Raw genomic sequence first — 144,179 nt, forward strand, 5'->3', positions numbered from 1 at the left:
AAACAACAATATGAGAATAACCTCATCTGCTCTTCTTTGAAATAGTGCCATGGAATCTTTCACATCCACCTGGGAGGGCAGAAGGGTCCTTGATTTAACATCACATCCAAAAGACAGCACCTCTGACAGTGCAGCACTCCCTCAGTACTGCACTGGAGTGTCAGCCTGGATTATGTGCTCAAGTATCTGGAGTGGGAGTTGAACTTTATCCGTTATGAGTCAGAGGTGCTCTGTGTGTAATAGCTGAGAAGAGCTACAGTCCAATCCTCTTCAAAGTTGGTGAATTCAAAATTATTCACAAATTCAATTTTAATAATTGTAAAAGAACAGGACTTTGTATAACAGGACATGGACTGAATGAGGTGCTGTAAAATACAGCCATCTGAGGCAGGTACTGGAGGAATCAAACATGGCTCCAAAATGGACCTGGGGGGGGGAAGGAGAGGCTAACGCATTACATCACAGGACCTGCACGGACAGATTCATGGAAACAGAATTCAATCTCATTTAGACCAAAAACAAAGCCAACGATAAGTTCAGCAAAGATTCCATATCACCACAGTGACCTGCAACAAGGGCAGTGCTGTAAGAATTTGTTTATTTACATGAAATTTGTGGTTGAGATTTGTGAGGCTATCCAAGCCAGGAACTTGATAGTTTAAATGAAATACAGAAAGCTATGCTGTATACAGTTCTTTCTTCTTTGGCCTCCTTGTCTTGAGAGACAATGGGTAAGTGCCTGGAGGTGATCAGTGGTTTGTGAAACATACAGGTGTATACTCTATACAGGTGTACAGAAAAGTAACCAAATCTGACCAGCATGTATTGCGAAAACTGAAAGGGCTTTCGAACTGAAGTAACTGTTAACAGCTGCACACTTTAAGGCTAGGGAATGTTTAAAAAAAAGCAGAAAAGTAGTAAAAATCAAGTTGAAACCAATAAACAGATATAAAAGCTCATGATATTGGGGGTAATATATTAGCATAGATTGAGGATTGGCTAACTAGAAACAGAGTCAGGATAAATGGGGCATTTTCAGGTTAGCAAACTAACTGGTGGAGTGCCAAGGGATCAGTACTGGGGCTTGAACTATTTATAATCTATATTGAAGGGACTGAGTGTATTGAAGCCAAATTTGCAGACGATACAAAGATAGGTAGGAAAGCAAGTTGTGAGGAGGACACCAGGTATCTGCAAAGAGATATAGATAGGTTAAGTAAGTGGGTAAAAATTTGGCAGATGTAGTATAATGTGGGAAAATGTGAAGTTGTCCACTTTGGCAGGAAGAATAGAAAAGCAGAGTATTATCTAAATGGAGAGAGACTGCAGAAAGCTGTGGTACAAAGGGATTTGGGTGTCCTTGTACATGAATCAGAAAAAGTTAGCATGCAGGTACAAGAAGTAATTCGGAAGGCAAATGGAATGTTGGCATTTATTGCAAGGGAGATGGAATATGAAAGTAGGGAAGTCTTGCTACAACTGTACAGGGCATTGGTGAGACCGCAACTAGAGTACTGTGTACAGTTTTGGAGGAGTATTACTCATATGTTATCATGTTTGACTAGCAGGGCGAACAGAACAATGAATAATACTGGAGAAACAGTACAGTACAAGTCTGAATAGGTCAAGCTGTAACTACATAGAATTACATGGAAAATACAGTACAGAAACAGGCCATTTGGCCCAAGTATTCTGTGCCAGCGTTGACGCTCCACTCAAGCAGTTTGGGACATCCAGTGGTTGTGAAAGGCACGATATAAATGCAAGTCTTTCTTCTTTGTCTTTTGACAGGTTAGGGTGCGTATTCCAAATAAGTGTTTTTTTATACAAAAGTACGGAGAATAAGGAACAAACTGAATGAATTGCAGGGTCAAATTCAACTTGGAGGATGTGACATGGTAGCCATAACTGAAACACGGCTGCAAGACAGTCAGGACTGGGAACTAAATATACCAGATTATAAGGTCTACAGGAATGATTGGGGAAATAGTCATGGAGGAGGAATAGCCTTAATGATTAAGGATGAAATCACTTCAATGTTAAGAGAGGATATAACGAGGGATAGGTAGGCAGTAGAAACTTTGTGGGCAGAGTTAAGGAATATAAAGGAGTTTGAATCTGTAGTGGGTGTTGTGTATAGGTCCTCTGGTAGGAGACGTGAAGTGGTAGATTAGAAAAGCATGTAGTAAAGGCAGAGTTGCTTTAATGGGGGATTTTTAACTTTCATATAGATTGGGATAAGCAGTCGAGCACATGTCAGAAAGGTAGTGAATTTCTAGAGTGTGCCCAGGATAGTTTTCTGAAACAGAGTTCTGGATTTTCCCAATGGCTTTGGGACCCCAACGTCGGGACCAAGTGAGGGTCCTGAGCCCACACTTGCCAGCAGCGAGACCTGCGGCACAGTCATTTGGGAGGCAGCCTCCTAATTGGCTGCCTCTGCATTCACCGTTTTATTAGGGGTGGAAGGCAGGGTCCCTATGTTGCAGGCCCAATCAGAGGGCAGGTAGCTCTGGAGCCTCTGCAAACCCAAGGGCGGTGCTGAGTCGTGTCAGAGACTATGAGGCTGCCTCAACATGGAAGCACCCTAGGAGGTCTGGGTACAAACAAAATATGAGGGCTGAAGCTATTTGAACCCTTGGAACCAGGGATCGGCACCGACATGTTGCACCACGAACATTTGACAAAATTATTGATTCAGCCACGGACATGGGGGCAATTAATCTGTATATAAAGTGTATAGCCAATCTAATGCCATCAAAACACAGTCCAATTTAAAACATATTTCGCGCTATTTAGTGAGATACCTGGCATTGTTTTTGCTTGCACAAGTCATCAATGTATGCCCGCACACTTGTTGTGGTGATGCAGAGAATTCTGTCAGGAGTGATCGTGATCTCTCTTTCTCCCCCTAACTCTGTGTCCACCCCCACTTCTGTGTCAACACCTCCCCCCCCCACCCCCGCCATGTTCATGAATGTTCGGCCCCATTTCTGCACCCACCCCCCCCACCCCGACCCACTGTGCGTCCATATCCTCTCCCTTCACTGTGTCCATCCCCCTCTCCTCCTTCTGTGTCCATCCCCCTCTCCTCCTTCTGTGTCCATCGCCCTCTCCCCCTGTATCCAACCCCCTCTCCATCCATCCTGCTCTCCCCATGTCCACCCCCCTCTCCCCACCGTGTCGATCCCCCGCTCTGTCACCATCCCCCTCTCACCCCCCCACACCCCGTATCCGTCCGTTCTCCCTGCTATGTGTCCATCCCCCTCTCTGTGTCCATCCCCCCTTCCCCCTGCTCCCTCCCTCCCTGTCACGCTGCTCCCTCCACCCCCACTGCTCCCTGAACGGGTGCTTGTTTTAAAGGCTGCATGACTTGCAGCGTGCTCCCTCTGCGCTGTATCTCTGGCTATGTGCTGACCCGCTTTCTGCTCTCCCCTCGGCTTCTCTCTCCCATTACCCTGCAGCAGCCATTCCCGCTCACTCCCTGAATTGCACGAAAACAGCAGGGGTGGCCGATCCCTGCGCTGCGAACCGCCAATCAGTGTTTATCCCGCCCAGACAGTCCGCCGTCAGTCACAGACACTAAGCAATCACAGACAGGTGTCCACCGTCTGTCAGACACAGGTCTCACCTCCGCTTGACATACACTTTAATGGGAGAGCCATCAATTAAAACTGAGCCACTGGGAGCCTGCTGTCAGTCAGAAGATTGGTGGACCAGATCGAAACCATGGACACTGGTGGCTGTGTATGGACACAAAGGCAACCCCTCCTTGCAGCGGAGGGGAAACCCGTCCTGAGGAATTTTTTGGGCTGTGGGTGCAACCTTTCCTGTCAATGGTGGTGGACAATTAAACAATTAACTGGAGGAGGTGGCTCCACAAACATTCCCATCTTCAATGATGGCCTTCAGCTCCAGTGGCTTTTCAGCCTGCCGCTAGGAGACCACCTCCATTGAACTGGTTGTGGCGGGGGGGGGGGGGGGGTGTGCAGCAAGGCTGCAAAATCGCCCCTAATTGAGGTACTGTGTGCTATCAGCAACAGCAGTAGGATTGTATTCAACCACAATCTGTAACTTCATGGCTCGGCATATTACCATCAAACCGGGGGACCGACCCTGGTTCAATGAAGAGTGCAGGAGGGCATGTCAGGAGCAGCACCAGGCATATCTAAAAATGATGTGCCAACCTGGTAAAGCTGCAACACAGGACTACTTGCATGCTAAACAGCAGAAACAGCATGCAATAGACAGAGCTAAGCGATCCCACAATCAATGGATCAGATCGAAGCTCTGCAGCCCTGCCAAATCCTGTCGTGAATGTTCGTGAACAAATAAACAACTAACTGGAGGAGTAGGCTCCACAAACATTCCCATCCTCCGTGATGGGGGAGCCCAGTACGTCAGTGCAAAAGACAAGGCTGAAGCATTTGCAACCATCTTTAGCCAGAATTGCCGAGTGGATGATCAATCTCGGCCTCTTGCTAAGGTCCCCAGCATTGATGCCAGTGTTCAGCCAATTCCATTCACTCCATGTGATATCGAGAAATAACCGAAGAAACTGGATACAGCAAAAGCTAAGGGCCTTGACAACATCCCAGCTGAAGTGTTGAAGACTTGTTCCCCAGAACTAGCTGCACCCCAAGCCAAGCTGTTCCAGTACAACTACGATACTGCATTTACCAGATAATGTGGAAAATTGCTCAGGTGTGTCCTGTCCATAAAAAGCAGGACAAATCCAATCCGTCCTATCAGTCCACTCTCAATCATCAGCAAAGTGATGGAAGGTGTCATTGACAGTGTAATCAAGCAGCACTTACTCAGCAACAACCTACTCACCAATGCTCAGTTTGGCTTCTGCCAGGGCACTCAGCTCCAGATCTCATTACAGTCTTGGTCTAAACATGGACAAAAAAGCTAAATTCCAGTGGTACGATGAGAGTGACTGCCCTTGATATCAAGGCAGCACTTGAACGAGTGTGGCATCAAGGAGCCCAAGCAAAAACTGAAGTCAACGGGAATCAGAGGGAAAACTCTCCGCTAGTTGGAGTCATACATAGCACAAAGGAAGATGGTTGTGATTGTTGGAGGCCAATCATCTCAGTCCCAGGACATCACTGCAGGAGTTCTGCAGGATTGTGTCCTTTGTCCAATCATCTTCAGCTGCCTCATCAATGATCTTCCCTCCATCATATGGTCAGAAGTGGGGATGTTCGCTGATGATTACAGTGTTCAGCACCATTTGTGACTGCTCAGATACTGAAGCAGTCCATACCCACATGCAGTAAGACCTGGACAACATCCAGGCCACACAAGTGTCAGGCCATTACCATCCACAACAAGAGAGAATCCAATCATCTCCCTGTGATGTTCAATGGCATTACTATCGCTGAAACCCCCATCATCAATATAAGAACATAAGAACATAAGAACTGGGAGCAGGAGTAGGCCGTCCGGCCCCTCGAGCCTGCTCCGCCATTCAATAAGATCATGGCTGATCTTTTCGTGGACTCAGATCCACTTACCCGCGCTCTCACCGTATCCCTTAATTCCTTTATTGTTCAAAAAGATACCTACCTTAGCTTTAAAAACGTTTACTGAAGAAGCGTCAACTACTTCACTGGGCAAGGAATTCCATAGATTAACAACCCTCTGGGTGAAGAAGTTCCTTCTTAATTCAGTCCTAAATCTGCTCCCTCTAATCTTGAGGCTATGCCCTCTTGTCCTTGCTTCACCTGCCAGTGGAAACATCCTCTCTACTTGTATCTTATCTATTCCCTTCATAATTTTATATGTTTCTATAAGATCCCCCCTCATTCTTCTGAATTCCAATGAATATAATCCCAATCTACTCAGTCTCTCCTCATAAGCCAACACCCTCAACTCTGGAATCAACCTAGTGAACCTCCACTGCACCCTCTCCAGTGCCAGTATATCCTTTCTCAAGTAAGGAGACCAAAACTGCACACAGTACTCCAGGTGCGGCCTCACCAGTACCTTATACAGCTGCAACATAACCTCTCTGCTTTTAAACTCAATCCCTTTAGCAATGAAGGACAAAATTCCATTTGCCTTCCCAGTTACTTGCTGTACCTGCAGACCAACCTTCTGCGATTCATGCACAAGGACACCCAGGTCCCTCTGCATAGCAGCATGCTGCAACTTTTTACCATTCAAGTAATAATCCTTTTTACTGTTACTCCTACCGAAATGAATGACTTCACATTTATCAACATTGTATTCCATCTGCCAGACCTTTGCCCGCTCACTCAATGTATCTATGTTCCTCTGCAAAGTTTCACAGTCATCTGCACACTTTGCTCTGCCACTCATCTTAGTGTCATCTGCAAACTTTGACAACCTACACGTGGTCCCCAACTCCAAATCATCTATATAAATTGTAAATAATTGCAGTCCCAACACTGATCCCTGAGGCACACCACTAGTGACTGATTGCCAACCAGAATAGCACTCATTTATCCCCACTCTCTGCTTCCTGTTAGTCAACCAATCCTCTATCCATGCTAATACTTTACCCCTAACGCCATGCATCCTTATCTTATGCAGCAGCCTCTTGTGTGGCACCTTGTCAAAGGCCTTTTGGAAATCTAGGTACACCACATCCACTGGGTCCCCACTGTCCACCTTGCTCGTAATGTCATCATAGAATTCCAAAAGATTTGTCAAGCATGACCTGCCCTTCATGAACCCATGCTGCGTCTGCCCAACGGGACAATTGCTAACGAGATGCCCTGCTATTTCTTCCTTGATAATAGACTCAAGCATCTTCCCCACTACAGAGGTTAAGCTAACCAGTCTATAATTCCCCATCTTTTGTCTACCTCCCTTTTTAAACAGTGGCATCACATCTGCTGTTTTCCAATCTGCTGGGACTACCCCAGAGTCCAGTGAATTTTGGAAAATTACCGCCAGTGCACCTGCTATTTCTCCCGCCATCTCTTTTAGTACCCTGGGATGCATTCCATCAGGGCCAGGAGACTTATCAATCCTCAGCTCCATTAGCTTGCCCAACACTACCTCTTCCGTAATAATGATTGTTTCCAGGTCCTCACCTACGTTCGTCTCTTTGTCAATTACTGGCATGTTATTAATGTCCTCCACTGTGAAGACCGATACAAAATACCTGTTCAATGCCTTGGCCATTTCATCATATCCCATAACTAAATTCCCCTTGGGGTTTTCCATTAACTGGACTAGCCATAAAAATACTGTGGCTACAAGAACATGTCAGAGACTGGGAATTCTACGGTGAGTAACTCACTTCCTGACTTCCCAAAGCCTGTCCACCATTTACAAGGTACAAGTCAGGAATGTGATGGAATACTCTCCACTTGCCTGGATGGGCAGCTCCAACAACACTCAAGAAGCTCAGTACCATCCAGACAATGCAGCCGGCTTCATCGGCACCCCATCCACCACCTTAAACATCCACTCCCTCCACCGGTGGTGCACAGTGGCAGCAACGTGTACCATCTACAAGATGTTCTGCAGCAACTCACCAAGGCTCCTTTGACAGCACCTTCGAAACATGTGACCTCTACCACATAGAAGGACAAGGGCAGCAGATGCATAGGAACACCACCACCTGCAAGTTCCCCTCCAAGTCACACACGAGCTGGGTCAGAAACCTGGAACTTCCTTCCTAACAGCACTGTGGGTGTACCTACACCACATGGAGAGCAGTGACTCAAGAAGACAGCTCACCACCACCTTCACAAGAGCAATTCGTTATGGGCTACAAATGCTGGCCGTGCCAGGAATGAATTTTAAAAATGTGGACATGGGATATGACCCTACCAAAGAGAAAACAGGGTATGGCCTTGGCATTGTCACTTCCTACAAGATGTAAAATGAGAAGTAAAGTACTTTGTGAGTTGGATGCCTATCACTTGGATAGTGATGAAGGTTTGGATCTTCTATTCCTGGCTGAAATCTACAAGAAAGATAATCTGTTAAATTCCTGTGAGGCAGAATTTGATAGATTTCGGAAAACAGATCGTCTTTCCATGGAGAAATATATCATGGACTTTAATAGATTGGGGCGGCACAGTGGCACGGTGGTTAGCACCATAGCCTCACAGCTCTAGCGACCTGGGTTCAATTCTGGGTACTGCCTGTGCGGAGTTTGCAAGTTCTCCCTGTGACCGTGTGGGTTATCGCCTGGTGCTCCAGTTTCCTCCCAAAGATTTGCAGGTTGATAGATAAATTGGCCATTATAAATTGCCCCTAGTATAGGTAGGTGGTAGGGGAATATAGGGAAGGTGGGGACGTGGTAGGAATATGGGATTAGTGTGGGATTAGTATAAATGGGCGGTTGATGGTCGGCACAGACTCGGTGGGCTGAACGGCCTGTTTCAGTGCTGTATCTCTAAAAAAAAAGATTGTATAAAAGGTTGGTGACATTCAATTTGGGGATCTCTAGGGCAGTAATAGCATTTAAATTACTGGTTTGTGCTAAGGTGTCTCATACGGGCAGGCTACTGGTTCTAACTGGTGTTTGGTTCTCAAAGAAAGTGACTCTATTGTATCAGATGTCATGCTGCCATAAAAAAATTCCTGTGGCAACAGTCATTTCGCTCAGCCTTCATGAAAAAATGAAATGTTCTGTGGTGACACAAAGGATAGAAGACTCGATGATTGCCAGATTTCGAAATAGTCCAGAAAGTGGATGCAGGCATCAATACAATGGAAGGATTTAAGACAGACAGAAAGAGGATGAAAACACTTTTAGCACTTTTTCCAGGCTGTTAAAGCAGGAGACAAAATTGGAATAACAATAATGGGTGAATGAATCCCAAGAATGCCCAAGGAACAGTTAAGAAGTGCTTCAGGGGTGACTTGAAGTATCATTAGGCAGTGAACTGCCCAAAGCAGAGAAGCAGGTCCTCGAAATGACACATGATGCAGAGAATACCAACGAAGAGGATGGAGATAATGATGAATTTGAACAAATTATACTGGTCACAAGCGGTTTCAGTCCTGTGATGAATGTGTTAGTCACAGACTCCTTTAACTGTGCAGTACTAGGCAGTGCTTGTACTTAAATGGTACATGGATCAGATTGGTTTAAATGTTTGAATTACTCATCAGGTTAGGCAGCATCTATGGAGAGAGAAACAGAGCTAACATTTCAAATGTTAATTCTCTTTCTCCCTCCACAGATACTGCCTGACATGTTCAGCATTTCCAGCATTTTCTGTTTTTATTTCAGATTTCCAATATCCACAATATTTTGCTTTTGATTAAAATGTTATCTTGATTCACTCAGTAGTGAGGAGTGATGCAAGAGTAAGGAATGTGAAAGTACGATTTGTTTTAGGTTTGGTAGCAATACTTTGAGATCACTAAAGAGAGTTTTAATTCCATGTAAAATAGCTAGAATAAGCCATTTTATAAGTACTGATGTAGTTTCTAATGAGATACCTGCGCTCTTGAGCAAACCTTTGAAAAAGGTACAAATGAAACTTGACATGAGCATGATAGGGAAATTATTTTTGGAATGACGGTTGATCTGCTGTCTTCCCAGTCAGGACAATTTTGTATCCCTTTAACAAAACAAGAGATTCTTGAGAAGTGTGAAATCTTAGTATGGAGGAAGCTGCGATGTCCGATTGTAAACTTTCCATTAGCACCTAACTTTAACAAGGTAGTTGATAAGGATCTAAAAGTATAGGACAAAGACAGAAATATTTTCATCCTATATTTTATAGACCTAGTGACCTGATTTAGTCTTTCGACAATAATGCATAGTAAGAATAAAAGTATTATGAGAAAAAATCATGGAGAAATGGATAGGGACTGGAAATGGGACACCAGCAAAGTTTCTGACTGATAATGGAGGGGCATTTGCCAGTGACGAGTTCAGAGATATGTGTAAAAACATGAACATCATAGTCATGAATAATGCAGCTGAAAGTCCTTTCAGAAATGAAAGGAATTATGTGGTGATCGATGAAATCCTGCATAAAATTTTAGCTGATCAACCAGACTGCAAGTTGACAACTGCCCTGGCATGGGCGGTTCATGCAAAGAATTTACTCCAGATGTTTAGAGGGTACAGTCCCTATCAATCTGTCTGTGGGTGAAATCCCAAATTGCCTCCTGTGCTGTACGATAATTGTGGTAGCAGTTTTGCTGACCTTGGGGTCTACAGCTCTTTGCTTTAATGACTTGTTTGTCTGCAGCAACCTGCTAAGCAAAACTGCAACCCACACAGACGTTATCAACGGGCGAATGTGGTATCTGGAGTATGCATTAACTTAAGAAAAATAATAGCTTGTTATGTACAGCCTTATGCGAAGCTGACCTCGGATTCTACATGGTGTATAGTCACGAAGGCCGTCCTGTGTCTATCTTGTAGTTTTGTAACTAATTGGGAAACTGTCAGCTCGGCATCTGTTGTACTATATAAATCCGCGGAGATCTGGAGCACTTTGGAGTAGCACCGGACCGTGATTAGGAAAGGTGTTGCCCCCCATGATATCATGCAATAAAATTTGTTAATGCTCAAGGTCTGAGTCCGGAGAATTTCTTTGACAATCAAATTTCTTCAACAATCTGGCGTAGTCGGCAGGATCCCTTAATTACGGGATCCTGAGCGAACCTAAAGTATAGAAGCGGCTGGCTGAATGATCCTGACCTGAGTCCACAAGCTGATCCCAAGTTAGGGAAAGACGCTGTGACAAGATGGAACTGGAAAGACTGCTGCCGTAGAACGTTCGGGAATAGTAATCAATTAAGGTGACCTTGAGGGATTGACAACGGCGCCAGCGCAAGTTTGTCTTTGTTTGGTTTGTTGTTCATTTCTCCACAGATCGTAGATCCGCGTTTCGGAACTGAAGAAGTGATCAAAGGGTCCGACGATGGGGTTGATGAGTTCTGAACGTAAGGAAGAAGGGCTGCCCCCGGGGACAAGTAAACCATGTCCCGCTGAGAAGGGCGGCCCATGTCCGTTTGCCCCCTCGAGGAAGACGCAGAAGCGTCACGGTAAATACGTGCAATGTAAAACGAAGTTGGGAGATCCCCTGGTTCCGCCAGGGTCACCGGCCGATATTGTTTGGAGGGAGACAGGTGACTGTAGATATGTTATTCCTTTCACCTCCGATCTATACGGGTGGTCCCACGGCAACTGGCCTTATGGAGGCTCCTTTAAATTGGAAAAGATTGATTACTGGAGGACATGTGTTGAGAGCGGGTGCGGCGACCCCTGTGGGGTAATGCTTACATGCTCCGGTGTTTAGATAAATTTAAAGAATTGCGAAAGGCCATCAGCCCCCTAAGCCTGAAGAAAGAAGAAAATCATTGACAAAGTTTATGGCAGAGTGACATAAAAGACTATGTTTTAGAGTAAAAACAAGTTACTGTGTCTTTGATTCGAATGTGTGAATGTTGGAAGCGTCCACGAATGAATTGAATGTCTGGGATGTACAGCTTGTGTTCTGTACAAATTGTGTTCCGAAGAACTGACTGTCGTTAACTCTTTGTTGTCTGGCTTTAATGTTGAAAGCATCAGTCTATTAAGTTGTTTGGAATTGAATGTTTGAAAAGTGATTGTTGAGTGTGTTAACTTGAATTATATTTTAAGTTAAAGTTTTATTATTTTAAAAGTTGGTTTTGCAACTGTGAAAAGGCAATGAACAATTTTCTAAGAGATAAGCTTCAGCCTTGAAGGTCTGAAGATGTTTGGCAGAAATCCAATTTGAAGTTTACAACTCCTGCTTTAATTGGAGTTCCAGTTTAAAATCTGTTCTAGTTTCTGGAGTTTAAATTAAAGACATGTTTTACTGACTGTTTTAAGTAGCAAATGTCAGGAATTGGATATTGGTTTAAGAGAGAGATGGATAAACAAAGGAGATATAGGAAAGATTCTGTCTGTTTAAAAAGCTGGTGTTAAATCATTTGTTATAAGAATGTTAAATAACTTTTTCTTTAGTTTTTGGTTTTATTACAGTCATTTGAAAAGGCGCCTGAAGAACAAGAAAAATGACGTAATTTACATATCTTTTAAAATAAGCACATGCTATTCTGTTCTGTGTGTAGTTAATAAGTATGATAAGTTAATAAGTCTGAATTAAATTAATACTGTTAAGGTTAATTGACCTGTTAAGTTGAAAAACTGGAAATTTCATTTGTGGCCACAATGAACTTTCAAGTTTATTACGTCAAGTTTTGGGGGAGTCTTCAGTTCTGGACACAAGACTCGTTCACATAACATTGGCAGTTTTGGTTTTTAAATATTTATTGCAGTGAATTGGAATTTGGAATCATCTTTGTTATAAAAAAAATCCTGGCATTAGAAACCTCTTACAAAAGATGCTAAAAATTTGAAAACAATTGCAGTTTGATCTAAAATGCTGTCTTTCCTGAAGGAGATGTTTTCCTTTGAAGTTAATAACGTCACCAATGATTTTGTCGTTTTCAAATCCTAAGGATACCAAAAGGATTGGAAAAAAAAGTTTAAAATGGACAGCAGTTCTTCTCGATCAGAAAAGAAAGGTTACGTAAAGTGACGCAGCTGAGAATGTTTTGCTCCGCCCCCTTGGAGACAAACAAGGAACTTAACCCTGCTGCAGATTTTTGCATTGCTGAGAGTAAAATTTATACATATTGGACATTGTTAAATTTTAAATTTCTAAATTGACAGATATAAGTGGACAAATTAACCCATTGGGCTCAGGGGCAGAGCCACAATGGATTCTTTGAGTTTTTTTTGAAGCAGGTGACGGCAGGTTCCAAGGCCATGTGAGAACTGATGCCACAGCAAGAGATCCAACAGCTTTGAGAATTTAAGAATTTAATTGCAGACATCAAATGCCACAGCATCTTTATCAATGAGACAAAGTGCTTGAGAAGGAGAGATAGTTGCAAGCACTTCTGTCTTTAACGTACAAAAAGTACAACCAAGTCTGGGTATAAGAAATTGGAATCAATAAACAAAATTTAATTGATATGAGTGGTTATTTAAAGCACTCAAAGGGAAATTTATCTGATATTTAAGAGGACAATCAAAGTTTTAGAAAATAAAAAAATCAAAACAGTCTAAGTGGTTTACTGTGTTGGATATTAGCATTGGGTTCTTTACGTTTACGTTCCAGGGACAACAGTTCACCTGGATGTGTCTCTCCCAGGGATTTTATAATAATTGATCGATATTCCACCTTCCTCCAGAAGGTCAGAGTGAAAGTTAAGCTGAAAAAAGCACAGATAATGAAGGAAAAGGTTTCTTATTTGGGAATAGTAGTAACACAGGGAAAGCATGAGACAGAGCAAAAGTGAGTGCAGACAATCCTTGAACTCCCCCTAGCGCAAGATATTAAAGCTCTAAAAAAAAGGACAGTTCCTATTCCAGGTTGTGAGATTAAACAGACAAAAAGCACCAACCCCCACGATTACCCCCACATCCGAATTACCGACGAGTAAGGTTACGACCCAGCAGTCACAAGTGATTGGTCTCCCTTGCCCTGCTTTAACTGCAGGATCAGAAAATGGACTTGCGATAATAAAAACTAATAAAATTGTATATGATAATATAAAGCTTGAGTTGGTACTGGTATTATTGAATATCTCAGATTGGAGGCAAATTGATGCGGGACAGGTGCCAGTTTGGATCAATGACACCCAGTTGGAGGACTTAACTAGTCACATGAATGATAAAATTACCAGGTGCCAAATCAGAAAACTTAAGGTATGGAAAGGTCAGGAATGTGTAACTACAGGATCTATGAGTATTGGAGTAGTGTTGGGAATACCTGTAATTCTGAGATAAGTTAGGGATGCAATTATACAAAGTAGAAAATATAGGGGTGATGAGGGGAAAAGATTACATAAAATACTATGATATATTACCCTATGTTATGGAAATGTTATGGAAATTGGAAAAGAGGTAATTGGAACAACATTGTCCATTGTCTGAGTGTAGTCTGGAAAACCAGGTGGTCATATGTCCTCATCCTATAAATAAAATGGCAGAATCAAAATGTGGATTTAATGCCACTGTAAATTGCACCATGGAGACTAGGAAAGCATTGTCAGGGTTAACCCATGTGGCCTATATGGAAAAGGGGAGATATTGCTTAACCACCACAGCGAAGGACTACCAGTATAGACATAAACGGACTTGTCTGGTGAGCAACAGTACATTTTGGTTCAACCCACAAATACCAACCCGAGTAGGGAAGATGGAGTTGGTAGAGATACATAAACAAAAGACAGAAACGATAACTGTGACAGAAAGTATTAAGGAGGATTTGACAAATTACCTCCGGGACTATGAATATACTATTCAGCCATTGCCCACAGGCTTGGGTAAAGAGAGACAGCAGCTAGAAGTCATTGTTGTAGTGTACTACAATCTGGAACAACAGTCGAAGATGCTACAAGATGAGATTGACGAGATAAATGGCAGGAGGACTTATGGAACTGGGGGTCAGACGTGCAGATACACCCCTGGTTTAGAATTATCTTGCATGTCCTGATAGTGGTTTTGGGTATCATGGTGTTATATGTGACCTACTTAATTTGGCAACTTTAGAAATTAATTAGGCGATGTAAGAGGATGTATGAACACAGGTTGAACAGCTACCCGAAAAGCAATTAGTGTTCGAACTTGCTCTGTCAAAGGAGGGACAATTAGTTATGCCATAAAAGGGTAATTGTATAACCTTTCATAACTTCAGGGCTGCAGAGGCAACTTGGCCTTGCAGCTGGTACAGTGCAATAGCAGAGAGAGACATTGTGCTTCAGCAACACTCTTCTTATCTCATCACCCAGACATGACACATTCCTAAGGAACAGTTAGTGTGAGAAACATACTGACCAGGCAAACCCACGCCCCTTGTCCGAGGGTGGCTCAGCCTAACGTTCCCAGGGAGATAGGGGAATAAGAAACTGCTTGAGGAGAGGATGACAAGGCAGTGCTCCAATCAGACCCTGAGGTCTACCCTTCTGATTCCGAGCCTCCACCGCCGGATAATCCCCCAGGACCTGCTCCTTTGATCTTATGATCAAAAAGGAGGGATTGTGGTCGCAGTTTTGCTGACATTGGGGTCTACAGCTCTTTGCTTTAATGACTCGTTTGTCTGCAGCAACCTGCTAAGCAAAACCGCAACCCACACAGACGTTATCAACGGGCGAATGTGGTATCTGGAGTATACATTAACTTAAGGAAAATAATAGCTTGTTATGTACAGCCTTATGCGAAGCTGACCTCGGATTCTACATGGTGTATAGTCACGTAGGCCGTCCTGTGTCTATCTTGTAGTTTTGTAACTAATTGGGAAACTGTCAGCTCGGCATCTGTTGTACTATATAAATCCGCGGAGATCTGGAGCGCTTTGGAGTAGCACCGGACCGTGATTAGGAAAGGTGTTGCCCCCCATGATATCATGCAATAAAATTTGTTAATGCTCAAGGTCTGAGTCCGGAGAATTTTTTTGACAATCAAATTTCTTCAACAATAATTCTCCTGCTCTAGAAGATACGACAATTAATTCAATTGTTTTCTGAATACTTTACATGCAGGGAGACAGGCTTTCTTCAAGGCTGGGGTCTCTGAGAAAATTCAGCGAGCTCTAGGGCACTGTATAAGATCATCTGAGACATACTTCAATTCAGTACATTTGATACACTTTAAAAGAGAGAATCATAGGAAATGGAAAGGCCATGGTAAGGTCATAGGTCCTAATGTTAAGACAGTACTATCAAACATGGCAATCAGAATTAATTACAAAGTCTTGGACTCTGAACAGCTGATAGAAGTAAACGAGCACCTTGTACCTCAAATGTTCATGTGCTTTGTGATGAAGGTCCTGAAGAACAGAGTATAGTAGATCAAGGTCTGGATAGTGGTAATGTGAGCGATCATGACACACAGCTATCACACCCACAGGCCAACTTGCCCAGAGTAGGTACTCAGGTGACATATATTCCAGAAGGGTATAGTGAATAGAGGGATGTGACAATTGTGGGATGTGTAGGAAAAGCTACTGGCAAGTTTAATTATTGGTTGAACATTCAGGATGAAGACCAAGAAGCAAGGTCCATGAACTGGCAGAATGTGATGAAATAATGAAGAGTAAAAAAGTGCCTTGCAAGTACTGTTAGTGGCCCGGAAGAGACTCTTGCGTCAGACAACAATCACATACCAGAGAAAGAAGCTCTGAAAGTGGAAGAACAAAGAACAAAGAACAGTACAGCACAGGAACAGGCCATTTGGCCCTCCAAGCCTGCGCCGATCTTGATGCCTGCCTAAACTAACACCTTCTGCACTTCCGGGGCCCATATCCCTCTATTCCCTTCCTATTCATATATTTGTCAAGATGTCTCTTAAACGTCGCTATCGTATCTGCTTCCAGCACCTCCCCCGGCAGCAAGTTCCAGGCACTCACGACCCTCTGTTTAAAAAACTTGCCTCGCACATTCACCTCTAAACTTTGCCCCTCGCACCTTAAACCTATGTCCCCTAGTAACTGTCTCTTCCACCCTGGGAAAAAGCTTCTGTCTATCCACTCTGTCCATGCCGCTCATAACTTTTTAAACCTCTATCATGTCGCCCCTCCACCTCCGTCGTTCCAGTGAAAATAATCCGAGTTTTTCCAAACTCGCCTCATAGCTAATGTCCTCCAGACCAGGCAACATCCTGGTAAACCTCCTCTGTACCCTCTCCAAAGCCTCCACGTCCTTCTGGTAGTGTGGCGACTAGAATTGCACGCAATATTCTAAGTGTGGCCTAACTAAGGTTCTGTACAGCTGCAACATGACTTGCCAATTGTTATACTCTATGCCCCGACCGATGAAGGCAAGCATGCCATATGCCTTCTTGACTACCTTATCCACCTGCGTTGCCACTTTCAGTGATCTGTGGACCAGTACGTCAAGACTTCTCTGCCTGTCAATACTCCTAAGGTTCTGCCATTTACTGTATACCTCCCACCTGCATTAGACCTTCCAAAATGCATTACCTCACATTTGTCCGGATTAAACTCCATCTGCCATTTCTCCGCCCAAGTCTCCAACCGATCCATATCCTGCTGTATCCTCTGACAATCCTCATCATTATCTGCAACTCCACCAACCTTTATGTCGTCCGCAAACTTACTCATCAGAACAGCTACATTTTCCTCCAAATCATTTATATATACTACAAACAGCAAAGGCCCCAGCACTGATCCCTGCTGAACACCACTAGTCACATCCCTCCATTCAGAAAAACACACATCCACTAATACCCTCTGTCTTCTATGACCGAGCCAGTTCTGTATCCATCTTGCCAGCTCACCTCTGATCCCGTGTGACTTCACCTTTTGTACCAGTCTGCCATGCCGGGACCTTGTCAAAGGCTTTACTAAAGTCCATATAGATAACATCCACTGCCCTTCCTTCATCAATCATCTTCGTCACTTCCTCAAAAAACTCAATCAAATTAGTAAGACACGACCTCCCCTTCACAAAACCATGCTGTCTCTTGCTAATAAGTTCGTTTGTTTCCAAATGGGAGTAAATCCTGTCCTGAATAATCCTCTCTAATAGTTTCCCTACCACTGACGTAAGGCTCACCGGCCTATAATTTCTTGGATTATCCTTGCCACCCTTCTTAAACAAAGGAACAACATTGGCTATTCTCCAGTCCTCTGGGACCTCACCTGTAGCCAATGAGGATGCAAAGATTTCTGTCAAGGCCCCAGCAATTTCGTCCCTTGCCTCCCTCAGTATTCTAGGGTAGATCCCATCAGGCCCTGGGGACTTATCTACCTTAATGCTTTGCAAGACACCCAACATCTCCTCCTTTTTGATAATGAGATGACTGAGACTATCTGCACTCCCTTCCCTAGGCTCATCATCCACCAAGTCCTTCTCTTTGGTGAATACTGATGCAAAGTACTCATTTAGCACCTCGCCCATTTCCTCTGGCTCTACACGTAGATTCCCATCTCTGTCCTTGAGTGGGCCAACCCTTTCCCTGTTTACCCTCTTGCTCTTTATATATGTATAAAAAGCCTTGGGGTTTTCCTTAATCCTGTTTGCCAATGACTTTTCATGACCCCTTTTAGCCCTCCTAACTCCTTGCTTAAGTTCCTTCCTACTGTCTTTATATTCCTCAAGTGCTTCATCTGTTCCTGGCCTTCCAGCCCTTACAAATGCTTCCTTTTTCTTTTTGACGAGGCTCACAATATCCCGTGTTATCCAAGCTTCCCGAAACTTGCCAAACTTGTCTTTCTTCCTCACAGGAACATGCTGGTCCTGGATTCTAATCAGCTGACGTTTGAAAGACTCCCACATGTCAGATGTTGATTTACCCTCAAACAGCCGCCCCCAATCTAAATTCTTCAGTTCCTGCCTAATTAGCCTTATAATTAGCCTTCCCCCAATCTAGCACCTTCACCCGAGGACTACTCTTATCCTTATCCACAAGTACCTTAAAACTTATGGAATTATGGTCACTGCCCCTGAACTGCTCCCCCACTGAAACTTCGACCACCTGGCCGGGCTCATTCCCCAATACCAGGTCCACAATGGCCCCATCCCTAGTTGGACTATCTACGTATTGTTTCAAGAAGCCCTCCTGGATGCTCCTCACAAATTCTGCCCCATCCAAGCCCCTAGCGCTAAGTGAGTCCCAGTCAATATTGGGGAAGTTAAAATCACCCACCACCACAACCCTGTTACCTTTACATCTTTCCAAAATCTGTCTACATATCTGCTCCTCTACCTCCCGCTGGCTGTTGGGAGGCCTGTAGTAAACCCCCAACATCGTGACTGCACCCTTCCTATTCCTGAGCTCCACCCATATTGCCTCGCTGCATGACCCCTCTGAGGTGTCCTCCCGCAGTACAGCTGTGATATTCTCCTTAACCAGTAATGCAACTCCCCCACCCCTTTTACATCCCCCTCTATCCCGCCTGAAGCTTCTAAAGCCTGGAACATTGAGCTGCCAATCCTGCCCTTCCCTCAACCAAGTCTCTGTAATAGCAACAACAACATATTTCCAAGTACTAATCCAAGCTCTAAGTTCATCTGCCTTACCTGTTATACTTCTCGCATTAAAACAAATGCACTTCAGACCACCAGTCCCGCTGTGCTCAGCAACATCTCCCTGCCTGCTCTTCCTTAGTCCTACTGGCCTTATTTACTATGTCCTCCTCAATTATTTCACTTGCTGTCCTACTGCTCTAGTTCCCACCCCCCTGCCACACTAGTTTAAACCCTCCCAAGTGACGCTAGCAAACCTTGCAGCCAGGATATTACTGCCCTTCCAGTTTAGATGCAACCCGTCCTTCTTGTCCAGGTCCCATCTGTCCCTGAAGAGAGCCCAATGGTCCAGATATCTGAAACCTTCCCTTCTACACCAGCTGTTCAGCCACGTGTTTAGCTGCACTATCTTCCTATTTCTAGCCTCACTGGCACGTGGCACAGGGAGTAATCCAGAGATTACAACCCTAGAGGTCCTGTTTTTTTAACTTACTACCTAACTCCCTAAACTCCCCCTGCAGGACCTCATCACTCTTCCTGCCTATGTCGTTGGTACCGATGTGTACCACAACCTCTGGCTGTTCACCCTCCCCCTTCAGAATTCCCCCTGTCCATTCGGAGACATCCTTGACCCTGGCACCAGGGAGACAACATACCTTCCTGGAGTCTCTTTCACGTCCACAGAAGCGCCTATCTGTGCCCCTGACTATAGAGTCCCCTATAACTATTGCTCTTCTGCGCTTTGTCCCTCCCTGCTAAACAACAGTGCCAGCCGTGGTGCCACTGCTCTGGCTGCTGCTGTTTTCCCCTGATAGGCCATCCCCCCCAACAGTATCCAAAACGGTATACTTGTTAGAGAGGGGGATAGCCACAGGGGATTCCTGCACTGACTGCCTGCCCCTTCTAGCGGTCACCCATCTATCTGCCTGCACCTTGGGTGTAACCACTTCTCTATAACTCCTGTCTATGATGCTTTCCGCCACCTGCATGCTCCTCAGTGCATCCAGTTGCTGCTCCAACCGATCCATGCGGTCTGTGAGGAGCTGCAACTGGGTACACTTCCTGCAGATGTAGTCGTCCGGAACGCTGGAAGCATCACGGAACTCCCACATCTCACAGGCGAAGCACTGCACCCCTCTAACTGACATTTCTAGCACTATTTAGTTAATTAATGTAAAATAAATAAATACTTATTAAATCCTTACTAAATTATGATACACTTAACTCTGTGGTCCCTAGTGCTAGATTTCTGCAATAAATACTAAATGCTAATTAAATACAGTAATCTCCTCCCTCTGGTTTAGTTACTCTACTTATTAATTAGTTAATTAGTACTTTAATCAATTTTTATCAGTTTTATTTTCAAATTCGGTACAGATTCTCTACCAGCCAATCAGGTCACAGCTTTCCTGTGACGTCACTTTTTCAGTTTTTTTTCCCCACCTGAGGTAACTTACCGCTCTGGAACTCCGCCCTCCGGGTCTGCCTCACAGTAGTAGTCCTTTCTCCCATAAAGGGCTGGATTTTACCAGCCTCTCGAAGCCATGGATCGTGGCGGGGAGGCCCATAAAATGGTGGCGGGAGCGGCCCGCCAGGACCCACAACGATGAGAAGGCCCTGCCAGATATTGGTGGTGGCAGCGAGGCTGTGGTGCAGCCCCACCCCCCCAAACCGCTTGGCGGCAGGGCCTTCATTAAAATATTCACATGAGGGTACTAAGCATGCAAATGAACTTAACTGCCGCTGGCGGCCGTGCCACGATGATTTTATGGCCGCCGATTGCAACTCACGCGCCTTCAGAATTCCGTATGGAGAAGTGGCGAGGCGGGGAGCGAACGGTGGGCAGATGGGCGCAGGAGGCAACGGCAAAGAGAAGTGCAATGGCAGGAGGGAGGAGGGTATTTTGGAGGTGGGAAACTGGTGGGGAGGGGGGAGGACTAAAATTATCAGGGCAGGAGCGGGGAAAACGTTTTTTATTGGCTGTGGGCTGGTGATAAGGGGTTGAAGTTATGAGGTTGGGGAGGAAGTTCAGGGTGAGAATAAAATTAATATCTGCCAGATTCTCATATAACACAACCATTGTGGGGAGGCGGGAGGGGTTGGGAAAGGGCCTCTTGCTTTTGATCTTTATTTTAAAAATTTTAAAGGTAATTCCCTTTTAACGATTCAAATCTCTTATGAAGGGCTTGAAGCCCTTTAAAAATGGTGCTGGTGCAGTGGTGCCAGACACCGTTGCCGTGGATGCGTCAGCCGCCTCCTCTACGTCATCGGGGGTGGCCGCTCCACCCCCTCCATTTAAATGAGCCCCTGCGCATAATATCGTGGGGGCTCAGCAGTGGCACTTCAGTGTTGGAAGGCCGCCAACTTCACAGTGCATTGCCACGGAGTGCAGTGTGCTGATAAAATTCAGCCCAAAAATTCGAGTAGGGGTCATAGCTTGAATCGATCAGACAATGAAATAAAGGCCACAGAACATTCTAAGAACAGAACTAGAAGCAGAAGTCCTCATGTTCATGAAGTTTTGGTGGCTGCCAATAAACATGAGGATAAACTAATGAGAGGGAGAACAAAGAGAATTAGATAGTTGGAGAGAGTTTGGAGTTTATTCTGAGCTACCTGATATGGTGGAACCAGCTTTGCTGAAAATATCCTCGCAGTTGGGACTAATAAGTCTAAAGCGAGGCTAGTTGCAAGGGGTTTGAAGAGTGACTGGGTGATACAGATGTTAAAGTGGACTCTCCCACAGCTGGAAAAGTAATCTTGAAAATTGATTCAACTCTTTGCCCACATATTCATGCGAGTGTAGGTCAATTGACATAAAAGCTGCATTTCTGCAGGGTGATACTTTTCAGAGAGAAGTGTTTCTAAAAGCACCCAAAGAGGTAGTAGATGCAGAAGGAAAACTATGGAAACAAATATATCTATGGCTTCTATGGTGTGGTATTTTTCAGTGAGATCTGTTTTGCTGAAAATAGGTTGTGTTCAACTAAAACTTATAAAAGGGAAATCTTGTCAGTTTGTTTTTTTTCTAAAATGTGGCCAGTCAGTGAATTGGATTCTTTTGGTTTGTGATCTCCACGGGGATCATAATATAAATGTTAGTTTTTATTTAAAGAGAGAGAAGGGAATCTGTTAATTATATTAATTGTGTCTAATTGCATGCAGGTGGTCGGCATAAACTGGGGGATTCATTTATGCTGCTCTAAATAGGAACAAAGTGAAACTGTGCTAGTTAGGTTAGAAGGTGCATGTTTATAATGTGTAACTTTGTAAATAAAAGCTCATAAGAGTGTGTAATGATTGGCTCCAGTGCTTTCTTTCACCACCGGGCTTTCTGGACACATCTGTCATAAAAACCCTGCATGCCAAATGGGAAATATTAATTTCATCGGTTGGAACCTTGCCTAAGACTTTTACTGGAAATTCTTACAAATAACTTTTTAAAAAGGTAAACTGGCAGCCAAGATGACTACTGCAATTTATATTTGAAACACCAAAGGATTAGACTGGAGACAACATGACTGACTCAATTTAGCCAGACAAATGGGGTGCTCTCTGATTAAATTACCTGAAATGGCTTTATCAACATGGTCATCAGGGGCCATTGACACCCACTGACTTTGAAAGAGCCGACCCACACCGAGTGTAACTGGACAGCTTGAGGGGTAGAGCCTTGAATCTCAGAGAAGATTCTAGCAAAGTGACTCCTGACCACGCAACCCAGCGCCGTGTCATCGGAGTGTTCCCAGCTTCGCACATGCACAGAACGGACTCTTGCTGTCAATTTGGTGCTGTGCACACGCAGCCTATGTCAACACCCGGTTTGTCAGGACTAATTCACGCATGTGCCTAAAAATGTCATCGCGTACTACAACGACTGCTCGCTCCCTGCCTCGCCACTTCTCCCCCCTCGGCCACTCGTTCCCCGCTTCACTCTCCCCCCCACCTGTCGGCCACTCATTACCAGCCTTTCTGCTTCCTCCCCTCTACCTGCTCCCTCCCACTTCTGCTCCTCGCTCCCTCCCGCAATCGCTGACTCTCTTCCCTGCACAGGGGAAGCGGAGGAGAGAGTGAGTGACAAGATTGACAGGGGAGGGGAAGGAGACTGCAAGTGGGAGGGAGCGGGGACCAAAAGCCGGAGTGAGTGGGGAGGAGATGCAGAACAGAGGGGAGAAAGCAGTGTGGCTGGGAGCAAGTGGCCGACAGGTTGGGGGTGTGTGAAGTGGAGAGCGAGTGGCTGAAGGGGGAGGAATGGCAAGGCGGGGTGCGAGCGGTGAGCAGATGGGCGCAGGAGGCAGTGGCGAAGAGAAGCATGATGGCAGGAGGGAGCAGGGTACTGTTAGGGATAGGATGGAGGCGGTGATCATAGTCATTGCGGGGACTTGGGCTTCATTTGTTTTTGCGATAAATTGAGCAGCGCCATCCTCACTACAGGAAGCTGCCAAAAATGTTGCAGACAGTGCTGTTTCAGTGCATGAGGCTGCATTTATGCATGTGCAAGTACTGCGCCACCTAGTGGTTGTGTTGTCAGCAAATGCAGCCAAGATTCCAGAAGGACCTAATTAACATCACAAAGTGGTTTGGTAATGTCATGTGACTGCTTGTGCAGCTCTGGTGAGATCGTCAGCTTATCACACAGTAAGCAGACAGGAGTAACTGAAGAGCCCTCAACAAAATAGCTCTCTCTCTCCAGTCAGACCGCCAAAGCCAGCAACTAGGGGACAAGGGTCAAAACTCCCTCTTCTGCCTTCCAGTGTCTGAGAAGCAAGCTCTGAACTGTGCATGTGGCCCAACGAGGACATCAGGACTACAACTTCAACTGAGGACTCTGGGACTGATAAACTGTATCTAAATTCCATTTATTCCGGACTCTACTCTAACCACCGAAGCTGTTTTCCCTCTGTAATCTATTTGTGTGTGTGTGTGACTCTTGTGTGAATGTGTACGTGAATGCATAGCATATTTTAGTAATTTTAGAGTGTTAAGAATAATAAACTTACATCTTTCTTGTTTAAACTCAAGAAAATCTGTCAGATTGTTTCCTTACAATTATATTAGAGGAACGGGAACACGCGCTCATTGAAGTGGTAAGTTCAATCACTGTTCAAAAAGGATAAACTCTGTTGCAGTCAAACCAGAGAAGGGGCAAAAGGGGGAGTCTGAGACCCCTTCCTCACCTGGCCGTAACATATCTTTTGTTTCTTTACTTGTCCCTTCTGTATTGCACCATCAGCCCTTTTGTTATTTAATCACTCCTGTCTTCCACCCTATCACAGAACTTCCCTTGTGTTCTTTTTCCCACACTCTCCCTTTCATTGACTCTGTACTTGCCGAAAACCTTTTACATCTCTAACTTTTCTCAATTCTGATGAAAGGCCATCGACCTGAGATGTTAACTCTGTTTCTCTCTCCACAGATGATGCCTGACCTGCTGAGCATTTCCAGCATTTTCTGTTTTTATTTCAGATTTCCAGCATCTTCAATATTTTGCTGTTGGGCAGATCTGTTAATCAGTAAAATGACAGATGTTCAGTGGGAGATGTTCAAAGAGTTATTTAATATAAGACAGAACAAATCTTACACCCCTGAAGGCCAATAGTTTTACTTCCCAAAAAAGACAACAAAGAGGCAAGAGACAATATAAAACTAAAAGAGAAAGCAAATGAAAGTGCAAAAAATTGCAAAGATTCTAGCAAATGGGAAAGATACAGAGTGCAGTTAAGAGTTACAAAGCAGATAGTAAGAGCTACAAAAAGGGAGCATATAAAGAAATTTGCAAAGGATATCAAAATTAACACAAAAAAATTATTTAATTTCATTAAATTTCAGTAGGAAAAAGAATCAGAAACAACATGGGCCTCTTGAAAACTGAAAAAGGTGATGGTGTCAATGATAATAAGGAAATGGCTGACACGCTGAATAATTACTTTGCATCAGTATTTGCAGTAAAGGAAAAGGTCAGCATGCCAAACATCCCAAGGGAACTATTATTGAATCAGAGATAGAGATGCAACAGAATTAATGTAAGCAAGATAACAATAATGGAGAAACTAATGGCAGTCAAGACAGATGTTTTCCCTCCCTGGGTTTTAAAAGAAGTAGGTGAGAACATTGTAGATACCCTAACTATAATCTTCCAAAGTTCTCTTGATTCAGGAACTGTTCCTTTACATTGGAAAAAATGTGCATCTCACTTCGCTACTTAAGAAAGGTGAGAGTGAATTATAGACCAGTTAGACTAACAACTTTTGTCAGGAAATTGCTAGTTGACAATTAAGGATAGGATGACCGAACACATTGAAACTTTTCAGCTGTTCAGAGAGAGCCAGCATGGATTTATAAAGGGTAGGTGATGCCTGATCAATCTAAGTGAAATTTCTGTAGCAGTGACTAAAGTAGTGGACAGGAGAATGTCAATGCATGTTGTTTATATGGACTTCCAGAAGACACATGATAAAGTCCCTCAGAAAAGATTGGTAGCTAAAGTTGAAGCTCATGTAATTGAAGGCACATTATTGATCAGATTGGGATTGATTGAGTGGATGGAGACAGTGATAATGGGCAAGTACTCTAATTGGTAGGATGTGACTCAGGGTGTCCTGCAAGGATCTGTGTTGGGGCCTCAACTATTCACTGTATTCATTAACAACTTAGATGATGGGATGGAAAGCCACATATTCAAATTTGCTGATGACAGAAAGGTAGGCTATTATTAAGGAAATCTTAACAATGCACTTAGAAAAGAACAGTATGATTAAAACAAGTCAATGTGGCTTTACTAAAGGGAAATCCTGTTTGACAAATTTATTAGAGTTTTTTGAGGATGTAACTAGTTGGGTAGATAAAGGGAAACCAGTAGATGTAGTACACCTGGATTTCCAAAAGGCATTCGATAAGGTGCCACACAAAAAGGTTAAGAGGCAAGATAAGGGCTCATGGAGTTCGGGGTAATATACCAGAATGGATAGAGGATTGGTTAATGGATAGTAAGCAAAGGGTGGGCATAAATGGGGAATTCTTAAGTTGGCAGGCAGTAAATAGTGGAGTGCTGAAATGATCAGTGCTGGACCTCAGCTATTTACAATCTATATTAATGACTTAGATGAAGAGACAGAAAGTAATGTATCTAAGTTTGCTGATGATACAAAGGTAGGTGGAAAGGTAACATTTGGGAAGGACACAGAGGCTGCAAAGAGATGTGGACAGCTTAAATGAGTGGCGAACAAGATGGCAGATGGAGTATAATGTAGGGAAGTGTGAAGTTATTCACTTTGGTCGTAAGACTAGAAAAGTAAAATTTAAAAAAAACGTGTGTAACTTGTAAGCGTTGATGTTCAAAGAGACTTGGGAGTGCTTGAACAAGGAATGCAGAAAGTTAGTATGCAGGTACAGCAACCAATTAGGAACGCAAATGGCATGTTGTCCTTTATTGCAAGGGGATTGGAGTACAGAAATAAAGAGGTCTTGCTACAATTGTACAGGGTTTTAGTGAGACCACATCTGGAATACTGTGTGCAATTTTGGTCTCACATTAAGAAAAGATATTCTTGCATTGGAGGCAGTACAGCAAATGTTCACTAAATTGGTGTCTGGAATGAGGGGGTTGTCCTATGGTGAGAGACTGAGTAAATTGGGCCGATACTCTCTGGAGTTTAGAAGAATGAAAAGCAATCTCATTGAAAGATGCAAGATTCTGAAGGGGCTGGATAGCGTAGATATTGAGAGATTGTTTCCACTGGTCATGAAATCTAAAACATGGGGGCACAGTTTCAGGATAAGGAGCTGATCATTTCGGACTGAGATGAGGAGAACTTACTTCACTGAAAGGGTTGTGAATCTTTGGAATTCTCTACACCAGAGAGTTGAATACATATAAGGCTGGGATAGACAGTTTTTTGGTCTCTCACGGAATCAAAGGATATGGCGAGCAGGCGGGATAGTGGAGTTGAATCCTAAGATCAGCCATGATCATATTGAATGGCGGAGCAGGCTCAATGAGCCATATGGTCTACTCATGTTCCTATTTCTTGTGTTCTAGGCAGTATTGTGGGCAGTGTAGATTGAAGTGTAAAATTACAAAGAGACATTGATAAATTAAATGAATGGGTGAAACTGTGGCAAATGGATTTCAATGTAAACAGATGTGAGATCTTCTACTTTGGACCTAAAACAGATAGAACAGGGATGTTCTAAATGGTGAAAAGCCAGAATTAGTGGAGGCCCAAAGAGACTTGTGGGTCTCGGTACATAGATCATTGACATGTCATGAACAGGTACAGAAAATAATCAAAAAGGCTATTGTAATGCTGGCCGTTATATAGAGAGGACTAGAACACAAGGGGGTAGAAGTCATGCTTCAGCTATACAAAGCCCTGGTTAGACTGTAGCTGGAGTACTGAGAGCAATTCTGGGCCCCACACCGTAGGAAGGATTAGTGTCCTTGGAGTAGGTACTGTGTAGACTTACTAGAATGATACCAAAACAGAATACTGCAAATGCTGGAAATCTAAAATAAAAACAGACAAAGCTGGAAATACTCAGCAGGTCTGGCAGCATCTGTGGGGAGAGAAACAGAGTTAACGTTTCAGGTTGATGACCTTTCATCAGAACTGTTCTGATAAATACTGTGAAAAAATTGAATGAGAGGTGATATGGCAGAGGGATATAAAATAGTAAATGGCATTAAATTAAAGCAGTAACCCTGGTATACAACATCAAACCAAACCATAACAACAGGACTACAGGGTCTAGGTTCCAACATGTAAAAAGCAAATATCATGATGCACAGTGTGGTAAAGACGTCGATTGGATAGGGCAGTAGGGCTGAAAACCCAGGAATTATTGAAGCTTATAGATTTTAGTCATGTACCTTACAGTTTACATATTGATGTTAGATAATATGATGCTCATTCTGGAGGGTAAGCTACGTCGCCTTAGTCATCAATATTTATCTTGCAAAGTGCAAAAGTGGCAAAAGATTCAATCAGCCTAGTAGGTATGTAACTGAATTGACTAACCACTGCTGTAAAGAGAGATTACAATCACTAACTTGAGCACTAATTTTCACCCATAAGAACTAAGCCCATATATCTTTCATGTCAGTGTTAATCAAATCCTTTGGTCAGCGCAAAGTTAATCAGCTCCACTGATGGTTCAACTTGTAAAGTTAATATGCAGCTGAATCATCAACAACAGAAGGTACGAGGGTCGATTTCAGATCTGTGCTAAGTTAGGCTGGATGGTAAGTTGACAAACTTGTAAATCATTTTGGGTGCTGACCTCAATGAGAATAGCAGCATGGGCATTAATATGGCACAAATATAAAGAAACAGCATGCTTCATCTCACCCTGCATACTGTGAAATGTTTTTAAAAGATCATTCATTCCAATTCAGCTACAGTGCACAGGTGCATGGATCTCAATCTTAGTTATTTTATACTCTGTGATTTTGTCATTTTAAAATAAAAAGGTGATGTATTGAATAAACTAATAATTGAGTAAACCTGTATCAAACCATGGTTAGACCACATTCTCATCGAGGTCTTTAAAATTCTGAAAGGTTTTGATAGAGTGGATACAGAGAGAATGTTTCCTCTTGTGGGGAACAACATAACTAGAGGCCATCAATATAAAATAGTCACCAAGAAATCCAACAGCAATTCAGAAGAAACTTCTTTACCCAAAGAGTGGTCAGAATGTGGAACTCACTATCACAGGGAGTGATTGATATAGATATATTTAACGGGAAGCTAGACAAGCATATGAGGGAGAAGGGAATAGGAGGTTATGATAATAGATTTAGGTGAGAAAAGATGGGAGGAGGCATGAGTGAAGCATAAACACTGGCATGGACTGGTTGGGCCGAATGGCCTGTTTCTGTGCTGTATTTCCTGTGTAATGTATGTAATGATGTTGTCAGGTTCAAAACCTGAAGAAGCAGAGGATCAGATTCAGTCATTTAACCATGGCTGGAGCCAGGTAGTGAAGCACAGCAAAACTGAACTGATGGTTTAAGGTAACTGACCCGAAAGACATGTGTAGATTTCCAACTTTCTGTCTTGGCATGAAACAGGCAATGTGGATCATCCGCCCATAACAGAAAACAACCGGATTAATTTCCAGTGAAATCAATGGATAAAAATCTAGATAAATACATGAGGGAGAAAGAAACGGAAGGGTATGTTGATAAATTTAGGTGAAGTAGGTGGGAGAAGGTTTGTATGGACCATGAACATCAGCATGGACCAGTTGTGCCAAACAGCTGTAAATTCAATGCAAAATTCCTAATTTTCTATAATGGGTGATGGATCCACATTACCCGATCTTAATACCCGATTCACAATTCACAACGACTGACACCCGATCTTAATACCCGATTCACAATTCACAACGACTGACACCCGATCTTAATACCCGATTCACAATTCACAATGACTGACACCCGATCTTAATACCCGATTCACAATTCACAACGACTGACACCCGATCTTAATACCCGATTCACAATTCACAATGACTGACACCCGATCTTAATACCCGATTCACAATTCACAACGACTGACACCCGATCTTAATACCCGATTCACAATTCACAATGACTGACACCCGATCTTAATACCCGATTCACAATTCACAACGACTGACACCCGATCTTAATACCCGATTCACAATTCACAAGGACGGACACCCGATCTTAACACCCGATTCACAATTCACAAGGACGGACACCCGATCTTAACACCCGATTCACAATTCACAAGGACGGACACCCGATCTTAACACCCGATTCACAATTCACAAGGACGGACACCCGATCTTAATACCCGATTCACAATTCACAAGGACGGACACCCGATCTTAATACCCGATTCACAATTCACAACGACTGACACCCGATCTTAATACCCGATTCACAATTCACAAGGACGGACACCCGATCTTAACACCCGATTCACAATTCACAAGGACGGACACCCGATCTTAACACCCGATTCACAATTCAGAATGACGGACACCCGATCTTAACACCCGATTCATAATTCACAATGACTGACACCCGATCTTAATACCCGATTCACAATTCACAATGACTGACACCCGATCTTAATACCCGATTCACAATTCACAAGGACGGACACCCGATCTTAACACCCGATTCAGAATTCACAATGACTGACACCCGATCTTAATACCCGATTCACAATTCACAATGACTGACACCTGATCTTAATACCCGATTCACAATTCACAAGGACGGACACCCGATCTTAATACCCGATTCACAATTCACAATGACTGACACCCGATCTTAATACCCGATTCACAATTCACAAGGACTGACACTCGATCTTAATACCCGATTCACAATTCACAATGACTGACACCCGATCTTAACACCCGATTCACAATTCACAATGACTAACACCCGATCTTAATACCCGATTCACAATTCACAATGACTGACACCCGATCTTAATACCCGATTCACAATTCACAATGACTGACACCCGATCTTAATACCCGATTCACAATTCACAAGGACGGACACCCGATCTTAACACCCGATTCACAATTCACAATGACTGACACCCGATCTTAATACCCGATTCACAATTCACAATGACTGACACCCGATCTTAATACCCGATTCACAATTCACAATGACTGACACCCGATCTTAACACCCGATTCACAATTCACAATGACTGACACCCGATCTTAATACCCGATTCACAATTCAGAATGACTGACACCCGATCTTAATACCCGATTCACAATTCACAATGACTGACACCCGATCTTAATACCCGATTCACAATTCACAATGACTGACACCCGATCTTAATACCCGATTCACAATTCACAATGACTGACACTCGATCTTAATACCCGATTCACAATTCACAAGGACGGACACCCGATCTTAACACCCGATTCACAATTCACAATGACTGACACCCGATCTTAATACCCGATTCACAATTCACAATGACTGACACCCGATCTTAATACCCGATTCACAATTCACAATGACTGACACCCGATCTTAACACCCGATTCACAATTCACAATGACTGACACCCGATCTTAATACCCGACTCACAATTCACAATGACTGACACCCGATCTTAACACCCGATTCACAATTCACAACGACTGACATCTGATCTTAACACCTGATTCACAATTCACAATGACTGACACCCGATCTTAACACCCGATTCACAATTCACAACGACTGACACCCGATCTTAACACCCGATTTGCAATTCACAATGACTGACACCCGATCTTAATACCCGATTCACAATTCACAATGACTGACACCCGATCTTAACACCCGATTCACAATTCACAACGACTGACACCCGATCATAATACCCGATTCACAATATCCAATACACAATTCACAATACTGATCCACAATAACTGATGTTATTACCCGATCCACAGTACCTGACCTATTATACCTGATCCATGACACCCGATCCACAATATTCATTGAGGGATGTAGGATTGCATTGCAGGAGCAGCGCCAGGCATACCTAAAAATGAGGTGCAAACCTGGTGAAGCTACAAAAGCAGGACTCTATGCATGCTAAAGAGTGTAAGCCGCATGCTATAGACAGAGCAAAGTGATCCCACAACCAGTGGATCAGATCAAAGCTTTGCAGTCCTGTCACATCCAGTCATGAATGGTGGTGGACAATTAAACGACTTAGTGGAGGAGGAGGCTCCACAAACATCACCATCCTGAATGATGAGGGAGCCAGGCACATCAGTGCAAAGACAAGGTTGAAGCATCTGCAACCATCTTCAGCTAGAAGTGCCGAGTGGATGACCCATCTCAGCCTCCTCCTGAGGTGCCCAGCATCACTGATGCCAGTCTTCAGCTGATCTGATTCACTCCACGTGACAGCATAAAATGCCTGAAGATGCTGGATACAACAAAGGCTTTGGGCCCAGACAACCCTAGGCAGTAGTACTGAAGACGTGCTCCAGATCTAGCTGTGCCAATAACCAAGCTGTTCCACTACAGCTACAACACTGACATCTACCCGACAATGTGGAAAATTGCCCAGGTATATCTTGTTCACAAAGGCCCAACCATCTTCAGCTGCTTCATCAATGACCTTCGCTCCATCATAAGGTCAGGAGTGGGGATGTTCACTGATAATTGTACGATGTTCAATACCATTCATGACTCTTCAGATACTAAAACAGTCTGTGTCCACATGCAGCAAAACCTGGACAACATTCAGGCTTGGGCTGATAAGTGGAAAGTAACATTTGTGCCATACAAGTGCCAGGAAATGTCCATCTAACAATCTACCCTTGACATTCAACAGCATTAACATCGCTGAATTCCACCCCACCCTCATCATCCTGCGGTTTTACTGGAAACTTAACCAAACCAGCCATATAAATACTGTAGCTACAAGAGCAGATGAGAGGCTGGGAATTCTGCAGTGAGTAACTCATGTCCAGCCTCCTCAGTGCTTGTCCACTATCTACAAGGCACAAGTCAGGTGTGTGATGGAATACTCTCCACTAGCCTGGATGAATGCAGCTCCAACAACACTCAAGAAACTCGACACCATCCAGGACAAAGCAGACCACTTGATTGGTAACCCATCTAACACCTTAAACATTCACTCCCTTGACCACCGGCACACAGTGGCAGCAGTGTGTACCAGCTACAAGATGCACTGCAGTAACTTGCCAAGGCTCCTTCGACAGCACCTTCCAAACCCGCAACAAATACTAGCCTTTCCAACGACACTCACATCCAGTAAAAGAATGAAAGAAATCTGTTACCCGATCCCCAATACCCAATACCTGATCCACGATACCCGATCTCCAATACCTGATACCCAACACCCGATCCCCAATACGTAGAATCTGACTTAGAAATGCAAAGCTACAAAAGAAACTGCAAGCTATTTAACAGAAACAACCTGGCCGTTAACTGTCAATCAACTGAAAGTGGTTGGCTGAGTAATGTTAATTACTAAACAGTTGTAACTTGGGTGCGAATCATAAGTTGTCTCTGTGAGTGGACAGTGTTTGCTACCACACAGAGTGATCGAATCATAGAATGTGTATTGCAAAGAAAGAGGCCACTTGGCCCGTCGTGTCTGCGCTGGCTGAAAAACGAGCCACCCAGCCTAATCCCTCCTTCCAGCATTTTGTCTGTATCCCTGCAGGTTACGGCACTTGAGGTGCACATCCAAACTCCTTTTAAATGAGTTGAGGGTTTCTGCCTCTACTACCCTAACAGGCAGTGAATTATCGACCCCTACCACCCTTTGAGTGAAATTTTTTTTCCTCATCTCCCCTCCAATTTTTCTATCAATCACTTTAAATCTATGCCCTCTCTGCTAAGGTGAATAGACCCTTCCCATCCACTCTATCCAGGCCCCTTACAATTTTGTACATCTCAATTAAATCTCCCCTCAGCCTTCTCTGTTCCATGGAGAACAACCCCAGCCTATCCAATCTTTCCTCATAGCTGCATTTTTCCAGTCCTGGCAACATCCTCGTAAATCTCCTTTGTACCCTCTCTGGTGCAATTACGTCCTTTCTGTAATGAGGTGACCAGAACTGCACACAGTACTCAGGTTGCGGCCTAATGAATTATTTATACAGTTCCAGCATAATCTTCCTGCTCTTATATTCTGTACCTTGGCGAATAAAGGCAAGGTTTCCATATGCTTTCTTAACCACCTTATGACCCTGTCCTGCTGGGATCTGTGAACATTCACTCCAAGGTCCCTCACTTCCTCTACACCTCTCAGTATTCTCCCATGAATTGTGTATTCTTTTGGCTTGTTTGACCTTCCTAAATGTATCACATCACACTTCTCCACGTAGAATTTCATTTGCCACTTCCCTGTCCACCTGACCAGTCCATTGATATCTTCCTGCAGTCTGCAGCTATCCTCCTCGCTATCAACCACTTGACCAATCTTTGTGTCATCTGCAAACATCTTGATCATGCCCCCTACATTTATGTCCAAATTGTTAATATATACCACAAAAAGTAGGGGACCCAGTACTGAGCCCTGCGGAACGCCACTGGAAACAACCCTCCAGTTGCAAAAACGCCCGTCAACAATTACCCTTTGTTTCCTGCCTTTGAGCCAATTTTGCTGCATTTCCCTGGATCCCATGGGCTTTTTTTTTTAAACCAGTCTGCCATGTGGGACCTTGTCAAAAGCCTTGCTAAAATCCATATAGACCACATCAACTGCACTACTCTCATCAATCCTCCTTGTTACTTCTTCAAAAAATTCAATCAAGATCTTCGCTTAACAAATCCATGCTGTCTATCCTTGATTAATCCAGACCCTTCAAAGTGATAGGTTATCCTTTCCCTCAGAAATGATTCCAATAATTTGTCCACTACTGAGATTAGACTGACTGGCCTGTAATTATTCGGTCTATCCCTTGCTTCCTTTTATAAACAAAGGTACAATGTTAGCAGTTCTCCAATCCTCCGGCACCACACCTGCATCCAGTGAGGACTGGAAAATGATGGTTAGACCTTCCACTATATCCTCCCTGGCTCTTTTACCAATTGGGGTACATTTCATCCGGCCCTGGTGATTTATTCACTTTCAAGGATGCTAATCCTCTTAATGCTTCCTCTCTCCCTATGTTTATCACATCCAATACTGCACACTCCTCCTCGTTAACTACAATATCTGCATCATCTCCCTCTTTTGGGAAGACAGATGCAAAACATTTATTGAGAAACATACCAATATCTTCTGCTCCTAAACATAGGTTACCTTTTTGGTCTTTTATGGGCCGTACTCTTTCCTTAGCTATGCTTATATTCTTAACATATTGATAAAACATCTTTGAGATCACCTTGATTTTGCTTACTGATATTCCTTCATGCACTCTCTTAGATTTCCTTATTTCTTTTTTGATTTCACCCCACCACTTTCTATACTCCTCTAGGCTTTCTGTAGTATTGAGTTCTTGGTGTCGGACTTAAGCTTTCCTTTTCTGCCTTCTCTTACCCTGTACGCTCCTTGACATCTGGGGGTTCTAGATTTGGCTATCCCACCATTTCTCTTTGTGGGAACGTGTTTACTCTGAACTCTTTTAATCTTCCCTTTGAACATCTCCCACTGATCGGACACTGATTAACCTTCAAGTCGCTGATTCCAGTCCATTTTCGCCAAATTATTCCTCAGCTTAGTAAAATTGGCTTTGCCCCAATTGATAACTCTAACTCCTGTTCTTAGTCCTTGTCCATAATTATGTTAAAACTAACTGAATTATGATCACTACCACCAAAATGCTCTCCCCTGCCCCTCCTTCCACCTGCTTCATTTCCTAAAACAAAGTCTAAAACTGTGCTCTGTCTTGTTGGACTTGCTATACACTGGCCAAAAAGGTTCTCCTGAAAGCACCTCAAGAATTCTGCACCCTCAATTCCTTTCACACTAAAACTATCCCAGTTAATATTGGGGTAGCTAAAATTCCCTACTATTACTGCCCTATTGTTTTTGTACTTCTCAAAGATTTGCCTACATATTTGTTCTTCTATCTCGCTCTGACTGTTTGGGGGTCGATAGTACACTCCCAGCAGTGTGATTGCCCCTTTTTTGTTCCTTAGTTCAATCCATATGGCCTCATTTGATAATCCTTCTAACATATCATCTCTCCTCAAAGCTGTAATTGTTTCTTTGACCAAAATTGCCACGCCCGATAAATCAAACCCGAGGATCGAGGCCCAGTCTCTTACCTTCCAGGAGTGCAGAGGAGCAGAGCGGACCTGTGGGGAGAACACCGAGAGCGGAGCCTATAAATCAAACCCGAGGATCGAGGCCCAGTCTCTTATCTTCCGGGAGTGGAGAGGAGAGGAGCTCTTACAGCGCGCCGGAGTTTTGAAAAAAAAAGCTAACAGTGATGTCACAGGAGAGCTACAATGTGATTGATTGGTGAGTCACTGCTCTTAGGGAATAGCTCTAAATAGCTGGGTAAGTATCTCAGGTTAGAAAAGTTTAAAGTTTATTTCAAATAAAGTAAGTAGTGTTTTTTTTAGGGAGTTCTATAGTAACGAGGACCAGGGAAGAAGGGCCCGAGAGTAACTGATATTATTGGACATTAAGATCTTCCAGAAGGTTTAATTTAGTTTAAAGGGTTAAGTCATGGCAGGAAAGCTCAAAACCGTGGTCTACTCCTCGTGCTCAATGTCGGAAGCTGGGAACAATTCCAGTGCCCGGGACCAGCATGTGTGCAGGAAGTGTGTCCAGCTGCAGCTCCTGGAAGCCCGGGTTTCAGAGCTGGAGCGGCAGCTGGGGACACTGTGGAGCATCCACGAGGTGGAGAGTATCGTGGATAGCACGTATAGAGAGGTGGTCACACTGCAGGCTCAGACTCCACAGGCAGGAGGGGAATGGGTGACCACCAGGCAGAGCAAGAGGTCTAGGCAGGCAGTGCAGGAATCTCCTGTGGCTATTCCCCTGCAAAACAGATATACTGCTTTGGATACTGTTGGGGTGAATGGCCTCTCAGGGGAAAGCAGCAACAGCCCAATTCATTGCACCATGGTTGGCTCTGCTGCACAGGGGAGGAGTAAAAAATGTGGGAATGCAATAGTTATAGGGGATTCAATTGTAAGGGGAATAGATAGGCGTTTCTGTGGCTGCAAAAGAGACTCCAGGATGGTATGTTGCCTCCCTGGTGCTAGGGTCAAGGATGTCTCAGAGCAGTTACAGGACATTCTGAAGGGGGAGGGTGAACAGCCAGTGGTCGTGGTACACATTGGTACAAATGACATAGGTAAAAAAAAAAAAGGATGAGGTCCTAAAAGCAGAATATAGGGAGCTAGGAAGTAAGTTGAAAAGTAGGATCTCAAAGATAGTGATCTCAGGATTACTACCAGTGCCACGTACTAGTCAGAGTAGAAATAGCAGGATATATCAGATGAATACATGGCTGAAGAGATGGTGTGAGGGGGAGGGTTTTAGATTCCTGGGGCATTTGGACTGGTTCTGGAGGAGGTGGGACCAGTATAAACTGGACTGGTTACACCTGGGCAGGACCGGGACTGATGTCCTAGGGGGAGTATTTGCTAGAGTGGTTGGAGAGGGTTTAAACTAAAATGGCAGGGGGATGGGAACCTTTGCAAGGAGTCAGAGGAGGGGGGGGTACAAAGACAAGAACAAAAGACAGTAAGGGGAATAAGAAAAGTGATAGGCAGAGAAATCAAGGGCCAGAATCAAACAGGGACACAGTGAAAAATATTGGGAAGAGGACAAGTAATGTTAAAAAGACAAGCCTTAACGCGCAAAGCATTCGCAATAAAGTGGATGAATTAATCACGCAAATAGATGTAAACGGGTATGATATAGTCGGGATTATGGAGACATGGCTGCAAGGTGACCAGGGATGGGAAATGAACATCCAGGGATATTCAGTATTTAGGAAGGATAGCCAAAAAGCAAAAGGCGGTGGAGATGCGTTGCTGGTTAAAGAGGAAATTAACGCAATAGTGAGGAAAGATATTAGCTCTGACGATGTGGAATCTGCGTGGGTAGAGCTAAGAAATACTAAGGGGCAAAAAACGTTAGTGGGAGTTGTATATAGACCCCCAAACTGTAGTGATGATGTTGGGAATGGCATGAAACAGGAAATTAGAGATGCATGCGATAAAGGAACATCTGTAATTATGGGTAACTTTAATCTGCATATAGATTGGGCAAATCAAATTAGTCACAATACCGGAGAGGAGGAATTCTTGGAGTGTATACGGGATGGTTTTCTGCACCAATACGTTGAGGAACCGACTAGAGAACAGGCCATCCTAGACTGGGTATTGTGTAATGAGAGAAGAATAATTGACAATCTAATGGTGTGAGACCCCTTGGGGACGAGCGACCATAATATGATAGAATTCTTCATCAAGATGGAGAGTGATGTAGTTGATTCTGAGACAAGGGTCCTGAATCTTTGTAAAGGAAACTACTAAAGTATGAGGCGCCAGTTGGCCATGATGGATGGGGAAATGTTACTTAAAGGGATGACTGACGGTGGATAGGCAATGGCAAACATTTAAAGAGCGCATGGATGAATTGGAACAATTGTTTATCCCTATCTGGCGCAAAAGTAAAATGGGAAAGGTAGCCAAACCATGGCTTACAAGGGAAATTAGAGATAGCATTAGATCCAAGGAAGAGGCATATAAATTTGCTGGAAAAAACAACAGACCTGAGGATTGGGAGCAGTTTAGAATTCAGCAAAGGAGGGCCAAGGGATTAATTAAGAAGGTGAAAATAGAGTACGAGAGCAAGCTTGCGGAGAACATAAAAACTGACTGTAAAAGTTTCTATAGGTATGTGAAGAGAAAAAGATTGGTGAAGACAAATGAAGGTCCCTTACAGTCAGAAACAGGAGAATTTATTATGGGGAATAAAGAAATGGCTGACTAACTTTGGTTCTGTCTTCACAAAGGAGGACACAAATATCATACCAGAAATGTTGGGGAACACGGAACACAGGACTTAGCGAGAGAGAGGAACTGAAAGAAATCAGTATTAGTAGAGAAATGGTGTTGGGGAAATTGATGGGATTGAAGGTTGATAAATTCCCAGGGCCTGATGGTATGCAACACAGAGTACTTAAGGAAGTGGCCCCAGAAATAGTGGATGCATTGGTTGTCATCTTCCAAGATTCTATAGACTCTGGAACAGTTCCTACAGATTGTAACCCCACTATTTAAAAAGGGAGGTAGAGAGAAAGCAAGGAACTATAGACCAGTCAGCCTGACTTCAGTAGTGGGGAAAATTTTAGAGTCCATCATCAAAGATTTTATAGCAAAGCACTTGGAGAACAGTGGTGGAATCAGACAGAGTCAGCATGGATTTACGAAAGGGAAATCATGCTTGACAAATCTACCAGAATTCTTCGAGGATGTAACTAGTAGAGTTGATGAGGGGGAGCCAGCGGATGTGGTTTATTTGGACTTTCAGAAGGCTTTTGACAAAGTCCCACATAAGAGATTAGCATGTAAAGTTGAAGTGCATGGGATAGGGGGTAGTATATTGCGATGGATAGAAAATTGATTGGCGGACAGGAAACAAAGAGTAGGGATAAATGGGTCTTTTTCTGAATGGCAGGCAGTGACTAGTGGGGTACCACAGGGATCGGTGCTAGGAACCCAGCTATTCACAATATACATTAATGATTTAGATGAGGGAACTAAACGTAATATCTCCAAAATTGCAGATGACACAAAACTGGGTGGGAGGGTGAGCTGTGAGGAGGATGCAGAGAGGCTTCAGGGTGATTTGGACAAGTTGAGTGAGTGGGCTAATGCATGGCAGATGCAGTATAATGTAGATAAATGTGAGGTTATCCACTTTGGTAGCAAAAACAGGAAGGCAGATTATTATCTGAACAGCTATAAACTGAGAGAGGGGAATATGCAGCGAGACTTGGGTGTTCTCATACACCAGTCGCTGAAGGTAAGCATGCAGGTGCAACAGGCGGTAAAAAAGGCAAATGGTATGTTGGCCTGCATATCGAGAGGATTCAAGTACAGAAGCAGGGATGTCTTGCTGCAATTATACAGGGCCTTGGTGAGGCCACACCTGGAATATTGTGTGCAGTTTTGGTCTCCTTATCTGAGGAAGGATGTTCTTGCTATAGAGGGAGTGCAGTGAAGGTTTACCAGACTGATTCCTGGGATGGTGGGACTGACATATGAGAAGAGATTGAGTCGGTTAGGATTATATTTGCTGGAGTTCAGAAGAGTGAGGGGGGATCTCATAGAAACCTATAAAATTGTAACAGGACTTGACAGGGTAGATGCAGGAAGGATATTTCAGATGGTGGGGGGAATCCAGAACCAGGGGTCATAGTCTAAGGATGCAGGGTAAACCTTTCAGGACTGAGATGAGGAGAAATTTCTTCACCCAGAGATGGTGAGCCTGTGGAATTCGCTATCACAGGAAGCATTTGAGGCCAAAATGTTGAATGTTTTCAAAAAGGGGTTAGATATAGCTCTTGGGTCTAAAGGGATGAAAGGGTATGGGGCAAAAGCCGGAACAGGCTACGAAGTTGGATGATCAGCCATGATTATAATGAATGGGGGAGCAGGCTCAAACGGCCAAATGGCCTACTACTGCTCCTATTTTCAATGTTTCTATGTTTTCTATGCCCCCTCCTTTCTCATCCCCCTCCCTATCGCGTCTGAAAACTTTGTTACCAGGAACATTGAGCTGCCATTCCTGTCCCTCCTTAAGCCGTGTTTCTGTAATAGCTATGATATCATGCTGCCACGTGTCTCTCTGTGCCCTCAGCTCATCTGCTTTATTTGCTCTACTCCTTGCATTGAAGTAGAAACCCTTGAGCATTGCCAAACTCTCTTTTTTTATTTTCTAACCTTTGTTTCCTCCATCTTCCAGACTCATCCATTAATTTTCTGCCTTCCATTTTCATTTCTGATTTTTGTCTCAACTGAGTCTACCTTCAGGTCCTGATCATCCTGCCAAACTAGTTTAAACCTTCCCCAAAAGCACTAGCAAAACCTCCCACAAGGAACTCAGTTCTGGCTCTGTTCAGGTGCAACCCGTTCGGACTGTATCGGTCCCTTCTCCGCTAGAGCCAGTCCCAATTTCCCAAGAATCTAATGCCCTCCCTCCAGCGCCAACTTTCCAGCCACGCATTTATCTGTCTCATTTTCCTATTCCTATACTCACTTGTACGTGGCACTGGGAGTAATATGGAGATTACTACTTTTGAAGTCTTGCTTGCTAATTTTCTACCTAAGTCCCTAAATTCTGATGGCAGAACCTCATCCCTCTTTCCACTTATGTTGCTGGTTCCGATGTGGACCAAGACTGCTGGCTGTTCACCCTCTCTCCTCAGGATGCTTTGCAGCCGCGCAGTGACATCCTTGACCTGGAATCACGTTTTCAGCTGCAGAAACGCCTGTCCATTCCCCAAACTATCGAATCTCCTATCACTGTGGATCTTTCAGTCTTCTTTGTGCCCTGCTCTGCAGCTGAGCCACCTGTGTTGCCATAGACTTGGCTCTGGCTGCACTCCCCAGATGAACCATCACTCCCATCAGTATTCAGATCTGAATACCTGTTGGAGAGTGAGATGCATTCAGGGGACTCCAGCACTACCTGCCTCGTCCTTTTTGACTGCCTGGTGGTTACCCATTCCCTTTTTCCCTGCATTCTCTTAAGCTGTGGGGTGACCACATCTATAAATGTGTTATCCACATAGCTCTCAGCCTCATGGATGCACTGCAGTGACGCCAACTGCTTCTCAAGTTCCGAAACCCAGAGCTCAAGCTGCTGCAACTGACAACACTTCTTGTACATATGGTTATGCAGGACTCGAGAACTGCCCTGGAGTTCCCACACAGCACAGGATGTGCACTCCAGAGGTTGGAGCATCCCTGCCATTCCTCTATCTATTAAGTTATAAATCCTGTTACTCCAAGTAACCCCCGCTACTAATGAATACCACAAGTTGAGAATAAAAGCAAAAAAAGGAAAAAAAGGAAAAAAATAAAAATATTCACCAACCAACCACTTACCTGATTGCCACTGATTGCTCCCTCACAGCCTGTTCTTTATCCTTCTTTATTGTGTTAATTAAATTAAATTTATTTTTCTTAATTAATTTATAGTTCCCTCTTCACTGAACTCCCTCACTCACCAAAGTCCGTCTTCACACTCTATTCACACAAGCAGCACTCAGTGATCTGGGAACAGGGTGCTGTGTGAATCAAGTGCTAAGCTAGGAATTTGGTGCAGGTGGGAATTCGATGCAGAGAGGGAAGGAGGTGTTGTGTTTTATTCTTTTTGTTTTACCTCCAGTATCTGGGATGTGTTCTTCTTTTGTCTTCAAGCTAGGACACTGTAACTTGTTACTTTAACTAACTAGTTATTAATTTAGTAAAGTAATCAAATAAATAAATAATGTTAGACAGATATGGCAGGGCAGGTGGAGTGCCATGACAACAACATGTGAGTTTGTGGAATGCATTGCAATCCTGAACAACTATATCTGCGGTGAGTGTTGCTAAGCTAGAGTTCCAGTTGCAGCTATTGCAGAGCATCAGAGAGGAGGAGAGTTAACTAGACACTTTATTCTGGGAGGAGTCACACCCCTTAGGTTAAGTAGAACTTTTGAGTTGGTCAATGGCAGGGATCAGCAATATGTCCGTAGACGGACACCAGTGTCAGTGGTAAAAATTTTGATGTCAATGACTGCAATTTCAGGGATTAGAAATTGCTCATTGACTTCTACTTTCTGACCAGACCAGCTTTAAAGAAAATTGCAATGTCAGTTTCACAGCTGAATTGGAATTTCTAAGCTCAGATCTTTATCTAATGCTCCTTTCCATGTTCACAGCTGACAGGTGCTGAGAGCAGGAATAGCAGCTTCTGGACTTCAGACAGATCTGGGGTTTTCCTGCGGGTTCTGATTTTTTTTAACACGGGGAGGGGGGATGACACAGAGTGAGGGAATGACACAGAGAGGGGAGGGAACAATACAGAGTAGGAGGAAATGACACAGAGAGGGGGGATAACAGAGAGGCAGGGAACGCGAGAGGGGGGATAGAGAGAGGGATGGGAGACAGACAGACAGAGAGAGAGAAAGGAGGGAGAGAAAGTGATCAAGATCACTTCTGGCAGATGGACATCTATCCACATCGCTATAAGTGTGCGGGCGAATTGTGCAAGCAGAAAAATGCCAGGTTGCTCACTAAATCAACATAGTGACAAGAAAGTAAGTCAATAAATTAGTCTTCTCATTTAAAGCATCTTCATAAAAATGCACATTTGTCATTGTTTTGATTAATAGTAAGATAGATTTTTAATGCCTTTATTGTTCTGAAATTGTCTCACTGGCTCTCTACGTAAGACAAAATTGTAATGTGGCCCCCACCCGAAAAGGTTGGACACCCTTGCTCCAAGCCTTTCACCTTGTGTTTTAAAATATCCTAGCAGCTAGGTTATTTTAAAACACAAGTTTCAAGGCTTGTGCCATGTAAACTCATTTTAAAATGGCAAAAGTCACTAAGGGAATGTTTTGGTTTCGACGGTCTGGCACGCATTACTTTCACTTGGGGCACAAGCTCAGTGACATGTTGAAAGTTGCTGGAATTTTACTTATATATAAATGTCACAATTCTGCTGCTGTCCATTTGGAATCATATTATTCCAGAATTTGTATTGAGGGGAAAACAGGCAAGAAAATCCAAGGGATCTTCAAAAGTCAGCACTGTCAGTTCCTCATGAATACAAGAGTATGGTGCAATGGGACTGGGTGATATTGGCAAAGACAGGATGTTGCTGACCCATATACAATAGTTAGTAAATACAATGTAACGGATAGCTTTAATAAGCCTTAATCCATGATGAACTGTCCATGATTCCTTAACAAAATCCACACTGCATTTGCAGTCTTAAAAACTGTTGAGGAAGACATAATAATATTTTATTATGTTTCAATGCCCATGTTAGAAACAGTCATGAACTGATTTTTGTTTTGCTGTGAGTTGGATTAAAGAACAAGTTTTACAAGTATGTCAAACATCAATAACTGCAACGTGCATCATTTACTATCCAGTTTGAGGGCAGATAACCTGAGTGGACAATGCCATTTGAAAGTTGTCTGTATCATATGATTACATTATGTTAAAAGTACACCTTTGCTAACAGGTCGAGATTTGGCTTGGGCATAAATAGGTTAGATTGGAGTACAATCTTACAGGTAATGACTAAACATTTTGTAACTGCATAATACATGCAGTAACAACTGCTCAAGAAAAGCTTTGTGTTAATAATTATCTTGTCAGAGCTGAATTGGAATTGACAGTGACAGACTGAGATATAGACATAAGTGAATTTAAGAGAATTGCTTTATTGGAGGAACTGACGGGTGCTCTTTATTTAGATTTGTGTTTATCTAATTTTGTCACTAGCTTTGGTGAGTAAATGATATTTGGTCCATGAGAGATACTGTTTTTTCTGTATTTTAGAATTCAGGATTTAGTTTAACAGCCTATCAAGATGAATAAAACTAGACTCGGCTACCTACTATTAATCTCACTGTCACTTCCTGTCCCACTCTACTTTTCTGTTGTACATGGCTCTTCTGAGGTACTGTCTGCTCCATCCTATAAAATTCTCCTGATTTGGAGGTCACTGCTTTTGTTGGCTGCCCTGTCTTCAGACACATAGTACAAGCAGGTGGAGAAGTTGCACAAACATTGTCCATGGGTTAAATTGTGAAAATAGCAGTATGAGTAATGGTCCGTCTTCCTATTGCTGATTTTTCTACTGCCTGTCCTCAATAACCACAATAACAATCCTCTCCTTGAGTTTCATGGCTTATTGGATGAATTTGCACTCCTGACACAGTGTGAATCCACACAGGTTATCTAATAAGATCTATCTACCACCCCATTACATGGTGTAGCTAGCTCCATTCTGCCATCAAATGTAATTGGCATTGCATACTATTTTGATTGCTAACTAGCTAATACAGTTGTGCTGCTCTCCATTGACAATTGCGAAAGTGAACGTTGCTCCCTTAGAAGCAGAGACAGGAGAAATTATCATGGGGAATGAGGAAATGACAGAGGCATTGAACAAATATTTTGTGTCTGTCCTCACAGTAGAAGAAATAGATAGTAATCTAGGGACTAAAAAGAGGGTGGAAATTAAGGAAATTCATATCAGCAGAGAAAAAGTATTGAAGATACTTAAGGGACTAAAATCTGCCAAATCTCCAGGACCTGATAGCCTACATTCCAGGGTTCTAAAAGAGATAGCTGCAGAGATAGTGGATGCGCTAGCTATGATTTTCCAAAATTCCTTAGATTCAGTAACAGTCCCATCAGATTGGAAGTTGGCAAATGTTACACCACTTTTCAAGAAAGGAGGGAGAGAGAAAACAGGGAACTAAAGGCCAGTTAGCCTAACATCAGTCATTGGGAAAATGCTGGAATCTATTATTAAGGAAGTCTTAACAATGCACTTGGAAAAGCACAGTATGGTTAGAACAAGTCAACATGGTTTTACTAGAAGAAAATCCTGTTTGACAAATTTATTAGAGTTTTTGACGATGTAACTAGTAGGGTAGATAAATTGAAACCAGTAGATGTAGTATACCTGGATTTCCAAAAGGCATTCGATAAAGTGCTACACAAAAGTTTAATAGGCAAGATAAGGGCTCATGGAATTGGGGATAATATATTAGCATGGATAGAGGATTGGTTAACAGACAGGAAGCAATGCGTGGGCATAAATGGGGCATTTTCAAGCTGGCAGGCAGTGAATAGTGCTGGCCCTCAGCTATTTACAATCTATATTAATGACTTAAATGAAGAGACAGAGAGTGATGTATCTAAGTTTGCTGATGATACCAAGACAGGTAACCTTTGGGGAGGACACCGAGAGGCTGCAGAGAGATATAGACAAGTTAATTGAGTGGGCAACAAGATGGCAGATGGAGTATAATGTAGGGAAGTGTGAGGTTTTTCACTTTGGTCGTAAGGATAGAAAAGCAGAATATTTTTTCAAAGGTGTGAGACTTGAAAGGGTTGTTGTTCAAAGACACTTGGGTATGCTTGTAAAAGGAATGCACAATGTTAGCATGCAGGTAATGTAAGCAATTAGGAAAGCAAATGGCATGTTGGCCTTTACTGCAAGGGGATTGGAGTACAGCAATAAGGTAGTATTGCTATAATTATACACGGTTTTGGTGAGACAACATTTGGAGTACTGTGTGCAGTTTTGGTCTCCACATTTAAGAAAGGATATACTTAAATTGGAGGCGGTACAGCGAAGGTTCACTAGATTGGTCGCTGGAATGAGGGGTTGTCCTATGATGAGTGACTAATAAATTGGACCTGTATTCTCTGGAGTTTAGAAGAATGAGAAGTGATCTAATTGAAACATATAAGATTCTAAAGGGGCAGAATAGGGTAGATACTGAGAGATTATTTCCACTGGTCGGGGAATCTAAAACATGGGGGCACAGTCTCAGGATAAGGGGCAAATCATTTAGGACTGAGAGGAGGAGAAATTACTTCACTGAAAGCATTGTGAATCTTTGGAATCCTCTACCCCAGAAGGTTGTGGATGCCCCATCTTTGAATACATTCAAGACTGGGATAGACAGACTTTTGGTCCCTCAGGGAATCAAGGGATATGATGGGTGGGCAAGAAAGTGGAGTTGAATCCTAAGATCAGCCATAATCGTTTTCAATGGCGAAGCAGGCTTGATGGGCCATATGGTCTAACCATGTCCCTAATCCTTGTGTATGCTTTACCATGAAAAAGACATCCTACATTTGAAGTGTGGCTGGGGTCTGCCTGGAGAGAGAAAAAGACCCCTGGAGAGAGAAAAGACCCAGGAAAAGAGGAGTTGCTATGGTCTGTGAAGGAAGATTGCTTTGCAGAAAGGAAGCTCTGCATTTTTAAAGGTAGCAGATTCCTATTGCTTCCAGTCTCTCAAGAATCCCTGCCTCAAGAGTGATTCCTGTTGCCTCTTATGTTTTGGGAGATCCTGACATCTCAAGCAAGCTTCTATTGCTAGACTGTTACTTCAAAACAAACAGACCTGTTACTACACCCTTTGTTGAAAGACCCATGTGACACCTGCTGCAGACAAATTGCCTTGAAAGCCTACCCATCACAGACTGTTCATCAACCTCGCCTAGAGAGACTTCAAGTGGCATCTGACTATTCGACTCTGGGACACCTCACTGACGCAGAAATAGCCTACCAGACCGTGACAACCCAATTATTTTATGATTCCTAAGAAACAGTTGTAAATCAAAAAAGTCTTTTTCCCTGGTTAACCATTGTTTTTTGAATATATGTGTGCATGCATGAGGGATAGAATGAATAAAAAGTTTAATAAGAATCCTTTCACATATAGAATTATCTCATTATTGTTTAAGACTTAGTTTATTAATAAATAGTTAATTTTGTTGTTGTTTAAAGAAACCTGGCTTGGTGTGCTTTGTTCTGGGTAGAGTTTTTAATTATTTTTCCAGTTGGTAGGAAAATTTACTAATATGCTGTGACCTGTAGAGTAGTGGGACTGAACTAACAGTGCTTCACTCCTGCCTTGTTCATAACATTAGACAAAGTCAACATGGTTTTATGAAAGGAAAATTGTGTTTGACAAATTTATTAGAGTTTTTTTAGGATATAACTAGAAGGATAGATAAAGGGGAATCAGTAGATACAGTATACTTGGATTCCCAAAAGGCATTTGATAGGATGCCACACAGAAGGGTAACACAGCAGATAGAGTTGGGAATAATATATTAGCATGGATTGAGGATTGGTTGACAGAAAGGAAGCAGAGAGTAGGGATTATTGGGACATTTCCAAGTTGGCAGACTGTGGCCAGTGGAGTGCTGTAAGGATCAGTGCTGGGGCCTCAGCCAGTTACAATTTATATTCATGACTTTGTTACGACTAGGTGAGAACGGTATCTGGGGGTCCGTCTCAGCCTTCATCTGGTCTTACTGTAACAGGGTTTAATTTTTAAGCACACAGTGTTTTTAGCTCCCCTTTGGTGAATCTTTTTTCAGCGCTTTCCAATTATAAGGCAAAGAAACCAGCACAACAGGTTTTCTCAGGTTTAAAGAAGAAAAGTGAAATTTTATTAAACTTGAACTTAAACTCTAATTCAGTTAACCCCTATGGATACACGATACGCCCATGCAAGCATGCACACGTGATACACACACGCAGATAGAGACAGAAAGAGAACAGAAGAAATAAAGTGGAAAAATTTGAGGCAATATCGGAGGAGCCTTTTTGTGTGACAGTTCTTCGATCTCACTGTAGTGTCCTTTTTTGTCGGGAGATCTTGCTTTTCACTGGGGCCCAGTATTCTTCTTAAATGTTGTTCGCTGTAGAAGACTTTTCTTTCTTGGGGTTCATGTGTCTTCAGTGGATTTGGAGTTCTGTAAGAAAGAGATGGGAGCAGACAGGCAGGAGAGGCTGTGGCGAACCAGCCAGGAGAGAACGTCTTATTCCAGGAGCATTCTGCTTTCTGCCCAAACCGTTTGTACAAATTCAAAAAACTCAGGCTGCCCAGCAGGTTAGTCATGTGACTAGCTGGTTTGACCATGCCCGTTTGTGTATTCTGCCATCTTAGCAGTCAACCTGGAATGCGAGCTCCCCCACCTTCAATGTCTGGTGATCAAAAGTCCATTGTAGGTTAAATGTGTCAGGGAATGGTCCTTTGTCCTTTCCAAGCACTGTCTGTTAATATGCAAATATCTTTCCAGCCAAGGGTCCATTGTGATTTGAATGTATCAGGGAATGGCTGCTTTGTCCTTCCAAACCCGGGCCAGACTTTTATCTACCATAATCGGGTCAGTTCGGAGGCATCTGGTGGTGGAATGGCGTCCGATGACATCGGGTCACGTCCCCGGCATCATCACGCACTGACCCCATTTCACAACCCAGGAAATCGGCCGCAATCGAGTCACCGCTCGCCACCCGACCGCAAGTAATTTGAAGGTAATTAAAGTAGTTGAGAACCCAATTGACTGCAAATTTATGTGGGCCGTCTGATTTTACGGCCGTAAATCGGGTCACTGATCACGTTGGGGACCTGGCAGCCTTAAAAGGGTGGAAGGCAGGCAATCAGCGAGGGTGTTGGAGGCAAAGGATTTGGTGTTGCTTATCTGTGAGAGTTTTTATGTGTCATATAAATTGTAGACATTTGTAGCTTGTGCATAGAGCTCCAACTGAATCTGACTCACTACAGCTCGGGACCTATCTGTCCTGAGTCAGTGAGTGGAAGGAACGGGGTTGTGTGTGCCTGTCCTGACAGCTAGAACTTAAGAGATTTTGTCATTGAATCTGGTAACCAGTCCAACGATGGTGATTGTGCATTCTGGAGGCAGCTCTTCAGAGGGGGAGGACCATGCCCCAATCAGGGACAGAACGACAGCTGGACATGGGATGCGCAAGCAGCTGGTCAAGTGGCTCCCCGTTATGTGGGAGGGAGAGCAGGTGGCAGAGTCAGGCAAGAGCGAACCCATGTCAGGAGATGTGCCTACCTGACAGGCAGGGTTTACCGGCCACGTCTGAGCTACCTGCACCTGTCGGAACGCCAGTGCAGAAGAATGCGTCTGTCACGTGAGACTGTGATATTTCTTTGTGAGATACTGGCAGTGGATGTAGCCTCAAACTGCCTTGGTGGCCATCCAATGCTGGTTGCTCTAAAGGTGACCGTTGCCCTTAACTTTTATGCGTGTGGCTCTTTCCAAGCGTCGACGGCAGACTTGTGCTGAGTCTCCCAAGCAGCTGCATGCCACTGCATAAAGGTTGTGACTGATGCATTGTTCAGACGTGCTAACAATTTCATTTGTTTCAAAACGGACAACACCAGCCAGGTTGAAAGAGCCAGAGGATTCTGCAGAATAGCTGGGTTTCCAATGGTTCAGGGTGTGATAGACTGTACGCATGTAGCAATTAGATCATCAGCAGGTCATTCCGAGGCATTCATTAACCGAATAGGCTTCCATTCATTGAATGTTCAGCTTGTATGCAATCATCGCAAGAGAATCATGCAGGTTTGTGCACGTTACCCAGGGAGTTGCCACGATGCATTCATTCTCCGAAACTCTCAGGACGCTTTTCAGTCCCCCAGATAGACTGGAAGGTTGGATACTTGGTGAAAGGGACTATCATTTGAAGACATGGCTGATGACACCCGTGAGAATCCCAAGGGGTCATGCTGAGGAACGCTTCAATGAGAGCCATCCGGCCACCAGAGTGACAATCGAACGAACGATTGGCCTGCTCAAGATGAGATTCAGGTGTCTGGACCGATCAGGAGGATCACTGCAGTACGGCCCAGCACAGGCATCCAGGATTACTGGCGTTTGCTGCGCCTTGCATAACCTGGCGATGGAAAGGGGAGACGCCATTGAGGAGGTTCAAGGTAACCGTGAGGCGTCATCAGATGAAGATGGAGTTTCTGATGAGGACGATGGGCAACACCCACATGATGGAAGGGTAGAGGAAGCAGAATGTCCTCTGGAATTAAGAGCAAGAGAAACCCAGGAGGCCCTAATAGGCAGGCGTTTCTGTTGAGAGGACCGCCACATGCTAAGATTTCACATTGTGGCATGCAATGAGCCATTGTGGGATTCCGAGAGGGGAATGACACATGTAAGGGAGGAGATGATCAGATTGAAAGCAACATCATGTCACGATGATCCCAACCCAAGTGTGTGACATCTCATATATAACTGCTTCAGCAGAGCAATGATGTCTGATGCTACCTCATGGATGACATCTGCAAAGTTAAATGTTCAAAGCACAAATTATTTGACAGTGATCTAATGTCCAATTTAAATAAATAATCAGAAGGTAACCCAGTGAACCAGGAGTGATGTTACTGTGATTTCTTAAAATGATTGTGGGTGCTCTGACATGTGGATGATCCCTCACCACCAGACTCACCAGAGGCCGGTAGCTGATTGGGCTGCCACCCTGCTCGAGATGATTTTGGCGGACGTCCTCTGCTTTAAGGGCCTGCTACCCGACCCGAACCCGACGACACGTGTCAGGTTCGGGTAGGGTCGGCCCCCTCTTCCGGGTTCGGCTTTCGGGCTCGGGTCGGGCCGGACACACACGGTAAGTACTCTGCTCGTAAGTACTGAAATAAAAAACAACTTACCTGAGCTGGGAGTCCGGGACGAAACTGAATCTGCACAGTGAGTGAGTGACATCACTATGACATCATCACACATGCATTACAACTTCCTGCAGGTTCGGTGTCAGGAAGGTAAGTAAAGGGATGGTCAGGTCGAGCTCAGGTTGGGTCGAGTCGGGGTCGGGCAAAATTGGAGGGACTCGGGCCGGGTCGGATCGGATCGGGTCCGCTGTGGTTCGGTCGGGTTTGGGTCAGGTTCTTTTTCCCGACCTGAGCAAGCCTTTACTCTGCCTGCTCGCGGCATATCAGGATGCTCATGTGAAATATCAGGAGCACCCTCTAACACCCTGGGAGTTTGCGGTTGACATGTCACTAGCGGAGGGAGCAAGGGGCTGCATGACGCATCAGGAGCACCCTGAAAGGAGCTCCCATGTGCTATCGGCCGCTGCCCCTGTGCCTTACTGAGGCTCGACTGGTCCTCAAAGCTGACCTCAGAGGGATGGGCACCCTCGACCTGCGACATGCGCATCTGAGTTTGCATGCTGATGGCCTGGTCCAGGGAGGCTACACTCCCCGAGATCACGGATGGCTTCCAGTACTGGCTCCTCCACTGCAGCTGCTAATCTGTCAATAGAGGATGCCAGATGGACAAATGCCTGAGAGTTTGTAGCTGACATGCCCTGGATGGAAGTTTCCAGAGTATGTGCTATGCCTCGCAGCATCTCTGGCATCTCTGTCAGTTGTTCATGCACCACATGCTGAACCTGCATCATCTCCCACTGAATGGCTGTTTTCAGAGGCGCGTCATCAGCTTGCGGCTCTGCACTGGCCTGGCCTCCCACACTCCTCTGAGTGTGTGAGGCATTGGCCGGTTCTGCCTCTGGTGGCTAGACCGGCGACTGTACTTTGCTAACACCCATAAGTGACATCGTAATCCCAACTGTGGTGGAAGTCTCTGCGCTGGCGCTTGGTGAGGTGTGATGATGTGACGGTGCACCCTTTGAGGCGATATCCTCATCCTCAGAGGGGGACTGCTGAGCCCCCGAGACCCCTCCTGGCCGCTGATGTGTTTCATCTGCAGGGAAAATCAGATTGATCAGTTTGATCAGCACCACAGATTGCTTCACATGTCCCTTACTGCAGTTTGGCCACATTTGTGTGAACCAACTTTTATTAGCACACTTCAGTGCATGAGATCATCACTACTTCAACTGCCACCCCCTAACCACCAACCCCCCCCAGCCCCCCCCCCCTTACACCCTCCCACCACATTATCGGTCACTCCTCTGACGACCAAGGCCGCCGACTTCGCCATCTACCACGGCGCGTCCTCCATCCTCCCCTGCCAGCATCAAGTCATCCTCCTTCATACTTGTCAGACATGCCTGATTGCCTTGGCCATCACCAGTCCGGGACCTCTCTCGGGCATTGTCAGCCCTTTTGTCCTATTCAAACAAACACACCTAGTTTAGACATATGATTTGGTATCTCACACTCTCACCCATTGGGTTTGCTGTTGCATTTCACTGCTACTGCAATGCAGTGCCCAATTTGAACACAATTGGATCACCATGCATCCCAGACCTGCCCATCCTGCGTCCCAATACAATGCAGCAGGCAAGGACTGCTCATTGCTGGTTTACACCTTGCACCGTTAGGATAGACTGACCCTTCCCTGACACATTCACAATGAGATTAATGAGGAGTGCCCCTTACCCGGGCACAGCAAAGCAAGTCAAAGAGCTGCTGGCAGCACTGGAGGCATGGCCTCTGTACCACACAGCGGTGCTGACCTCCTCGGCGACCTCCAGTCAGGCCCTCTTGGTCACGTCTGCGGGTCTTCTTCGGCCATCAGTGTTGAATAAGATATCACGCCTGGCCTCCACCACCTGGAGGAGGACCTGCAGAGATTCCTCTGAGAATCTGGGGGCTGTGGTAAACCTTCTCCCTTCCATCAATCTGGATTTCTTCTGCTGAATGCAAGTCTTTTCTCCTCTCCTACCTCTGGCCGCTGTCAGCCTTCCTTAACTTTTCAACTTTACAGTCAGTTGGTCACCTCAAAAGTTCCTGCAGTTAGTCACAGTTCCTTCTCCGATGTACTCCCCTGTGCAGCTGCTCCATTGCAATGGTGCAGGCCTTCTTAAAGGGTTTACATTGGTCCCACCCCCAAATCTACTGATTGACCTCCCCGCTCGCGCCCTCCCGGGTGCCGAATATGCCGAGGGGCCGCTAATTGGCTGCCCCACGTGTGATGCCGGCGGGCAGGTGGCACGGAGCGGATTTGGGTTACTTGGCCGCTTGCGCCCCGGTGTCGCCGGGAGCCAAAAAATTCCGGCCACTGTCTGTTAATATGCAAATATCTTTCCAGCCAAGATCTGGCAATTTTTTAAAGCAAGTCCTTTCTTCACTTCAACAACTGTTTGAAATTTAATGTCCATGTGGTGAAATTAATATGCCTCATGCTTGGCAGGTGGGGGGCCTGCATGACAACTCAGACAAAAAGATTGAGAGTAATGTATCTAAGTTTGCTGATGATGCAAAGCTAGGTGGGAATGTAAGCTGTGAGGAGGGCACATGTGGGCAACAATGTGGCAGATAGAGTATAATGCACAAAAGTGTGAGGTTATTCACTGGTAGTAAGAATAGAAAAGCAGATTGTTTTGTAAAAGGCAGGAAACTTGTAAATGATGTTCAGAGGGCATTGGGTGTATTTGTACAAGGAACACAAAGTTAACATGCAGGTACAGCAAGCAATTAGGAAGGAAAATGGCATGTTGGCCTTTATTGCATTGGAGTACAAGAATAAGGAAGTCTTGCTACAGTTGTACAGGGCTTTGGTGAGACCACACCTGGAGTACTGTGCGCAGTTTTGGTCTCCATATTTTGTTGCAAGGTTTTGTTTTTGTATTTAAAACTTAGAATTCTGTGTGTTTTAAAAAAACTGAAAAAGGATGTTCAGTGGACATCTAAGTAGTTGGAATTTTTGCAATGCTTTGAAAGGAAGTTCCTAACAAAAGTTGAACTTTATGGATGCTTTGGAATTTGAACTTGTATAAGGACAGGAAAGCAAGCAGTTTCAGGGAAACAGCAAGGGTTTTGACGTCCCTTTGAGTGACAGAGGAGACACTGTGTCTGGGCATGTGACCATGTTCAGGAAGGTTTTTTTCCTCTTTGGACTTTGAAAAACTAGTGAGCTGGACAAGGAGCAGGCAGTTGAAATCTGGCTGTGACCTGCCTGGAGACCAGAGAAAAGACTCCCCCGCTTGGTCGTAACAATTTAAGGAAGGATATATGTGCATTGAAGGCGGTATAGCGGAGGCTCACTAGATTGATCCCTGGGATGAGAGGGTTGTCCGATGATGAGAGGTTAAGTAAATTGGATCTACATTCTCTAGAATATAGAAGAAGGAGAGGTTATCTCATTGAAACATACAAGATTCTGAAGGGGCTTGACAGGGTCGACACTGTTGTTTCCCCTGGCTGTGGAATTTAGAGACGGGGCCACAGTCTTGGATAATGGGCCGATAATTTAGGACTGAGATGAGGAGAAATTTCTTCAGACAAAGGGATGTGAATCTTTGGACTTCTCTACCCCAGAGGGTTTTGGATGTTCCATCGTTGAACATATTTAAGGCTGAGATAGACAGATTTTTGGACTCTCAGGAAACCAAGGGATATGGTAAGCAGACAGTAACACGGAGTTGAGGCCGAGGATTTAAAGTATTTGGTAAGAGAAGCAAAAGTGACACGAGGAAAAACGTATTCACACAATGAGTGGTTAAGGTCTGGAATGCCTGAGAGTGTGGTGGAGACAAGTTCAATTGAAGCATTCAAAAGGGAATTAGACTGTTATATGACAAGGAAGAATGTGCAGGGATACGGGGAGAAAGCGGGGGAATGGAACTAAGGGAATTGCTCTTTCAGAGAGCCAGTGTGGACACGATGGGCCGAATGGCCTCCTTCTGCATGGTAATGATTCTGTGATCAGCCATGATTGTAGTGAATAGTGGAACAGGCTCGATGGGCCATGTGATCTACTCTTGCCCAAATTTCTTTATGTTTTTAAGTTCTTATGTTAATACCAGATTCCCAAACTTAATACACAATTCACGATATGTGATACCAGATACACAATACCCGATACCCGATCCGCAATACCCAACGCCTGGTCCGCAATACCCAACGCCTGGTCCGCAATACCCAACGCCTGGTCCGCAATAGAAACATAGAAAATAGGAGCAGGAGTAGGCCATTCGGCCCTTCGAGCCTTGTCCGCCATTCATTATGATCATGGCTGATCATCCAACTCAGTAACCTGTTCCCGCTTTCCTCCCATATCCTTTGATCCCTTTCGGCCCAAGAGCTATATCTAATTCCTTTTTGAAAACATACAATGTTTTGGCGTCAACTGCTTTCTGTGGTAGTGAATTCCACAGGCTCACCACTCTCTGGGTGAAGAAATTTCTCCTCATCTCAGTCCTGAAAGGTTTACCCCGTATCCTTAGACTATGACCCCTGGTTCTGGACTCCCCCACCATCGGGAACATCCTTCCTACATCTAACCTGTCAAGTCCTGTTAGAATTTTATAGGTTTCTATGAGATCCCCCCCCTCACTCTTCTGAATTCCAGTGAATATAATCCTAACCGACTCAATCTCTCCTCATACGTCAGTCCCGTCATCCCAGGAATCAGTCTGGTAAACCTTTGCTGCACTCTCTCTATAGCAAGAACATCCTTCCTCAGATAAGGAGACCAAAACTGCACACAATATGCCAGGTGTGGCCTCACCAAGGCTCTGTATAATTGCAGCAAGACATCCCTGCTCCTGTACTCAAATCCTCTCACTATGAAGGCCAACATACCATTTGCCTTTTTTATCGCCTGTTGCACCTGCATGCTTACCTTCAGCGACTGGTGTACAAGAACACCCAGGTCTCGCTGCATATTCCCCCCTCTCAGTTTATAGCCGTTCAGATAATAATCTGCCTTCCTGTTTTTGCTACCAAAGTGGATAACCTCACATTTATCCACATTATACTGCATCTGCCATGCATGAGCCCACTCACTCAACTTGTCCAAATCACCCTGAAGCCTCTTTGCATCCTCCTCACAACTCACCCTCCCACCCAGTTTTGAGTCATCTGCAAATTTGGAGATATTACATTTAGTTCCATCACCAAAATCATTAATGTATATTGTGAATAGCTGGGGTCCTAGCACCGATCCCTGCGGTACCCCACTAGTCACTGCCTGCCATTCAGAAAAAGACCCGTTTATTCCTACTCATTGTTTCATGTCTGCCAACCAATTTTCTATCCATTGCAATACACTACCCCCAATCCCATGCGCTTTAATTTTACATGCTAATCTCTTATGTGGGACTTTGTCGAAAGCCTTTTGAAAGTCCAAATAAACCACATCCACTGGCTCCCCCTCATCAACTCTACTAGTTACATCCTCGAAGAATTCTAGTAGATTTGTCAAGCATGATTTCCCTTTCGTAAACCCATGCTGACTCTGCCCGATTCTACCACTGTTCTCCAAGTGCTCTGCTATAAAATCTTTGATAATGGACTCTAGAATTTTCCCCACTACCGACGTCAGGCTGACTGGTCTATAATTCCCTGTTTTCTCTCTAATTCCCTTTTTAAATAGTGGGATTACATTCGCTACCCTCCAATCTGTAGGAACTGTTCCAGTGTCTATAGAATCTTGGGAGATGACCACCAATGCATCCATTATTTCTAGGGCCACTTCCTTAAGTACTCTGGGATGTAGATTATCAGGCCCTGGGTATTTATCGGCCTTTAATCCCATCAATTTCCCCAACACCATTTCTCTACTAATACTGATTTCCTTCAGTTCCTCTCTCTCACTAAACCCTGTGTTCCCCTGATCCCGTGATACCTGATCCACAATACCCGATTCCTGATCCGCGATACCCGATACCCAATCCACAATACTTGATACACGATATCTGATACCTGATGCACAATAGCCGATTCCTGATCCGCAACACCCGATTCCTGATCCGCAATACCCGATTCCTGATCCGCAATACCCGATTCCTGATCCGCAATACCCGATCTACAATACCCGATCCACAATAACTGATTCCTGATCAACAAGTAATAATTCCCCCAGTGCTCCAGCTGAGACCTAATCAGCGATTCATAGAAGTTTAGCATAAGTTTGTTACCTTTATACTCATAGCTGTAGTGACTGGATGTAACCTATTTACCTCAGCTCCTTCTATAAATGGAAGCTACTCAAATGGAGCGAGAAGAAAATAATGGTCCTGAAAGGGTTAAACTGACAAAACAGCTCTGAATTAGGTTTCGTGTCTGCTGTTAAGTGCACCAGATGAAGTCCACAGTCTGCCTGGAGCCCGTTAAAAGAATCCATTATTGAGCTGTATCGAGGTTGAGAGGTTCTATCTCATCGGCTTGTCACGAAGCACTATTTAGGAAATTGAGTGATTCAGCACAAGGGTAGGAGACCTGCAATCTATCTCGAGGCGAGTGACAGCTCCAATATCTGGTGTGCACTGTCTGATTGCGACTGTCACCTCCAATCTCTCTCCTTCTTTCCCCTACCTACTGGTGCCTAATTGTGCAATGTAAAAGTCAATTGCAGTTCAATGTGCATGATTTATCTCAGACCAACAGCAATTAATCTATCGACAAGCACCACAAATCACCCACAGCATCTCCACTCCAAGTCCCATTCTTTGTCCCACCCTTACCAAAAAGGAACTTGCCTCAAAGCAATGTGGGGAGATCCTAAGGCTTCTTTGTCAGCGCAAGTGCATTTTTTAATAAAGGCTTTACAGTTTTCAGTGAAACAGAACATGCATTTTCTTTACGCCATTCCTCCTCTCCCTTTATTTGGTCAACTTTTTTCCTTCCTCTGCTGACAGTGCTTACTGACACAAGGCTACTCTTCCATGCAAGTAGCATCTTCTTGTGTCCAACCCAATTGGTTATGCTTTACGTTGGCAAGAGATTTGAATGGGTTGGGAGGTTGCGGTTGGCATCATGGAATCATAGAATTATAGAATGGTTACAACACAGAAGGAGGCCATTTGGCCCATTGTATCCATGCCAGCTCTCTGCAAGAGCAATTCAGCTCATCCCACTCCCTTGTCTTTTCCCTGTAGCTATGCAAATTCTCTCTCTTCAGGTAATTATCCAATTCCCTTTTGAAAGCCACGATTGACTCTGCATCCACCATGCTCTCAGGCATTCCAGATCCTAATCATAACTGGCCACACCGTCACCTGACATCCACACTTTCCAGCTGGGTTTGCCAGAGACACTGAGGCTCATTCCAGCTCCCCAGTGTTTTAACTCACTCCAACACGTGAGCATACTTTGTAGTTTATTTTGTTTGGCAATACAGATTGGATGTTTTTAAAGCGTCTCAGGAACAAATGTGCCAGCGAAAATGTTTTCACATCTGTATTTATAGAACACTGCACAAAAGGGATGAGTAATGTGCTGATACAGTTAGCTGTTTATTAACTCTCCCAATTCCTGGTTGTTTGCTATTTATGGTCCTATGCTCAGTGTTAGTATGAGTTACACCATTGCACCTTACATAGTCAGTTCAATGTTGGGCGATTAGAGAACCCAGGACTTCTGGTCAACATCCTTTGGAAATCATTATCAGAGCATTTATGTGGAACTTCCCACTTTGTTCTGATTACAGGTTTAATAAAGCACTGTGCAGAATGCAGGAAGGGGTGCTTTGGATATGGGACTGGCATGGTCAGAGGAGACAGTCAGACTCTCCTCGATAGGACTTCAGAGGGCCAAAGGAGCTGTAGATTAGATACTCCTAGCTCAGAGATTTATGGTCAGTCCACTGTTTACAAGTATGGATTAGGGATTGCACGACTGTACCCTGGCTTGGACACTATTGGTAAAGAAATACCTTGTATTTAGATAGCGCCTTTCACAGCTTCAGGGTATTTACAGCTAGTAAAGCAAGTACTTTTTAAGCGAAGCCACTACTTCCTTTTATTCACTCATAGGATGTGGACGTCACTGGCTCGGCTAGCATTTATTGCCCATCCCCAATTGTCCTTTAGAAGGTGGTGGAGAAGCTGCCTTTTTGAACAGCTGCAGTCCTTGGGGTTTGGTACACCTACACTGCTATTAGGAAGGGAGTTCCAGGATTTTGACCCAGCAACAGTGAAGGAACGGTGATATAGTTTCAAGTCAGGATGGTGTGGGGCTTGGAGGGGAACTTGCAGGTGGTGGTGCTCCCATGCATCTGTTGCCCTTGTATTTCTAGATGGTAGAGGCCATGGGTTTGGAAGATGCTGCCTAAGGATCCTTAGTGAGCTGCTGCAGTGCATCTTGTAGATGGTACACACTACTGCTATTGTGCATTGGTGGTGGAGGGAGTGAATGTTGAAGGTTGTGGATGGGGTGCCAATCAAGTGGGCTGCTTTGTACTGGATGGTGTTGAGCTTCGAGAGTTGTTGGAGCTGCACCCATTCAGGCAAGTGCAGAGTATTCCATCACACTCCTGACTTGTAGATGGTGGGCTGGCATTGAGGAGTCAGGTGGTGAGTTACTCGCCACAGAATTCCCAGCCTCTGACCTGCTCTTGTAGCCACAGTATTTATGCGGCTGGTCCAGTTCAGTTTCTGGTCAATAGTAATCCCAGGATGTCGATAGTGGGGGATTCAGTAAAGGTAATGCCATTGAACATTAAGAGGAGATGGTTAGATTCTCTAATGTTGGAGATGGTCATTGCCTGGCACTAGTGTTCGGCGAATATTACTTCCATGTATCAGCCCAAGCCTGGATGTTAACTGACATCTGCCCAGAAATGTGAAAAATCACCCAGGTATGTCCTGTACACAAAAAGCAGGACAAATCCAACACAGCCATTTACCACCCCATCAGTCTACTCTTGATGGAAGGGGTCGTCAACAGTGCCATCAAGTGGCACTTGCTCAGCAATAACATGCTCACTGGTGGTCACCATTACACTACCATTTTTTAAAATTCTAGATTTATTAATTGAATTCAAATTTCACCTTCTGTCATGCTGGGATTCGCACCCCTGTCCCCAGAGCACTAGCCTGGGCCTCTGGGATACTAGTCTAGTGACATTACCACCTCCAGGACTGCAGAGATTAGATCTGATCTGTTGGTTGTGGGATCGCTTAGCCCTGTATATTGCAAGCTGCTTATGCTGTTTGGCATGAAAGTAGTCCTGTATTGTAGCTTCATCAGGCTGCCACCTCATTTTGAGGTATGCCTGGTGCAGCTCCTGGCATGCTCTCCTGCACTCTTCATTGAACTAGGGTTGGTACCCTGGCTTGACGGTAATGGTAGAGTGGGGGATATTCCAGGCCATGAGGTTACAGATTGTGGTTGAATACAATTCTACGGCTGCTGATGGCCCACAGCGCCTCATGGATGCCCAGTTTTGATGGGCTAGATCTGTTCGAAGCCTATCCCAACATGATGGTGGGTCCCCTCAATGTGAAGATGGGACTTGGTCTCCACAAGGACTGTGTAGTGGTCACTTCTACCAATACTGTCATGGACAGATGCATCTGCGGCAGGTAGATTGGTGAGGTTGAGGTCAAGTAGGTTTTTCCCTCTTGTTGGTTCCTTCACCACCTGCTGCAGACCCAGTCTACCAGCTATGTTCTTTAGGACTCAGCCAGTAGTGGTGATGCCAAGCCACTCTTGGTGATGGACATTGAAGTCCCCCACCCAGAGTACCTTCTGTGTCCTTGCGGCCCTTAGTGCTTCTTCCAACTGATGTTCAACATGGAGAAGCACTGATTCATCAGCCGAGGGTGGCCAGTAGGTAGCAATCAGCAAAAGGTTTCCTTACCTATATTTGACCTGACGCCATGAGACCTCATGGGGTCTGGAGTCAATGTTGAGCACTCCCACGGCAACTCCCTCCCACCTGTATACCACTAGGCCATCATTTCTGATGGGTCTGTCTTGCTGATGGGACAGGGCATATCTGGGGATGGTGATGGCAGGGACATTGTCTGTAAGGTATGATTCGGTGAGTATGACTATGCCAGGCTGTTGCTTGACTCGTCTGTGGGACGGCTCTTCCAATTTTGGCACTTTGCAGGGTCGACATGGCTGGGTTTGCCATTGTCATTTCCAGTGCCCAGGTTGATCGTCCTGTTTCATTCCTTTTCTTATACTTTGTAGCGGTTTAATGCAACTGAGTGGCTTGGTAGGCCATTTTAGAGGGCAGTTAAGAGTCAACCACATTGCTCTGGGCCAGACCAGGTAAGGACAGCAGATTGTCCTAATGGACATTAGTTAACCAGATGGGTTTTTAAACAACCATCAAGAATAGTTTCATGGTCACCATTAGACTAGCTTTTAATTCCAGATTTATCAATCAAATTCAATTTCACCATCTGCCATGGTGGGATTCAAATCTATGTTCCCAGAGCATTAGCCTATGTATCCAGTGACATTACCACTACACCACCGCCTCCCCATAATGAATTGTAATGAAACACAATATCCAATTTGCATATAGCAAGGTCCCACAAATAGCAATGAGATAATGACCGGATCATGCCTTTAAGTGATGTCGGTTGAGAGATAAAGATTGGCCCAGACACCAGGAAGAACTCCCCTGCTCTTCTTCAAAATAGTGTCATGGGATCGTTTAAGTACTTCTTTGGGACATCCTACGGTCGTGAAAGGTGTTATATAAATGCAAGTCTTTATTTCTTTTTAAAGCCCCCCCCCAGACAGAAAATCTTTTTCCTGTCCTCTGATGTTCGCAGAGACCTGTTCAGTCATCATTTGCAGCGCTTTTAACTCTCCAAGCTTTAGTCATTTAAACAAGCATTTCACAACGCAATAATATGGCTTGGAAAATGCCAAAGTACAGAAATGTTTGAAAGTGGCAGGACCCGTTGATAAGGCTTTTTTTAAAACAAACATACTGAATCCTTGGCTTTGTAGGATAACGGAATCATACAGCACAGTAAGAGGTCATTCGGCCCATTGTGCCTGTGTCAGATCTTTGAACGAGCCATCCAATTGGTCCCACTGACCATACTCGTTTCTTATAACCCTGAAAGTGTTTCCTTTTCAACTATATATCCAATTATCTTTTGAAAGTTACCATTGAATCTGCTTTCAGTGCCCTTTCAAGTAGTGCATTTAAGATCATAACTTGCTGAGAGTGGTGAGGGTCTGGAAGGGTGGTGGGGGTCTGGAACTCATCACCTGAAAGGGTGGTAGAGGCAGAAACCCTCATCACACTGAGACAAATACTTGGATGTGCACTTGAAGTGCCGTAACCTACAGGGCTGTGGACTACAAGCTGAAAGTGGGATTGAGCTGGGTAGTTCGTTATTGGCTGGCACAGACACGGTGAGCTGAATGGCTTCCTTCTGTGCCATAAATTTTCAATGTTTCTATGTTTCTAAAAAGCTCTCCTCATCTCTCCTCTGGGTCTTTTGCCAATTATCTTAAGCCTATGCCCTCTGGTTATGACCCTCCGGCCACTGAAACATTTTCAGTTTATTTACTCTTACTCTGTGTTATATGATCCATTATGGCCATCCCAGGCTCAACGTTTAGTGCTCTGTTTTACTCTTATTTCTAAACTATTATATTTCAGGAGATTTACTTTTGCATGTGGTATCCAAAATGGCAGATAGCTATGACCTTTTCAATAATTAAACCTTTGAAGTGTGTTTAAACAGTAGCCTTCATACAAAATCCCTAGGGGAATCTACTCTCTTTATGTCTTTAGGAATACAACTAATACAGGGGCACTACGTTACCTCAGTGTTATCAGCTAAAGAAACAATCCAACATGTTCCCTTTTTCGAGTTCCGTAATTAATAACAGGACATAAACATTGGAAAAAAATAAAACTAATCCAAGTAACAATCTTGCTCTGGACATCCACCAAACACTCCAGGCCACCACACAGAAAGCCTCAAGTGTACCCCTTCCCTCCCACTCCTTCTCTGGGGTATGGTCAAGACTGTAGAAGAGAGGCAGGCAGTTTGAGCAATGACTCCCATGGGCCACATCCAACCTGCATCTGTGGGATTGTCACCTTAGTCCTGCACCAATAGTTGATAGCACAGCAGCAATTACAGCAGTCGATGAGGGTGCCCCCTGCTAATGGAACTCCCATCCTGAACAAGCTGGGGTCAATGGATGGAAAGGTTGCCTGTTCTACACTAGTTCTTCTGTCTTAATAAAGGGAATGTCAGCATTCAGTACATTCCTCTGTGATCTGAGCACAGACCCTCCACACTCCTGAACCTGCTGCTGAAACTTCAGACCAAATTCTGTATCTCACACTGCTTGGAATTACTTTAATAAAATGAATTTGTATTCAGCAACCCCAATATCTGCCTACCGTAGGAGGGTGGAGATTCCACTGCACAATTAAACAGTAATGGTTTAACATTAAAATTAATGAATTCAAAGCTAAGCGCACTGTGTGGTGGGCGACTGAGTAATACAGACCAGAATGTCCCAGGTTCAATCCCCAGTTTGTGCTTAGTTGGCTACTACAATGATCCTCAGTGAGCACAGGGGTGCAAGTTGGGAGACCGATGAACAGAGCATTGGAATAGTCAAGTCTGGAGGTAACAAAAACATGAATGAGGGTTTCAGTAGGAGATGGGCTGAGGTAGGGGTGGATTCGGGTGATATAATGGAAGTAGAAGTAGGCGATCTTTGTGATGGAGCAGAAACTGTTTTGGAAGCTTAGCTTGGGGTCAAACAGGGCGACGTTATGAACAGTTTACTTCAGCCTGAGACAGCGGGCAGGGTGATGGCAGAAGTAAGAAGCATCACTCCCAGCTCCACTGGAGTTTTATATTGGCCAAAAAAAAAGAGTAGAGACCCAACCAAATTAGGTCCCGCTCCAAATTCCTGGCCCTCATCCAAATTATGTCCCTGAAGCCTGAGAACCTTAAACCCCAGATTCCTAAACATTAACCTTTATGTTGCACTTTGTTGCTGACCATCCCTCAAGTTTATTTGGCCTGACTACCTCTCTTTGATGGCTTTAGGCGCATTTTCCAATTTGAACAAGACAGGCTGAAAAAACATTTCCAACTTTTAGCTGGGATAAAGCAAAATTAAATATATGCCTTTTAAACTCAAAGAGCTACCAATCAAGCATCGAGAGAAGCAAAAGACGATAAGATTCCTATACATGAATTGAATGGCTTGGCCCCTTCTTTAGATTCCTCACCCGGGAGACCGTTTATATTCTGGAGCTATTGTACAACAAAACAAGCCAAACCATTTTCTGTGAGTAAGTGAATCTGCTTTTAAACCCCAGAGGCATTGCGATAGAAAAGGAACAGGAGGAGGCCATTCAGCCCCTTGAGACTGTTTGGTCATTCAATTAGACCACAGCTGATCTGTGCCTCTACTTGGTTCCATACCCCTTTAAACCTTTGCCTAACAAAGGTTTATTGATTACAAATTTGGATTTTTCAATTACCTGCAGCCTAAACAAGGGGTGGGGGAGGGGGTGAAGATTTTCAGATTTCCACTAGTCTTTGTGTGAAGAAGTGTTTTCTGTGTTGGGCGCCACAGTGGCACAGTAGTTAGCACTGCAGCCTCACAGCTCCAGCAACCTGGGTTCGATTCTGGGTACTGCCTGTGCGGAGTTTGCAAGTCCTCCCTGTGACCGCGTGGGTTTCCGCCGGGTGCTCCGGTTTCCTCCCACAGCCAAAGACTTGCAAGTTGATAGGTAAATTGGCCATTGTAAATTGCCCCTAGTGTAGGTAGGTGGTGGGGATGGTAGGGAATATGGGGTTAATGTAGGATTAGTATAAATGGATGGTTGTTGGTCAGTACAGACTCAGTGGGCTGAAGGGCCTGTTTCAGTGCTGCATCTCTAAATAAAATAAATAAATAAAGCACCCTACACGCCCAAGTTCTAATGTTAAGGTTAAGGCCCCAATATCAGAGAGAAAGCAATTCTTGTGATCTTCACTTCAGGATCCAGAAGACAAAAAACAGGTTTCTCCTTTTCTGGCTGTGGTTGAGATTATGATGGATTCTGTCCCTGCCCACAGGGTGTTACATACAATTGATTAATAAAAAAAAATCTGGAATTGAGTAATGACACCATGAAACTATCATCGATTGTTGTAAAAACACATCTGGTTAATTAATGTCTTTTAGGGAAGGAAATCTGCCATCCTTACCTGGTCTGACCTACATGTGACTCCAGACCCACAGCAATGTTGTTGACTCTTAAATTCCCTCTGAAGTGGCCTAGTAAGCCACTTAGTTGTGACAAGTCGGAATGGGCAACAAATGCTGGCCTTGCTAGAGACGCCCACATCCCATGAGAGAATAAAAAAAAAATTCAGCCTTTAAAGGCTTTATTGCGAATGTATATGTAAACTCATTCCAATAAAAAACTTCCCCCTATATCAGTTTAATTAAATATAACTGAAAGGGCAACTTTAATATTGACACTGCTCCCTGCGCAATGTTTATCTTTTCTTTCCATGAGTTCCAATGACCCCATTGAGATTGGTTGTTAATTTACCATATGAACCTCACTAAGACACACTGTATGAGACAGAGCATTAATGGCACATTCCATTGCTATCCTATTCTTTTTGAAATATTAGAAACCTGACAACAAGGAAGGGATTTTAAATAGAATTTCTTGTTCAAACTACTCTATCCTGAAAATGCTGACTGCATGGTCCCAGACCACCTCAGCGAAGTGGCCGATCATTATTTATGACCTAGAAAATGAATGCCTTCACAATTCTGCACTTCTGCTCTCACCCTTTCCTTTCACTCCCAGAAACACGATAGAGCTCCCTTCTGCTCACCTTCTACCCCACCAGACCCTTAATTAACGGATCATCCTCCACCATTTCCGCCAACTCCAGCACGGTGCCACCACCAAACACATATTCCCCTCCGTTCACCTTCCAACATTCCGAAGGGACCATTCCCTCCGTAACGCCCTGGTCCACATCTCAATCTCCCCCAACACCCCCTCCACTTCCCATGGTACCTGCCCATGCAAGTGCAGGAGATGCAAAACCCGACTTTTCATCTCCTCTCTTGCACTGTCCAGAGTCCCAAACACTCCTTTCAGGTCAAACGGCAATTTACTTGTACTTCTTTCAATTTGTATTTGCAGCACACTGTGTGGTTTCCTCTACACTGGGAAGACCAAATGCACACCGAGTAAAAACAAAAAATGCTGGAAATACTCAGGGGGTCAGGCAGCATCTGTGATGAGAAAAGCAGAGTTAACGTTTCAGGTCAGTGACCCTTCATCAGAACTGGCAAAGGTTAGAAATGTAATAGGATTTAAGCAAATAAAGTGGGGTTGGGGCAAAAGATAACAAAACGGAAGGTGTTGATAGGACAGAGGGTCACAGAGAATAACTGACCAGAAGGTCATGGAGCAAAGGCAAACAAAATGTTAATGGTGTGTTGAAAGACAAAGCATTAGTGCAGAGCGCATGTTAAATGACTGAATAATGAACAGCCCTAGCCAAAAGCACAAACATGAAAAAAAACAATGGGCAGGCACATGGTTAAAAAAAAGGAAACAAACTAAAATAAAATAAAAATAAATGAAAAAGGGGGGCCAGTTATGCTGAAATTATTGAACTCAATGTTCAGTGCAGTAGGCTGTAGCATGCCTAATAGTTAAATGAGACGCTGTTCCTCGAGCTTGTGTTGATGTTCGTTGGAACACTGCAGCAAGCCCAGGACAGAGATGTGGACATGAAAGCAGAGGTGTGTGTTGAAATGGTAAGCGACAGGCGGCTCAGGGTCATGTTTTCGGACTGAGCAGAGGTGTTCCGCAAAGCGGTCACACAATCTGCATTTGGTCTCCCCAATGTAGTGGAGACCACATTGTGAGCAGCAAATACAGTATACTACATTGAAAGAAGTACAAGTAAATCACTGCTTCACCTGAAAGGAGTGTTTGGGGCCTTGGATAGTGAGGAGAGAGGAGGTAAAAGGGCAGGTATTACACCTCCTGCGATTGCATGGGAAGGTGCCATGGGAAGGGTATGAGGTGTCGTGGTAATGGAGAAGTGGACCAGGGTGCCGCGGAGGGAACAATCCCTTCGAAATGCTGACAGGGGAAGGGAGGGGAAGATGCATTTGGTAGTGGCATCACGCTGGACGTGGCAGAAATGGCGGAGGATGATCCTTTGGATGTGGAGGCTGGTGGGGTGAAAAGTGAGGACAAGGGGAGCCCTGTCATGGTTCTGGGAGGGAGGGGAAGTGAGGGCAAAGGTGTGGAAAATGGGCCGGACACGGTTGACCGCCCTGTCAACCACAGTGGTGGGGAATCCTCGGTTAAGGAAAAAGGAAGATATATCAGAAGCGCTGTTGTGGAAGGTTGCATCATCAGAGCAGATTTGTCGGAGATGGAGAAACTGGGAGAATGGAATGGAGTCCTTACAGGAGGCAGGGTGTGAAGAAGTGTAGTCGAGGTAGCTGTGGGAGTCGGTGGGCTTATAATGAATATTAGTAGACAACCTATCCGGGTAAGAAGCCAGAGGGAGGGGTCCAGGTGGAGGGAGAATGCTGGAGGCGGGTGAATGGGACTGCTGGTCGAGGGAGGACTCCTGATCAAAGAAGTGAACCCGGAGGAGGAGGCGACGGAAGAAGAGCTCAACGTCATGCTGAGCACGAAATTCATTGAGGTGGGGGCGAAGGGATAAAACCGAGTCCTTTGCTGAGTACAGAACGTTCAGCGTCAGAGAGGGGGAGGTCAGAGGGTATAGTGAATACATGGCAAGGGGTCAGATCAGAAGGGGTGGTGTCAGAGGGAAGTGAAGGCGAAGATGGATCTGTAGGGGCATTAGTCACCATCAGCTGCTGGAGCTTGCGTTCCTTAGCACCTGAAAGGAAGAAAGTAAGTTTTTTGTTAATGTGTCGGATAAGACGCAGGAGGAAATGAAACTACGGAGTAGAACAGCTTTGAGACAAGATGAGGCGGTGCTTCTGGAGAGAGAGGTTCATTGTGTGCATGTGGCGGCGCATGGCACTGAGTGTGGATCTCAGGCTGCGATGAGAACAGCAGTCCAAGGAACGTTGTATTTCTCAGAGATACCTGTAATCCTGGGTGGATTCAAAACATGAAGGATGAAACTTCAGTTGGAATCCACGTGGAATAAGTCGGAGCCGGAGACAGTCACTGAGGAAGGAGATGTGGCTGTGAAAACGAGTTTTGGTAGACACTTTATCAAACACCAGGAGGGAAATAGGAAGCAATGAAGGTGAACAAGGTAAAAGAGACAAACGAAAATCCTGTCGGAGAGAAGAGCAGAACTTCTCCAAGGTAGGCATTCCTGGAAGAGAAGTGGCAGTGAATTAAGAACTAAAATAAAAGCAAAATACTGCAGATGCTGGAAATCAGAAATAAAAACAAAAAGTGCTGGAAAATACTCCGCAGGTCTGGCAGCATCTGTGGAGAGAGAAACAGAGTTAATGTTTCAGGTCAGTGACCTTTCATCAGAACTGCAGACTGGGTGATTGCTTTGCAGAACAACTCCGTTCAGTCCGCAAGCACAATCCTGAGCTTCCAGTCATTTTAATTCTCTTTCCCTCACCCAATCTGATCTCTGTGTCCTCAACCTCAGCCTCTTGCAGTGTTCCAATGAAGCTCAACGTAAGCTCGAGGAACAGCACCTCATTTTTCAATTAGGCACTTTACAGCCTTCTGAACTCAACATTGAGTCTAACCTCTTTAGATCTTGCACTGCTCCCATTTTCTCTCAGACAACAGGTGCTGATAATGGAGGACAGCCACACCAGAGCCCCTGGGAATAGAAGAGATGTGAGCTGGTGCTTCAGGTGGGGATCCCCTAGTCGTACATGGCTGGTGGGGTGGTCTACTCCCTGGGCCTCTGCAATTCTACTGTAGTCATTTCCACCTCCTCCAGGCCCATCTTTTGTTTCTTTACTTCTTTGCATTGAACCATCATCCCTTTCATTATTTAATCTTTCTTGCCCTTCACCTCATCACAGGATATTTTCCTAATGTTCTTTTCTCCCCTTCCCACTTTCCCTGTCCCTGTATTTGCTTAAAACCTATTACATCTCCAACATACTCCGGTTCTGATGAAAGGTCATCGACCCAAAACATTAACTCTGTTTCTCTCTCCACAGATGCTACCTGACCTTTTGAGTGATTTCCAACATTTTTCTGTTCATATTCCAGATTTGTCGCAACTGCAGAACTTTGCTTTTGTTTGAATATCTCCACTCCCTAGCTGTGGGGGGAATAGGAAGTGGTGCACACCTGGCAGTCACTAAGAGATGAATCTTTAACTGACATCCCGCCACCACCCCCCACCCACCCCACCCAGTTCAATAGCACTAAGACTGCGGTTGCTAATTCAATAGAGCAAGCGTCAAACCTGGTGAGCCTGCTGGTCTGTAAGACTCAATCCTACTCCAAATAGCTTGTCTACGCAGCTCACACTTCCAGCTCCCCAGCTGTTTGTTACATCTTACTGTTCAGGGTTTCAGATTCCTGCTTTACAAGGTTCACTTGACTATCACTCTCATCCTGAAGGTGCTGTACTGTCCTCATTATCTGCCGAATCTTACACTCCGATTTCTCTTCCCACCATTCTTTCTTTCTGATGTAGATTTTCCCCTCAGTTCACTCATTTACCGGCATCATTTCTGAAAGTTTCATTTGTTACAGTGTCCACTTGTTAATCTCCCCTGAGCTAGGTCAATAACTGAAGCAGTGCTGATATGCGCAGCAACCATATGTGTTCAACAACAACTTGCATTTATATAGTGCCCTTCACATAGTAAAACATCCCAAGGCACTTCACAGGACAAAATTTGGCTCGGAGTCACATAAGGAGATATTAGGGCAAGTGAGCAAAAACTTGTTCAAAGAGATAAAGAGATAGGTTTTAAGGAGCACCATAAAAGAAGAGGAGAGCGGTAGAGAGGCGGAGAGGTTTGAGGAGGGAATTCCAGGGCTTAGGGCCAAGGAAGCTGAAAGCATGGCCACCAGTGGTGGGACAATGAAAATCGGGGATGCAGAATGGAGGTTACAGAGCTAGGGAGAGGTGAGGCCATGGAGGGATTTGAAAACAAGCAAGAGAATTTTAAAATCGAGGTATTGTCAAACTGGAAACCAATGTATGTCAGCAAGCACAAGGGTGATGAGTGAACGGGACTTGGTGTAAGTTAGGATACAGCAACAGACTTTTGGATGAACTCAAGGTGTAAGGTGGGAGGTTGGCCAGGAGACAATTCAGGAACTGACTGAATTCTGAATCCTCCATCTTGTTTAACATTATTTCAGGATCTCTTTACTAGTCTCAGATTTCGTGCTGTATGCAAATCCCTCAGCATGGCCATTACTCTATGGGTTTTGTCACACCTCCACTGGGAAGAACCCATACAAAATTTCAGGACTGAAATATTACGACCGTGGTGGGAGCAATGCATTGTTAATTCAGTCCCGTCACTCCACAGGTCGCAGCATATTTATTAATTTTTACCAAAATCAGACAAAAACAGCCAAATTAAACACTCTAGTATCTCCAGAATGAAACAGACCAAACCAGGTATCTTTAGACAACAACAAATTAACTATTTAGTTAAAAAAACTAAATCTTCAATATTAAGATAAACCTGTGTCTAAAGATCTTATAACAGCTTAAGTTAATCTAATTCCCACAATCACGCACATACATTCAAAAAGAACAGTGGTACGGTTTTAAAGGTAGAGTTTTTAAAAATTAGCTGTCCCTTGAGAATAAAATAAATAAGTAAGTTTTTTTGCATTTTACATTCCTGGTGACTGAGGCCTTCTGATGTGAAGATAATCAAAGTTCACTTGAAGTCTTCACTTGGATTTGGTGAAAAATATTCAGTTCTTGATAGGCAGGCAGTTTGGTTGCAGTGGCATTAACAGTTCCTTCCACGATAAGCACAGCAATACAAGTAATTTGTCAAGAAAGAAAAGCTTTTCTTATTTACTTGGGCAATTAACTTAGCTTGAAGCTTTATAGAATTTTTCTTGAGAGAGAGAGAACAGAACAAATCTTTTCTCCAGATCACCTCACTGGAAAAATCTCACTAAACGAACTGCTTCAAACCCGGTTTCTGCCAGCTCCACACACAGTCAAAATGGACACATCATACCATGTGACCTCTCTCTCTACTGCTATTGCTCGGTAACCAAAGTGCAGCTATAGTATACTGTCTCTCCAGAATGTTCTCCCTTAAAGTTGCACTGCTTTTTAACAGTCTTAAAGGCACATACTTTTTTTTAATCCCGTGAAAATATCTATGTGCATATATTGAGTTTTTAACACAGCTTCTCTTTGGCTGGTTACTTCATCCAATTCCTTGCATTAAAGCTCACACTAAAAGTGGGACACTGGCTTTGACACTGACATTTCATCTTAGGGCTCTGTGTTTCGCTCTATCCCGGATTGATGACTCTTTTCACTCTCTCTCTCTGCTAGCTGAAACATTCCTATGTGAAATGAGTATGGAGCTATCACAAGCTGCTCAGTAGCAGGCAATAGTCATAGAGTTATACAGCACAGAAACAGGCCCTTCAGCCCATCGTGCCTATGCTGGCCATCAAGCACCTAACTATTCTAGTCCCATTTTCCAGCACTTGGCCCGTAGCCTTGTATGCTGTGGCTTTTCAAGTGCCTGTTACACTTGGATTTGGGAAAATTGACAGTGATGCAGGAGCACTGTTCTTCAGAGGTTGTTGCTGAGGCATATTGTTGGAGCCAGAATGGTTTTACCTGACCTGAGAGTGCTTGTTCCTGACACCGGTGCGAAAAAAATGTTTCCAACTCCCCATTACGTCATCCTATAAACACAAAATGACATAAATCAGAAAGGAAAATTACATTTTTAAAGAAAAAAAATCAAAGTTAAAAAAACATTCAAATCTCATTCACAGCCCGTTAATTATGAAAACGATGGCAAAAAGTCATTTTGTACTGGGCATTGATGAAACTTTATTTCCTTGGTGAGAAATCTAAATAATTTACTTACCCAACATCACTGCCTGAATTAATTTCCTTTTGACAAGACTTTTTTTTGGGTTCACACTACACAGATGTTCAGAAGCAATTCATTATGTGGTAATGTGCACAATGTATTTTAAATATCCTCCAGACAGCTATTAAGGCCACATGAAATATCATTTTAATTATGGTTCATCAATATTTTAATACATGTTGCACAAAGTTAGAAATTAATTTTATGCTCCAGTTTTTCTGTTTCTTCTGGATTTTCTCTGAACCACCTTAAAGCCTGTTCAGCTAGGCCATGAAGTAGTGGGTTAATGCACTACATTTCACCTCTGCGACCTGGATTCAATACAATTTCCATCGACATTGGGCATCTACCATTAAAAACAACCCAAGGTGTGTGGAGATTGGATGGTGAGCTCGGCAAGAGATTAGGAGGGGTGAACTTGAAGATTTTTTAAACGGAGGTCACGTATAAAACAATTTTGGTGCTCAGGGGTCTAGTGTCCAAAGCACAAAAATGGTCCATAATTTGGCACATATTGTCAAGGAAGTTGCCTGATCCCCCTCAGAGACATTCTTTATTTGAATAGGGTAAAATATATTAAACTGCCTTCATTAAAAGAATTACAGCAGTGAAGGTTTGGATCTGACAATGGCCTCAAAAGCCTTGGTTTGCTGGCGAGGGGCTGTTGGAAAGGGAGGTCAGGTGAGAGCAGTTTTGGACCTGGTTGTTATGCTGTCCCCATGATCAGAAACCCAGCCACCACTCACTGTCATGACTCAGACATAAGGGTGGCCAGTTAGGTGAACACGCAAGGAACTGTAGCCAAGGACGGCTCAGTATTCATCAGAGTCTGAGTGAGCTAACTGAACCCTCACTATTGAGGACTATCAGAACTTAATGAATTTAGGGAATGGTGCATAGAGATTATCCATAACTCTGCTTTTAAGTGCCTGGGGACTCCTTGAAATGTTCTTCACTTTTGGGGTTGATATACCCACCACACCAGATGCTGTTATCCAGAAGCATTTGGCTGTTGGTGTCAATGAAAAGTCACCATATTGAACAATCTGTCATGTAGCCAACTGCTAAGCACCTACTCTCAGCCCTACTTGCTCAGTCTTTGCTGTCTGTGTGCAGTGGAAAACAAGTCACCAAGTAAGCAGCAGCCAGCTTTCAGAAGTTAGGATGGTTAATAGGAATTATTACAATGGATTTTGATTTGCATTGTCATGACGAATGAAGGATGTCACTCAGACCATCTTAATTCATAAATGCAGAATGCCACTATATTCCCTCCCCCATTGCAATATTCAACTGTTTCTTTAATTGGCTTCGAGTGTCAGTCTTGGCTCAGTGGGTAGCAGTCTGATCACAGAGCCAGAAACTAATGGTTTCATGTCCCATTCCAGAGATTTGTGCAGATAATCAAGGCTGACACTTCAGTGCAGCACTCAGGGTGAGTTGTTTAATGGGTTGTTGATCCAATATTGTCTATCTTACACTATCAGGTAAAGTTAAACTGCCCCTATATGGTGCTAATATCACAGACACAATGTGTGTGCATCGCAGTATCTTCAGATTAAAGACCAGGCTGAAATGGGATTTTTGCAGGTCAGAATTAGGAGGGACATTTTTTTTCGAAAAATGGATCTGCAAAAGTCCAAGACACTGAGCTTCCATGGGGAGTTCTTCCACTCTCCCAGTGTAATTCCAGTGAGAGATCAGCACAACCTTGGGAATGGTGATGTAAATAGTTATTTTTCGGCAATTGACGCCGATTCTGCAGTTTAGCTGGGTCTCCTGCCAAAGTCACAGCAGGCAATGGGGAATTTAATGTGTGGAAAATCAACAATAAAATAACTTTTACAATCTCAACTTGATCTGAGAGTCTGAAATGGAAAGTTCCTCGACCAAACTATATTTATCTTGATTACCAGAGTTCCAAACTATTCTTGGGAACCTTCTTCCTACTCTGAAACTCTGATGTAAACAACAAACTTACAATTCATTGACTTTCTCCAGGCCCATACCAGCTCAAGGAACTAAATAAGTAAATATGTTTTCGAGCTTATTGAATGTCTCCTTAGTAAATGTATTAACGTTGGTGTTTATTATTCTGTGAATTTGCCTCTTGGAAACTAAATTAATACCACTTTAATACCACGATTACTCATTCTTGAATTTCCTATTATTGTCACAACATGCAAACCCTTGGAATAAATCATTTTACTTCAATTTTAATTTGGCAACAGAATTAATTGAATTATTAAAATGCATCTGTTAGGTTCAAGATTTTTTATTCACCTTTTCCACGCTCGGTCTGAATGGCGAAATGAGCTTGTTTTACATGAGACATTCATTTTCCATTTTGAATTGAGTTGAAACATAAAAACATAAATGATTGCTCTCTGTTTCCTTTGCAGAATGTTTCTTCAGTGTTGAAATGACATCAACACAAACCAATGGATGTTTTCAGAGTAAGCTTCATCGTGACAACTTTTAAGGGCCTTGTTTGCCAAAGGGTGGAATTTCAGCTTTGTCAACGGAAGTGAAAACTGAACGGTGTCTTTATAGGGTGGTCTCTATATCGGGCGGTCTCTATACCGGGCGGTCTCCAGACTGGACTGTCTCCATACTGGAAGGTCTGTGTATACGATGGTCTCCATTCCGGGCTGTCTCTATTCTAGGCAGTCTCCATACTGAGCGGTCTTTATACCGAACGGTCTCTACATCAGGCAGTCTGTACATCAGGCAGCATCTATCCCTGGCAGCCTCTATATCATAGAATCCCCATACCAGACAGTCTTTATACTGTGCGGTCTATATACTGGGCCGTCTCTATGCCAGGCGATCATTTACAATGTCAGTTTTATGCTCGGACGAGAGGTTGAAGAACTGACCATGGGAGTTTGCCGACCCAGTTTATTAATGGAAATCAGGTCATGGATGGTATTTAGAATTATTAGCTATAGATAAAACAATAGCTTAATTTCAGATTAATGTCTGTTTTCTGGGTGCTTGGTGACGGGGAGGGTCCATGTGCACAGAAACTTAGTACTTCTGTTGAAAGTAGAGTTTGTTACATGAATCTCTCTGCTGTGTGAAATAAATCTCAACCCTGCAGTCTTCTCCTTTACTACTGGATCTGAGTTATTTTTAATTTAACAATCTGACCTGACAAGAATTTGTTGCCCCATTTCTATTTCTGGTACTCTGTTGGGTTCTACTTGAATTTGTCCGGCCGTTTGGAAAGGACTGTTCTTGGTTCAGCTCTCTGAGGGAAGGGGATGTAAATATCAATAGTGCCAGAAACAGGCTGTGAAGTGGATTATTTAACACGCATCCAGAGGGACAATAATAAAGATCAGGCCATAGGTGTCGCCAGGTTTGACATCATGGGCTGGATTTTGTGTTGGAGGCGGGGCACACCTCTGCATTTTCGTGCCCCCTCGGAGTGATCCTCCGGTCTTTTTAAATCAAAGTTTCAGGCGCCAGGATCCCCATCCCTTTTAAGATGGGATCCTGCATCCAAGAGCTGCCAGCCAATCAGAGGGCCAGCAGCTCAGCGGGTATCGGCAGTGCTACTGGGAGCTGTGGCCACTGCCAGTACTGCAGAGGCCTTGTACCCAGGCCCAGCACTGGAACCCAGACCCAAGGTGAGTGAGGCGGGGTTGCTGGGGCCAAACCAGAAGGCCCTGGCAAGGGGCAGGGAGGGGATGGTGGTGGTCGTGCAGTCACAGAATCCTTACATTGCAGAAGGAGGTCATTCAGCCCATTGTATCTGCACAGGCTCTCATTGAGAATTCACTCAGTTCCATTTTCCTGTCTTCTCCCCATAACCCTGCACATTCTTCCTTTTCAGATAACAGTCTAATTCCCTTTTGAATGCTTCAATTGAATCTATCTGCACCACACTCTCAGGCAGTGCTTTTCATATTCTAACCACTCGCTGTGTGAAAAAGATTTTCCTCATCTCACTTTTGCTTCTTTTGCCAATCACTTTAAATCTGTTCCCTCTCGTTCTCGATCCTTTCACGAGTAGGAACAGTTTCTCTCTATCTACTCTGTCCAGACCCCTCATGATTTTGAATACCTCTATCAAATCTCCTCTCAGTCTTCTCCAAGGAAAGCCGTCCCAACTTCTCTGAGCTATCGTCATAACTGAAGTTCTTCATCACTGGAACTATTCTCATGAATCTTTTCTGTACTCTCTCCAATGCCCTCATGTTTTTCCTGAAGTGCGCCAGAATTGGATGCAATATTCCTGCTTAAGCTGAGCTAGTGTCTTATACAAGTTCAACATTACTTCCTTGCTCTTGTATTCTATGCCCGTATTAATAAAGCCCAGGGTGCTGAATGCTTTATTAACTGCTCTCTCAACCTGTCCTGCCATCTTCAATAACTTGTACACATACATACCCAGGTCTCTCTGCTCTTGCAGCCCCTTTAGAAATGTGCCCTTTATGTTCTATTGTCTCTCCATGTTCTTCCTACCAAAATGAATGACTTCCTATTTCTCTGCATTGAACTTCCTCTGCCACCTGTCTGTCCATTCCACCAACTTGTCTATGTCCTTTTGAAGTTCGACACTATCCTCCTCACAGTTCACAATGCTTCCAAGTTTTGTATCATCTGCAAATATTGAAATTGTGCCTTGTACATCAAGGTCTAAGTTATTAATATAAATCAGGAAAAGCAAGGGTTCCAACACTGACCCCTGGGGAACTCCACTACAAACCTTCCTCCAGCCAGAAGAACATCCATTAGCCACTGCTCTCTGTTTCCTGTCACTCAGCCAATTTCGTATCCATGTTGCTACCGTCCCTTTTATTCCATGAAGTATAATTTTGCTGACAGGTCTGTTGTGTGGCACTGCATCACTTTGCGAAGTCCATGTGCACCACATCAATAGCATTGCCCTCATCAACCTCTCTGTAACCTCATCAAAAAAAACTCCAGCAAGTTAGTTAAACATGATTTTCCCTGAACAAATCCGTGATGGCTTTCCTTAATTAACCCAATTAACTTACTTGTTCATGTGACTATTAATTTGTTCCCAAATTATTGTTTCTAGAAGTTTCCCCACCACCGAAGTTAAACTGACCGTCCTCTAGTTACTGGGCTTATCTTTACACCCTTTTTTGAACAAGGGTGTAACGTTTGCAATTCTCCAGTCCTCTGGCACCACCCCTGAGTCTAAAGAAGACTGGAAAATTATGGCCAGTGCCTCTGCAATTTCCAGCCTCACTTCCCTCCGTAACGTTGGATGCATCTCATCTGCCCTGGTGCTTTATCAACTTTAAGTATAGACAGCCTATCTCCTCCTCCTTATCAATTTTAAAACCTTCTAGTGTATTCATTACTTCCTCTTTCACTGTTGCATGGATAGCATTTTCTTCCTTGATAAAGACAGATGCAAAGTATTCATTTAATACCTCAGCTATTCACCCTGCCTCCATGCATAAATCTCCCTTGTGGTCCCTAATTGACCCTACTCCACCTTTTACTATTTAAATGCCTATAGAAGACTTTGGGATTTCCTTTAATGCTAGCTGCCAGTCTCTTTTCATATTCTCTCTTTGCTTCTCTTATTTGCTTTTTCACTTCCCCGCTGAACCTTTCATATTCAGCCTGGTTCTCCATTGTATTAATTTATGACATCTGTCATTAGCGCACTTTTTTTTCATCTTCATCTCCATCACTTTTGTCATCCAGGGAGCTCTGGATTTATTTGCCCTACCTTTCCCCTTCAAGGACTGTCACCCTGACTGTGACCGAACTATCTCTTTGAATGTAGCCCATTGTTCAGCTGCTGTTTTTCCTGCCAACCTTTGATTCCAATTTATTCAGCCCAGACCCATTCTTACCCTATTGAAGTTGGCTTTCCCCAGTTAATTATTCTTACTCTAGATTGTTCTTTGCACTTTTCCATAAGCAACCTAAACCCTATGATACAATGATCACTGTTCCCTAAATGTTCTCCTTCTGATATTTGATCCACAAGGCCCACTTCATTCCCGAGAACCAGGTCCAGCAGTGCCTCCCCTCTCATTGGACTGGAAATGTACTGCTGTAGAAAATTTTCCTGAACACACTCGAGGAACACATGCCCCTTTCTGCCCTTTAGAGTATTACTATCCCAGTCTAAATTCGGGTGATTGCCAGAGGATGCAGCAGGATATAGATTTGTTGGAGACTTGGGCGGAGAAATGGCAGATGGAGTTTAATCCGGACAAATGTGAGGTAATGCATTTGGCAGGTCTAATGCAGGTGGGAAGTATACTGTAAATGGCAGAACCCTTAGGAGTATTGACAGGCAGAGAGATCTGGGCCTACAGGTCCACAGGTCACTAAAAGTGGCAACGCAGGTGGATAAGGTAGTCAAGAAGGCATACGGCATGCTTGCCTTCATCGGTCAGGGCACAGAGTATAGAAATTGACAAGTCATGCTGCAGCTGTACAGAACCTTAGTTAGGCCACACTTGGAATATTGTGTACAATTCTGGTCGCCACACTACCAGAAGGATGTGGAGGCTTTGGAGAGGATACAGAGGAGGTTTACCAGGATGTTGCCTGGTCTGGAGGACATTAGCTATGAGGAGAGGTTGGAAAAACCCGGATTGTTTTCACTGGAATGACGGAGGTGGAGGGGCAACATGATAGAGGTTTACAAAGTTATGAGTGGCATAGTCAGAAGCTTTTTCCCAGGGTGGAAGAGTCAGTTACTAGGGGACATAGGTTTAAGGTGAGAGGGGCAAAGTTTAGAGGGGATGTGCGAGGCAAGTTTTTTACACAGAGGGTGGTGAGTGCCTGGAACTTGCTGCCGGGGGAGGTGGTGGAAGCAGGTATGATAGCGACATTTAAGAGGCATCTTGACAAATACATGAATAGGATGGGAATAGAGGGATACGGACCCCGGAAGTGCAGAAGGTTTTAGTTTAGACAGGCATCAAGATCGGCGCAGGCTTGGAGGGCCGAATGGCCTGTTCCTGTGCTGTACTGTTCTTTGTTCTTTTGATTAAAGTCTTCTATTATAACTACTCTATAATTATTTCATCTCTCTCTGTAATTTCCTTGTAGATTTGTTCCTCTTCATCCATTCCACTAGTTGGTGGCCTGTAGACTACACCGAGCAATGTAGTTGTACCTTTTTCTTCCTTAGCTCTAGCCAAATAGATTCTGTCCTTGACCCCTCTGGGACATCCTCTCTCTCTAGCACTGCAATGCTCTCCTTAATCAATACGGCCACTCCTCCCTCTTTCCTTTCTATTCTATCTGTCCTGAACACCTTGTATCCAGGAATATTTAACACCCACTCTTGCCCTTCTTTGAGCCAGGTCTCTGTTATAGCCACAACATCATATTTCCACATGTCAATCTGTGCTTGTAACTAACCAATCTTATTAACAACACTCTGCACTGAAGGATTATCATTTTTAATCCAGGACTTTATTTGCCAGGTGTAAAACCCCTGTTTTGGGAAAATGGCTGTGAAAAGGACCCTGTTTAAAAACACAGTTACGAAAGGACAGGCTGTTGGTCTCAGACCAGAAGGGACAAGCTTTTCAAATGCTAAACCAAAACCCACCCCACCCCAACACGGACATTGCCGTCTGCTCTCAGCCAGCCACCCACATCATCACTGGCTCCAAGCTGGCTAAGGAGACAATGAAATCCACCAGTTGACATAATCAAGTCAATCAGTCTGGACAACAGAACTCATCAGAAACAGTTCACACCTTGTTTAGTACTCAACTAGATGATGCAAGACCAGCAGTTCCCATTGTCCCCCCCCCCCCCCCCCCCCCCCCCCTGCCGAAACCAGATAGATGAGAGGTGAGAAAATACTACACATTCAAACAAAGCTTTCTCTCCAGGGACCAATCAAAGCATTTTCCACCATCTGACAAGATCAGTCAGAAAACAAGGGAACATTCGGTTTTGGCGGAAAAAGCAAGACTGCTGAAGCAGTCGAAATGAAGCAGCCTGAGGAAGGAGAGGAGGGTCGAACAGTTGATGTCAAATGGACAGCAGCCACACAGCTCTACAGGACAGAGGATCAGAGCACACTGCTCTCTCTACAACCAGGACCAAAGGAAGTCGCATGCCCTAAGGAATGGGTACGGCCCCCAAGGACTTTGATCATAGAAGACACGACCCGGCATCCAAAGTCAGCAGGGTGAGCATTTCATCCGCAGCCTGCAGAATAGTCAACTCACAGCTGTGTGGGGAGTTACCTCTGCATGTCCCGACCAAACCTTAGAAAACGGGATTGGTGTAGTGTTTGGAGTTAACTGACCGTGAGTAAGGGAACACAGAGGGGCTTAGTTTAAGAAGGCCAAGGGGAAGTAATCTATTTGTTGTTCGTCATATAGGAACGTTAGCATTGGTTTTGCCATATTGAGATTCGCTGTACATATTAAAGATACTTTTATTATTCGAAATCTGAAACCTGTGTCGATTGCATTATTCATCAACCTTTCAGCGTGATTCATAAGACCTTCAACCGTAAATAAATGAGTTCGGTTGTGACCAGCAAGGCTGACCGACCTTCACACGATCGGAAACACCCTACAGTACATTCACAGGCGTGCACATTAACCCTGATTTAGACTTTATTACATTCTCCCATACTCTGACCCCACCTAATAACTTACTATTCTCTACTCTAGTGCCATCTATCTCTCCCAGTATTCTGTGCACCTTGGTATTCCTCTTTAGTATTTCCTTCTGGTTCCCACACCCCTCCCAAGTTAGTTTAAACCCTCCCCAATAGCACTAGCAAATCTCCCCACAAGGAAATTTGTCCCAGCTCTGTTCAGATGCAACCCATCCAGCATGTACAGGTCCCATCTCCTCCAGAACAGGTCCCAGTGCCCCAGAATCTAAAGCCCTTGATCCGACACCATCTTTCCAGCCACACATTCATCTGCACTATCCTCCTACACTCATGCATGGTACTGGGAGTAATCTGGAGATGACTACTTTTGAGGTCCTGCTTGCTAATTTCTTACCTAGCTCACTAAACTCTTTCTGCAGGACCCCCTTCCTACTTATGTTGTTGATACCAATGTGGACCTGCTGGCTGTTCACCCTCCCCCCCTCAGAGTGCTCTGCAGCCGTTCAGTGACATCCTTGACCCTGGCACCAGGGAGGCAACATACCATAATAATAAATGCAAAATACTGCAGATGCTGGAAATTTGAAATAAAAACAGAAAGTGCTGGAAATACTCAGCCTATGTGCAGAGAGAAGCAGAGTTAATGTTTCAGATCTGTGACTTTCATTGGAACTGGCAAAGGTTAGACAAGCATTAGGTTTTCAGCAAGTGAAGGGGTGGGGGAGGTAGTGGGAAAGAGAACAAAAGGGAAGGTGTCTGACAGGGCAGAAGGCAGAAGAGATTAAATAACAGAGATTAAATGCTGTCATGGGACAAAGGCAAAGAGTGTGTTAATGCTTGTGGTGAAAGACAAAGCATTAGTCCAGGCAACATACCATCCTGGATTCATGTCTGCGGCCACAGAAACACCTGTCTCTTTCCCTGAGTATGAGATCTTCTATCACTATCGCTCTTCCAGTATTCTTTGTGCCCCTCCTGTGCAGCTAAGTCAGCCGTGGTGCCATGGCCTTGGCTCTGGCTGCACCCCCCAGATAAACCATTACTTTCTTCAGTAGTCAGAACCGAATACCAATTGGAGAGTGAGATGCATTCAGGAGTCTCCTGCAATACCTTCCTGTTTCTTCTTGACTGTCTGGCAGTCACCCATTCCCTCTCTTCTTGCATACTCTTAAGCTCTGGAGTGACCACATCTATAAGCATGTTATCCACAAAACTCTCAACCTCATGGATACACAGCAGTGACGCCAGCCGCTGTTCAAGTTCCGAAACCTGGAGCTCGAGCTGCTGCTACTGATGACACCTTCTGCACATATGATTATCCAGGATATGAGAAGCATCCTGGAGTCCCCACATAGCACAGGATGTGCACTCCAGGGCTAGGAGCAGCCCTGCCATTTCTTAATTTGTTAGTTAATAAACCTTACTACTGTTAATAAACCCTACTAATACTTAATACACCTTACTAATAGTAATAAACCTTACTTTTAATAAAGGATAGGAGTCTTCAGTTAATTCTCTAGTTTAAATGAGAAATAGGAAATACTCACCAGCCAATCACCTACTTCCCTGTGATGTAATTGGCCATTAATAGGCCACTTCAGGGCCTCAATTGTCCTCTGGGCAGGAAGGCCATTGCCAGCCTATCCCGCCCCCGGGAAAATCGCTTGGCGACAGGAAGGTGAGGGGCCCTCTGAACCCGCACCCCCCCCGCCTCTGATCCCGCCTCAGGGGCCTCATAAAATCCTGGCCCATATGTCTCGGTCCTGCTCCAATGTTGCACTCAGGTCTGTCCAGAAAGATGCCTCTGGAAGTCTAAAGGAGCCACAATTTGATAATATGGCAATTATTCTAAAGTTCTGAACTATTTGAAAGGCAAATTCTTGGACTTTCCTCCACAACAATTGGGCCTCCATACTGTCCTAATCATTCAACTATGAGCGAACTCACAGAACATTCAGTAACAGGATTAAGCAACCTTTTGTTGTCATAGTAACATATAATCATAGACATGATGCAATCTTCACCTTGTGATAAGTAGAAACCAATTGAAACTCCCATTGTAGCATCATGAACAGAGAAAACATGGGTAAGTAGCACACTTCACATCAGCCTTGGATCACTAAAGTTCAATTAATGCAATTTCCTAGCACAGAAATGATCTTGTTTAAAGTGCAGAGTATGGACTGACACAGAGTCTACTCAGGAGTGATGGAAAACAGTTAACTCCACACCTTCAAGAGCACTGGATTTATTATAAAATGATATAATATAAATACGCACCATGTTCTGTGTTGATGATTCCAAACCTGATATCAGACTGAACAATACCCCTCAATTATGACCCACCAATCAGAGTTCCTTTGAATGCAGCAACATCTGCTTTTGAGACAGATTTAAACCTCGCTCAAATCTCTAAACAAACTGTAAAACCACATCAGTTGCAGCCCACATGGACTTGCCACCCGTGAGGACAAGGAGAAAGACTGTAGTGAGAATAGTCACAATGCAGACCAAGGCACCGCGGTTCAGAAGGCTGTCCAAGGGAGAGGGACCGGAAGAGTAGAATTGAAATATGGAACTGTGGAAAAACTGTTCCCATTAGCTGATGGTACAAGGACTAGGGGACACAGATTTAAGGTTTTAGTCAAGAGATGCAGGGGGAATGTGAGGAAGAACTTTTTTACACACCAAGTGGTAATGACCTGGAACTTGCTGCCCATGAGGGTGGTGGACGTGGAGACAATCAATGATTTCAAAAGGAATTTGGATGGGCACCTGAAGGAAATAAACTTGCAGGGCTACAGCCGGGTAGTGAGACTGATTGGATTGCTCTGCAGACAGCTGACATGGACTCGATGGGCTGAATGGCCTCCTTCTATGCTGTAAATGACTCTATGACTCTGTAATAGGAACTCTATAATTATGGGGATAGATAGCATCCTCTGCAGCCAAGAACAAGAATCCCAAAGAGTGTGTTGCCTACCCGGTGCCAGGGTAAGGGATATCGCAAGGCAGCTAGAGAGGACCTTGGAAAGGGAGGGAGTAAATCCACTTGTCATGGTCCATGTTGGAACAAATGACATAGGTAGGAACAGGGAGGAATTAAGCTCTAAATTAAAAAAGCAGGACCCCGAGGGTAATAATCTCTGAATTATTGCCCGAGCCACGTGCAAATTAGCTTGGAGCAGACCGATGAGGAGAATTACCACATGGCTAAAGGGTTGATGTAGGAAAGAGGAGTTCCTTTTAGTGGGACAATGGTGCCAGTTCTGGGACAGAAAGGAGCTGTACCAATGGGATGGGCTTCACCTGAACTGGGCTGGGACCCCTGTCCTAGCGGAAAGGGTAAATTGGGAGATGGCAAAGGCTTTAAACAAGAAAGATGTGAGGAGGGATATACAAGAAACGTAATCAGCTTAAATGTAAACAAAACAGGGAAGGAGAGGATAGGAAAGAATAAGGTAAGGGAGGACATTGATGGCAAGGGAACAGGAGTCTCAAAAGATGGTTAAACCTAAAGTGAAAGGAAATCCTATTAAAAATGAGTTAAAATATCTGTACAGCAATGCCCACAGTGCCCCTAATAAAACAGGGGAGCTGCAGACAATCATACGTTGGGAGGAACCAGTCATAGGGTTAGATTTTCCCTCTGGGGACAGGAAACAGGAGTTGGGACTGTTCCCGGTCCTGAACCTGCCCCCAGGGGGAAACAGTCACTGACCTGCGATTTTCATGGAGGCGCTCACTTAATTGGCATGGAGACAGTTTCTCTGACCAATTAAGGGCGGTGGTTGGGTTCTCGAAGCTGAAGGGACAATTAGAGGCCTTCTACAGGGCGACCTATGGCTATGCTCACACCCAGGCAGGCAGGGTGGGCCTCTAGGCCTACCTGGAGCACTAGCCCCCTGGCGTGTCACCGGGTGCCTGCCTCCAGGCACCTAAACCTGCCCCTACGAGTTCAGGAAACAGGAGGCCGACAGGGCCTTGGAGAGGGAAAAGGGGACTGGACTAATAATCCAGACTAATGCGCTAGAGTCACAAGTTCAAATTCCACCATGGTCGTTGGTCGGATTTAAATTCAATTAATCAATAAAATAAAGTCTGTAATCGAAAGCTAGTCTCAGTAATGGTACCATGAAACTATCATCAATTGTTGTAAAAACGCATCTGGTTCACTAATGTCATTTATAAAGCCACGGATTACTCAAGAATAGCCCACATGGATTTGCTAAGGGAAGGTTGTGTCTGACTAACTTGATTGAATGTTTTCAGCAGGCAACAAGGAGGATTGATGAGGGTAGCATGTTGATGCCGTCTGCAGGGATTTTAACAATGCTTTTGACAAGGTCCCATGTGGAAGCCTGGACAGAAATGTAAAAGTCCCTGAGATCCAAGAAAAAGTGGCAAGTTGGTGCCAAAATTGGCTCAGTGGCAGATAGCAAAGGGTAATGGCCAACATGTGTTTTCGTGACTGGTAGGCTGTTTCCAGTGGGGTTCCGCAGGGATCAGTACTAGATCCTTCGCTTTTTGTCGTACATATCCATGATTTAGACCTAAGTACGGAGGGGGGTGGGGGGGGGGGGGTGGGGGGGGTGGGGCATGATTAAGAAATTTGCAGACAATATAAAAAAATTGAGTGTGTGGTTGATAGCGAGGAAGAAAGCTGTAGATTGCAGGAAGATGTCAATGTACCGGTCAGGTTGGCAGAAAAGTGGCAAATGGAATTCAATCTGGAGAAGTAACAGGTAGTGCATTTGGGGAGGTCAAACAAAGCAAGGGAATACCCAATAAATGGTAGGATACTGAGAAGTGTAGAGGAACAGAGGGACCTTGGAGTGCATGTGCACAGATCCCTAAAGGTAGCAGAACAGGTCGATAGGGTGGTTAAGAAGGCATATGGGATAGTTTCCTTTATTAGCCGAGGCATAGAATATAAGAACAGGGAAGTTATGCCAGAACTGTATAAAACACTAGTTAGGGCACAGCTAGAGCACTGTGTGCAGTTCTGGTCACTGCATTACAGGAAGCATGTGATCACCCTCGAGAAGGTACAGAAGAGATTTACGAGGATGTTGCCAGGAATGGAGAATTTTAGCTTTGAAGAAAGATTGGATAGGTTGGGACAAAAGCAAAATACTGTGGATTCTGGAAATCTGAAACAGAAACAGAAACATAGGAACATAGGAGCAGGAGTAGGCCATTCAGCCCTTAGAGCCTGCTCTGCCATTCGAGATCATGGTTGATCGTCTGCCTCAACGCCATATTCCCACATTATCCCCATATTCCTTGATGTCATTAGCAACTAGAAATCTATCGATCTCTGTCTTGAATTTACTCAGTGACTAAGCTTCCACCACACTCTGGGGCAGAGAATTCCAAGAATTCACCACCCTCTCAGTGAAGAAGTTCCTCCTCATCTCAGTCTGAAATGGCTTGCCCTTTATTCTGAGATTGTGTGCCCTGGTTCTAGACCCCACACGCTGTGGAAACATCCTTTCTGCATCTACCCTGTCTATCCCTTTAAGAATTTTGTACGTTTCTATGAAATCATCTCTTATTCTTTGAAATTCCAGAGAATACAGGCCCAGTCTTCTCAATCTCTCCTCATAGAACAATCCCACCATCCCAGGAATCAATCTGATGAACTTCCGCTACACTCCCTCTATGGTCAGTATATCCTTCCTCAGGCAAAGGGACCAGAACTGCATACAATATTCCAGATGCGGCCTCACCAATGCTCTATACAATTGAAGCAAGACTTCTTTGCTCTTGTACTCAAATCCTCTTGCAATAAAGACTAACATACTGTTTGCCTTCCTAATTGCTTGCTGCACCTGCATGCCAGCTTTCAGTGACTCATGAACAAGGACACCCAGGTCCCTTTGGACATCAACACTTACCAACCTCTCACCATTTAAGAAATACTTTGCACCGCCGTTCCTCCTACCATAGTGGATAACCTCATACTTACTCACATTATATTCTATCTGCCATGTTCTTGCCCACTCTCTCAGCCTGTCCAAATCCCTTTGAAGCCTCTTTGCATCCTCCAAACAATTCACATTCCCACCAAGTTTTGTGTCATCCGCAAGCTTGGAAATATTATAATTGGTTCCCACATTCAAATCATTGATATAGATTGTGAACAGCTGGGGGCCAAGCACTGATCCTTGCGGTACCCTACTGGTCACAGCCTGCCAACCTGAGAATGACCCATTTATTCCTACTCTCTGTTTTCTGCCTGTTACCCAATCCTCAATCCATGCTAGTATATTACCCCTAATCCCATGTGCTTTAATTTTGCTTAGTAACATCCTATGTGGGACTCCAAGCCTTCTGAAAGTCCAAATACACCACATCCCTTTATCCATTCTGCTAGTAACATCCTCAAAAAACTCTAACAAGTTTGTCAAACATGATTTCTCTTTCATAAATCCATGTTGATTCTGCCCAATCAGGCCATTATTTTCTAAGTGTCCAGTTATCACATCCTTTATAATAGATTCTAATATTTTCCCTACTACCGACGTCAGGCTAACAGGTCTGTAGTTCCCCGTTTTCTCTCTCCCTCCTTTCTTAAACAGTGGGGTTACATTTGCAACCTTCCAATCTGCGGGCACCATTGCAGATAATGCTGGAAATACTCAGTAGGTCAGGCAGCATCTGTGGAGAGAGAAACAGAATTAATGTTTCAGGTTGATGATCTGAGTTTGGATCGGCTGAGCTTGTTTTCTTTGAAACAGAGAAGGCCGAGGGGAAATTTAATTGAGGTGTATAAATTATGATAGATAGAGTGCCTAGATAGAGTGGATAAGAAGGACCCATTCCCCTTAGCCGAGAGGTTGCTAAACAGGAAGCATAGATTTAAAGTAATTGGCAGAAGGATTAAAGGTGAATTGAGGAGAAACCTTTTTCACCCAGAGGGTGATCGGGAGTCTGGAACTCACTGCCTGAAAGGGTGGTCGAGTCATCACACTTAAGAAATACTTGGTTATGCTCTTGAAGTGCCACAACCTACAGGGCTACAGACCAATTGCTGGAAAGTGGGATTAGGCTGGTTAGTTATTTTCCAGCTGGCACAGACATGATGGGCTGAATGGTCTTTCTCGTGCTATATATTTCAATGTGGACAAGTAGTGTGACTGCACAGAGGTAGTGTAGCATCAGTTATATGTGTGTACAGAAACAAAAACAAGAAATGCTGGATTCACTCAGCAGGTCTGGCAGCATCTGTAGAAAGAGAAGCAGAGTTAACGTTTCGGGTCAGTGACCCTTCACTGACCCGAAACGTTAACTCTGCTTCTCTTTCTACAGATGCTGCCAGACCTGCTGAGTGAATCCAGCATTTCTTGTTTTTGTTTCAAATTTCCAGCATCCGCAGTATTTTGCTTTTATATATGTGTGTACAGAGCCTGGATGTCTTCAATGGATCAAAAATCTACCTGCCATTTTTTGGTATTGATAAGGAAACAAAACTGTTAACTGTTGACACCTCAGCGGACAAAGTACTAGTGGTTTCAGATACTTGTTTTGACGATAAGTAGAAAATACATTTTGACTCGGTGTTTATTACCTGTTAAAGCATCCTTTCTTTTCACTGATTATAGAATAAATACATATTTCACAAACCAAATGTCTCCTACCTTCCAATTTGAAACATAGCAAAGAGACAGCAATCTCCTTTTTGACCTTAGCTATATTATTGTAGAAAAAATATAAAGACAAAAATTATTGTGTTTTTCAGACATGGATCAACACCATATAGTCTGACTCCAACTACCAATGTTAGAAAGAGAATCGGACTGCTCCGGGATGGGGGTGCGGAGGTGAGGTGGGGGTGGTACGGGGATGGGGTGTGGGTGGCAGGGCTGAGGGGAATTTCTTCTGGTCACTGCTTGTAACATAAGCGTAAGTGCATATATTGTATAAGTGTTCATTACTGATAGCTACCTATAAAGGAAATTTTCACACACCCCCTCCCCCTCCCTGTGCAAGATAGATGTGCCATTCTGAAACCGTAAAAGATGTTAGACTGACGTTGGAGTTCATGAGCATTAAATTTACTTTTGCACGGCAAAGGAGGCAAAGGGGAGATGAGGAGCCTTTCTTGAAATGTACTGAGTTGTTACAATCTGGGATACACTGCCTGAAAGAGTGGTGGAAACAGCTCCAAGAATAATGTTCAAAGGTGAATTGGACAAATATTTGCAGGGCTATGGGGAAAGAGCAAGGAAGTGGAATTAATTGAATAGCTCTTCAAAGAGCCAGCACATGCACCATTGGGAGAATGGCCTCTTTATATGCCATATCATTCAATAATTCAACATATCAAATCATTATTTCTGATGCGCGCTGTTGGATTGTTGGAGCAAACCTTGCTTCCATGCACAAGGCATACACAATCCACTTTGCAGCATCTTGATTTTAAATAATTTCAAAAAGACATTTTTTTGAAAAAATATGTTTTTGCTGAGGAGTATTCGGTTAAATGTACAAGTTCAGCACTGTCTTTCAGCAGAGATAGGTTGGCACAGGTTCATATGGAGCTGGGAGCATTGCTTGATGATATCTAACATATAGAGAAAGAGAGTCACTTTCTGCAGTCATTATGCTAGGCAATCGGGAGCTCTGAAAGAGAAGCCTGTACAGGTGCAAAGCAAATTAAGGCCCCTTTCTGCAGTATTACCTGCTTACCCTCCGGAGTTATTGAAGGAGTTAGCTAGGAGATCATTGTCAATAGCAGGCTGAAGATTGGTTACCTAGGAGATGGTGAAAGAACTGGACCCGTTGTGGGGGCTCAGCAAAAAGATGAGTTCAACATTATAGGAAATACTTGAAAGGAAAATATTTTACAATGCTATGGCAAAGGAGCAGAGAAATGGGATTAATTGGCTAGCTCCACCAAAGAGCTGGCACAGGCATGAAGGGCTGAATGGCCACCTGTGACGTATCATTCTATGATTCTAAATAAGTCCATCAGGCTCAGGCAGCTGAAAGTCACCGCCTTCCAAAGCAACACTTCCATCCAAATAGATGATAGGAACATTAGAAACATGAATAGGCCTTTCAGCCCCTTGGGCCTGCTTACCTTTCAATTAGATCATGGCTGTTCTGCACCTCAATCCCATTTACTCGACTTTGCTCCATATCCCTGATACCCTTACCCAACAAAAACTGTCAATTGCAGTCCGGAAAGTTCCAATTGTCCCAGCACCCGCAGCTTCTGCAGAGAGAGAGTTCTAGATTTCAGCTCTCCTTTGTGTGGTAACGTGCTTCTTGAAATCATTCCTAAGTAGCATAGCTGTAATTTTAAGATTAACCCCTTGTGCTGGATTCCCCCACCAAAATACCAGAGGAAATATGTTTCTTTGTATATACCTTATCAAATCCTTCCAATATTTTAAACATGTTGATCAGATCATCCCTCAATCTTCTCTACTCATGGGAAGTTTGAGGGTATAGTTTTAACTTAACCATAGAATTGAGTGAAATGCCAGTTGCACAACTCATCCATATTAATCCCTATTGATTTCAATGGAGAGTAATATTGGGCAGAATGAAAAACCAGTATTGTAGTCAATCCTGTCTGTTTCCAGACTGGCAGGTTAGTTAAAATTTCCCCACATATCCAAAATACTGACAGCTGTCTTCCACCTGTGGACTGGAGTAACGCTGATTAACATATATATCGATTCTGTCACAGGGAAGGGCCTGGGAATTGTGGATAACCAGATGCCTCTTGTTGTGCCCACTGACACTGTCACATTTGGTGACACTCATTTGAGTGTCAGATTATGAATTCAAGCCCCAATTCAGGATTTAGCACATCACCTAGGCTGGTGCTTGGCGACTGTAACACTGTTGGGAGTGACACACTTGGATGTGATATTAAAGTGAGACACCACCTGTCTGTTCAGGTGGAACATGGCAAATGACAGGCCTTTGAGGTGAGGATAGTTAAGGTGTAAACTAAGCATATTCCCATAAAGAGGAAAGATGAGGCAACCAAAACTCGGGCACCCTGGATGACAAAGGAAATAGAGTTTCAAATATAGCAGAAAAAGGTTTATGACAAATGTCAGGTACAGAAAACAGTTGACAACGAGGCAGAATACAAAGGGTACGGGGGAAATTGAAAAAGGATATAAGAAGGGCAAAGAGAATATGAGAAAAGATTAGTAGGTACTAAAGTTAATTTATAAACAGATATAAAGCAAAAGGATAGTTAAAGGAATGTCGGGACCGATTAGGACCAAAGAAGGAAATCTTTTTGTGGACACTGAAGTACCAATGAATACTTTGTACCCGTTTTTACCAAAGAAGAGGATGAAGTTAATGTCAAAGTGGAGAATGGGGGAGCAGGTTGGATAAGATAAAATAGAGAAAGGAGGTGTGAAATAGGTTTGCAATACTCAAAGTTAACAAGTCACCTGGACCAGATGTGATGTATCCTATGTTGCAGAGGGAGGTAAGGGTAGAAATAGCAGAAGCTCTCACCACAATTTTTTCAATCCTCCTAAGATATGGGAGTGCACCAGAGGTCTGGAAGATTGAAAATGTTACAAGCCTTGTTCAAAAAGGGGAGAGCATTAAACTTGGTAACTGCAGGCTATAGGTAGGTGAACCCACACCTTCCTTCTTATACTCTTAACTCTAAAGTCTAACCTGAACCCATCCGGGTGGGGAAAATGGTCAAGGCTCACAACTCAGTATACTCGGTATTATTTTAACAGTTTATTGCACTACAGATAACATACAAACATCAGTACCCTGCAAGTTAAATCAATACTCACAAACCCTGTTCCTTAATTTCTGAACTCACCCTGTCAATCACATGTTCCATCTGTGCAGATGATCAATCCTGCATGCGGTTACATTTGCAAGCCGCTGCTCTTGTCCCTGGACACACATTTCTTATAGTACAAAAATAGCGCCTGTGACAATGATTGACACAAACCCCTCCCACTTTTGATTGTAACTTCTTAAATCTTGCAACAATTCCACATCTTGAGTTCGTTAATAGCCAATTAATGCATGAAGGTGTTACAATAGGGAAGATTCTGGCTTATCAGCATCATCAAATTGATGAATGAGTTTCGCCCTAATGAAACAGTTTTTGGGATTAGCCCTTTCCAAGGGATGTAAGTGTCCACCCAGACATACTTGAACCAACAGCTCGTTTGTTTGTCAGTGCTGTTTACAGTTTGGCTACAGGAGTTCAATGGTTGAGATAAGTCAGTTAAACCTGGATAGATGCTTACCACTGTGTTGTCTGATTGCATCAACTATTTCTTGGTCAACGTATTCATGAAGTCAATCCATTGTGTCTGTGTCAAGGGTCAGCAATGTGTGTGTACACAGACACCAGTGTCCTTGGTCAAAATTTTGAGGTCCATGGTAATTTTAATTTAACCCTTAAACTTGTCTTTTAAAATTTAAACTGTGCAGAGCATTGGTGAGACAGCACCTAAAGTAGTGTGTACAGTTTTGGTCAGGAGTGTGACGAAATAATCTCCACTTGCCTGGATGAGTGCAGCTCCAACGACATTCAAGAACTTGACACCATCTAGGACAAAAACAGCCTGCTTGATTGGCACCCTATCTACAAACATTCACTCCCTGCATCAGCGACAGCAATGTGTACCATCTACAAGATGCACTGCACCAAGGCTCCTTAGACAGCAACTTCCAAACCTGCAACATCTACCACCGAGAAGGACAAGGGCAGCAGATACATGGGAACACCACCACCTTTAAGTTCTCCTCCAAGCCATGCACCATCCTGACTATTTTATTTATTTATTTAGAGATACAGCACTGAAACAGGCCCTTCAGCCCACCGAGTCTGTGCCGAACAAAAACCACACATTTATACTAATCCTACATTCACCCCATATTCCCTACCACATCCCCACCATTCTCCTACCTACACGAGGGGCAATTTACAATGGCCAATTTACCTATCAACCTGCAAGTCTTTGGCTGTGGGAGGAAACCGGAGCACCCAGCAGAAACCCACACAGTCACAGGGAGAACTTGCAAACTCCACACAGGCAGTACCCAGAACTGAACCTGGGTTGCTGGAGCTGTGAGGCTGTGGTGTTAACCACTGCGCCACCCTAACCACTTGGAAGTATTCTGCTGTACCTTCACTCCCTTCCCAACAGCACTGTTGGTGTACCTACAGCAGTTCAAGAAGGCAGCTCACCACCACCTTCTCAAGGGCAGTTAGGGATGGGTAATAAATGCTGGCCTAGCCAATGAAACCCATATTCCCGGGAATGAAAAAATAACTTAAGGAGGGACACACTTGCATTGAAGGCAGTTCAGAGAAGGTTCACTAGTTTGTTTCGTAGGATGAAGGGGTTGTCTTAGAAGGAAAGATTGAGCAAATTGGGCCTATACTCATTAAAGTTTAGAAGAATGAGAGATGATCTTATTAAAACATGTAAGGTTCTGAGGGAGCTTGACAGGGTAGATGCTGAGAGGATGTTTCCCCTTGTGGGGGAACCTAGAACAAGGGGGCACAGTTTCAAAATAAGGGGTCTCCCATTTAAGATGGAGGTGAGGAAGAATTTCTTCTCTCAGAGAGTCATTAACCTTTGGAGTTCTCTATCCCAGAGAGCAGTAGAGGCTGGGTCATTGAATATATTCAAAGCTGAGTTAGAAAGATTTTTGATCTACAAGGGAGTCAAGGGTTATGGGGGGCTATCAGGAAATCCGGGGTAAAGCCTCAATCAGATCAGCCATGATCTTTTTGAATGGTGGAGCAGGCTTGAGGGGCCGAATGGCCTACTTCTGTTCCTATTTCTTATGTTATGTTCTATGGTACCTGGCGTCTATCGTCTATCTCAGATAATAGGTACTGTCGAGAAAATGAAGAAGGAATTTCAAAAGGAAAGGGCAGTCCAATCAACAGCGACAGAACAGATTCACCACAAAATAGTTTAAAATCATAATCTACATTGCTTGTGCAATCTATTTGACCCACCTTGAGCAGACATTCCCCTGGGCTTTCCTTACATCCTGCAATTTAATTTTCTTTTTAAAACCTTCCGTCAAGCCAGAATTTTATCATGATCGCTTTGTTTGGGAGGCACCAATTAGGAATGTGTTGGAGAATCAACGTACAGGGCTATGGAGGGTCAGGGTGCATGACTGACCCACCTCCCTGTCTCAGTAATATCCCAGTCCTTTGCTTATTCCTGCTGCTGCCTAAAACATTTTAGAATCATTTAGACAGGCCAACAGATGGAAGAACCACATATGGGGTATGGTAGCATAGTGGTTACATTACTGGACTAGTAACTCAGAGGCCTTGTTCACATCCCACCATGACAACTAGGAATTTAAGTTCAGTTAATTAAATAAAACCTGGAGTTTTTGAAAAATTCATTCAGGGATGTGGGCGTCACTGGCCAGGCCAGCATCTATTGCCCATCCCTAATTGCCCTTGAGAAGGTGGTGGTGAGCTGCCTTCTTGAACCGCTGCAGTCCATGTGGGGTAGGTACACCCACAGTGCTGTTAGGAAGGGAGTTCCAGGATTTTGACCCAGCGACAGTGAAGGAACGGCGATATAGTTCCAAGTCAGGATGGTGTGTGACTTGGAGGGGAACCTGCAGGTGGTGGTGTTCCCATGTATTTGTTGCCCTTGTCCTTCTAGTTGGTAGAGGTTGTGGGTTTGGAAGGTGCTGTCTAAGGAGCCTTGGTGCATTGCTGCAGTGCATCTTGTAGATGGTACACACTGCTGTCACAGTGCATCGGTGGTGGAGGGAGTGAATGTTTGTAGATGGGGTGCCAATCAAGTGGGCTGCTTTGTCCTGGATGGTGTTGAGCTTCTTGAGTGTTGTTGGAGCTGCACCTATCCAGGCAAGTGGAGAGTATTCCATCACACTCCTGACTTGTGCCTTGTAGATTGTGGACAAGCTTTGGGGAGTCAGGAGGTGAGTTACTCGCCTCAAGATTCCGAGCCTCTGACCTGCTCTTGTAGCCATGGTATTTATATGGCTACTCCAGTTCAGTTTTCGGTCAATGGTAGCCCCGAGGATGTTGATAGTGGGGGATTCAGCAATGGTAATGCCGTTGAATGTCAAGGGGAGATGGTGAGATTCTCTTTTGTTGGAGATGGTCATTGCCTGGCACTTGTGTGGTGCGAATGTTACTTGCCACTTATCAGCCCAAGCCTGGATATTGTCCAGGTCTTGCTGCATTTCTACACGGACTGCTTCAGTATCTGAGGAGTTGCGAATGGTGCTGAACATTGTGCAATCATCATCGAACATCCTCACTTCTGACCTTATGATTGAAGGAAGGTCATTGATGAAGCAGCTGAAGATGGTTGGGCCTAGGACACTACCCTGAGGTACTCCTGCAGTGATGTCCTGGAGCTCAGATGATTGACCTCCAACAACCACAACCATCTTCCTTTGCGCTAAGTATGACTCCAGCCAGTGGCGGGTTTTCCCCCTGATTCCCATTGACCTCAGTTTTGCCAGGGCTCCTTGATGCCATACTTGGTGTCAAGGGCAGTCACTCTCACCTCATCTCTTGAGTTCAGCTCTTTTGTCCATGTTTGAACCAAGGCTGTAATGAGGTCAGGAGCGGAGTGGCCCTGGCGGAACCCAAACTGAGCATTAATGAGCAGGTTGTTGCTAAGCAAGTGCCGCTTGATAGCACTGTTGATGACACCTTCCATCACTTTACTGATGATTGAGAGTAGGCTAATGGGGTGGTACTTGGCCGGGTTGGATTTGTCCTGCTTTTTGTGTACAGGACATACCTGGGCAATTTTCCACATTGCAGGGTAGATGCCAGTGTTGCAGCTGTACTGGAACAGCTTGGCTAGGGGCGCGGCAAGTTCTGGAGCACAGGTCTTCAGTACTATTGCCGGAATATTGTCAGGGCCCATAGCTTTTGCAGTATCCAGTGCCTTCAGTCGTTTCTTGATATCACATGGAGTGAATCGAATTGGCTGAAGTTTGGCATCTGTGATGCTGGGGACTTCAGGAGGAGGCAGAGATGGATCATCAACTCGGCACTTCTGGCTGAAGATTGTTGTAAATGCTTCAGCCTTACCTTTCGCTCTGATGTGCTGGGCTCCCCCATCATTGAGGATGGGGATATTTGTGGAGCCACCTCCTCCAGTTAGTTGTTTAATTGTCCACCACCATTCACGGCTGAATGTGGCAGGACTGCAGAGCTTAGATCTGATCCGTTGGTTATGGGATCGCTTAGCTCTGTCTATCGCATGCTGCTTATGCAGTTTGGCATGCAAGTAGTCCTGGGTTGTAGCTTCACCAGGTTGACACCTCATTTTGAGGTATGCCTGGTGCTGCTCCTGGCATGCCCTCCTGCACTCTTTATTAAACCAGGGTTGGTCTCCTGGCTTGATGGTAATGGCAGAGTGGGGGATATGCCGGGCCATGAGGTTACAGATTGTGGTTGAGTACAATTCTGCTGCTGTTGATGGCCCACAGCGCCTCATGGATGCCCAGTTTTGCATTGCTAGATCTGTTCGAAATCTATCCCATTCAGCACGGTGATAGTGCCACATAACACGATCAACGGTATCCTCAATGTGAAGGCGGGACTTAGTCTCCACAAGGACTGTGCGGTGGTCACTCCTACCAAAACTGTCATGAGCAGAAGCATCTGCAGCAGGCAGATTGGTGAGGACAAGGTCAAGTATGTTTTTCCCTTGTGTTGGTTCCCCCACCACCTGCCGCAGACTCAGTCTAGCAGCTATGTCCTTTAGGACTCGGTCAGCTCGGTCAGTAGTGGTGCTACTGAGCCACTCATGGTGATGGACATTGAAGTCCCCCACCCAGAGTACATTTTGTGCCCTTGCCACCCTCAGTGCTTCCTCCAAGTGGTGTTCAACATGGAGGAGTACTGAGTCATTTGCTGAGGGAGGGCGGTAGGTGGTAATCAGTAGGAGGTTACCTTGCCCATATTTGACCTGATGCCATGAGACTTCACGAGGTCTGGAGTCGATGTTGAGGACTCCCAGGGCAACTCCCTCCCTACTGTATACCACTGTGCCACCACCTCTGCTGGTGTCTTGCCGGTGGGACAGGACGTACCCGGGGATGGTGATGGCAGTGTCTGGGCCATTGTCTGTAAGGTATGATTCCGTGAGTTTGACTATGTCAGGCTGTTGCTTGTCTAGTCTGTGGGACAGCTTTCCCAACTTTGGCACAAGCCCCCAGATGTTAGTAAGGATGACTTTGCAGGGTCGACAGGGCTGGGTTTGCCGTTGTCGTTTCCGGAGCCCAGTTCGATGCCGGGTGGTCCGTCCGGTTTCATTCCTTTTTATAGACTTTGTAGCGGTTAGGTACAACTGAGTGGCTTGCTAGGCCATTTCAGATTGCTATGGGTCTGGAGTCACATGTAGGCCAGACCAGGTAAGGACAGCAGATTTCCTTCCATAAAGAACATTAGTGAACCAGATGGGTTTTTACAACAATCGACAATGGTTTCATGGCCATCATTAGACTAGTTTTTAATTCCAGATTTTTATTAAGTTCAAATTCCACCTTCTGCTGTGGTGGGATTCGAACCCATGTCCCCAGAGGAATACCCTGGGTCTCTGGGTTACTAGTCCAGTGATAATACCACTATGCCACCGCCTACCCCTAAAAAGTTAAAAAGCTAATATCAGGTCAAAGCTGATGGTCACGATGAAACTACTGGATTGTTGAAAAACCCGTCTGGTTCTCTACTGTTCTCACCTATCTGACACTAGCAAAGCAGTTAACTCTTAACTGTCCTCTGAAAAGGCCTAGCAAGCCACTTAGTTGTATTCAAGAAGATGCTCATCACCACCTTCTAAAGGGCAATTCAGGATGGCTAATAAAGGCTGGCAATATTAGTGACACCCACATCCTGTGAACGAATAAAAAATGAATTGATAGTGTCATCCACTTTAGACCTAAGAAAGATCGACCATTTTCTGAATGATGAGAAAGATTTAGTGGTCCAATGCTCATGAACAGATACAAAACATTATTTAAAAGGGTAATGGTATTTTGGCCTTTATCTCAGGGGGGCTGGAATGCCAAAGTGTGGAAGTTATTTTGCACCTGTATAAAGCTCTGGTTCAATTGCATCTGGAGTATCGCATTCAGTTTTGGGCACCGCATCTCAGAAAGGATATATTGGCCTTGGAGTGGGTCGAGCGCAGATTCACCAGAGTGATCCTGGGGCTAATAGGAATACATTATTTGGACAGTTGCATATATGATGTTTATATTTCCTTGAGCAGAGAAAATTAAGGGGTAATTGAATTAAGATGTTTAAGTTCATCAAAAGTTTTGATCGGGTAGATAGAGAAAAACTATTTCCTTTCGTGAGGAGTCTAAAATAAGGGGACGTAACCCTAAAATTAGAGCTGGGCTAGATGTCAGGAAACTCTTCTTCACGCAAAGCTTTGCGGAGATCTGAAACTCTCTCCCCCGAAAAGTCTATGGATTCCATGTCAATTGAAAATTTCAAAACTGAGATTAATAGATTTTTAAGATAGGGTTTTAAGAGATATAGAAGGGATATTCGATGATGGAGTATCAGTCCTGATCTAATTGAATGGTGGTTGAATGGTCTACTCCTGTTCCTAAGTTCATATGTGCTGTGCCTAATGGGTGGAGAGAGCAACTATTCACTTCAGTACATAGAACATGAGGCTTCGCAAGTGTGAAAATGCCAATTGTATTCATCTCATTCTGGTCAATGGCAACCCGAGCATGTTGATGTTGGCGGAATTTGATGCTGGTAATGCTGTTGAATGTCAAGGGGAGATTGTTAGACATTCTCTTGTTGGAGATGGTCAGTCTGGCATTTGTGTGGCACGAATGTTACTTGCCACTTATCAGCCCAAGCCTGATATTGTCCAGGCCTTGTAGAATGTGGGTACAAACTGCTTCAGTATCTGAGGAATTCTGAATGGAACCGAACACTGTGCATTCATCAGTGAATATCACTTTTAACCTTATGTTGGAGAAAAGGTAATTGATGAAGCAGTTGAAGATGGTCGGGCCTAAGACACCAGCCTAGGAAACTCCTGCAGAAATATCTTGGGGCTGAGATAACTGGCCTCCAAAAACCACAACCTTTGTGGTAGGTATAACTCCAACCAATGGAGAGTTTTCCCTCTGATTCCCATTGACTTCAGTATTACCATGGGTCCTTGGTGCCACGCTCAGTCAAATGGTGCCTTAATGTTGAAGACAGTCACGCTTACCTTACCTCTGGAATTCAGCTCCTTTGTTCATGTTTGGACCATTGCTGTAATGAGGTCTGCAGCCAAATGGTCCTGGTGGAATCCAAACTGAGCATCGGTGAGTAGGTTATTGGTGAGCAAGTGCTGCTTGGTAGCACTGTTAATGACACCTTTCATCACTTTGCTGATGATCAAGAGTAGACTGATGGGCAGTAATTGGTTGGATTGGATTTGTCTTGTTTTTGTGGACAGGACATACGTGGGTAATTTTTAGCTTTGTGTGTCAATGCCAGTGTTGTAGCTGTACTGGAACAGCTTGGCTCAAGGCACGGCTAGTTCTGGAGCACAAGTCATCATTACTACAAATGGGATGTTTACTTTTATTTTAGAGGTACAGCACTGAAACAGGCCCTTCAGCCCACTGAGTTTGTGCCAACCAACAACCACCCATTTTATTCTAACCCTACAGTAATCCCATATTCCCTATCACCTACCTACACTAGGGGCAATTTTATAACAGCCAATTTACCGATCACCTGCGAGTCTTTGGATGTGGGAGGAAACCGGAGCACCCGGCAAAAACCCACACAGACACAGGGAGAACTTGCAAACTCCACACAGGCAGTACCCAGAATCGAACCCGGGTCCCTGGAGCTGTGAGGCTGCGGTGTTAACCACTGCGCCACTGTGCCGCCCATGTTGTCAGGACTATATCTGGTATCCAGTAATGGCTTCATCTAGTGCCTTCAGTCGTACTTGATATTGCATGGAATGAATTCAATTGGCTGAGGCCTGGCTTCTGTGATGGTGGGGACCTCAGGAGGAGGTTGAGCTGGATCATTCAGTTGGCACTTCTGACTGAAAACTGTCGTCAACTTTAAGAATATAGGTTTAGTGGGGTGTTTAAGGAGTTTAATATGCAGTGGTCACCAATTTCCCTCTAATTCTTTTGGTTTTGTGAGGCCTATTCATTTAAGTGCGTGGGACCTTTAAATTTTGTTGTGCGCCCATGCCCGCCAGTAATTTAAAGGGGCTGACTTGTGCTCGGCCTGTACTGGAACTTTTAGGTTACTGTGTGGCTGTGTAGCTTAGAGGGAACATTTATGGTCACTCCGACCAATACTGTCAAGGACAGATACATCTGTGACAGATAGCTAAGTGAGGATGAGGTCAAGTAGTTTTTTCCCTCACTTTGGTTCTCTCATCACATGCTGCAGGCCCATCTCCCACCTTCCTTTCCCCCCACCCTCCTCCCCGGTACCGGATTGAGAGGCTGGCAGATGCTGATCTCTGCTTGTTCCAGGTCCCATTTACTGGGCGGTGGTGGAACCCCTCCACCGCCTTTGTTCGGCGGAGAGTTTCATCCAATGACTTTTTAAAAATTAAAATAAAACCACCCAGTTTGAGGGTGTCCATCAGGACTCAGCCAACCCAGTCAGTAGTGGTGCTACCAAGCCACTCTTGGTAATGGTCATTGAAGTCCCCCATCCAGAGTACATTCTGTGCACTTGCTACCCTCAGTACTTCCTCCAAGTAGTGTTCAACATGGAGGAGTACTGATTCATCAGCTAAGGGAGGGTGGTAGGTGGTAATCATCAGGAGGTTTCCTTGCCTGTGTTTGACCAATCCTCTATCCATGCTAATATATTACTCCCAATTCCACAAACCCTTATCTTCCCTATTAACCTTTTGTGTGGCACCTTATTGAATGCCTTTTGGAAATCGAAGTTGAGTACATCTACTTTTGACTATCCCAATGCACTCCTGCCTGGTCGCCCACATTCTACCCTTCGTAAACTTGAGATCATCCAAACCTCTGTTGCCTATGCCTTAACTCACACCAAGTCCCATTCCCCTATCACCGCTGTGATCCCTGACCTATATTGGCTCTCGGTCAAGCAATGTCTTGATTTTAAAATTCTCATCCATGTTTTAAAACAGAGAGTAAGGATAAACAGGGCATTTTCCATTTGCCAGGTGGAGGGATTCAAACATGTAGTATCGGGGAGGTGACAATGTGTTCAAGGACTTTGGAGAGGAAAGGGAAGTTGGAGATAGGACAATAGTTTGCAAGGACAATGGAGTCAAGGGTTGGTCTTTTGAGAGATGACAGATTTAAAGGACAGTGGGACAGCACCTGAAGAGAGACAACCCTTAACAATATCAACTATCGTGGGCAGGAGTCTAGTAGGAATAGGATCGAAGAGCAGGAAGTGGGTCTCATGGACAAGGTGAGCTCGGCAAGGGCATGAGGGAAGATATGAGAGAAATTAGAAAAAGATGCGAGTTCAGGGCTAGGGCAGGGAAGGACCTTTAGAGGAAGTTTGGCCAGGTGGACTAAGGGAAGGGAGGGATGCAACAGAGGAAACTGACGTTAAATGACCAGAGTGTTCTCTGTCTCTTCCAGGAATCAGCCCCTCCCTAGCAGCCAAATAGCCCGTCCTGCTTTCAAGCCATTCTGGCCTACAGTCCTGTGATGGCCACTCCACCAGCCAGTAGTTGCTAGGGTGTAACCATGGCGATTGGGGCCTGAGGAAGGCCCAAAGCCTGTGCAGTGTGCATGCAGCGGATTCTGAATACTGCAACTTGGAGACCAGCAAGTGTCAGCTGTCGAGTACCTGGCTTTAGACTTCAAATCCAGCCCAAGGGCTCATTTAGTGGCTGCCATTTCTTTCTTTCTTTTAAAAATTTACTTGGAGCCACGAGAGTTCCACCTGGCTCCATAGCACTCCCACTAGCTGCGATCACATGATCCATCCGGGGAGGAGCAAGGTGTAACAGCCTATGAAAGGTGCACTTTGAATGCCTATGAAAAATTCTGAGATTTCAGAGCCCTATTACAAGATTGCGAACGAGGCTTAATTTTACCTAGAAATCGGGTCTCTCACAATAGATTTACGAGAGTTGGCATGTCTGGTATTGTCCCCATTTTCTCAGCACTGTTTGGAGGCAGGGTGGAGAAAAATCAGCCCCATATCTCCAGCTGAAGTGTTCATGGCAGCATATGTATGATGGACCAAACACCTGTTTGTGTGCTACAATTTCCAGGTTTCAATACACAGCAGCGTCGAATTTGAAACATGCATACTGTAGTCGGAAATTCTAAACATGAATTTATGACCAGGATCCAAGATGATTTTGAAGGAATGTTCTGTGTATTTGCTAAAAAAATAACTATTTGAAACTTAGAGGTTCCCCTCTACTACATTGCACCTTGAACATAGTAAACTTTCCCAAGGTGTTTCACAGCAGAATCAGTGAAAAATTGACACCAAGCCAAAGAAATGGGACGTTAGGACAGGTGACCAAAAACTTGAACAAAGAGGTCTATAGTCATTATATCTCACATTTTACAGATCAAGTTACAGCTCATGTCTCTAAATACAGTCTAAGCATTCAAAGAAAACTCTCATCAGTTCCGCCATCTACTGCCTCAAGATAACAGTTTTGCAATCTACACTTGCCTGCACCATTGTACTGAACATTCTGTGCTAGTACAGTCACTTTAAAAAGCCATATAAATGCTTAAAAGCACTCCTGTGTTGTACAGGGATTTTCGTAGGCTGATAATTTCCTGCTTTGTAGGAATTTATATCACTAGAGCAAATCAGCTTTGAACAGAAGTAACAACTTTGCTCCTGTCAGCAAGTCAATACATTCCTTGTTAAATGATGAAAAAAAATAGGTCTTTTAGGCTGCCACCAGTGTTATCTACTGTGCAGCCATTTAAGTGATTCTGTCACTTACTCCTGGCGGAGTCCCAGTGTTCTGGACTTGCTGCAGTCTCTGTAATAGTTTAACCCAATCTTATCCAAGCTTCTTCCAATAGCCAATATAGGACGGAGTTGAAGCACATAATGACAGCAACGGCACTTCTTGTATACTTTTATAGTTGCACTCTGCACTGTTACCTCTGGTGTCCCCCAAGGATCTATCCATGGCTATCTCCTGGTTCTCATCTACATCCTGTACCTTGGTGACATCATCCAAAACACAGGGGCCATAAAATTCAGTTGCATAGCGCCTGTATTTTTTGGTACTACGGGTGCTGTATTAGTTCAAAAATTCCAACACACTTCTAGTGCTAGCCACGCCAGACGCCATCTTGGGTGGGGCAGTAGTGCGAAATAGAAAGTGTGCACTGGAAGTATGCAGAGTAAGCAGTTCATGACATCAATTAGTGTGTATCACTGACTTGACACGAGCATTGCCATTTTGGAACTCAACGCTCCATTTAATGTCCTCTATTAGCCTTGCACATTCCCTCCCCTTCGCACCATAGTCACTCTTCTTGCAGGTCAGACACTCTTCCCCAGCCACTTCCAGCACCTGCTCCAGCCAGAATGCACCTCGCCTATAAGAGGTGCAGGCTGGCTTTATGTAGTACAGGCTAGCTTTGGGTGGTGCTAGCCTCGCATGAACCTGGACCCATTGCTTAGGTATACAGCCACTCAGCAGCATGTTTAGTGCTGGGCTACTCTCTACAATCATTTAAATGAGCAGGAAGCATAAAGTTTGTGTTTTGCCTGCATCAGAAGCAACCGGCATGGGCTATTTGTGAATTGTGAACCTCAAGCACCTTTTCAGGGGGGCCATCTAACTGTGCTTCCAAGGTTCTACACGTACTCTAATTTTCTCCGGGTCTCCCCCACTCCACCTCTCCTGACTCCTCCACTACCTCTGATTTCTCATGCATTTTTAAAAATTCAGTCACAGGATGCAGGCATTATTGGCAAGGCTAGAATTTATTATCCGTGAGATACAACTGAGTGGCTTGCTCAGCCATTTCAGGGGGCAGTTAAGTGTCAGTGTCGTTGCTGGGATTCTGAAGTCACATACAGGGAAAACCAGGTAAGAATGGCAGATCTCTTTCCCTGAAAGAACATTTGTGAACCAGGTGGGTTCTTATGACTATGCAGTACCTTCATGGTCACTATTACTGAGACTAACCTTTTAGTCCAGATTTATTTAATTAATTGAACTTAAATTCCCCAATTGCCATGATGGAATTTGAACTCATGCCCCCAAATCCCTATTCCATACACATGGATCACTAACCCAGTAACATAGCCACTATGCTACCAGAGCCCAAGTCTGATGTTCACTATTAGATGAAGAGACATTTCCTCCAATGAACTATTGTCTTCAGTCCCTGCCAAAAATTTGATTTGGATAATTATCTGAAGATAAAATATTTGCAGAGCTACGGAGAAAAAGCAGGGGAGTGTGTCTGGATGAGTTGCTCTTGCAGAGAACTGGCACGACATGATGGGCCAAATGGCCTTCTTCTGCGCTGTACCTATTCTATGATTCTAAAACTCTGTTCCCTAGCCTCTGACACCACCCACCTCCCTTGTAACTGCCTGAGGCTGAACCAGAACATTTACAACCTTGGTGTCATATTTGACCCTGAGCTGAGTTTTTGACCTCATATCTTTTCATCACTAATACTGTCTGCTTCCATCTCTGTGACATTACCCGTCTTCACCACTGTCTCAGCTCATCTGCTGTTGAAACCCTCATCCATGACTTTGTTATCTCTAGACACAACTATTCCAGTGCACTCCAGACCAACCTCCTACCTTACGCCAACTGTAAACTTGAGCTCTTTCAAAACTATGCTACCCATACCTTAACTTGCACCAATTCCCGTTCACCACCACACCTGTGCACACTGGCCTGTGTTGACTCCTGGTGCAGCAGCATCCTGATTTTAAAATTCTCATTCTTGTTTTCAAATCTCTCCATGGGCTTGCCCTTCCCTATCTCTGTAATCTCCTCCAACCGTACAAAATTCTGAGATTTCTGCACTCTTCCAATTCTGACTTCCTGCACATCCTCGATTTTGATTGTTCCACCATTGGCGGCCGTGCCTTCAGCTGCCTCGGTACTAAGCTCTGGTATTCTCTCCCTGAACCTTAACCTCTCTACCTTGCCTCCTTTAAGATGCTCCTTAAAACGGACCTCTTTGACCAAGCTGTTGATCAGCTTATCCCTTTCCTTATGTGGCTCAGTGTCAAATGTTGTTTGATGACGCCCCTGTGAAGCACCTTGTGAAATTCTACTACGTTAAATGTGCTGTATAAATAAAAGTTGTTGTTGTTTTTGAGTCATTTATGGCATAGAAGGAGGCCATTCGGCCCATCGAGTCCATGCCAGCTCTCTGTGGAGCAATCCAGTTAGTCCCACTCCCCCGCTCAATCCCCGTAGCCTTGCAAGTTTATTTCCTTCAAGCACCAAACCAATTTCCTTTAGAAATCATTATCTCTGCTTCCACCGTCCTCGTGGGCAGTGAGTTCCAGGTCATTGCCACTCACTGCGCAAAGAGGTCTTTCCTCACATTCGCCCTGCATCTCTTGCCCAAAATCTTCAATAGGATTAGGAGACACAGTCCTTGTACCATGAGTTAATGGACGTCCGATGATCTGAGGCAGGCGTGAAGTCAGGCGATGTTATAGAGGTGGAAACAGGCAGTCTTAGTGATGGCACATATATATGGTCGGAAACTCACTTTGGATCATTTATGTCACCCGGGTTGCAAACAGTCTGATTCAGTCTCAGACAATTGTCTGGGAGAGGGATGGAATTTGTGGTGAGGAAGCAGGGTTTGTTGTGGGAACTGAAGATAAAGGCTTCCGTCTTCCCAATATTTAATTGGAGGAAATTTCTTTGCATCCAGTACTGGATGTCAGACAAGCAGTATTTAGAGACAGTGGAGGGGTTGAGAGAGGTGGTGGTGAGATAGAGCTGGGTGTTGTCAGTGTAAATGGGGAAACTGACGCCATGCTTTCAGATGTTGTCACTGGGGAGCAACATGTAGATTAGAACTAGGAGAGGACCTTGATGGTGTGGGAGCTGGAGGAAAAGCTTCCTGAAGGTGACATCACATGATCACCCACTTCCAAATGCATGGTCGAGTCAAACAGCCTTTTATTCCCATCTCTAATATTTTTTCAATTAAATACTACAAGAAACATAAAGACATAAAGCACATTTTTAAAAGGCTCCCTATGAGCAGGTGTCCAGGACATTAATCGAAATTTCCCAGAGGCTCCAGGACATTCCTGAGTTGTAAGGTAGGGCAGGATGAGATCAGGGATAAACTGGAAGATGAGAGGGGGGATTTTAAATTCAGTGGGGGTGAATTAGCCTTCGGCTTGCAACAGGTACGAGTGGTTTTGTCACTTTCAAAAATTTGGCATGAGGATGGCTGAAACACGTTCGGGTTCGGGCCTCAGTTAACTGCTGCTGGTGCCAAGCGGGCACCTGCCTGCAGCTTCCTAGTTGTGGGAGGGCAGGAAATTGGCCTGTTGCCGTGCTGAGTCAGCCAGCTGTCTGGGTCTGGGAGGGGAAGCTGATCCTGAGGGAGGGAACCTCGAATGGTCTGAAATTTCTTTTGTGAGCCCAGACAGAGCACTCCTGCTCCTCCTCACCACACCAGTTACAAATTTCCTCAGTGGATTTCTGAGCGGCCTCCTGTGGTCCTTCTCCTCCTCCTGTGGTCCCTTTAAAAAATCTCTGGCCAGGTTGCTCAACAACTTGTATGAAAATGCTTGCTTTGCCCATTTGTATCTTCCAATTGCAATTGGGGATCTTACAGCCATTTTTGAAGCGGCTGTTTATCTTTTCCCGGTGTGCAGCCTGCTCTCCCATTAACAGACCTACCCAAACATTGGATCATTGGGCATGATTAGGACTGTCTAGGTACCCCCAATTGTCAACTGGCATCCATTAAGCAAGAATCTGGCAGGGCAGCAGGTGAAAATTGATCCCAATGCTTCAGAACACAAAGAGAAAGAGTTAGTTTAAATTGGCAAGAGCAATGATGATAGGTGAGTGGGACTTAGTGGGGGTTGGGGGACATGGCATCGGTGGTTGTTTTGAACAAGTTGAAGTTTATGAAGGGAGGAGAATGGGAGGCAGACAAGGAGGACGCTGGGAAAAGGAGGGCAGTGTTACAAAGATAAGCAGTCTTGGTCAATGATAGGATGAGGAATTTAAAGCTCAACTTTTGGGTTGCAACACTATAAGTAGGATGTCAAGGCCTTGGAGAGGATGTAGAGAAGATTTACTAGAATGGTAGCAGGGATGAGGGAATTCAATGATGTGGAGAAGCTGGAATTCTTTTCCTTAGAACAGGGAAGGTTAAAAGTAGATTTAGTGATGATGTTCAATATTACAAGGGGTTTTGATAGAGTAGATAGGGCGAAATGGTTTCCACTGACAGGAAGGTCGGTAACTGTAGGACAAAGGGCATCTTACAACCAGAATTCTAAAATATGTTTCAATATGGAGCTTTCAACTGAGCACCTCACAACAACTTGCTTCCCATACCTTTCCAGTGGTAAGTACCACTGAAGGGTGGTAACTTATTGAGGTACAAGGGACCACCCGCTGAAGCACAGAACACAAGTGAGAAGCAGCAGGTACTGGCTGGCATTGAAGGATTTCCAACCTGCTGCCAGGAGGATCAGTCAGTTCGAGGGGTTTCAGTGGCTGCTGAACACTGGGCCTTGAACATTAAAAGACCTGCCTCGCAGCAGAACTCGGGTGTTCAGCATCAACAATTTGTTGGCATCTTGCCGAGCAGCCTGTAGGCATTTGTGAGTGAGACTGCCAGTTAGTGCCAAATTAGGGCAGGTTTGTGCTGAAGGCACATGCACTCCACACATTGCCGTGTCTGCTTAATCTCAGTTTATCGAGGACCTGCACAGCCACAGGACACTTTCATCCTATCAGTCAGGATGGGTCTTGAAGCCAGATCCCAGAGGTAACAGTTCAGAGTGTCATGCTCATAAAGAGTATTGTGATGAAAATACAGAAACAAACAGAAGAGTTATAAAAATTAGAACAATTTTAAAAGACTGGTACATTTGCTGCCAACAAAATGACCCGTACCAACTCCAGCACTAAAATACACAAGCATGTCCACTGGAACTAAAACCAAATAACACTGTCTACATGGAAATGAGACAGTTTCTCACACATGGATGAGAGCTATACACAAAACAATCTAAAACTAGGGCACTCCCAGACTTTAATTCTCCAGCTACTCTTACCACAATAGAGTGTGAACAGCCCCCATCTTATCAAAATGGGGCCACCAAAAGCCCATCAAGAACTGAAACCTAAAGTCACATGGGTTAAACTAACACTTATGAGTTTACCTTTAAAAGCAAGCATTTTGAAGAACAAAGGGGTCTTTCCAGTTCAGTCATCAAGTCATCAACATCAGTCAGGTCTCTCCAAGCACACGGTCAACATCGAAAGCCATCTTTAATTCCAGCACAAGGCTAAGAGAGAGAGAGAGAGAGACCGGTTCCAGCTAACAATGTTGAACCCTGCTGAGACAAGTTGAAAAGTCAAATGCAGCAGAGAAAAGAGAGTGCCTTCTAAACCACTCCTCCATCTGTGAAAACAGAACTAAGAAATCAGCACTATCTTCAAACTGAAGTGAACCAGCAGAAGTCTTCAGCACCCCGACAAATACAAGAGAACCACCAAACAGGCCTGTAACTTTAAAACTCGCCTTCTGAGAGGATTCCACAGGTTTTTCTGAAACAACAGACTTTTACACCTTAAATTCTTAACACTTTCTACCTCTTCTTGAGTGTGCTTGTGAGTATGAATGCATGCGTGAGTGGCGTTGCTATCATTTCGGGTGATGAATATTGTTCAACAAATATTCAATCTTCTGTTTTAAACCTACGAGAAAACCTGTCACTGTCTGTTTATTTGGCAAACAAAACATGGAGGATGAAACACTAATTTAAACAAAACACTACCTGTGGTCAGTTGGAAGGTGAACAGTAGAAACCAGCCACGCCATGTCCCACGGGTCCATAACCCGAATTTAAACTACAATGCTGTCCAGTCCCCTGATCCTATACTTACTGTCAGGTACATTCAGCAGGATAGAGATATAGCTCAGGCACGCTCCCAGGGCACTGAAGCCAATTGTTTGAGATCAGCTAACTCAAGGTACAGCCTGGATTCTAGCCTAGGACCTGGTGGCAGCGTATGGCTCTGCTACTCACAGTCTTAGCCCGTTGTGGGTTGGGAAACCTAGGCAGTGCCACTTTAAAAGATAGGCTTGAAATAAACTGGTTATCTGCAGGATGAGTAGGTTTCCTCAGCTGTGATTCTCCCAAACACCCAGATCGTAAAATACTATTTGTCTATTACAGTGAACAGGGTAATTGCTTTTTATTAATTAAAAAGTATGATTTGCAACAGTAATTCAATATGTGATTGGGGTTCTGCTACATCTGTGTAATGCAGTAATAATAGATCTGCGAGTTTCCAAGATTTGAACATAGCTTTCATCTCATACAGTCACTTTTAATCTCACTGAAGCATAACTGCGATAATTGAAACTGATTTGCCTCAAACGGCTTGAATCAAAGAGACACTTTAATAATCTCTCTCAGGGGAAGGGGAAGGAAGGGTGAAGATGGGGAACACCCACTCCAGCTGGTTTTGTGTGTTGCATAATTCATGGTTACCTTGAGCATGTTAGTTAGATCCCTACAGCAGAGGACCCAAAGACAATCTCTCTCAAAGTTGGTGTTAGTTTCGCTTGACTGATTGGGTGAAACTAAGTTGGGTTTGGAGAGTTGGGGTGGGGAGACAGTGGAAAATGGAGGTCTGTGTGGCACAGTGTGGCCTTCTACCTCACATCCAATTCAAATCCAGTGCATGGGATGAAATAAAATCAAAATACTGCAGATGCTGGAAATCTGAAATAAAAACAAAAAATGCTGGAAATACTCAGCAGGTCTGGCAGCATCTGTGGAGAGAGAAGCAGAGTTAACGTTTCAGGTCAGTGACCCTTCTTCAGAACAGTTGTGAAAACAAATAGTTCCACTGCAATGGGACACACACAAAGGGCTGGATTTTGATCTCCCCAGGTGTTGGGTTCTGTAGGGGGGGGGGTTGCTGAAGAAGGCACTAATGAGGCCTACCATGGACCTCGACGCTGTGAGGGCCCGACCCGATCCTCCTGGCGGTGGCAAGGCTCCAAGGCTGCCCCCGCTGCTGGGCGACGGGACCACAATTAACATTCAAATGAATAAAATTATTAAATTTAAATAGACTTACTTGCGATCTTGAGGGCCCGCCGCAATCTTCGGTTAGTAGGCCGGCACTCCCGCGTCTTCAGATACCTGTCCAGGGAAATGAAGCGCCACACTGGTGGGAAGGGGGGGGGGGAGGAGGTAGGTTTGTCAGTGTTGGGGGATGGGGGGGGGTGCAGGTGATGGACAGGGTCAATGATATGTAATGGATGTAGGGGATGGTGCGAAGGGTTGAACGTTAAACTTCGTGCAGTTTTGGAGGAAAGGGCAAATAGTTATTGTAATTGTAATTGGTGGGGGGAAGGGGCTTTAGAAATTTATCTATTTAGTTTTGGGGGCAGGACTTTAAAAATTTAAATTGGGCGGCAGGGCTGGCTGCCCTTTGAAAATGGTCCCGGTGCCTACGCACAGGCAGCTGACGTCATTGCCAGGGACGGACAGCCCCACCCCCCCAACAATTGATTGGTGAGGGTGGTGTGGGCCGCCCTGGCTATTTAAATGAGCCGCAGCGCTTGAAATTGCGGCGGCTCTGAGTTTGGCAGCGGGCTTGTAAAATCCAGCTCAAAGAAAGATACAGCACTGAAACAGGCCCTTCGGCCCACCGAGTCTGTGCTGACCAACAACCACCCATTTATACTAATCCTACATTTAATCCCATATTCCCTACCACATCCCCACCTTCCCTCAATTCTCCTAACACCTACCTACACTAGGGGCAATTCACAATGGCCAATTTACCTATCAACCTGCAAGTCTTTGGCTGTGGGAGGAAACCAGAGCACCCGGAGGAAACCCACACATTACAGGGAGAACTTGCAAACTCCGCACAGGCAGTACCCAGAATTGAACCCGGGTCCCTGGAGCTGTGAGGCTGCGGTGCTAACCACTGCGCCACTGTGCGTCCATCATAATTAAATCATAGATATTTCAAGAAAAACCCTTGAGAAGTGACAGGCAACTAAATTTAGTTGCTGTTAGCTTGTTTCCCCCATGCTGGAGCAGATGCACATTTCTCCTTTGCAAGCATGTTTTGATTGCGATACCTGCAGAAATCATGTCGCACAGAATTCAGAACAAAGCGAGCAGTCCACTAAATTGAAAACTTGCTTGATAACATGCAAATGGGCAAGGGTTTCACATCTGGAGGGACCTTAGGGAAAGAATTATGGGGGGAAAATTGGATAAGGTTGTCAGTCGAGCACGGGGATCATGATGCGTGATTAGCTTGTGCCCATTTGTGGCAATGCAGGCAGCATGCAAATTTTGTGCTTCCAGCTAATTTAAATGCTAATTATGTGCAGTCCAGCGCTGCATCTTCGAAGGGAGTGCAAAATTGTGCGAGGTTAGAACTAATTTAAATGAGCCTGCACGATTTAAAACCAGATTGCACCTCTTAGAGGGAGGTGCATTCTGGCTGGAGCAGCTGCTAAAACTGGTACAGAGGAGTTTATGAGCAGAAACAAGGGTGGAAATAATGCAACAGGCCAGAGGGCATGCCCCAAGGTTCTCCAATGCAGCACTGGAGCTGGAGAGGAGGAGGGAGGTCCTCTTCCCTCAGGAAAATAGAAAGCCCTCGAGAAAGTTGTGGATGGGAGTCATGAGCCGGTGTAAGGCAGATAGCCCTTGTTGCTCACTAGTCACCCTCTGCTTTGATCTGCTGACTGAAAGACTGAGGGATGGGAGGACTGGCACAGAATGAAAACATCACTGAATTTGTGACTGTATAGGGCAGAATTTCAAAATTTGCAGTATCTGTAATGAGAAGCTTTTTATGTTGTCTGATGCAACATAAATGAGATGCATGGAGTTCAGTTGATTGAAGATCTCAAACAGGTTTATTAAACAGCCGAACTATTATACAGTACAGAGTATTTACAAACTTCCCTCTTGGTGTTCCAGTTACAGAGTGAGACTGGCATGTAGTCACATGACTACATCCTGGCACTTAGCTCATTAGCATACTAAGATCTTAAAGGGACATCACTCTTAAAGGCAATCACACATATCCCCCTTCTTTCCAAAGATAAGTCTTGTATACTAAAAGTAAGAAATTATAAAATTAGATAACATCAAAATTATTTACACATGGATAGAGATGATGAACTTTACGGATATAGAGGCTAAACAGTTCATATGTCACCTCGGTGGTTTGATAACTCTTACTCGGGGAGTTTGCATCTATCTGTTGCTGTTCTTTCTGAAGTTTCTCCCTCTTTGCATTCAGTTTCTGTTGCTCTGCCTTCAGCCAGCTAACAAACTCTGTTGTATTTCTCAAGATGACCACTTTTGAGGCCTTGTCATTGTTGGAAAGCTCTGGCACCTCATCTCGAAGAACCAATAGACATTGCTTCAACTCATTCCTCCTCTGCCTTTTCAGGACATTGCGTGTCCTTCCCCTCTCCTCATCCTCTGCATCTGAAGGCTTGGGGAACAAGGTCGAGGACTTGTCAGGGGACGGGTACTTGGTCTCATGGAAGTACCTGCGCTTTATGGCTCGTTGTGGTGATGGCGGTTCTCTAGTGAATGTGTGGCATAGTTGTGCTGTTGCTGGGTTTCCAGACATCACCATTTGATGCTGGTCAGAGTCTGCGATTGGGTTCTGGTCCTTGCAGATTTCTCCTTGTCAATGCTCTCGTGAATAGTTATGATGTTGAGGTTCTTACACACTGGTAGTCCTGCCGCTGCTGGTACACTTGTGTCTACTAGATAGAATGTTTGTGGTTTCCATGCCGAATTGCCGTATTTGCATTGCATTGTTAATGTGCTACTGCAGATAACTTGGCAGTTGTCGGTTGTATCATTGATTTCCAATGGCTCCAGTACATATCTTTGAGGATCCGGACTGGTAGGATATTTGCATTAGTGTCGGTGTCAATCTTGACCCTGAACGTATGTTTGCCAACTTTCTTTGGCACGTGATGTTAATAGTGGTGAAAGCTTTGTGACAGAAACCACACCTGCCAAAATGAGACATATTAATTTCGTCATATGGAACATTATTTTGAACTGTTACTGGACTTGAAAGAACTTGTTTAAAAAGACTACAGCGGTGGCTGAAAACATAGAAGCATATTTGCATTGTAAAAGACATTTGCATGAAGAAGACAATGGGAGTACTCCCTGATTCAATTAGCCAGATGGATCTTGAACAAAGAACAAAGAACAAAGAAAATTACAGCACAGGAACAGGCCCTTCGGCCCTCCAAGCCTGCGCCGATCCAGATCCTCTATCTAAACATGTCGCCTATTTTCTAAGGGTCTGTATCTCTTTTCTTCCTGCCCATTCATGTATCTGTCTAGATACATCTTAAAAGACGCCATCGTGCCCGCATCTACCACCTCCGCTGGCAACGCATTCCAGGCACCCACCACCCTCTGCGTAAAGAACTTTCCACGCATATCCCCCCTAAACTTTTCCCCTTTCACTTTGAACTCGTGTCCTCTAGTAATTGAATCCCCCACTCTGGGAAAAAGCCTCTTGCTATCCACCCTGTCTATACCTCTCATTATTTTGTACACCTCAATCAGGTCCCCCCTCAACCTCCGTCTTTCTAATGAAAATAATCCTAATCTACTCAACCTCTCTTCATAGCTAGCGCCCTCCATACCAGGCAACATCCTGGTGAACCTCCTCTGCACCCTCTCCAAAGCATCCACATCCTTTTGGTAATGTGGCGACCAGAACTGCACGCAGTATTCCAAATGTGGCCGAACCAAAGTCCTATACAACTGTAACATGACCTGCCAACTCTTGTACTCAATACCCCGTCCGATGAAGGAAAGCATGCCGTATGCCTTCTTGACCACTCTATAAACCTGCGTTGCCACCTTCAGGGAACAATGGACCTGAACACCCAAATCTCTCTGGACAACAATTTTCCCCAGGACTTTTCCATTTACTGTATAGTTCACTCTTGAATTGGATCTTCCAAAATGCATCACCTCGCATTTGCCCTGATTGAACTCCATCTGCCATTTCTCTGCCCAACTCTCCAATCTATCTATATTCTGCTGTATTCTCTGACAGTCCCCTTCACTATCTGCTACTCCACCAATCTTAGTGTCGTCTGCAAACTTGCTAATCAGTCCACCTGTACATTCCTCCAAATCATGAATGTATATCACAAACAACAGTGGTCCCAGCACGGATCCATGTGGAACACCACTGGTCACATGTCTCCATTTTGAGAAACTCCCTTCTACTGCTACTCTCTGTCTCCTGTTGCCCAGCCAGTTCTTTATCCATCGAGCTAGTACACCTTGGACCCCATGCGACTTCACTTTCTCCATCAGCCTGCCATGGGGAACCTTATCAAACGCCTTACTGAAGTCCATGTATATGACATCGACAGCCCTTCCCTCATCAATCAACTTTGTCACTTCCTCAAAGAATTCTATTAAGTTGGTTAGACATGACCTTCCCTGCACAAAACCATGTTGCCTATCACTGATAAGCCCATTTTCTTCCAAATGGGAATAGATCCTATCCCTCAGTATCTTCTCCAGCAGCTTCCCTACCACTGACGTCAGGCTCACCGGTCTTTAATTACCTGGATTATCCCTGCTACCCTTCTTAAACAAGGGGACATTAGCAATTCTCCAGTCCTCCGGGACCTCACCCGTGTTTAAGGATGCTGCAAAGATATCTGTTAAGGCCCCAGCTATTTCCTCTCTCGCTTCCCTCAGTAACCTGGGATAGATCCCATCTGGACCTGGGGACTTGTCCACCTTAATGCCCTTTAGAATACCCAACACTTCCTCCCTCCTTATGCCGACTTGACCTAGAGTAATCAAACATCTGTTCCTAACCTCAACATCCGTCATGTCCCTCTCCTCGGTGAATACCGATGCAAAGTACTCGTTTAGAATCTCACCCATTTTCTCTGAGTCCAAGCATAACATTCCTCCTTTGTCCTTTAGTGGGCCAATCCTTTCTCTAGTTTTATCCATATTGATGATCAAGAGACATTGAGCCAGCATCTCCGCCCCCTACCCCCACACCACCGCCTCCCCCCCCCCCCCCACCCCACTGAGAGTGTCTGGTGAGCTTGAAGGAATCCACAAATCTTGCAGGCGAGGTTGCTGTAAACAAGGAGCTAGTCACATGACTAACTTGCTGGCCAACCTGGTTTCTTTTTTGAATTGTGCCTGACACAGAACAAGTTTGGTAATAAACTGCAAGTGAACTTCAGGAAGAGAGCACCTCTCTCTCTGTCTCAAAGCTGGGGGGGCGGAGGGTGGGAAGTGAACTGTGAGGAGGATGCAAAGAGGCTCCAATGTGATTTGGACAAGTTGGGTGAGTGGGCAAATGTATGGCAGATGCAGTATAACGTGGATAAATGTGAGGTTATCCACTTTGGTTGTGAAAACAGAAAGACAGATTATTATCTGAATGGTGATAGATTGGGAAAGGGGGAAGAGCAATGAGATCTAGGTGTCCTTGTGCACCAGTCGCTGAAAGCAAGTATTCAAGTGCAGCAAGCAGTTAGGAAGGCGACTGGTGTGTTGGCCTTCATTGCAAGAGGATTTGAGTACAGGAGCAAGGATGTCTTACTGCAGTTATACAGGGCCTTGGTGAGTCCACATCTGGAGTATTGTGTGCAGTTTTGGTCTCCTTATTGTAGGAAGGATGTTCTTGCCTTGGAGGGAGTGCAAAAAAGATTTACTAGGCTGATTCCTGGGATGGCAGGATTGACATATGAGGAGAGATTGGGTCAACTAGGCCTATATTCACTAGAGTTTAGAAGAATAAGAGGGGATCTCATAGAAACCTATAAAATTCTAACAGGACTAGACAGGCTAGATGCAGGGAGGATGTTCCCGATGGCTGGGGAGTCCAGAACCAAGGGTCACAGTCTCAGGATACAGAGTATGCCATTTAGAACCGAGATGAGGAGAAATTTCTTCACTCAGAGGGTGGTGAACCTGTGGAATTCTGTACCGCAGAAGGCAGTGGAGGCCAAGTCATTAAATATATTCAAGAAGGAGATAGATATATTTATTAATGCCAAAGAAATCAAGGGATATGGGAAGAAAGCGGGAACAGGGTACTGAATTAGACGATCAGCCATGATCTTTTTTGAATGGCGGAGTAGGCCCAAAGGGCGGAATGGCCTACTTCTGCTCCTATTTTCTATGTTTCTATGTCTCTCTCTCTGTCTCACTCAAAGTTCCAGAGACCTACAGAAGTAACTCAAGCCTCAAGACAGAAGAGCAGCGAAACCAGTTTGAAAGTGTGCACTGGGCCCCAACGAGAACTATAAGACTTAACTTCAACCAAAGACTTTACATCCAATCCAAAGGCAGTAACTGAACTCCAGCTATTACTTCAAACCTTTCCCCTTCTTTCTCTTCCTCTGTCTCTATTTGCGCGTGTATTTATCGCGTATGCATGCTAGTGTGGTCACGTCGCATATTTTTAGTAGTTTTAACTGAATTAGAGTTTTAAGGTTAATAAATTTACACCTTTCTTGTTTAAATCTGAGAAAACCTGTCTGGTTGATTTCTTTGCCATTACAATTAAAGAGCAGTGAGCAAGGATTCTCTGAGGGAAGCTAAAACCACGATGTTTTAAAAATTAAACCCTGTTACGAGCAAACCAGGAAAAGGCTAAGAGGGAATCACTAGACCCCTGCCACACCTGGTCATAACAGCTTCCAATTGTTGGACTTTATCAACGTGATGTGTGAGATTCACAATATGGAATGCCTGTTCGTCTTCTGTCTGAGAACTACTTCTCTCTGAGTTTTGTCTCAGGTCTATTTCGCTGTGGACCTCATGTATTGGCTTGCATTTATGCAAGTCTCTGGTGCTTTCTTTGCTGCTGTTGTCTGTTCATTTGTGTTTGACCGTGACTTCCGGCTGTGTCTTTGGAGCCAGAATTCCTGCATAGGTGTGCCCAGTGTCCTTTTACATCACATGCCTTGCATAGTTCTTGAAATGCAGGACAACTTTGTGGTGAGTGGGGCCAACCGCACTGACCACACAGCTTACTTGCTCTTTTCCACCCGGTTATGGTGCCAATACCTTTGGCTGCACCTAGTGCTTGTAGCTGCTGTTGTCCAGCTACAATGGCTTCATATTTCCTGCCATCTTCCAGCAGTGCATCAATGCTGTGACCTTCTTTCTCCAAGAGGTCTTTCTGAAATGCTTCAATGGGTGTTGATATCACCACTAATTCCATTATTTGGTCTGACAGCTCAGCTCCTGAAAAGTTGCATTCATTGCCCTTTCTGCAGCATCTACTGACAAATTGATCTGTTGACTCCTGTGGCTGTTGCCTCTAGGATATCAATTCCAACAGTGAATTCGAAATTTCACTCTTAATCTGAGTTGATCTTCCAGCACTTTCCATGTCTTTGCGGGATCTTTCTGGTCCTGTTCAGATATGCCGGAGGTATTGATTCTGTGCAATCCCTCTTTCCAATTGCAATTAGAATTTTTACAGCTTGTTTTTCTGGTTCTGCAATTACTTGATCTGGAAAGCAGAATTGCATTCTCTGTTGGAACAGTTTGAACTCAGATAGGATATCCAAAGCTTTCCAATTTATGCTGGGAAAACTAGTATCCATGTTCCTGCTTTAAACTTGCTTTAAACCTGGTTCTGTGACTCTACTGTTTCCGCCTATTCTCTGGACTAGCTGCTTTGATTGACAGAAGCAAGGGTTTTGCAGTGCTTGTCTGTTTATCTATCTCCCAGCGGTCTAATCTGTTTTTTTTATACAGCTGTGCAATAGGCATTTAAAGTGCTTTTTTATTTATGCAGACGTTCAAGAAGCAATTCTTCATGCTTGAGTGGTTTTATGAGTATTTTAAAAAACAGACTGTGTGAATGAAAACTTTTCAGCATTTGAGTGATTTAATAGGTTTCTTTTATAGCTCTAGCTGCAAATTGTGTGAATGGAAGTTTCCCGTGCTTTTCACTGTTGGCTGCTTCCTTTAACGGCGCCGACCCGATCAGCCCGGGGGAGCCCCTGAAAACAATTGATCAGCCTGAGATAGGGATTGGGCCTTCTCTGTTCTTTTCTTCCATTGAGCCCCTCAAAAAAAATCAACTTTGCAAGCACCTCAAAGCCTTCCTTTTAACTGGGGTTTCTGAACTGATGGCACACTGACTCACCTGCTCCTAGTGATTGTTTTGCTGGAAGTGAGTTTTTTTTCCTCTTTACACTGTTTGGGCCAGTGTTTCTTTTACTTTTTCTCTTTTAGCTGAAGGTAGTTTTTAAAGCTGTTTTCCTGTGGTCTTCAGTCTTGGATTTTATCTTCTCACCACAGCTGCTACCATGTAATCGGAAGTTTTTTATGTTGTCTGATGCAACATAAATGAGATGTGTGGAGTTCAGTTAATTGAAGATCTAAAAACAGGTTTATTTACAGCTAACTATTATAGACAGCACAGAGCTAACTATTTACAGAAGCAGCCTCTTGGTGTTGCAGTTACAGAGTGGGTCTGGCATTTAGTCACATGACTACATCCTGGTTCTTAGCTTATTAGCATACTAAGATCTTGACAGGACATCACTCTTAAAAGTAAACACACAGCACAGATGGCACAAAACTTGGAAGTATTGTGAGCAGTGAGGAGGATAGTGATAGACTTCAAGAGGACATAGACAGGCTGGTGGAATGGGCAGACATGTGGCAGATGAAATTTAATGCAGAGAAGTGTAAGGTAATACATTTTGGTAGGAAGAATAAGGAGAGGCAATATAAAATGAAAGGCACAATCCTAAAGTGAGTGCAGGAACAGAGAGACCTGGGGGTAGATGTACACAAATCATTAACGGTGGCACGGCAGGTTGCATAAGCAATTAAAAACAACATGAGATCCTGGGTTTTATAAACAGAGACAGAGAGTACAAAAGCAAGGAAGTTATGATGAACTTTTATAAAACACTGGGTCGGCCTCAACTCAAGTATTGTGTCCAACTCTGGGTATTTCCCTTTAGGAAGAATGTGGAGGCCTTAAAGAGGGTGCAAAAAAGATTTACTAGAATGGTTCTGGGGATGAGGGACTTCAGTCACGTGGATAAACAACTAGGGTTGTTCTCCTTGAGAGGAGATTTGAGAGGAGATTTGATAGATGTGCTCAAAATAATGAGGGGTCTGGACAGAGAAGACAGAGATAAACTGCTCCAAATTGGTAGAATGGTTGAGAACCAAAGGAGCCAAATTTAAAGTGATTGGCAAAAGAAACAAAGGCAACATGAGGAAAACTTTTTTATACAGCAAGTGGTTAGGATCTGTAATGCACGACCTGAGAGTGTTGTGGAGGCAGATTCAATTGAAGGTTTCAAAAGGGAATTAGATAAGTACATGAAGGGGAAAAAACTCACAGGGCTATGGGGAAAGGATGGAGGAGTGGGATTAGTCAATTGCTCTTGCAGAGAGCTGGCATGTGCTTGATGGGCTGAATGGCCTCCTTCTGCACTGTAGCCATTCTAAGATTCTATGATTCTATGACCATGATTGTTGCCAATATAAAGGGAATTCACCAGCACGATGTGCTGAGCATTGTTGCAAATCAACAGCACATTATACAATTGGTAACCTTTGTGGTTGTGGTACATCTTAGCATTGAGACGCAGTGCTTGCAAAGTCATATATGTGCAGTGAATGGCACCCTGCACCATGGGGAAGCCCACTATCCTGGCAAAGCCACATGCACACTTCCCATGCTTCTGTCTGGTCAGAGAGAACACAATGAGCTCCCCTCTGTCACCTCTCTGATGCAGCAGTTGTGTTGAACTGCCCCAGTCTGGAGGGATTCCGACACAAAGAAATTTAGGACCATGGTCTCCTTCACAGCCACTGGCATCACTGTCCTTGGCCTGCTCTGAGGTTACAGGTCTTGTTGCCAGAGGGGGGAGAGTTCTGTAAGCACCTGCTTCATAAAGCAACGTGATGCACACACTGCTCCTGGCTTAGAGGAAGTAAGAGAAGTACTCCTGGAAGACACTAGATGCATAAGGCCTCCTGCTGAGAGCCCTTCTCCCTCTCCTACTTCTCCCTCTGCAAGCAGCTTGTCCTTTTCTTTGTTGCCTCTGCTCCACCTCCTTCTAATACTGCAATTCAAGGGGAATTTTTAAAAATTCATTCAGGGATGTGGGCCTCGCTGGCGAGGACAGCATTTATGGCCCATCCCTAATTGCCCTTGAGAAGGTGGTGGTGAGACGCCTTCTTGAACCGCTGCAGTCATTTGGGGTAGGTACACCCACAGTGCTGTTGAAAGGGAGTTCCAGGAGTTTGACCCAGCGACAGTGAAGGAACGGCGATATAGTTCCAAGTCAGGATGGTGTGTGGCTTGGAGGGGAACTTGCAGATGGTGGTGTTCCCATGCAACTGCTGCCCTTGTCCTTCTAGGTGTTAGAGGCCGTGGGTTTGGAAGGTGCTGTCTAAGGAGCCTTGGTGCGTTGCTACAGTGCATCTTGTAGATGGTACACACTGCTGCCACTGTGCGTCAGTGTTGGAGGGAGTGAATGTTTGTGGATGGGATGACAATCAAGCCGGCTGCTTTGTCCTGGATGGTGTCGAGCTTCTTGAGTGTTGTAGCTGCACCCATCCGGGCAAGTATTCCATCACAATCCTGACTTGTACCTTGTAGATGGTGAGCAGGCTTTACAAGTCAGGAGGTGAGTTACTTGCCGCAGGATTCCTAGCCTTTGACCTGCTCTTGTAGCCACGGTATTTATATGGCTACTCCAGTTTGGTTTTTGGTCAATGGTAACCCCCAGGATGTTGATAGTGGGGGATTCAGCAATTGTAACGCCATTGGATATAAAGGGGAGATGGTTAGATTCTCTTTTGTTGGATTTGGTCATTGCCTGCCACGTGCCCAAGCCTGGATATTGTCCACAGTTTGCTGCATTTCTACACAGACTTCTTCAGTATCTGAGGAGTCATGAATGGTGCTGAACATTGTGCAATCATCAGTGAACATCCCCACTACTGACCATATGATTGAAGGAAGGTCATTGATGAAGCAGCTGAAGATGGTTGGGCCTTGGACACTAACCTGAGGAACTCCTGCAGTGGTGTCCTGGAGCTGAGATCATTGACCTCCAACAACTACAATCATCTTCCTTTGCGTTAGGTATGACTCCAACCAGCAAAGAGTTTTCCCCCTCATTCCCATTGACCTCAGTTTTGCTAGGGCTCCTTGATGCCATACTCGGTCAAATGTTGCCTTGATGTCAAGGGCAGTCTCTCTCACCTCAGCTCTTGAGTTCAGCTCTTTTGTCCATGTTTGAACCAAGGCTGTAACGAGGTCAGTAGCTGAGTGGCCCTGGCGGAACCCAAACTGAGCATCACTGAGCAGGTTATTGCTAAGCGAGTGCCGCTTGATAGCACTGTCGATGACACTTTCCATCACTTTACTGATGATTGAGAGTAGACTGATGGGGCGGTAATTGGGCAGACTGGATTTGTCTTTCTTTTTGTGTACGGGACATACCTGGGCAACTTTTCACATTGCCGGGTAGATGCCAGCTTGACTAGGGGCACGGCAAGTTCTGGAGCACAGGTCTTCAGTTCTACTGCCGGATTGTTGTCAGGGCCCATAGCCTTTGCAGTATCCAGTGCCTTCAGTCGTTTCTTGATATCACGTGGAGTGAATCAAATTGGCTGAAGACTGGCATCTGTGATGCTGGGGACTTCAGGAGGAGGCCGATAGAACATATGAGTGGAAGCAAGTGGCCTGACCAGAACACTTGCAGTCACAACCAAAGTCGTCTCCGCATGCAGCACTACTCCTTGTTGACTTCACCAGTTTTAACCAACTCTGCAAACAGCCAAGCACTTCCATAAACTCAAACAGATGCAGTAGAAATTAATGAGCAACCAACCTGCAAGTTGTTGCTGATCCCTTGAAATGACTGGTGGGAGCTTCTTTCTGGCTGCTGAACATACATTGAGCTGAGGGTGTTTAAGAGGGGATGTTAACTAGAGCAGTAAAGCAGATAAATGGGAGCACTGGCTTCAAATCAGCATAACACATTGACTGACGTCGTGATCTGTCTGCTCTGCATACTTCCGGCACATGCTCCAAATGCCAGCGCTAATGCCCTCACCCAGAGGGCATCAATATGAACCGTAACAGTTGTGTGTGCTCATGGCTCAGATAGAACATAGAAAAATACAGCACAGAACAGGCCCTTCGGCCCACGATGTTGTGCTGATCCTTTGTCCTCTGTCACGGACAATTTAATCTATACCCCATCATTCTCCTTTATCCATATACCTATCTAAAAGCCGTTTGAAAGTCCCTAAAGTTTCTGACTCAACAACTTCCCCAGGCAAGGCATTCCATGCCCCGACCACTCTCTGGGTAAAGAACCTTCCCCTGACATCCCCCTTATATCTCCCACCCTTCACCTTAAATTTATGACCCCTTGTAACGCTTTGCTCCACCCGGGGAAAAAGTTTCTGACTGTCTACCCTATCTATTCCCCTGATCATCTTATAAACCTCTATCATGTCACCCCTCATCCTTCTCCGTTCTAATGAGAAGAGGCCCAGAATGTTCAGCCTTTCCTCGTAAGACTTATTCTCCATTCCAGGCAACATCCTGGTAAATCTCCTCTGCACCCTCTCCAAGGCTTCCACATCCTTCCTAAAATGAGGCGACCAGAACTGCACACAGTACTCCAAATGAGGCCTTACCAAGGTCCTGTACAGCTGCATCATCACCTCACGGCTCTTAAATTCAATCCCTCTGCTAATGAACGCTAACACCCCATATGCCTTCTTCACAGCCCTATCCACTTGAGTTGCAACCTTCAACGATCTATGCACATAGACCCCAAGGTCTCTCTGCTCCTCCACATGCCCAAGAACCCTACCGTTAACCCAGTATTTTGCATTCGTGTTTGTCCTTCCAAAATGGACGACCTCACACTTTTCAGGGTTAAACTCCATCTGCCACTTTTCAGCCCAGCACTGCAACCTATCCAAGTCCCTTTGCAGACGACAATAGCCCTCCTCGGTATCCACAACTCCACCAACCTTTGTATCATCTGCAAATTTACTGACCCACCCTTCGACTTCCTCATCCAAGTCGTTAATAAAAATCACAAACAGGAGAGGACCCAGAACTGATCCCTGTGGCACGCCACTGGTAACTGGGCTCCAGGCTGAGTATTTACCATCTAAGACCACTCTCTGCCTTCTATCAGTTAGCCAATTCTTAATCCAACTGGCCACATTCCCCACTATCCCATGCCTCCTGACTTTCTCCATAAGTCTACCATGGGGGACCTTATCAAATGCCTTACTAAAATCCATGTACACCACATCCACTGGTTTACCCTCATCCACTTGCTTGGTCACCTGCTCAAAGAATTCAATCAGGCTTGTGAGGCAAGACCTACCCCTCACAAAACCGTGCTGACTGTCCCGAATCAAGCAGTGTCTTTCCAGATGCTCAGAAATCCTATCCCTCAGCACCTTTTCCATCAACTTGCCTACCACCGAAGTAAGACTAACTGGCCTGTAATTCCCAGGGTTGTTCCTATTCCCTTTCTTGAACAGGGGCACAACATTTGCCACCCTCCAATCACCTGGTACCACCCCCGTCAACAGAGAAGATGAAAAGATCATTGCCAGCGGCTCTGCAATTTCATCCCTTGCTTCCCATAACATCCTTGGATATACCCCGTCAGGCCCGGGAGACTTGTCTATCTTCAAGTTATTCAAAAACCCCAACACATCTTCCCTCCTAACGAGCACTTCCTCGAGCTTACCAGTCTGTTTCACACCGTCCTCTTCAGTAATACACCCCTTCTCATTCGTAAATACCGAAGAGAAGTACTCATTCAAAACCTCACTTATCTCTTCCGGCTCAACACACAGTCTCCCGCTATTGTCCTTGACCGGACCTACGGTCCCCCTAGTCATCCTCATATTTCTGACATACGCGTAAAAGGCCTTGGGGTTTTCTTTTATCCTACCCGCCAAGCATTTTTCATGCCCTCTCTTAGCTCTCCTAATCCCTTTCTTCAGATCCTTCCTGGCCATCTTGTATCCCTCCAGAGCTATGCCTGTGCCCTTTTTCCTCAACCTTATATACGCATCCTTCTTCTTCCTAACAAGACTCTCAACCTCTCTTGTCAACCACGGTTCCCTCACATGACCATCCCTTCCCTGTCTGACAGGGACATGCTTATCAATGGCCCCTACTATCTGCTCCTTGAAAAAGTTCCACATTTCGACCGTGCCCTTCCCTGCCAGCATATGCTCCCAACTTATGCTCCTCAGTTCCTGCCTGACAGCATCATATCTACCCTTCCCCCAATTGTAAACCTTGCCCTGTTGCACATACCTATCCCTCTCCATTACCACAGTGAATGCTACAGAATTGTGATCACTATCTCCAAAGTGCTCGCCCACCAACAGCTCTATCACTTGCCCTGGTTCATTACCTAGTACCAAATCCAATATTGCCTCCCCTCTGGTCGGGCAGTCTACATACTGAGTCAGAAAAGCTTCCTGGACATACTGCACAAACACTACCCCATCCAAACTATTCGATCTAAAGAGTTGCCAATCAATATTTGGGAAGTTGAAATCCCCCATAATTACTACCCTGTGACTTCTGCTCCTTTCCAAAATCTGTTTCCCAATCTGCTCTTCCACCTCCCTGCTGCTATTGGGGGGCCGATAGAAAACTCCCATCAAGGTGACTGCTCCTTTCCTGTTCCTGACCTCAACCCACAGTGCCTCAGTCGGCAGATCCTCCTCGAAAATTCTTTCAGCAGTTGTTACACTATTTCTAACTAACAATGCCACCCCCCCACCTCTTTTACCACCATTCCTAATCTTATGAAAACATCTATAACCAGGTACCTCCAAGAACCATTCCTCCCCCTCTCCTATCCACGTTTCAGTGATGGCCACAACATCGTAGTCCCAAGTGCCCATCCACGCCTTCAATTCACTCACCTTATTCCTGATGCTTCTTGCGTTGAAGTATACGCACTTTAACCCTTCTCCGTGCCCATCTGTCCTCTGCGATAGTGCTACCTTCCCCAATACCTCACTACACTCTTTGTCTTTCTGAGTGGACCCACTGGTCCCTGGACTACAAGTCCGGTTCCCATCCCCCTCCCAAACTAGTTTAAACCCTCCCGAACAGTACTAGCAAACCTCCCTCCCAGGATATTGGTGCCCCTCTGGTTCAGATGCAGCCCGTCCTGTTTGAACAGGTCCCATCTTCCCCAGAATGCAGTCCAATTATCCAGATGTCATTTTAGTTCCCAAATGGTGCCTGTAATGCCAAAACTATGAGTGCTGTGGAACCAATTCTGTGGCCCATGTTTATTGGACTAACTTGATTTGAATATGGAACCTTTTGTATTCCTGAATCACACTTTTCAACTTCAAAGGGTATGAGAAATATATCAAAGTGGGATGTCCCCAGTTCACCAGTTCTGTTATATATCATTGTATCTCAGCTCTGTGAAATCGTCCTAATCCCATGTAAAGAAAGATGCAGAATAACAGCCTTACATGTCCTAAAGCACTTTACAGCCAATGAAGTGCTTTGAAAGTATGGTCACTATTGTTACGTAAGGAATTGTGGCAGTCAATCTGCGCACAGCAAGCTCCCACAAACAGCAATGAGATAAATAACCAGATAATCTACTTTTATGGACGTTGGCTGAGGCATAAATGTTGGCCAGGGCACTGCAGGGTACAAGAGTTAGCACACTAATGTGACTTCAGGTTTAGCATTATCAGTAGGGTTAGTGAAGCTGAGTTAGCCAAATTAGTTTTGCATCTGAGAAAGTCGGAATAAAGGTTCTGCAAAAATCAGCACCACTGCTCATCTGTTATTTCTCATAAATTTGTTCCACTGTTTATTGTCTGAAGCACACTCCAATTGTTTACCTTACTGCTTTCTGAAGTCTAGGAGAATATAGGAGGATTTGTCTGTAAGCTGAATAGCAATGAGGGTTTGAGCTCGACCCCTGGGATCACTACATTACCAGACACTGTGCGTGTAAATTCCCATATTGATTTGTAGGGGGATGCAGGCTGGCTTACAGGAATCTTTTTATTTGCATTAAGCACAAGAATATTGTCTGAGTAAAGCCTAAAAATACAATAGTGGTGGGAGCAAAATTACAAAATCATCTAAATATCAACAATTATTCAAACTTTGAAAGTTAAAGTAAATACAGCAGCAGGATGGAAGAGTATCCAGGATGACTGTGAGTTCATTGTAAGGAATAGAATGGAAGCTGGAGCAAGTAGCAAAGGGAAGGGAGCATTCCAAAAGGACTGGGGAAGGAAGTATGAAGGACGGGCATACCAGTTCGTAGGGCTTAAACGGGAGGCTGCAAAAAGGGACAACATAAGCTCCGGGGTGAAAATCAAAGAGTAATGCAGGCCCAGGAAGGTGGTACATCAATGCAGCTTTGAAAAAGGCAGAACAGCCTCAGCAGCGGTACATAAGCGCACAGTGGACGATGCACAGGAATGGCGGCAGTACATACCCATGATGGCTGTGGAGAACTGATTGGTTTCACAAAGGGTTCCCAACACTCCAGGATTGTCCAAAATGTAAAGATTAATCTCCAAGCCGCTGCTGCCAGCGACCTATGACAAAAATCATAGGGGCTTCAAAAAAGTACCTTCACTTTGAACACTTGTTTATTAGTGATAATAATATTAGAGAAAAGCAAAAAAGACTGCTTTTTTACTGACTCACAGAATGACAGCATTGCTGACAAGGCCAGCATTTATTGCCCATCCCTAATTGTCCTTGAGAAGTGGGTGGTGAGCTGCCTTCTTGAACCACTGCGGTCCATCTGGTACAAGTGCACCCACAGTGCTGTTGGGGAGGGTGATCCATTATTTTGGCCCAGTGACAGTGAAGGAACGGCGAGTCAGGATGGCGTGTGACTTGGAGGGGAACTTGCAGTGGTGGTGTTCCCATGCATCTGCTGTCCTTGTCCTTCTAGATGGTAGAGGTCACGTGTTTGGAAGGTGCTGTTGAAGGAGGCTTGGCAAATTATAACGGTGCATCTTGTATATGATACACACGGCTGCCACTGTGCGTCGGTGGTGAAGGCAGTTAATGCTTAAGATGGTGGAGGGGGTGCCAATCAAGCAGGCTGCTTTGTTCTGTATGGTGTCCAGCTTCTTGAGTGTTGTTGAAGCTGTACCCATCCAGGCAAGTGGAGAGTATTCCATCACACTCCTGTTTGGCTGGCAGTCGAGAATCATCTAATTGGGTAACAACGAATCTGTTCACTGCCAAGATGGGTGTGTCAGGCATTGAATGGGCTAGACCATGGGGGTGGGGCAGTCTGGGGTGAAAGTTCATGTGAGGAAACTTCCTGGAGTTGTCAACTCTACTTTGACATCCTTGCTATGGCCTGGAAGTATCCTCTGGTCAAGGACCTCCACTGAAATTCACCCCTGATATATTCACCAATAGTGTGTTGGATAGCATTGTAAGATATGGACTTGGGTATGTTCTAGGGGTTTCTGAATAAGATGCAGTTGCTCCATTTTCTAGATGACATTTTGTTGTTGATGGAATTCTTGGGGATCAAAGCATTTAACCCACTATCTTGAACAATGGAGTAAATAGTGTGATGTGTTGTTTGGTGCTCCCAAGTGTAGCATATGGCTTTGCAAGGCACAAGATCCAGACTACCATTCAATGGGATATGGTATTTGTCCATGCTGTGGTCAGGAAGATGGCCAATGCACTCATATTTAATCTTGGGTTGTGCTACTCACCATGCTGCCATTAATGAGCTCCTCGTGCTTGCAGTCCATCTAGCAAGAACCCAACCAGTGCTGGGTTAATTGTGTAAACACCAATCAATGGCTAGTTTCCTTGTGGGTGGGGAGACAGTTCAGAACCAAGTTCAACCATTTTGGCAGATTCAGTCATCAAATATCAGGTTCACAATACACCAATGACACGATTGATGAAAGACCAGGGAATGGGCAGGATTTTCCCCACAGACTTCAGAACCCCAATATCAGGGTCAAATGGGGGAGGGGGGGGGGGTCAGAAGCCCGCATTGTGTGGGGAACAGTCACCCAGCTGTGATTTGCCCTGAATTGGCCAATTATTCGGCAGAGGGCGGGTTCGTCATCCAATTAAGGATGATGGCTGGGATCTTGAAGCTGAACGGCCTATAGCAGGCCCTCTAGCACTGAAGAAGCAGCAGTCTGCCTTTTCAAGTGGGTGAGAGGGTGCCCAAGATGGATGTTCCAGCTGGCCTCCGACAATAGGTTTTTAACAAGCACATTGCCTACCAACCACTTGCGAGCGGGTCGCCCTGCAGCTCCCACCACCCACACCATCCCCTCCGCACCACTCCCCCCCCCCCTGCCCCCCTCTCAATCCTGCCTCCAGGAAAACATGACACATTCACCCCACAATGGACCTTGATCACCAGGTATTGTGTATACGAGGAGCATTCCAGAGACTGCTGAGGTGATACAATCCAGGACTGGTTAGACCAGCTGGTCACAAGACTAACTGGCTGTTCCAGGGTCTTTTGAACTAACCACACAGAGTTTGAACTGAAAAAGACTGTTTGCTCCTGGATTGAGAAGATCTCTCCTGTCTGCTCCCATCTCTTTCTCACAAGCCTCTGAATCCATTGAAGACACATGAACCCCAAGAGAGAAACGTCTCCTACAGTTAAGGTTTAAGAAGAATACTGGGCCCCAACGAAAAGCAAGACCTACCTACAATCAAGGACTCTACAGTGAGCTCGAAGAACTGTAACAAAAACTCTTCAGATATTGACTCAAACTGTTATGCTTTATTTTCTTCTGCTCTATTTTGTCTCTATTTGCATATGTATATCCTGTATGCATGCTAGCGTGGGCACGTTGTGGATCCATAGGCGTCAGCCGAATTAGAGTTTAAGTTCAAGTTTAAGAAATTTCAACTTTTCTTCTTTAAACCTAAGAAAACCTGTTTGTGTTGGTTTCTTTGCCTTACAATTGAAAAGCAGTGAACAAGGATTCACCAAGGGGGAGCTAAAAACACATTGTGTTTAAAATTAAACCCTGTTATGGTTAGACCAGGTGAAGGCTGAGAGGGACCCCTCGAAATCTTTCTTACCTGGTCATAACACTACACTCAAAGGGTTGTGAATCTTTGGAATTCTCTACCCCAGAGGGTTGTGGATGCTCCATCATTGAATACATTTCAGATTGGCATAGTGTTACGACACGACCACTCAAGACAAAGCCCCAATCAAAATATATGATTCTGATTGCGGTGGGAGCAATGCACTGTCAATTTAGTCCCGTCACTCCACAGATTGCCTAACATATCACTTTAAGCTTTCAAAATTAAAGACAACCACAGCTGAATTGAACCATCTATTAACCCCAGAATGAGGTGAACCAAACCAGGTGTCTTTAGATCAACAAATTAACTGTTTATTAGAAAAATCTAAATTCTTAAACACTACTAAAATAAAAACAATTAAAATAGAAAAAATTAGTGTCCTTGCAGATTTACACTTCCTGATGAAGAATCCTCTGATTAAAGTCCACTCGCAATCTTCCAGGGTCTGATGAGGAAAGGAAAGCAGTCCGACATCTGAAGCTTCAAACTTCTCTTTCTTCCAGTGATGACCACAGCAGATCAACAACTCGTAACCGCTTTCAATGGAATCAATCTGGCTTTAGAATTTTGAGGGATAATAAAAGTCACAGGCTAAGTTCTCTTCCTTCCGGTCAAATTAACAGAGATCTCTGTTCAGTTCATGCTGGTCCAGCTGTCTGTCTGATCGAGCAGTCTGTCTCAACAAAAAGCCAGTTTAAAGTTAATTGCAACATTGTATATCGATCCTCAGTCTGAGTGGCTGCATCCAAGGCAACCAGGATGCACCTTTTGAAGCAGTTTGGTCCCCTCTCTGTATGGTTGTATCAAATGGCAACCAAAATGCACCTTCTCGGTAACTCTTGAGGCTTGCTTGTTCTTAAAGCAGTACTGACCCTTTGCTGTCTTAAAGGGACACCGCATATTCCCCCCCACCCAAAAAAAGACACTATAAAGACAATAGATATATTTTTGCTCTCGCAGGGAATCAAGGGATATGGGGACAGGGCAGGAAAGTGGAATTGAAGCCCAAGATCAGCCATGATCGTATTGAATGGTGGAGCAGGCTTGATGGGCCATATGATCGACTCCTGCTCCTCATTCTTGTATTCTTGTTCTTGTGTCTGACTAATGTAACCTGGAAAGGTCGACATACCACAGAGATTCTTCTCTCTCAACTCACAATAATATGTGGGCGTCATCAAATTCACTTTGTACTTTGGGAAACCCAATAACATGATAAAACTGGGCAGCCCTGCCATGCATCTCCCATGAAAAACTGCATGGATTCTCCAGCCTGTCCTAAAAGGTGAATCAGTGATTAGGTGATACATGGCAGAACAGCACCCTGGGTAATACTGCACACATCTCTCGTGGCTGCCTGAAATATGTCATTGCCATTACAATTAAGTGCAGTTACCACTTTCACAATCATACTTTCCAGATGGATGATCTTGGTTGCAGGTCCTGATATAATAGCACAGCCCTCCCATTGTCGCTTTATAGATGACACTGTTGTAACACAGATCTCCTCACTATGGATTTGCACCGGCTGTAAATTCTAGAGTTGGTGGGGTGTGGGGAAATATCTGGTTGGACACTGTCTCCTCGAATGCTGCTCACTCTGCATAAAATGCAGGTTAGGCCACAGCTGGAATATTGCGTACAGTTTTGGTGACCACCTTACAGGAAGGACATAGTACAGAGAGAGTACAGAGGAGATTTAGAAGAATTTTGCCAGGACTTGAAAGTTGCAACTATGAGGAAAGGTTGGATAGGCTAGGGTTGTTTTCCTTAGAACAGAGGATGCTGAGGGATGACATAATTGAGCTGTACAAAATTAAGAGGGGCCTAGATAGACAGGAAGGACCTGTTTCCCCGAGCAGAGAGGTCAATTACCAAGGGGCATAGATTTAAGATGATTGGTAGAAGGATTAGAGGGGACTTGAGGAAAAATGTTTTCACCCAGAGGTTGGTGGGTGTCTGGAATTCACTGCCAGGAACGGTGGTGGAGCCAGAAACCCTCAACTCAGTAAAAAGGTACCTGGACATGCACATGAAATGCTGTAACCTGCAAGGCTACCAACCAGGTGCTGGAAGGTGGGATTAGATTGGGTGGTTGGATTTTCCGGCTGGTGCAGACACAATGGGCTGAATGACCTCCTTCTGTGCCGTAATTTTTCAATGGTTCTATGATTCTATGGTACTCTCCATTTCTATATGCTATTCTCTTCGTCCTCTTCCATTGAAATTGTGTGCAAAGAAATGCCCATATGGAGTCTCATATTTGTCACTGAGAACTGCTTACGAAGGCAGAAAATTGAGGAGCAGAGAAAGGGAACAAAATGGAAAGAGAAAAGAATATGAAAATCTGCTTTTATAAAGTACCTCATTAAATCTCTGAGATTTCACAAAGTATTTGTCATCCACTGAATGACTTGGTAGTGTAACTAGGGAAGTGGGAAGGGGGTGTGAGAGAGACATTGGGCTGAATGTTCCCCAAGGAGGCGGGGAACACGGGCCCGGTTTGATTTTGGGTCAAAAACCCACCTTCGGTGGGAAACTGATTAAAGTTAAGATTTTTGCGTGGAAAGCCCTTAACTGATATGGAGACAGTTTCCCTGTCCACTTAGAGCCAATGGGGGTGGGAATGGAGTTGGGTCCAATGAAGTGTGGGATTCATTTAGACTCCCACAGCAGCCATCACTGAGGCACCCGAGGGAAGTGAGATGTCACAGGAGAACTGGAGGCCTGGCACTCGGGGCAGGGCAGGCCCTTGCTTCATCAATGCTGACCTGGATCTAATGCTGGAGGCCATGAAGGAAAGGAGGAGGTCCTCTTCCTGCAGGGTGGCAGGAGGAGGTCACCTTGTAATGTTGTGTTATCCCCCTCTGCCTCATCTCTTACCTCTTGCTCCTCCCCCGATGAGTTTTCTTCTTCCACCATTCTCAAGGTCCACACCTCTCTGGAGGTCTATGTTATGGAGAGTGCAGCAGACCACCACAATGACTGAGACCCTTGCAAAGGGTATTGGAGGATGCCAGCTGACATCTCCAGGCACCAGAATCACATCTTGAGAAGCTGGATGGCCTGCTCAATGGTTGTTGTAGTGAGCAGGTATCATTGGTTGATTGACTCAATTTCTCTGCCTGGGACTATGCAGAGGGGTGAGTAGCCATGTCTTCAAGGGATATCCCTTGTCCCCAAGTATCCATCCAAACACTTTGGGGGTTGCAGTGAAGATTCGAGGCAGCCTGGACTGATGGAGGATGAAGGAGTCATGGCAGCTGCAAGGAAAGCGAGCACACACAAGGAGGAAGCTCTGTTGTGTTCGCAGACCAGTTGGACACTGAGGGAGTGGAAGCCCTTCCAGTTGATGGATCTGTGTGGCTGGTCGCTGGGTGCCTTGATGATCACACAGGTGCAATCAATGATGTCTTGTATAATATTCTGATTCTAGTAAGTCCTATAACAGAATATATGAGAGATTGATGGTTACAGCATCTGACATCTATGGCTTCCACTTTTAATCTACATGAGGTTCTTTACAAGTTCTGTTGCATCACTTCCTGTGATCACACTCATTTTATATATTCTGCCCAGTAACAAACCTATATTCCTTTATACTACATCTCCCACCAAGTCTCTGACTTCTCTTTAGAATTGTCATGGAAGTGTTTTTTTTCCCTCTGTTTAAAAACAAAGCTCGGTGTGTGTGCCTTTAAGACTGAAAAAAGTTTAATATTCTCTGGGAACAGTATGTGCGAGCTACAAGCCTGTTCCTAAGCAACAGCAAGAGAGATGTGGCCACATGCCATATTGTATCAGTTTGACTGTGTGTAAAGACTGGCTAGAACTGGTTTGATCTGGCAGACCAGCAAAGTGTGCGCTCCTTGAAGGAACGAAGGATTTGTCTCTCTCTCAGCAGAAAATCTACAGTGGCCTACAGGCTGTGTTTCACCTAAAGAGGAAAAGATCCCTGGAAAGGAATCTTTACATTATTGGAGGTAACAAATTCCTGTTTACTCCCATCTTGAAGAAGTCTCTACCTCAGGAGTGACTTTCAGTTGTCTTTTGTGTTTCTGGGAGTTCTGGAATTCGCAGAAAAGTTTCTAATGATAGATTGCTAATTCAAAATCTAAATAGACCTTTTGTTATACTCATTGTTGAAAGATCTGTATGACGCCTACTGCAGCCGAAGTGCTGTGAACACCTATTTATTACAGACTGTTCATCAAACATGCCTGGAGACTTCAAGTGGTATCTGACTATTTGACTCTGGGACACCTCATTAAACTGGGAACATAACCCACCAAGACTTACAACCCAGTTGTTTTATTTTTTCTGAAAAACAGCTTTAAATTAAAACATCATTTTAGAACCAGTTAATCGTTGGTTTTTGAATGTATGTGTGTGTGCATGAGGGTTAGGAGGAATAAGAAGTTATAAAGAAGTTATAAAGTTATAAAGTATAAAGATTTCAGGCATAGATTTATCTCAGTAATGTTTAGGATTTTGGTTGAGAAATAAATAGTTAGTTTGTTGTAGTTTAAAGATTCCTGGTTTGGTGTATTTTATTTTGGGGGTTAATAAAGTATTTAATTTGGCGAATTTCCAGTAGGTGGGAAACTTAATAATATGCTGTGACCTGTGGAGTAATGGGACTGAATTGACAGTGCATTACTCCCTCCTTGGTCATAACAGAATGTTAACTGCTGTGGCGTTTTTACAAGTCTGACAATAACATGTTCTTCTCTCTTTAGAAGATATCTGGGGCTTCGAGTCTTTTAGTTCTTCCTTCTCATTCTTTTGTACTTCAGTAGAACTATTTGATGACTCAAGTTCTTCACTCGGGTTATCCTCTGTGTTAATGGCTGATTGCAGCTCTGTGGGTTCATCAACTTCTTGAGATGATTGTTCCTCTTGTATCTGCTGCTTTTTTCGAATCATGACCAATGACTTTTTGTTTCTTTCTATCATCCCTTGGTCAGTTTGGACAATGTATGATCATAGATATGGTGATTGTTCTATCACTTCTCCATACCTTCTCTGATCTCTAACTCAAACTGATTCTTCAAGTTGTATGTTTCAAGTTTTAGGTTCTGTGCCATCTGTCATAATTGTCACATTGAATAGACCTTTCTGTATCCTCTCTCTCCCTCAATTTTTCCAAGTCTTCTTCACTTACTTGTGGTTTAAGCATTCTTGGAAATATAGGAAATTGTTTTCTAAATCTTCGTCCCAACAATTTGCATGGAGCTAAACCATTCTGAAGTGGTGTTGCTCAATAATGTTGAAGTGCTAATTGAAATTCTTCATTCTTTTTCAATACAGCAAGAAGTGAAGGTAAGTCAGATCAATTTCTTTGGCTCCATCTATTCCAGTTGCGGAGTCTGTCCTGACCCAGGCAAAATCGAAGATGTAAGGCATATGACTACTCCACAACACAAGGAAGACCTCCAGAGATGTCTTGGATTTTTCAACTTTTTGGCACCATACATTCCAAATTGTTCTGAAAGAACATCATCACTGAGAGAGCTGTTCAAAAATGACATACCATTTCTATGGCTGGGGACCATCTGCATATGTTTGAGAGTCGCTTAAGCAAGCATTATCAGCAGAAACCTGTACCCTGCAGTACTATGACCCAAGGAAGAAGACAATTCTGGAAGTCGATGCCTCAGAGAAAGGGCGGCACAGTGGCGCAGTGGTTAGCACCGCAGCCTCACAGCTCCAGGGACCCGGGTTCGATTCCGGGTACTGCCTGTGTGGAGTTTGCAAGTTCTCCCTGTGTCTGCGTGGGTTTTCTCCGGGTGCTCCGGTTTCCTCCCACAAGCCAAAAGACTTGCAGGTTGATAGGTAAATTGGCCATTATAAATTGTCACTAGTATAGGTAGGTGGTAGGGAAATATAGGGACAGGTGGGGATGTGGTAGGAATATGGGATTAGTGTAGGATTAGTATAAATGGGTGGTTGATGTTCGGCACAGACTCGGTGGGCCGAAGGGCCTGTTTCAGTGCTGTATCTCTAATCTAATCTAATCGAGTGTGCATCCTACAGGAAGGCAAACGAATTGCATATGGGTCCAAGTGTTTATCCTCAGCACAAATACTCAAATATAGAGCGTGAAACACTTACTCTGGTGTTTGGGATCACAAGGTTCCATACTTACCTGTTCAGCAAGCAGTTCATGGTGGAACTGACCCACTGGGCTGAAATGAGAAAATAATGGCGGCCTTCCCGTGCGGGACACACGTCGCAGAGCCGCCGTGATATTAAGCACGGTGGCTCATTTAAATAGCCAGGGTGGATTGCCCCGCCCCCCACCCCATTTAAGTGGAGGGGCGGGCTGTCTGTCCCCAGCAATTTTAAAGGACTTCGAGCCCTACCATTCAATTTCAAAGAAAATTTAATGAAAATAATTAAATACATTTATTCTGTCCCTCTCCCAAAACCTCCAACAGCAATTAAATTAATTACTTCCCCTCTCCCCCTGCAAAACACTTACCTTGCCCACCTGACCTTCCCCTCACAAAGTAAACTTTAAACTATAACCCTTCCCATCATCCCCTACACCCTACTTTGACCCCGCTCCCCCCACCTCCCGCACTGAGAAACTTACCTGCTCCCCCCTCCCCACCAGTGTTATGCCTCGGTTCCCTGGATGGGGATTCGAAGGCGCGGGAGTGCCGGCCAGTGGCACGAATATTGCACCGGGACAGACGGCAGGAACATAAAGATAATTAATTAATTAATTTAAATTTATTTCAATACGTTAATGGTATTCCCGCCACTGGCAATATCAGGCTGGGCCCTCCAGGTGTCGGGGTGCGTGGCGGTCCTCTCCCAGAGGCATTTTGCACCCCCACCACCACAACCCGCAACGTCGGGAGGTCTGTAAAATTCAGTCCAACATGTTGGTGAAGTCAACCAACTGGAAGCTTTCACCACCATCAACATCACGTGCCCAAAGAAAGCTGGCAAACACACACTCAAGGTCAAAATTGACAGTGGTGCTACTGCAAATATCCTACCAGTCTGAATCCTCAAAGATATGTACCGGAGTCGTTGGAGATCACTGGTACAAATGACAACTGCCAAACTATCTGCACACAATGGATCGCCCATCCTTTGCAGTAGCACATTAACAATGCAATGCAAATATGGCAGGTCGGCTTGGAAACCACAAATGTTCTACCTTGTAGATACAAGTGGACCAGCAGTGGCAGGACTACCAGCGTGTAAGGACCTCAACATCATAATTATCCATGAGAGCATAGCCAAGGGGAAATCTCCAAGAACCGGAACCCGCTTGCAGACTCCGACCAGCATCGAACGGTGCAGTCTGGAAACCCAGCAACAGCACAACTATGCTACACCTTCACTTCTGCTTTCTAGAAAACTGCCAGCACCACAACGAGCCAGAATGGACGGGTATCTCCATCAGACCAAATGCTCTTTCCGCAACAGGTCCTCGACCTTGAGCCCCAAGCCTTCAGACACGGAGGATGAGGAGTGACAAAGGACACACAATGTCCTGAAGAGGCAGAGGAGGAATGAGTTGAAGCATTGTCTATTGGCTCTTCAAGGTGAGGTACCAGAACTTTCCAAGAATGACGAGACCCCAAAAGTGGTCATCTTGAGAAAAACAACAGAGTATGTTAGCTGGCTGAAGGCAGAGCAACAGAAACTGAATGCAAAGAGGGAGAAACTTCAAAAAGAACAGCAACAGTTGAGACGCAAACTCCCCAAGCAAGAGTTGTCAAACCACCGAGACGACCTATGGACTTTGGTGCCTCTGTTCTTGTAAATTTCATAATCTCTAGCCCTGCGTAAATAATTTTGATGTTATCTAATTTTATATGTTTTTACTTTTAGCCTACCAGACTTATCTTTGGAAAGAAGGGGGATATTGTGTGATTGCCTTTAAGAGTGATATCCCTTTAAGATCTTAGTATGCTAATGAGCCAAGTACCAGTATATAGTCATATGACTACATGCCAGTCTCACTCTGTAACTCTAATAGCAAGAGGTAGGTTCTGTAATAGTTAGCTCTCTGTATTGTATATATTAGTTAGCTGTTTAATAAACCTGTTTTGAGATCTTCAAACGACCTGAACACCACGTATCTCATTTATATTGCATCAGACAACATAAAGCAGCTTCTCATTTCAATCTCTCTGCTTCACAATTTGTCTGAGGATACCTCGGTAAACGAGGGATGTGAGTAAAGCCATATGCTTCTCTGAACCCTTTGAAGCATTCGTTCTCGAATTATGGTCCACTGTCAGATGTCACCATGCCTGCAATTCCGTGCGTAGCAAAGATTTCTCTCAAGGATGTGATTACAGCTTCTGAACTCTGACCTTGTAGCTGCTTCACTTCGACCCACTTCAAATGGTAATCAACAACGATTAAGAATATCCTATTCTTATGCTCGAAAAGATCCATACCTAGACATTCCCATGGTCTAGACAGAAAAGATGATGACATAAGTGGCTCCTTTGTCTCATGATAATTAACAGCACACGTGATACACCCTTGATATCATCTCTTCAATCTCATTTGATATACCAGGTCACCAAACTGACTGTCCTGCCCTAGCTCTGCACTTTGTTATTCTTAAATATCCTTGGGGTAATCTCTCCAAGATCTCTAATCTTAGTATCCTAGGGATAACTAATCTCTCATCAAATATCAACAAATCATTGACAATACTCAGCTGACCTCACTGCTCATAATATTGCCTTAACACTGGGTTGTGTGGCGTGTACACTGGCCACCCCTACAAACAATATTCTCTAATTGCTGCACAGACTTCATCTTTTTGAGCCTTCCTGATTTCGCTCAATTTCTGGTCCGTAGCAGGTAAATACTCTAGTTGTTCGAGCAAACACTTCCACTTCCTCAAAAAATAGAATGTCACCTTCTTTAGGTCCTGCTGATGTAATGCGCGATAACGAATCCGCGTCCCAGGAACATATTTGGTATTCGCATTGAATCTCATTAATCTTAATCGAAACCTCTGCACTCTTGGAGGTAACTGCCAGTTCTTTTGTATTCAGCAGAGTAACTAATAGTTTGTGATCTGTTTCAATCTTAAATTGAAGACCGAGCACATAGAGAATTTCTTGCATGCTGCCAATGCTTCCTTCTCTATGACTGCGTATCCTTGCTCTGTTTCTGTTTACCTGTTCTGTACCTGAAACAAGACTGCACCTGGCCGGTTGCTGATCCATCCACTGCTCTAGTAGTTGGTAACTTTGGGTCATAAAGTGCTAGTACTTCTGAAGAAAGTAGTTTCTGCTTGATTTTTTTCAAAAGATTCTTGTTGGACTTCGCTCCAACGTCAGGCCTTGTCATTCTTTAATAACTGCCATAGTGGTTCGTTTATCATAGCTAGATTCGGCAGAAACTTTCCCACCTGATTGACTAGCCCCATAAACCTTTGTAACTCTGTGATGTTTTTAGGCTCAGGAAAGTCTTTGTTGACTTGCATCTTTTGAGGGTCTGCTCTTATGCCTGATCCATCAATAATATAACCTAGAAATCTCATCATTTGTTGTGAAAAGACACACTTCTCATTCAACATTAGTCCTGCTTCCTGCAATCTGTGAAACACTGCTCGCACTCTCACATCGTGTTCCTGCTGACTTGCACCATGGATCAACACATCGTCCATGTTGCAGATGATCCCTTCGAATCCTTCCAGGAAAATTTCTGGTGCCAATGTAATTCCAAAAGGTAATCTGTTAAAACAGAATCTTCCAAATGGTGTTATAAAAGTCTTCAATAGTTTAGATTCTTCATTCAAAGGTACTTGCCAAAATCCACTGTTAGCATCAAATTTAATGAAAATCTTTGCCAGACTCTTATCCATTGATGCCATTGGATGTATTTCTCTCTCAACTGCCTTGTTTGATTGCGTAAGGCCTACACAAAATCGAGTGGGCCCATTTGGTTTCTTCACTGGAAACACACCTGAGCACCATCCAGTAGGCTTAGTAACTGGTGAGATGATTCCCTGTTTGGTCATTAGCTCTATTTCTTTCTTAACTTTCTGTAGGAGTAGGATTGGAAGTGCCTCCTCTTTTTACACACAAAACACTTTGCTTCTCTGGCTGGGCAATTTTCCCACTGGTGCCTCACTCGGCCACACCTACTGCAGTGAGATGCTGCTGCCTCTAGATGCTCTTCCTGCCTTTCCTGTCTTTGAACGCCATTTTTCTCCTTCGTTTTCTTTATGTATTCAATGGAGTCTGCTACTTTCGAGATCAGATTCTCCCTGTCCCCTCGAGTGACAGCATGGTTACATTTTCTAACCTTTGCTTGCCTGCTCATCTAAATTTGCCTTGGTTAATGTAAGATCATCTCTTTACTGCAGATGATCCGAGAGAGTGTCGGTTGCCAGTCCAACCACGATCCTATCTCTAATCAACTCTTCCCACAAACTACTGTATTCACAATCTTCAGCGAACTTATATAACTCGTTGATAAAAGAGTCAATTCTTTCTCCTCTCTGCTGAGACCGTTTTTTGAATTTGGCACACACGACAATCACATTTTCTCTTATGTTAAAGTAATACTCCAGAGCCTTAATAACCTCCTCATACATAGCTTTCTCTTTGTCTCTGCCCTGTGTTGTGAGGATGTAGTCTGCACACACCCCGATGGCATATAAGAATGTGCCGACCTGCTCCTTGCCTGGTTTCTGCGCGAGACCCAATGCAGTATGGTACCGAGTAAATATTGGGACCCATTTCGGCCACGCCTCTGCTTGGTTCTGTCCAGCTACTTTTTCGAAGTTCTCCGGTAAGGGCAGTGATTTTTCCATTTCTTCTTCAGGTTACCATTGCCACAATGTAACATTCTGATGCTTATAACAGAATATCTGAGAGGTTGACGGTTATAGGAACAGAAGTTTACTTACATGCATCTGACATCTATCGCTTCCACTTTCACTCTACACAAGGTTCTGTACAAGTTCTGTTACATCACTTCCTGTGATAACACTCACAGATCTATTTACATATTCTGCCCAGTAACAACCCTATATTACATTATCCTACACCCTGCAGCTGGGGGAATCCAGCAATGGAGGTGGAACCCAGTGCCCTCTGTCCCTGTATCTGTTGTGAAATGAATGTGCTGCCCAGCTCTGGCAATGAGGGCATCAGTGACCTGCGAGATGCAGTGGTGTGTAGCTGTTTGAGAGATGCCACTAAGGTCAGCAGCTGATCTTTGGAAGGAGCCAGAAGTAAACAGGTTCAACGCTACAGTGACTTTGTTGGCCACGGCAGGCTGACCAGTGCTGCAACATGCGAGGTTTTCGTCACAGAGGTCACAGATCTCTGTGACCATCTGCCTGGAGAGTTGTAGTCTCCTGCGGCACTGGGTCTCAGTCATCTCCAGGTAGCTCCATCTTCGGCGGTAGATCCTCTATTGAGGGTATGGCTTCCGTTGCCTTCCTACTCCTCTTTCCCTTGCCCTCCTGCTGCTCAAGATGCTGCCCTTCCTGCGGAGGATGTTGCCCCTCATCGCCGCACAAGGCCCAAAGTCTGACAGTCGTGCCCCCAATACCAGCTGCAGCCTTCCCTTTTGGAAAGGTGGCCATCCTATTGTGATTGGCAGCCTTGCCTCCTGCTCTTCTACCTTCGCAATGCTGAAGGGTCGATGCCCGAGTGCTGAGTGTCCACTCTCCCTGCCACTTGTACAGTGGCAAAGGGCACCACCTTATCAAGTGCCCAGTCCCCCTTTGCCTCTCTGACCCTCTTATGTGGTTTGGTGATGCCCTGGGTCAGTCTTGACTGGCTTCCCACTGTGCACCCACCACCCCTCAGCTGATCAGAAACTGACAGCTCCTGAAACCTGTTTGCTCCTTTAAATATTCCACCCTCTGCCCTCAACCAGCTCTTAACGAGCTTTTTAACTGATTTAATTGGCTTCTCTTGGGAGGACAGTATGATTTCTGTCTCGTCCTCTCCCGCCCTGGTTAACGTTTCCGTTGCCGGGAATGGTGTCCTGTAACTGACACGCCGGTTGGTGCTGATATTTTCGGGGCCCCTCCCACCTCCGTTCCTGCCTTCTGGGACCCTGAAAATTCAGCCCATTAACTCAGGACACTGGGAGAACTTTGTTAATATTTAAACAGTATGGTGAGATCTTTAATATCCCTCTGAATCTGACATTGCAGCATTCCCTCATGACTCCACTGGAGCATTAACTTAAGTATTGTGCTGGAATGGGGCTTGAATACAGAGCCTTCTATCTTAGAGGTCAAAATTCTATCAACTGAGCTACAGCTGATGGCAAAAGTGCTGAGTTTCCAACCAATCACTGGCAGTATAGCAACAAGAGAGGACAAAAGCTGTGCTGGCTGTATCTGCTAAATTTTCATCCTTTACCTTTTTTAACTCATGCTGAGGTCCAATTCCACTGACAGATTTTGGTTCCTCCACCCAAGTGCCCATCCTTGGACACTGAATGCTGCCATTGACTGTTAATACAGCTGCCCCTGATCCTATCCTCACAGGGGTAGGAGGAGGGTAATGTGCTTAGAAAGACTTTCACTGGATAATCCCTTTCTAAAACATCCGGAGCTGTATTTTTACTTAAAAAGACATAAGAATAAGAACATAAGAGGTGCAAATTTCATCCCGGCAGCACCACCTCGAGCAGCATTATGGAAACTGAGCCCCCCACCTTGGCCCATGCAGCACGCCATCTTGAGAAGGGTGCCCACCCTGGCATCCTCTGCCTAAGCTGGAAGCAGCATAGACAGCTCTACTGGCTGATGTGACGCCCATTTCCTGAATTTGGAGCACGCAGGTCCATTGCATGAATTTGCATCAAGAATAAGGTATCCATCTTCAAGAAGGGCCAAGCACCAGCTTTAGTTAAAGGCTCTGGCACCCAACTTCGAGGTAAGGTGATTTTAAAGAATTTCTGCTATTGTGACGTGTCTGGGGTGTGTCTGGAGGTGTTGTAGTGAGTTTCTGGATTTGCCAGCAGTGTTGCCACATCCTCATAGGGAGGGCAGAAGAGTAGGTGACCTGTGCACACAAAGGACTACATTTTATGGGCCCCCTGAGTTGGTCTAGGAGGCAGAGTAGGTGCCCATAGAATTGCAATGGGAGGCAGGGGCGGAGGGCGTGTCACCTCCCCGACGCAATGCAATTATCAGGGGTGGGCTAGGACAATGATGGCCTTCCTACCCAGGGGCCAACTGAGGCTCTTAAGAAGCCTATTAACAGCCAGTCAAGGGCCTCTTCCCTTAAGCCAGTGGCAGTGGGGGGCAACCTCCGCCACGTAGGGAGGTGGTCCAGTAAAATAACTTGACCTTCCTGTGAGGTTGGGGGGCAGGTGCCCTCCTGCATGGGCAATCTATGGCCCACGGAGGCCCCCCCACCAGCAAACAAGCCATCTTCCTGTACCCTCCTCCCGTTCAATGCCCCCCCGTCCATCGCTAGGGCCTTCCAGACCGGACCTGGCAACCCCGCCTAACTTAGCTGAGGTACGGGTCTCCAGCACTGGGCCTGGGTTCAAGGCCCGGTGCAGTACCGGCAGTGGCCATTGCTCTTGGTGGCACTACTGATACTACTGAACTCCTGGTTCTGTGATTGGCCTGCAGCTCTTGGAGGCGGAATCCCTGTCTTTAAAGGGACGGGGACCCCGGCACCAGGCACTTTGTGCCTGAGTGTGTAGAATTGCACTGACTGTCTCCGAAAGGCCAAGGCGGGGTTCCCATTGCCTTTCTGGCCCAGTGCCGGAAACCCCGCTGTGGGCACAAAATTCAATCCAAAGGCTGCAATAGGTATAGGGGCAGTAGTTGCAGTTCCTGTGGGTCTGCAGCAGGACAGGGAAATGGAGCAGAGGCTGTGGACAGAGGAAGCTTTGCATGATGCCCTCTGTCAACTGGGAGCCGGACTCCTCCATACTCCTTGACAGTGACAGGAGGCTGTCTAGCAAGCCAGCCCATGCACCCAGTATCTCAATCCGCATGCCCATCAGCACTGTCTTAAATGCTGCCCCATTGAGGTCCCCATCTGAGTCCTCTGCAGCAGTACTTGTCTGTGCCCTTGTCCTCCGATGAACTGACAAACAAACCATCCTTTACCCCTGGCCTGCTTTCAACGCACTCGCACCCGGCGACTCACCACATGCTGATTCCAACTCTTTACTTGTCTCCAAGGTACATGCAATACCAATATCTGGGCTGATGACTGCATGTGTCAGATCAAAGTGATGGGGCTTCTTCATCAGTGCTGTGCTGTTGCTCTCTCTCTTCCTCCTGGGTTGCGGTGGCTGGGCAGGTAGCAGTTCTTGGGTGTCTGAAAGCAGAAACTCGGAAAGGGGAAGGTTGGTGTGAGGGAAGGTAGGGTGGGGGAGGAAAATAAAAGGTCCATGGTCACCATCAGCAGCTTGCTCCTCATGCTGGATAGCAGGATGAGGGTGAGCTGGGAGTTAAGAAGGTGAATGTTCTCAGTGACTCTCGACGCCATGGGCTCTGTTGCATGATGCTGAGAGCCATCTCCTCTGTAGGGTTCAGGAGAGTCAGGTCTCCTCGTCCCCCACTAAGTCTGTTCTGCTCCCTCCTATTGTGTACCATCTTGTCCTGCAAGCGAGAGAGGGCAGAATGCCAGTGATTGTGTTGCACTGTGTTTGAGTGAAATGCCTGATATGGTTGAATAGCTGGAGGTATGAGTCTGGCATCATTGGTAGGTGTGTGAGGGTGAGGTGGATAATCTGGATGTTAGGCGTGAGTCCTGAGTGCCAGGAGTGCTGCTGGGTGAGTGATTGGGGTGTGGTACATTGAGCAGAATGAGAGGTTGGTGGAGCACTGGGTGGGATATGTCATGTGAGGATGTCCTCACTGACCTTGACCAACTGCGTGAGCTCCTTAGACTTCTGGTGTGACTGCCGCCAGCTTGTCAGGGCCAGATTCTGGGAATTAACCTTCCTGAGAGCCTCCTGGCCCCCTGTCGAACCATAGCATCTCTCCTCCTATCCACCTCTACCACAAAGTCCTTCAGCTCCACATCCATGAATCTAGAGCTCGGTCTCTGCCCTGGTGTTCATAGGAACATAGGAACAGAGGAGCAGGAGTAGGCCATTCAGCCCATCAAGCTGTTCTGCCATTCAATACGATCATGCCTGATCATACTCTTCAATGCCTTTTTCCCACACTATCCCCATATCCCTTTATGTCATTGGTATTTAGAAATCTGTCAATCTCTACTTTAAACATCCTCAATGACTGAGCTTCCACAGCCATCTGGGGTAGAGAATTACAAAGATTCACAACCCTCTGAGTAAAGACATTTCTCTTCACCTCTATCCTAAGTGATTTCCCCCTTATTTTGAAATTGTGTCCCCTGGTTCTAGATTTCCCAACCAGGGGAAACATCATAGCTGCATCTACCCTGTCTATCCCTTTAAATATTTTGTAGGTTTTAATGAGATCACCTCTCATTCTT

This window comes from Heterodontus francisci, chromosome 17, assembly GCF_036365525.1.
Source record: "Heterodontus francisci isolate sHetFra1 chromosome 17, sHetFra1.hap1, whole genome shotgun sequence".
Classification (NCBI taxonomy): domain Eukaryota; kingdom Metazoa; phylum Chordata; class Chondrichthyes; order Heterodontiformes; family Heterodontidae; genus Heterodontus; species Heterodontus francisci.